This window comes from Xenopus laevis, chromosome 1L (genome assembly GCF_017654675.1).
Source record: "Xenopus laevis strain J_2021 chromosome 1L, Xenopus_laevis_v10.1, whole genome shotgun sequence".
NCBI classification, from domain to species: domain Eukaryota; kingdom Metazoa; phylum Chordata; class Amphibia; order Anura; family Pipidae; genus Xenopus; species Xenopus laevis.
Genome location: NC_054371.1, coordinates 156787017 through 156908773, shown reverse-complemented (window position 1 = coordinate 156908773; position 121757 = coordinate 156787017). Strand labels below are relative to the sequence as shown.

The window sequence follows — 121757 nt, the reverse complement described above, 5'->3', positions numbered from 1 at the left end:
GCTGACTTTGGCTAGTTTTGAGTATTTGACCTGGCAACCGTGATGCATTTACAGTCATGAACTACAATTCTCGGGGCACCCCCAGACAGAATATGATCTCACTGCTGCTTATCAGATAGTGTAGGAAATTGTACTGCACAAATATGTGAGGCGGCAGATTGGGGAGCCCTGATGAAATAAAACGTGTCTATCCTGCCTTACTATACTCTCACAAATCACAATTATGATATTATTGTAGCCTCGTCTATTTTCGTTCAACCAGTACCAGCGAAGGGGGTCCCCAAATACTCGCCCAACCCCGTTTGCAGCCCCCAAATTACAGCTGTCTCTGTTATCATGCGATTGTCCACGTCCTGTCCCACAGAGAGAGTTATATAACACGAGGATCCCTAAGTGGCAGGTGCATGCGCTGCCCGCTTTCCCTTATTATTCCCAATGAATGGACATCTCTCTCAGGCTGGCAGGAAGTAGCAGTGAAAGCCTCCCTGTTCTAGGTGCCCTCATCGTCCATCCCAAAGTCCCCATTAAGGCTGGCGGGAAAGGGGCTGTGCTGTGGGTGTATAGTCAGGCCGGAGCTGTAGGGTTCCCGTCACTCTACAGTGTGAGTCTTAGTGAGAGTGCAGCATCATCCCGGTCAGAAAGGGAAAGAGACAGCAGATGGCAGCTCGCTGGGGATTAGACAGTCTCATTAACCTTGTGTGGAGGGCGAGGCTCTGACTGTCTACTGACGTCTCTCCTCCCCCCCACTGGGCTTGTCTTGCCCTGCCCGGACTGCAGAGATCCGGAGAGAGACAGCACCAACAGGGAAAGAGACAGTCTGTGTGGCGAAAGGAGCCCTAACTTCTAAAGCGAGAGCGATAAGGAACTATCGGAGAGTAGAAGTAAATGTAAGAGGCGTCCCAAGCGGCCGAGCAGAGCTTACAGATGAGGATGGAGAGGAGGAGGGCCTCCTTGTGGGACGTGGGCGCCTTCCCCCTCCTCAGCTAGAGGTGCCTGGGACTTGGATAGAACATGTATAGTCCTTAGCAAAGAAGGAAAGTCTCAGCAAGACTGCTGTCCCCGGTAAGTGTCTCTCCATACATGTGACATGTTGATTTGAGCGGCCTGGCACTTGCCTTGCCTGACAGTCAGTGACCCATCTGCCTGCTCACCCCCTGTCAGCACCTGTCCATCATTCCCCCTGTCACCACCTTTCCATCTTCCCTGTGTGTATAGTGCCTGCTCTGACTCATGTACATTCCTTGACATACAGCTGCCTGCGACTGCCAACGTTTCACTCTCCTCTCATAGGGAGCCATGCTGTCCCACAGCCCTTCCCTTCTCTTGTAGGAGACACAAAATCATAGCCTTTTCCAGACAGGAGCCTGTGTCCAAATTGGCATGTTGTTCATGTGTGTTCTCTCTACACTGCTGGAAATGATACACCAGCCACTCCATGGGCACATTGTGTTAGTGTAACAAGAGGAAGCCTCTTTCCAGTGAGTAATAACCCAGTCATACCAAAGTGCAATTTAAGTAAGTGGTTGGCATTGCACACGTACACCTATTATACTGTACTGAATTGCATAGTGTATCATTTGATCTGTAATAAAATGTTTGCTTAAATGAATGTGCTCAATGATATGTGAATTGTAAACAACGGCATGCTACATATTACAGAAGAGCTTTAATCAATTGCTTATGCAGCTGTTTGGGTATGTAGGGACTTTTGTGACTAATGGCCAGTATTTACTATATTATGGTTTATTGTGAAACATAATTATATACATTATAATTACATATCAGATTAATAAAGCAGCATACAGCTTTGCCTGTGATTAATGTGCATTCCTGTACTTTATGGGAAGATTACCAAAAAAAAAAAAAAAAAAAAAGTCCAATGATTCACCTACATATTTACTTAGTCCATGCCTACTATTTTGACAACACCAATTCAAGGTGAATTCTAATGAATAAAAATCAGAAAGGAAATACTTTGCGGCTGCTGTCACACAGCTGTTGCTGCCAATGCAAAAGCAGCTCCACTGCAGCGGAGACGTGGGGAAGGTGAGCTAAAAATGGAGGGGGGCATTATGTAGCCAATAGCTGCAAATAGGGACTCTGTTTAGGAGAAACTCTTCTCTGGGGACTAAGGTCCTGAAACAGGGACTGATGGTAAACTTAAGTTATGGACAAAAATTTGCTAGAGAGGGGGCAAGTGCGGGAGATTCATTTGTAACCAGAAACCAGATTGCACCCCCTTTTCTCTTCTGCCGCAGTGAAATCAGTGACTCCAGAGCTAAAATGCTTTAACTACAGTGCCCCAAATAGTCCATCCGTGCCCTGAAAAGTACAGCATACTGTATATAGCTCACAGCATTCCAATAGTGCCTTTTTGCCACTGAAAGTAAATCAAATTTGCCCATATTTATACAGAGCTGTGGAGCAGCAATTTTGGGTATCTGGAGTTGGCTCCAAATAAGTTTAAATACAAGCATTGAAAACAATCAAACCAGATTTAAGAGCTTCTATGAAGGAGGATCTGGCAGAAACAATTCTGTTTCTACGAACAATGGTTTAGTTAATTTAGGATTGTATTTAACAGCCATTCTACAGCTATATGCCAAGTTCAATTAATGTAGAAGTCATTTTCGGTTTTCCAATATCTAGTTTGATTTTGGTTTAGAATTTCCAAAGGATTCGTTACCATAAATTGAGGAGTCGGAGTCGAAGGATTTATGTACCGACTCTACAGCCCTGTATTTATATTATAGTACATCAGTGTCCCGGTAGTCTATATTAGTTCTACCAGAAAGTATCTCATGGAGCCCAGTATAGAACCTTACAACAAATGTAATCACTTTTTGTGGTCCCTACTGCCCCAAAAAGTACATCAGAGGGCCAACAGTAGCATATCAGTTCAGCAGTAAATTATATAGGCTACTCTAGCATAGATATGCCTTTTGGGTATACCACTGTTTTTCACATGACCCTCATTGGCTCTGTTATGCCCTTAAAAGTATGTCACTTCTACCCCACAAGTTCATCAAACCGCACACACTCAACCCCCACTATATACTACTGTCTGTTACTGTGTTCAGTATCCATTCTATTGCTCCTATGGTCTGAACCACTGGGTAGCATACAGGTGGGCATACACACATAGCTTTTGTGCAAGCGCAATAATGGATCTGAGTCACTGAGAACATCCACTTAGCATTATTTCCGAGCTGTTATTAGTGTTGACCCTTGCTGGTGTGATCTGCTCCACCAAGACAATTCCCTACTTTGAGCAAAATTGCTGATGGAAAGTGCTGATGTGAGTCATGCCTATACTAGAAAAGAGTATTTCATCATAACACAGGATATCTGTGAGTCTAGCTACAAACATTCTTGTTCTCTATGTTCTTGAGACTGCTGATATGGTGGGCTATAGGGAACTCACATAGAAGGTATACTCATATAAATCATACAATGATTTAGGACTCAACAACTTCATACAGCTGCTAGGCATTATGTTAAACATTGTATAGACTCTGTCTGTTACATTAAGGTTTAGATCCATAGCATCACCCATACCGCCAGCAAGCCAGCTATAATATTCTATCTACCAGAGTCATATTATATATGTACAGGACACAAACTGCTGTTTGAACTTGTTTGCTTGATAATTCCCTTACTGCAAAACATTAACCAATTCAAACAGATCATCACTCAACAAACATACCCACCCTGTTCTGAGCCATTCCAGTGAATCCCTTACTAGAAAAGATTTACCATGATTCTGTATAGCAGTCATGTCAGACTTTTTTGGGGTCTGGCGTTTGTTCAGGGCCCCATATTTCATTAAAGGGGTTGTTCATCTTTGAGTTAACTTTTAAAAAGTATGGCGTAGAGAGTGATTTTTGAGACAGTTTGCAATTAGTTAAAAAAAAATTTAATTGTGGTTTTCGAGTTATTTAGCTTTTTATTCAGCAGCTCTCCAGTTTCAAATTACCCTAGTAACCATGCACTGATTTGAATAAGAGACTGGAATATGAGTAGGAGAGGGCCTGAATAGAAAGATGAGTAATAAAAAGTAGCAATAACAATACATTTGTAGACTTAAGGTACACGGGCAGATAAAGCTGCCAATATCGGTCATTTAGACCAATTTGGCAGCTTATCTGCGATGTCGCCAAACGAGCGGATCTTTGAGTCTACGACCAGCTTTACAGAGCATTTGTTTTTAGATGAGATCAGTGACCCCCCCATTTGAAACCTGGAAAGAGTCAGAAAAAGAAGGCAAATGATTTAAAAACTATAAATAATGAAAGGTTCCTTAGGATTGGTCCTTCTATAACATTAAAAGTTAATTTAAAGGTTAACCGCCCCTTTGGAGAGGTATTCCGAGAAATGCTTATTGAACAAGCCTCATAAGAAATAAGCAGAAATGTACCACAAAATATGACTTCATGTGCAGTTGACAGAAAAAGATGGGTTGCACTCCAAGGCTAAGTAAAATACATAAGTATAAATGAAGTGCAACTGATGTGGCCAAGTTAGCAGCTGAACCCACAGGGGTGATCTGGATCATTTTGCTGTCAGAGGCATCATTGTCAGGTTGCCCCTTCCAACCCACTCAAACAACCTTTCCTCGATGGTTATTGTGTCAACAGGGAAGTACAGGTGGTGATACATGACTTTGGAGAAGTTGCCAAAGGATCCGATCTCGTCCTGATAAACCCACCTGCCTGATTTTTGGCCAGATATCGGTCGGGGAAGCCCTACAGAGGGCCTCATACATTGGACAATAAGCTGCCGACTTTGACTGTCAGAAGTTTTTATTGGCCCATGCATGGCCACCTTTAGTTTGCTAGTGAGAACGCTAAGGTAAAGAATTCTGAGAATGCACAATGTAAACAGTGCTAAGGCAAAGTATGAACTATGGAAATATGTCTTTTTAAACATTCATATTTCCTCTTGCTATAAAGTATACCCTGTATTCAACATGAGTAAAATGGTCTAAATGTACTTTTTTGCCTATTGTTTTCATTTTGCAAAAAATCTGTTTCCAAACTTGGAGTAGAATGAATGTCCCTGTTTGCCCTGTTTAGCTTATGCTGATGAGCAGCTCAAGCTGTATTCATTGCACCTCCCGTAATATGGGGCAAATTCACTAAAGCGCGAAGTGGCTAGCGCAAATTCGCCAGCGTGATGTCATTTAGTTACTTCGCTGATTTACTAACTGCCGCTGATGTAAATTCGCTAGCGAAGTGGACCTACTCTAGCGCCAGTTTGCACCCTTACGCCAGGCGAAGTTGCACTATGGTGAAGGGACGTAACTACGCTAATTCAAACTCGCGCATTTTACTGACTGTTGCCTCTTGCGCCAGACTTGCCTTCGCCACCTCAGACCAGGTGAAGTGCAATAGAGTAGATAAGGCTTGCTTCAAAAAAAGTTGAATTTTTTTCTAAATCCCAAAAAACGCTGGCGTCTTTTTCGTTTTTTAAGGGTGATAGGCTGAAAAAGATCGTAAATTCTTTTGGGGGTACCCTCCTTCCCCCCTACATTTCCTAACATATGGCACCTAAACTATACAGTGGGCACATGTATAGGGCAAAATAACAACTCTATTTTATTTTATGAAGCTTTCCCAGGCTTGTGTAGTGTAATGTATTTGCTGCTACATATACGTCCATTGTACTTTAACTTGGCACCATATGCAAATTAGGCATCGCTAGCATAACTTTTCTGTGCTTGACGAATTAACTATTCTAGTGCAACTTCGCTACCTTTTGCCTCCCTGAGAGCAACTTCGGATTTTAGTGATTAGCGGCGCCCTGGCAAAGTGCGGCGAAGGCTGCGCTAGCGCAACTCCGCAGGTTAGTGAATTTGCTCCTAGTTGGGTAAAAACCATATCAGGGTTTTTAATAAACATGGTCCTCGAATACATTGTTCTGTACAGATCTCAGTGTTTACTGCTTGCTATAAATCAATTTATATAAACATTTGTGAAAACCAACGTTATACCACACAGTTCTCTCTTTAATCTACAGGTGCCATTCTTTCTGCCTCCTGATTTGCAGTAAGGTTTTTGTTGTTTATTCCAGCGGAAATGTAACAAACACATTTGTTCAGATGATAGAAGCCTATTACTGTGGATCTTGTTTGCTGTGCGTAGTTCATGCATAATGCAATGCTACCCAGATGACCTATTTTATGGCAGCCATTTTGACCTGACTGACTGTCAGAATCTGCTCCAGGCTGTGGGTACATTTCCCCAGCTTTGCCAATTTGGTGCAGCCTCTCTATGAATATTTCCAGTGTAATTATTGCCAAACAATGAATAAGGAATATATAATAAGAGTGTGTACATAACTATGCTCCATAATTTGTTTATTGAATTTATATACAGTGCAACTGTTGCTGCTGCATATTGAGGATGTCAAATACGAAGCCATCCAGCTGTTATGAACTACAAATCCCAGAATCTCATTACAGGCCCAAGCCAGCATGTAATTCTGAAAGCTTCTGTTGCAAAGAAAGCATACTAATCTATTTTGTTAGGATTTCCCCAGTTTTCTGGGAAATTGCTTTGCACAGACTGCTTTGTGCAGTATACTGCCAAGTTGAGCCATATCCTTAGCTCAGCTGTTTGCTGAGCATGCTCAGTGTAGCTCTGTGCGTCATGCAGTGATACCCTGCAATCTGCTCATATACTGTGCTTTTATAGCTCTGCTGTTGCTATATAATATGTATATAGTAGGCACACACTATTCTCAGCATTATGTGTTCTGAACAAATAGCTAAGGACAATGTGTTCTGCATATAATAAGTATTTATATTGTATAAAACATCAGGAATATGTCTTAGGACTGTACATGCAAGCATATGTGTGCAGAGATTAGCAAATCATATGCAAACTAGCAGCCATGATGGATATTTGCTTTTTATGTTTACATGATCAGCAGTTTACTATAGGAGTGCACAGTTTTTTTATGTGATACTGCAGGTATTCACAGATTCCATAGATATTCCTTGCTTTTTTAGCAAAATAGCTATGTTTTATTGGGATATTATAAAATAATGAACCCTGCCTACATATGTAGAAGTAGACTCTTTCATGCCTCCAGCACTTGAAAATCTCTGCAAAACCAAACATATTTCAACTGCTGGGTGATGGCACCAGTTTAAACTCGAGGGGTCGACTATTGCTCGATTCACTGCTGGAGGACTTCAGGCTATCTATTTATTGTATAGAATTATTTCTTTAAATGATATTATTTATTATCTATACCGTAATCTGCTGGCTGCTAAACAGTATTTTTGTATAAATATTGCTGAAATATACATAAACTTTTTTCTTGCTTACTTTGTAGATACTACTGGCAGGGAAGAGGAATGAATAAAGATGGCGGATCAAAGCCAAATTCAGTCATCTGCTTCCAAAAGTATCCGGCCTTTCCGCTCCAGCGAGGAATACCTGGAGGCCATGAAAGAGGATCTGACAGACTGGCTAAATATGTTGTATGACCTAGACATGGAGGCTGGCACATTTTTGGAATCACTTGAGGCAGGCTACATTCTGTGTCAGCATGCCAATAATCTCAACCATCTAGCAAGAGACTTCCGGCAGCAACATCCTGAAATTGCTTCTGGAATGAGGATGCCCCAAAAAGAGGTGATATTTCAGGTTAAGGGAGCAATGCCAGGCTCTTTTGTGGCAAGAGACAATGTATCTAACTTCATTGCTTGGTGCAGGCAGGAGCTTGGCATACCAGAGGTGCTCATGTTTGAAACAAATGACTTAGTACTTCGGAAGGGGGAAAAGAGCTTTGTTCTCTGCCTGCTGGAAGTGGCCCGCCGAGGGGTACGGCTGGGCATGCCTGCACCCACCCTTGTTCAGATGGAGGAGGAAATAGAGGAGGAGATTAGACGTGGAAAGATAGGCAATGAACAAGGACGTTACCCACCAACACCACTGGTTGCACGACCTGTTCGTACCCTATGTGACCTTAAAAACCTGGATGAATTGGTAAGGAAGCTGAAGCACACCAAGGTTTTGGTATTTTTTGGATTACAGTCCTTCATTGCAGCCCAACTTTTAGTCATGAGCCCCTCTATGGCAAGCAAGGATATCCAGTAGATGTATATAACTTTGCTTAATGTGTCATCTTATTGTTGTTTCTGCAGTATCCAGTACATTTACCCCAATCATATCCTAACTGACCTTTAGACTGGGCCCCCAAGGAAGCATCAGCCCAACAATTTGGAATAAACCCTGCAAGTGACCCACAAGATCACCAGGGGAGAGATGTCAGTGCCATTTCTGCATGCAATGTGTTAACTTTCCATCTTGTCACTTGATTTGGGTTATTATGACCTGTTCAACTGATCAAACAAACCTGTTATATTTGCTCAGCTTGTCAAAGTGGCTTAAGAAATCCCCAATTGTTTGTCTTGCTATGGCGCTTCTCTTATTGTGGGGGAATACTCTTAAGAAAAACGAATCCAACACAAACCAAACCCTAATTTTAGATTAAACCCTAAATATCTATTCTCAGGCAAGTGAAAAACTGTCAGTTGAGTCAGTAAATACTTAACAGAAGCTATGGAAAGTAAAACAAGAGCAAAATAATTACACATTCATCTCTGAATATATATGTTGGACAAATACAAGGGGGTCGTTTCAAACTAGTCGTAAAAGGATTGAGAAGGTTGCAGTTAGGAGTTTATGTATGTGTGTGTGTTCTAAACTGCTCTAACTCCCACTGTGTTATGTTAACATTAAACCCTCGGGGGTAATTTTTAAGAGAGTACAAGGTGAGACCAATGAAGCAAGAAAAGCAAAGGTAATGGTAACAAGCTTAACCAGCTTTTTCCAGTTTAGAGTAAGAGTAAACATCTCAAAGGGGCAAGGTGTTAATTTATTTCAGTGATAAAATAGCCTTACCCACACATGACATTAAAGGTGGCCATAGATGTTCAGGTTTTATTCTGTGTACAACAACGTTTGGATAGCGATCATTCCTTTCAATGCCCATTCAAATTTAAATTGTAGATTAAAGTAAATAAAATCAAACAATGTTCTGGCCATTAATTGACTGAGAGCAATCGTACTAAAATTATAGTAGAGACAGTTACCAGTATATCGTCAGATAGGCAATGCATGCAGAGATGTTATCGTTATCTGACAGAAATTTTCTAACCTGTCCGATCGACTACATGAATGATTGCCATGGTACGAAAAATGTTGGGACGATTATTCTGAGCCCACAGACGCCTGAAAATCATATGAAACTTCCTTTTATACAGCTATATCTACGTGTCTCTGGCCAGATTAAGGCACATAAATACTGTTAGCTTGGGGAAGCATCTCCCCCATGTTTAATTGGTACAGGAAACCGAAAGAAAACTCCTTTCCTTTGTATATGCTAACTTAGAAAACTGAAATTGCCTTTGTGTAACGTGGCTAGTTTAGTGGAGAGGCACTATAACATTATTCTTTTGGTGCATCTACCAGAGGGCACTCCCCAGTGTAGAGTCCTATCGTTCTTTCTGATTATAACTTGTTTTGTTATTTTAACTGGACCTTCAACCTAGTTTGCAACTTTTCTGATACTGGACTTTTAAACACGAAAGTACAAACCAGCTCCGCAACTGTGTGAATGTGAAAGTAAATGACTGAGAAAGTCCCTTTCATGTTGGAGACACTGGAAAACTTAGGGTGTTCCCCTTGTGATGGTGATAACACACTTGACAGAGACTGAAACTGTGACAAGGGTAAACATACCGTCTCATGAAACTGAGGTAGTCCTTTGTTTTTATGCAAGTTGGGTACAACTCATAACTCATACATATGCAAGTGCCATGAGCAAGATGCCTGGGCATTGATGCTATTCTCATGCTCACTTGCAGCCAACACGATTTATGCCAGCATGCTTTGATGCATTTCAGCTATTGTGCTTATAGACATTAGGATACCCTGAAATTATATAATTATAATTGTCTTCCCCTAGTGAATTGCCTCCAACACCGGCGATTTACATTCTAGATGGCGGGAAGGCAGGGGAAGCAGTTTGGGGACATTAGTCGCCCCGAAGAAGAGGAGATCTCCCCGAATAGCAGCGTGTGTCTCTGCCCTAAAGCAGCAGCAGTCAGAGCAAGTAAAATGAAGGGGTCCAGTATAGAAAGTAAAAATGGGATTTTATTTTTTTGCCTTTACATCCCCATGGAGGCCAGCCAAGAGATTTAGTGATGAGAGCTCTGAAACTATAAGAAGGTTTCTGTTATGGCCATGTTTTCACATTTGTATGTAACAGTGTCATGAGCAAAGTACAAAAAGTCTGAAGACCTTTGCTAGACCAAGGGAGCTTTTTTTTTTTACGGTGTGAGTGAAATTGACAGACTGAAGCATGTTCGTAAAGGAGAACTAAAGCTTTACAAAGAAATGGGATAAAAATGCTATAGATTATTATATGGGGTTCTGTATCAGCCTAAGGAAACCACAGCCTTTTAGCAAGAAAGATCTGTGCCTCTGCTGATGCCCCAGTAGCTCCCCATATTCTTTTGTGCTTTTTCACTGCACATGCTTTGTGCTGCTGTCACTTACTGAGCTTAGGGGCAGACTCAAATATACAGTACGCATAGAATATAAATGTTACAATATAATTATATAATTAATTCAGATTCTTATTACATGTTTGTTTAGTTCTCCTTTATCATTTTAAGTGGAAATGTGACATATAGAGGGGTTCTTATCATCTGAGTGTGATATAGACAGGAAGAAAGTTCATATTTTTGGGATAACAGAGAAAATCCAAGTTCAGACACTTGCAGGCATTTCTTTTGCAGCTGAAGCCTTTATTGCACAATTGCATTCTGAATCAATACTCACTCCTGACATAGGCCTAAAAACCATATGTAGGAGTTGTAATGCCTGGCAAAATTATTCCTAGTGACAGTTTATATGAGTTGGATCCAGTAGTGGATATTCCCTTAGTAAATGTGACATAGACATATAACACTGAACCTCAGTCCTCTTTGTGCCACTAAAATCTATTTCTTCTCCATACAGGTCCGTGAGATTTTGGGCTGTTGTCGATGTCCCTCTCAGTTTCCAATGGTCAAAGTGTCAGAAGGAAAATACCAAGTTGGAGACAGTAACACTCTCATATTTGTGCGAGTAAGAAGTTACTTCTTGTGGGATAACAGTATTGTAGTGTTACAGGAATGTTTCTAAAGCTGCCCATCTACCACTAGCAACTAAAAGTTATAGGCCACAATCGTGACCACTCCAATATGTTAAATTTATGAAGGGAAAACACTTTTGTTTAACAATGAATAAGTGCTATTTTTACAGATAATTATTTCACTCATTACTCTCAGACTGATGTTCCCCAGTGTTTTCCCAGTCACCAGCAGTCTTTATTTACTAATCAGTGTGCTTTGTTGTCTTCTTTCTGCTGCCAATGGTATTTGGTATGAATGATGCCTTTCACTGGACCAGTATAAAGCATCTTCTTCATCTAGTGCAGCCATTGTCATCCGAACTGAAAAACACACAGGGACACAACAAGTCTGGTTATGGCTAAAGATTTGTACAAACCAAATACAGATCAGCTCACTCATACACACTCACAGGATTCACAAAACAGACAGTGAATTGTTTTTGGGCAGGGCTGTTTATATACTTTTGTATGCAATATGAATGTTAATTTATTGTACAGTGACACCTCTTTCCCTTGCTGCTTTCTTTTGTATTTCTTTCACTACTTCAGAACAGATACGTAGTATCACTTTATCAGGAAAGCTACTATAATAACCTGGTTGTGTGCCCAGAATTTCCCACATTCTTTGCTTGGGACAATTTGAGACACTGTTGCACCTTATGTCATTGCCATAGTATTTAGCGAGTACAACAGGCTATAGGCACAAGGGTACATACTCAGTCTCACAGGCATTTACTGTAGTAAACTCATATACAAAAAAGTCTTTACCTACAACATAAATGCAGGTAAAGATAAATGTAGCCACAACATAAATGCAAACCATACAAAGGAGTTTGAGTACAATTATAGGAAGCAGCCTCCCCATAATTTAATAGTCCTACATTTTGCTTTGATTACATTTCTAGATTTTAGAACATTGTTGGTGCACTGCCATTCAGCCACAAGAGTATTAGTTAGGTTGTGCAAAGCTGGACATCAGAATCTCCAGTTGGGTTGAGATGAGGGCTCTGTGCAGGCCAATCAAATTCTTCCTATCCTGTCTCTCGACAAACCCATTCTGTATGGAACTCAATATATGACTGGGGGATTAATGTGCTGAAACAGGACAGAGAATTGCTAATAATGTAATAATGTCATTGTAAGTTGAACCTGTAAGGTTTGCTTTTAATGAGACATGGGGCATCTGCAAAACCCAGCCTTTTCATTCAGACTACCAGTGAAATGTCATTTATCACTCCAGAGGACCCATTTCTATTGTTCCAGAAACCAATGGCAGTGATCTTTATACCATAGCAGCTGGTTCTTGCCATTGCACATGATGATGTCAGGGTTGTTTGCATGTGATCATTCATATAAACCCCACGCTCCCCAAGAACAGTTCTTGTGCTTCTAGAAACAGCTTGGAACTCAGCAGAGAGTGTTCCAAATGCAGTGGCCAGATATTTTTAGCCGTATGGAGCAAGCAAAAAAAAAATGTATAAAAGTACAAGTTAAAAATCATGATTACACTGGCAGGAGCAGAGTAGTATGGGGGGACTTACCTGTGTTAGCCTGACCATGCGTGAGGAACTGCACCAGGCAGCCATGGAATTGTAGTGTATAACACAAGGCTGAAATTGCAAAGTTAAAGAGGAACTGAAAATTTTATATAAGCTTCCTCATATTTTCTAAATACAATCAATTAAAAATTCTGCATTGTTTCTGAAATAATCAAGTTTATATTCACTATTCCTCTCTTAGCATCAGTTTCTCTTCATTCTGTCTTCATGCAGCAGTTAGGCGTCAGATATTCATTGACAGTTAGATCCAATATATCTTAAAGGGGGGTTCCCTTTCGTAGCTGATGTATTAGAGCTCAGTCAAATAACTGATTCCAGTAAAACAAACTCTAACAAAATAACTGCCTTTTGCACAAATTCTGCATGTAGAGAGAGACAGGATTTCTGGTGATTTTAATAGAAAAAAAAGCAAAGGGATCATTAATTATACGTTTGCCTATTGTTTTTTTTCAATAGACAAATAGTAATGGAATATTAAAAATGATGGTGTAATGACCCTTTAAAGCTATCAGCTGACTTCTTTGTTTAGTGATGGAAGCTTTGGTGACTGAGATCGGTAATGTGATCAGATTAGTGTGCATTATTCATGAAATCCACTATCCATCTTACCTTTCACCATTAAATCCTAGAGCAGTGTGTGTGTGCGTCTATGGTTTCTCTAAGGTTATAAGAATTACACTGAAAAATAAATATGTGTTATTATATTAGACATATACTAAATATTATTTTGTAAAATATATATACTTTTTACTTTCCTTACCACCTTGCACTGTTAATCTTTCCCACTGTGGGCTATTCACAGTAAGAAACAATCCGTTACTGTGAAGCATCACCAGACTGTTGGTCAGCAGATTTTAGCCTTATGATCACACTCATTCAACTGGATCCTGATGATTACAATTTTCTACAGTTTCCCTTTTCAGAAATAGTATTATGTCTGCTCCATTTTTGGTCTTTTTTTGTAGCACTTGTATGGTGTCCTAGTACTTTAAGTCCTTATAGGTGTTGGTTGGCGCTTGTCTCCTCTAGGTGCTGCGCAGTCACGTGATGGTGCGAGTTGGAGGAGGTTGGGACACCCTTGAACATTATCTGGACAAGCACGACCCATGCAGATGTCAGTTAGTCTGTGAGTATTATTTGTGCATTGTGGCACACTCATGTTTTGCACTCATCTGAAGTGCAGTCATCAGGAGACCAGGCACTTCTAGGGCCCTGCAAATTAAAATGTAATACTATCATAAGGGGCCCAATATATAACACCTGTAGTAGACCCTAGAGGGTTTCTGATGCAAATCATGTGCATGAATAACCCATTAATATTCTGACTAGTTCATTATGTCAATATTTTTCAAAATGTATGGGTTGTACAGTCTGCCCTGTATATCTTTGCACCTCTTACCTTTGTATGTTTCCTCTTCTCAACAGCCCATCGTATGGGGGCACCCCGTACCTCTACCTTTTCTCCACAAAGAGGTTCTGGCTTTACCCCACCAAGAAGCTCAAGTCCATCTCAGGGTCGCAGGTCTGAGGGAGTTGCCAGAAGTCTTTTACAGCCAGACACTATGCCCGTGAAAGGAAACTCCTCCCGTTCCACCCCAGCACCCATAACCAATCCTCGAAACACCACACCAAGGGTCCCAGCCCCACAAAAAGAACGCTCAGGACTTCGAGGCATTAACTCGTTCAGGTGGGTGACCTATGTTGTCAGTCATACTCTTTGAAACCTCTCTGAAACCCTGTATTTCTCCAGTACTTGTCTAGCTGTTTTATTTTCTGTTGTTTTACTTTCATCCCTGGGTGCTAGTTGCTGTCTGAGTGTCTTATTTTTCACAACTTCGATCCTTTTCTCTCAGGCCTCCTCGCTCTCGCCGTTATTCTGGTGACAGTGACTCTTCTGCCTCCTCTGTTCAGAGTGCCCCCGCAGGCAGAAAAGCAGGTGAAGCCATGAGAACTGGACCCCGTGCCTCTGTAACTAGGAGCCAGTCTCAGGACAGAGGGCCACTGCTCAGACGAACACCAGCCTCCCAGCATCCCATTTCAGACCGTGGCAGATCCCAGGGCACATCTGCAGCTGCTGCTTCTGTCAGAAGAGCAAGAAGCCAAGGGCCGTCTAGTACCAAGAAGCCTGTCCTACTTATTACACGTGACAAAGATGGGCAGCACTCATGGTCAAGCCCTGCCACGTCAAAGCCTCCAAACCCTCGTACGAAGACAGAGCCCCGCAACTCTCAGCCATTTAAACAGATGTGGAACAAGCCTGAACCTTTAGACATACGCAAGGAACAACAGATTTTCAGGAACCTGGAGAAGGAATTTATGGAAAACTCACGGCTCCTGGAGACCACTGATCATTCTGGAGTAGCACAGGGATCTGGTTTGTTACCAAACTCCCCTTCTTGTGAGCCAGTAGCCATTGACTCTGCTTACTGCTCTTCCAGCTCTTCTTCCTCTTCACTGAACTTTTATATCACTGGAGGTAGGGAACAGGTGCCAGATGGACCCTCCGTAACACTTCCTACAGCATCCTGGAGGCGACTTCCAGCTCTTTCTAGCTCTTCTGATGATAGCTCCCCCCAAGTTCCTGATGATGTGGAAGAGACTGCTGAGAATGAAGAGCCATGTAGTGGCTCTGATCTTGGGGCAGAGGTTGAAGGAGTAACGCTAAGACAAAAAAAAACCTTAAAGCGCCCAGACAGGATACCATCAATCTACAAACTAAAGCTGCGCCCTAAAGTCCGGCCTCGGGCAGACAATCAGCCAGATAAGATACCCTCCCGCATTCCAACACCACTAAGTTATAGAACAGCTGAATCCTCGCCGAAATCTTCTCCTACACGGCGCCCTTGGAGAGTGATGCAAGCTGTCTTCTTCTCTGATCAGTCAGGAGGACAACGAGAACACACACTTGAGTGAGACACTGGCCGAGGATACTACAACACTATTGAATACAGTTCTTTCCATGGAGTCCTGCCATTAAGAATTTATTGGTTTATGGTGTTACAGGGAGTTTGCTCCTGATAACAAGCATGCTGCATTACGACAAGGGGTTTGATTGCACATAAAAATGCCCAGACATGGGGCTCAGGGTTTCTCAGCAACACCTGTATACACCCTGCAACATAACATGTTGGCTGTGGGCATGTAGAAATATTAAGGTATATTTTCAACTAGATCATTAATAGAGACTATTGATGTACACTTATACAATATTACTGCAAAAGTGGGGGAGCATGTGGAAGACAAATCATATGCTACTGAAATATACCATTCAGACATGTTCACTGTAATACTTAGTATTTTGAGGTAGGGAGCTATATTCTGTTTTCAAAAGACAAGAGAGTGGCACTTTAGGGTTAGCAACCCCAAGTTAAAGTATGAATTAATTACTTTATTGTTCCCTTTAGAGTAAGCTGCTTGTGTGCTAAGTGGATTTTAGTACCTGACAGTTAAAGAATTGACTTATATGTGATCCCTTAAGTGCCACAGAGACAGCGGCTTTTAGTTGGAATCTCATTGCACTATTGGAATTTAAGGTGGGCCCACTGCTTTTGTTCCACTCAGCTCCAGGTTTTGGGATCTCATAACTGGATCATTACAACAGCTGCATATTTGTCTTTAAGGGTGACTCTGTGCTTATGTAACGAGATTCTGAAATATTGCAGGGAAATCTAGGGGTCAGAACAGCCACACTTCTCACTTCATGGAGATATCAACACAAACTGGTAAGAAACAATGCTGTTAGTGAATGTACATTTATGGATCACCTGTACTACAAATGTTCTACCTGCTGCATAATGACAGATGTATCAGCAGTGGCTAACCTGGCTAAGTCTTCCAGTAGCAGATGGGTTGGAGGCTTTTGGGATTTGTAGTTTAGTAACAGCTAAATAATTCCACATTGCCTGTTACTACAGTAGGGTCACTACCCCTATTCTTTCCCACAGGCCTTGTTAGAAAAGTCTTTTAACTAACCTGATAAAAGCAGTTTGCAAAGGACACTTTACCACTTACTTGAGCGGTTTATCACCACTTAGTGCATTTCTTTCCCATTTATACTCAGGGTTTGCTTTTTTTCTATTAAGATAATGTGTGGGTATCCCTTACTGTATCAGGTATAGTTGCCACGTGTGCTGGATGAATGTTCAAGGTTTATGCTGTCTTTATTCTAATCCTCAAAAACGGCCCTGGGAGAGGTGAAAGTGTATTTTTGCTGTCTCTGGTTTTATAATTTATATTAATGTACAAAGTGTTCTCATTTCACTGCAAATTATTATGCAAAAGTAAGGTTCTAATCTTTGTGTTCAGAAACTGCTGAATATGGCTGCTTTCGTCAGCCACAGACACCAACTGGAGTAAAGGCACATTGATTAGGTAACTGCAGGATCGCCAGGCTCTTTTACCAGTGTAACCCGGCTGTTTTGGGAAACGTGGATTGGATTTTTGCTTACGGCTAGGGTAAAACTGTAAAAAAGGGATGTTTCTGTTTGTTTTAATATTGTGAGCTATTTTTATGGGTACAGAAATACAGAGAATAATGATACTGCTCTATGCTGGAAGGGGTGTACTTTATGTATATGTTTGTGCGTGTGTGTGAAGAGTGTTTTGCTTGTACTCGGGTAAATGGATTGCAGGATCCACCACAACAGCCATGGGCAGCCTGAGGCCTTCTACACATTGCAGAGCTACAACTCGTAGTAGCCTTAGCCTGTGCTTCAGCAACATCTGGAGGTTGCAAGGTTACCTAGGCCTGCACTGTAACATGAACACTATAGTGCAGCACCCTACTACCCAGTAGCATGAAGCAGAGTCACAATGTATTCTGAGTTCCAGTTTGGTTATGGAAGTGTCAGAGAAGCTATTTGTATTGGGGGGATATTAAAGACATTAAGAAAAACAATAGTGCTATCATTTTATTAACTGAAAAAAAAAGATTCATGTTAAATGTAAAGTGCAGGACTGATATTGATTGGTATACTGGGGTGGTTTCACATTATAGAAAGAGAGGTTGAATAAAGTTGTATATATGTCGGCAGCGCACACTACTATTTAGAATTATAGAAGCTTACAAAGCCATGTACGGCGGTGCGTAAGATAGATATAATTAGTTGCAACAACAAAAAGTTTTTAAAGATCTTATTTTCCGCACACTGTAGATTGCTTCATGTAATATATTAATCAAAATTAATAAATCCTCAGAGAACCCAAAAATTGTTGATTTGATTTTTTGAGGTTTTTTAATTCCAAGTACAAAAACAGTGAAAAATGCTATACAAATATCAATTTAATAAATACAATTAATTATACCACAATTCATGTATATATAGCACCATATATGGTTTGCACCATATTTTTAAAAGAATAATTTAACTGCTAATCTTTGATTATGCAGATAATGAGGCTTGGAGGAGACGTTTAAAAACGCATCATTTGGATCAGCATTCCTTGTTTGTCAAATTGACTTATGTCCATGGTATTAACCTGCTTAAGTAAAAGTCACAATGAAGCGCTTGTTAGAGGTTTTAAACATTGTATGCAGGACATATTCACTTCATTGCTGATAATAAGAAACAATGTAGCAGAGTGTGGAAATATATTCAAAACACTTGCAGCCGTAGATACGAAGAGCTGTGCCTTTTGAAATACTGCGCTGAAAATCCAGATAGATAAGTAGTATGTCCGGCTCACATAAATTTCAGGTAGTAAGTATAGGGTTGACTGTCAGTCGGCTACACGCCAAGCATACATTACCACCTTATCTGTGTAGTCTCTGTGGCGGTTACCTTACGTGCTCAAATGATGGCTTTTCTCTCCTCCACATGGCCATGTGGAGGAGAGAAACGCCATCATTTGAGCACATTTAACAATCTGGAAATCAGATATGTGGAACAAGGAGTGACTGGGATCTTTGGCTCTTCAGATCGGCTCTGGAAGTGCAAGCCAGGACAGCTCTGCGAGCAACGTAACCGCCACAGAGACTACACCGATAAGGTGGTAATGTATGCTTGGCGTGTAGCCGACTGACAGTCAACCCTATACTTACTACCTGAAATTTATGTGAGCCGGACATACTACTTATCTATCTGGATTTTCAGCGCAGTATTTCAAAAGGCACAGCTCTTCGTATCTACGGCTGCAAGTGTTTTGAATATATTTCCACACTCTGCTACATTGTTTCTTGTTATCAGCAACGAAGTGAATATGTCCTGCATACAATGTTTAAAACCTCTAACAAGCGCTTCATTGTGACTTTTACTTAAGCAGGTTAATACCATGGACATAAGTCAATTTGACAAACAAGGAATGCTGATCCAAATGATGCGTTTTTAAACGTCTCCTCCAAGCCTCATTATCTGCATAATCAAAGATTAGCAGTTAAATTATACTTTTAAAAATATGGTGCAAACCATATATGGTGCTATATATACATGAATTGTGGTATAATTAATTGTATTTATTAAATTGATATTTGTATAGCATTTTTCACTGTTTTTGTACTTGGAATTAAAAAACCTCAAAAAATCAAATCAACAATTCTCTGAGTTCTCTGAGGATTTATTAATTTTGATTAATATATTACATGAAGCAATCTACAGTGTGCGGAAAATAAGATCTTTAAAAACTTTTTGTTGTGGTTTCACATTATTTTATCATTGCACTCAATGGGGCAGATTCACTGAACTGGCGAACTGACGCCAGCGAATGCTTCGCCACACTTCACGCCACTTGAAAATTCATACCGCTACACGGTGAAAATTCATACCGCTACACTCATTCACTAAGATGCGTCCTGGGTACCGAATGCTGGCGATTTTTCACTAGCGTTGCTTCAGCAGTGTGAGCGTTTCCAAGCGAAATTACGCTAGCGATTGCTTCTGCCTAGCAAAACTTTGTTAGTCCTCTTACGCTTAGGTCAATTTGAATAGGACGGGTAAATTAAAGTCGTATGGACGTCTTTATTAGAGATGTTGGTGCAAATGCTTGAAGTGGCCACTATTTATTACAAATATCCAAGGAACCTGAATAAAGACAAAAAAGATCCTTTAATGTTACACATGAGCCCACCCTAAAACAAATGTTCCATGCCCCTCAAATGTCTGGGGAAAATGTTGACACAAAAAAGTTTAATAGTTAGGACTTTTGCAGGCAATCCCGCTTAAAAAAAAAGGACAAGTCGCCAGCGTTTTTTACAACTTTAATGCATTTCCGGCACACAGGATATGATGTCACTGACATAAGACTGAGGAAGATGTAGCTTCATTTTAGCAGTTTGCCAGGTCTGAGGTGGTGAAGTCAACTCTGGAGAAAGAGGTAACGTTCAGTAAAATTCGCACTTTACTGAATTTGAGTAACGAGCGAAAAGTCACCTGTCGATAGAGTGAGAACAAATGCTAGCGATGGTCCTGTTTGATAGTTGTAGCCCACACCTGTTAGTAAATTAGAAATGTCCCTGCGGATGGGATTTCTAGCGAAATGTCACTAGCGTTAGCCACTTCGCCCTTTAGTAAATCTGCCCCAATGTCGGTACATACAGTATCCGTGTTGTTAGATATTTTTATATACACCCGTATTAACTCACAGTGCAATAAACCATGCCAGCCAATTACAATATTTTGCTTTTGTTCATTTAACAGCATGAGGCACATAAAGCTAATTACTTATTGGTTGATGTGAATCACTGCACTGGGAGCAAAGCTGCACCACGTTAGCTAATGCAAATATTTTCGGGCTATGACACTATTATAAACTGCACCACATCCAAAACACATCAATAGGAAATTACTGTCACTGCCATGAATAGGCCCACAGGACACAAGTATCACTGATTCACTGACATTAACACTGCAGAGACCTCATGTTCTTTTTCTGAGACCCAAAATTTATAGTGAATAGGGTTTTATATATATTTATATACTTTATATTTAGGTATTTTTTATTCCTGCCTTGTTTACTGAACTTCCAATTTGTTTCCTAATTCTAATATGTTCCCTGAATCATTGTATACATATATATATATATATCATATATATGTGTATATATATATATATATATATATTCTAATTGAGGGATATTAGGGTTAGATGTTGTCATATTTTCAAGCCCAGCAAAGGGAAACAACAATAGGAAAATAAGGATGAAGCCTAAACGGAAAAATACTCACAGACAGCTCACATTTACACCCAAGGATATGTGACGTGTGACAGAACAGGAAGTTCTAGTCATTTCTACACAATATATTAATCTAATCTGCACTTTAGTAAATCGATGACTAACAAGTGTGTGACGATGGAATGTATGGGAGCAGGAAATACACACCTGCCTATGCCGGTGCTAAGTTTTCTTTATAAATAGCACAAAGGCAATGCTGCTGAGTAAAATTATAATTCACGTCCAAAAAGAAAGAAAATATAAGAAAGTGTACCTCCTTTTTGACATGAGTTCATTGAGATGGGCTTATGTAACAAAGGTGCATGTTAAATAACAAAAATAAATAGATATTTTTACTTGCACAGACATACCGAATTCCACAGAATTACAATAGAAACCACAATAGACTGCCTTTTTCCCTTGTCCGTGTTAAAGTGATCAATTCTGGGATTTGAAGTTTTCCAGAGAATCTGTGCACCGCTCATGATAAAGGTCATTTGTGAAGCTAAACAAAGAAATAGCACATTTGTAAATTTATACAGGTTCCTGTGCTGTGATTGGAGTGCAGAGACCTGTGGCTTCCTCCACGAACACAATGTACTGGTGAGGGGCAGGTGGGGGGTACTTAGGCATAAAAGTTAGGGAGCAGCAGGAGCTTGTAACGTGGCCCTATGGCAGGTTAAAAAGACAAGGGCTTGGCTGAGTCTCCTGCTGCTGCACCAGGCCCGGACTGGCAATCGGTGCGTTCTGGCAAATGCCAGAGGGGTTGCTGTAAGGTGTCATAGACAGTCACTATTTGGATGGGCTGTTTGGGCCGCTGTGTGGGCTGATTGGGCCTCTGTTTACCGGAAATGCCAGGGCCTATTTTGACTTTCAGTCCAGACCTGTGCTGCACTCTTCTTCAATCCAGTGCCAGGAACAGAGCACAGCTTCCCTCAGCTGTAAGTTGTTGTTAAGTGAGCACTAAGGGGCGCACTCTTGCACTTGTTCCTCTGGGTTGAGTAAATAACCCCTCATGTCTCCTCCGCTATACAGCAAGCAGAAATTGTTTTCATCCAGTTCAGCAAATGAGGTGTAGGGAGGCAGGCCATTGGTGAGGTGACTTCTTTAGGGAAGGGGTTAGTGGAGGCTGGATGGGGCAGATAGGAGGCATAGTCCCAACTTGCAGAGAGGAATAAGATGGAGGAGACCAGGTCTGGACTGGGATTCAAAATAGGCCCTGGCATTTCAGGTACACAAAGGCCCAAACAGCCTCCCAGCTGCCCAGTAAGTACTGACTGTCTATATCTTACAGCAGCCCTCTGGTATTTGCCAGAACCCATAGATTTTATGGAAAGCAGAGGTACATCAAGAGCCTGAATCAATTACTTAAACATGGAACAAGGTGAGGGGTGGTTGAGTGACTCTGGCAGCCTAAAGGGGTGGGGAAATGGTCCCTGAAAGTCAGAAGCAGAACATCAGGGTTTTCTCTCAGTCTAAGGAATTATTTTGGGCAGTTCAATGTTTTCCCATAAGCCCAACTGGATGAATGTCAATCTCTGTCTCGCGTGACAAGGATTCTGTATATTATTTACTGCAAAAAAAAAAAATGTATATAGTGAACCACCAAGAATAAGCTGTTGCATAGCTCCCAGCATCCTCAGCCACCACAGTTTGTGTGTAGCGGTTTTTCCAAGAGCCGGATCCCTGTCGTTTTCATATTTGGTATTTTCAGCTGACTGCCCTTTTGTGAGGAGATTGTTTAGGCAACCTATAAAAAAGAGAAAAACCACAGTACAGTGGCTTTGGATCACAAGCGATGCTGTGTTTATTTTTCAATGAAAATGCTTTGTGACATTTGTTTCTCTCAGCTCCAAGCCCTTCAGTACCACTGCATATACACTGCATTTATGTACCATTAACTGTTACACAGCCCAACTACCCTTCACACTAACACAAACCCCTTCAAATAATCCTCAGGTACTGAAATATTGATTTTTATTGAAAAATCACTATATTGTATACAGTATATGAAGAAGCTAGATTACTCTCCTGAGCAGATTCCACATTATAGGTTACAGGATGGAAGCCAAGATTCTCTGTTTGTTACAGAGCTGAAGTAGAATGATCTCATAACTGTTCTGCAGGAAATATAGATAAATATATATATAGATTGTTGGCATCACTATATAAGAACAAGATTTAAGTCAGCAGGGACATTTTATGAAGTAATAAGAGAAAGAGAAATGTAAGCAATACAGGCTCAGTGGGAACAATAGGTGGAGTGATTTAGGGGCAGGAGGGGGGAGTGAATAAGCAAACACAGAGCAGATGTTGGAAGTATGGAACATTAGAGAATAATATATATAATGCAATAGTATGGTTTAATACTGTGGGTTTAATACAGGGGCTTTAGGGAATTTGGGAATAGTTTTATGCAGTATTTCTAAGCATTATTATGGAGGCAACATAAAGAAACAGGAATATATAGAAAACACTATCCTTATAGATGGGATATATGACACAAACAAGAACTGTAAAAAAGAGTTATAGGAGGTGCACAGTCATATAACAGGAGGTATATATATATATATATATATATCATAATACATACAAATACACAGCACACAGAATCATCGTGTTGGCACAATAAACAGCTTGGTATACAAAGGTCTGGGTATTATATGGCAAACTGGCCCACTGGCTGATTGATATATTACATTATTTGCCCATCTACATGGATGCCAAATAGCACTGGTCTGTTTGTTTGGCTATTGGCCCAAATGTGTATATCTATACAGGTCTGGGTAAAGTTGTTGTACCGTGTTAGCCAGTCATAGGGCAAAAAAAATAACGAGAAGGTTATTTATTTATTTATTTGTTTGCCCTATACAGGTCTGCTCATACAGGCTGCTCTGCAAAACTCACCCTAACACCCTGACCGTAAAAGCCCAAACTGAGTTAAGCGGGCCATAATAAGCCGCCCACTCGGTCTGTCAGCAGCTTTTATCGGGCCGTGTATGGAGGCCTTTAGCACTAAATCAGCCAATCGATTTGATCAAATCTGTCCATGCATAGTCACTTTAGAAACCTGAATGGCATCTTGCTTGGTGGGTGGCTTTCCCTGCCGGGGGACACTCTTGTGTCATTACTGTGTATCCATTCAGTGTGTATATAGTGCTCACGCCTAATACTATATTGTATATGCTTTCCTACTTCAAGGGACATCATTCTTTCTTTGTCATTGATTATTTAATTCCATGCTGTTTTATTTATTTGTATACCATGTAACCCACCCCTAAGCTTATAAATATTTATATTTCTCAAGAGTTACTTCAGAGAAACAATTACACTTACTGCTTGTTTTGGAAACAATGACACCAGCCCTCTCAGTTTTCTCCATCAAACACATAGACTAACACTGAATTGTCTAAAGATTGTTCCTACCAGTGCTCTTGGGCTACTTAGAGCTTTAAGTGCCTGAAACAGTCCCATGTACCATTTACCATTACCCCTACAGACATCTAGATCAGGGGTGTCCAAACTGTGGCCCGAGGGCCACATGCGGCCCAGGATGCATATGAATGTGGCCCATCTTGAAACACTTGGTTCCCAAAGAATTAGTAGGAGGGGGGACTCCGCCCATTGCCCAGTTAGTAATAATAGTATAATAATACGTATATTTAATATCCAGGTGTCCCATATTCCAGTGTATAGCTCCATCTGGTTATCCAACTGGCATTGTAGTTCTTTTCTGTGTATTTCCTTTACTTTTACAAATTAAATTTGTTTGTGTATTTCATGTGTGGCCCCAGACAATTTTCCTTTTTGCAATGTGGCCCGGCGAGCCAAATGTTTGGACACCCCTGATCTAGATAAATGACATACAAAGCCTAGCTCCTTTTCAGACATGAAAAATACAACTTTTTCACTTTTAAATTTGTGTCTGTTTATATTGTTCAGATGTTAAAAGCCCTTGATGTGAAGTAAAAATGTATAGTATCCATTTAAATGTAACTGCATATTATTGATGGGAGGTTTTGATTTTGAGCAACTTAAAGTGACATAACCTACATCAAGGGGTAAATTAACTAACCTGCGAAAATTAGCCAGCGACGGCTTTGCACTCTACACTTCGCCAGGTGAAAATTCGCTCAGACAACGCTAATTTACTATAATGCAAAGTTGGTTCCAGGGTGCCGAACCTTGGGGAATTTTTGTTAGTGTTAACAAAGCGAACATGCGCTAGCTTTCAATTATGCCTAGTGCAATTTCATTAGAGGTCTTCGCTCAGGCTAATATACATTTAAAGTTGAACAAACGTATATGTTGCAGCAAATACATTACACATGTCCAGGGAACCTTAATAAATAAAATAAATAAATAAAATAGAGTTGTTATAATGCCCTACACATGGGCTGATGGGGCTGTTTGGGCCTCTTTGTTGGCTGATTGGGCCTCCGAGTACCTGAAATGCCAGGGCCTATTTTAATTCTCAGTCCCGACCTGTTTCTGAGCCCCACCTCATCTGTATGTAAAATAGATAGGATCATGGGAAGGAAGCTGTACATTCTTTGAAATATGTATTCTTTGTATCCCAGCATTTTATGTTTGCTGGGGTGCTTGTAACACTGCACAGAGCCGCTGTATGATTCCTCAAGTGCAGCAGCCATATCTTGCTCAGGAAATTGTATGTAATCTAACATCTGAGGCCTCATCTTTGCTTGCCTACCTTCCTGCTACCCCTTTGTTGCCCATTCATCAGCACATGTGTGTTAAGCAACACTCAGAGAAGCTGCTGGCAGCACAGGGAGGTTGGCAGTCAGATTTCTGAGAAATGGGCAGCTGGAACTCATCATCCACATCCTGTGCTTGGGGAATGAACCATTCTCAGCTGTGAAACTGGTAGTAGCTTCCCTTAATTGCCATTAGATATTCCTTTCACACACACACACATATATTGTAAAAAATATTTAAACAAAAAGAGTCCATAACACCAGTGGGGAGATAAATAATAATAATAATTATTATATTGACTTTATAGATGACTGGCTAATAACCAAAATAAGTCATTCTCCAGGATTTGGGGGATACATTGCATAAGGAACAGTATTAATCTTCTTTCTTTTCTTCTTTCTAGTAAGTGTCCTGTGGCATTAGAATGTAGGCATGTGTGGGTTATTGCTGTATTCTCTTACAGAAGTGCAATATTTTCTTGGAATTCTAAACAAATGCATTAAAGAGGATGTTATGGCGAGTGCCTTTTTCGCAACACTCACAAATCTTCTATATCCCCTCAGCTATTTTTGTAAAAGTCACAAACACCAAATACCTGAGTAAATCACAAATAGACTGCCAACAAAAAAGAAAACACACACAGTAAAATCACATTCTCATAGACATAAATAATGAAGAAAAGAACACAACTATAGAGTGCACCTCTACATGATTTGTATCCTTGGGTACTTGGGGGAGGCAGAGAGCTGTGTATATACCCTTGTAAGCCTGTGCTGCAGTCTGTATGTACAATACTCTGTTTATATAGGGGAAGTAACAAAGAATGTCTACTTGTCTAGAAGATGCGTGGTCTCCTGCTGCTGAATAAACTACCTTGGAAATGACATTGCTGCAGTGTGTTCTGTTCCTGAGAGTGTACGTGGAGAAGGCAGAGTGATGCAGTGCCCATATTATAAGTATTTTGTTGGCACTGAGAAGAAATAATGAACTATAAATAGGTTGGTGCAGCACATGAGACAGACTGGAGAGTGAGCCCTAATGTTTATAATTGTGAGAGAGGAGAAAGCCCTTCTGTGTGAGCTGATGTATGATCAGTGTGAATGTGGAGGACTTATTAATAGTGTTTGGCCTGCTCACATGATGCTGCACCGCTCCCTCTGAAGTGCCCCTTGGAGACAAATGCTGGGGCTGGTGCTTCTGCCTCTGGCTGTCACACTGATGAGAAGCTCCTTGAACAGAAGAAGAATGTGCCAGTTGCTTCGGGCAGAGCACTCCAGGTATCCACACTTCCAGCTCTTCTTCACCAGCACAGACAGTACCTGGCGTGGGGCAAAGCGATGCTTCTGCTGGTCTCTCTTATTGCCAACTACTACAATTAAGGGGCTTTTGCTTGTGCTGCAGAGATAATGAAGTGTCAGTTCTACAGTATTTTCCTGCTTTCATCATATAACATGCTGGTGCCTTCCCACCCTACCCCCCAACAGCACCCACCCTTGCCACATGACAAGCACCAGTGTATTGGACTGTCATTCACTCACTGAGCCGCTGCTTCTGATCATTTGTGCAAAGTACACAGAGGATGGAAACAGCAGCAACTGAAGAGAAGCTGTGGCTGGCAGACATGGTGCATCTGCAGGTGGAATTTTCAAAATATATAAGTATCAGTTGAGAACGGCAGGCCGACATACATGTACAGTTTCCTACAATTCTATCTATACATGTGTTATCACCTTAAAGGGGTGGTTCACATTTAGTATGTTATATAAGTATGGCTTATTCTAAGTAACTTTTTAGTTGGCTTTTTTTGATCGTTTTTGAATTATTTGCCGCCTTCTTCTTCTTCTGACTTTTTCCAGCTTTCCAGTGGGGTCACTGACCCCATCTAAAAACAAATGCTCATTAAGGCTACAATTTTTTTTGTTTTTGCTACTTTTTACTACTGGTCTTTCTATTCAGGCCCTCTCCTGTTCATATTCCAGTCTCGTATTCAAATCAATGAACGGGTGCTAGGGTAATTTGCACCCTAGCAACCAGATTGCTGGCATTGCAGCAGAGCTGCTAAATAAAAAGCTAAATAAAGCTAAACAAAACCACAAAACAATAAAAAATGAAAACCTATTGCAAATTGTCTCAGGATATCACTCTGACCAATCCCTTTAAACCTTCACATCCCCTGCCCATACACTCAGTAATGTCCTATCATTCTCAATCATTCAGTCATGCAGATCCCTGTTTGGTTTCAGTGACTTAGTTTATCATCATGCATCATACCACAGGGGAAGTTCTGGCTAGTAGCTACAGGTCATTAGCTCCTTGCATCTTGTCTTTCAAGAGTATGTTTTCCATTAAAAAAGAGTCCATTAAATTCCCAGAAAATAATGTGGCTGGAGCAATAGACAGTTTAGGGTTACAAAACTGACCTGTCCAGGATTTGTTGCCTCAGCACCTTCACATAATGGAAACTCTCAGGACTGCAGATGTCAAAAACCAAGATGAAGGCTCTGCTGTTCCTTAGGCCGCGGAATCGCGGATCCATCCACTCCTGGAAAAGGTACCCCGAAATAAAACTCTGTTTAACGGTATTTGTATTTATACTCTAAGCAAGTATCTGACCACCATTAAAAGGGGGGTGTACACCCAAAAACAGTTTTCGTAGCTTTCCAATATATATTTATATATAGATTCATTAAACTTTGTCATTGGTTTAAAAGTGAATATTTGCCACATTTGCTTAATCTTTTCCCTGTTTCTGACTCTTGAAACAATGTACAAAGAATTCAGTTCTCCGTTAAGTCTCTTATTCGGCTACATTGTTTCACAAACCAGAACCACGAGAGCAGAGTATGTAAACAGCCGGAGCAATGCAATTGCTTTCTGTAGCAATTCCACATAGAAATGACTTTTTGTAAAATTGAAAATAATGTAATGATTGTATATTGGAAAGCTGCTTACAATAAGGTTTTTAGTTATGATGTAAAAATTATTTCTGGGGTGGCGATCCCTCTTTAAAAGGGTTATAAACCCTAAATAATATGTTGCCTAATGAGAGATAATAGATTTCTATACATGTTTCCGGTATAACTGTCTTAGAATTATTTAGTGGTTTTAAATGGAGTATCTGTCTGTCCCTTGCTATTCTCTGCACTACTGTTTCTGACTATACAAACAATGTAGCAGAGGCCAAGTGATTCACAGGCCTGTGAAGAAGCATGCATGGCATTCTGGGTCTTTGCAGGAGGAGTGCTGATTCTGCCTCATTGTTTCAAGAGCCAGAAGCAGCAGTGCAGAAAGGGACAGACAGAACCAGATTTCAATAGCAATTCTATTTAAAACCACTGAAAATGTTTAATGAATTTATATTAGAATTACAGTTTCTATCATTTGGCAAACATTCATTTAAATAAAATACCTTTCTCTTCAGAGGCGGTTAAGGTAACCAGGCAAATGTTATATTACCCTGTGATGTTAAATGTTTCAGTGAAAACCGGTCCTACTGCATTGCTTGCCATTCACTGGGAGCCACGTGTACAAACATTTGCGATCTACTGAGCCAAGCAAATAAACAGCTGCTTAAAGATGTAACTGGGAGATTCCTTAGATATGAACTTTAGCATGACTGGCCTATTCTGATCTTGTGTTCTTTCTCGTTCGCTCTCTCTTGTATGCAGTTACCTGGATCCATGATGTGCAGTCATAAACAGGAGGTGCAGAAGCAACGTCCTTTGTGACCTTGAGTATGGCCTTTATATGATGGTCCTCATAGGAGGACTATAGTTATACAGGAGCAGTGACCAGCTCCATGTTGTAGCTCCCACCCTTCCCAGCTATAGTCAGGTGATCCCACTGGTGTCTAATAAAAGGGCAGCCAAGTTTGGGAGTTTTACTTTGAAAGCAGCTAGTAAATTGCAGGTAAAACTAAGTCCCTTTGTAAAATTTATAATGAAGCAATAGAATTCTTAATGAATCAAATGAAAATTGGGAGATATGGGATGACTTTGACGTAGGTGGCCAGCTTAAATATATTGCAATATATGGACAAACAATCCCTGTTTTGTTTAAAGGGTAAGGCATTTTTCAGTAGCAGTATGCACAAAATGTCTCTGTCTTAAATATATTGATAATGGGTTGAGTGCAGAGGACTCTTGGATTTGACTATATGTATTTTGTGGTCACAGCCTCATTGCACCCCCGCCTAATGGTTTTAAAAATTAGTGGTGAGCACAACTTTACCTTGTTCCTCATAGGAGGACACCTTACTTGGTTCCACTATTCCTGGTTCCCGAAATTTCAATATTTAGTACTATTCCATATTCCCAATAGGGCCCCCTTTGTGTATTCCCTCGGGAACCACAGATTAGATTGTAAGCTTTAGACACTCTGGGCTTTGAAATATATACCATGATGCATTACACTGCAGTAGCAGATGAGAAGCTAGCACTTTACTACAAAGCCAACTGGACCAAAGCAAACTGCTGTAGTTTAATGCACCTGGCGCTGAATCTCCCAGCCAATGTACTTAGTAAACAACAATCTTTGCACAGGGATTTCTATTCATGTATTGTCCAAAAAGGTTATAGACATATGAAAAAGGCTCAGCGTAAACGTAACTGAATAATAATAATTGAATGTAACAAGCCAGCTAAATGGCCAAAAACTAGGTATGTGCCGAATCCTCAAACCCTTTGTGAAAGATTCCCCCGCATATTGAACAGAATCCAAACCCTAATTAACATATGCAAATCAGTGGGGGGAGGGAAAAAGAGAGCTGCGCGCCCTAATAATCTTTTTACTTCCTAGTTTTGTGACAAAAAGTCACATGATTTCAATTATCGCAAAAATTATATTAAATTTCCATTTTTGCAATAGTTCCCCTTTAAGGATTCAGATTCAGTTCGCCAGGCACAAGGATTCGACTAAATCTGAATCCTGCTGGAAAGGGCTGAATACCAAACTAATCTTGGATTTGGTGCACCCCTAGTTAAAACTAAACAATAGTGCCCATTTTTCTGTGTCTTGCCAAGGACAAAATACCCTGGGTTTCCCCTCTACATGCTAAAGGGTGTTTCATATGATACCCACAAAAGAAACACATAACCCCAGCAACAAAATGATTCCCACTGAAATAATTTTCACAAAAACGTCCTATTTTTTGCACTTGACATCCAGTTGCTATTGGAACCTGCATCAATATTGGGGAAAATACTTATTACAGTTGCTATTAATGATGAGATTTCTTGTTAATGTTCTGCTACATTAAATCCCAGCTTATGCCAAATTTGATAAGTGGCCCCAAAACAGAGGAAGACAATGTCTGAAGCCAAGCTGTACGATGTACAATTAGATGTGGGCCAGAGATCTAGTGTCACTATTTACACATTTCTGTGGGTCTAGCAGTGAGCAGCTGTATAAAGCCCAATGTCTTACCTGCCCTGCTGTTCCTGGATACCTGTGCATGTGAGGCACATCCAGAATATGGAGTTCATACAGTCTCCCACTCAGGACCGTAGAGGCTTGGTGCAGTTCTCTGTGTTCTGTCGGGGTATATTCCTCCGGGAACTCCTGGGCCACAAAACGCTGAACAATGGAGGTCTTTCCAACTCCTGGTGCCCCCAGCACCGCCACCTGCACCGTTGACACCATGTCACCTCAGCTTATTAGTCATGTGATCATCAATGGTTCTGTCCACTCTAGGCAGGGTCAGGGGTCAGGGGGCAGGACCATTCTGGCTTCTCTACGTCCAACAATAAAACATGAACATAAGAATACTAGGAATGGAATATTGAAGGGGATGAAATACCTGGAAATGGAAAGGACTGGGAATAATATATGTTGATAATATAACGGCAGGGCCCACTAATATAACACCATGGCATGGTTGTGATGCGTGGGACTGTGAGTGACTAGATCACTAGAGATCATTTGCTCTCTCTCTGTAGGGCTGGGGGAGTGGATGGGGCATTTGCATCTTTGCACAACATGAGTGACAGCAATAAAGACACAGACCCAGTCCCTTTGTGAAGGTCACAGCATTGCAGGCTACAGAAGCAGAAAGTAGTTTAGAGAAAGTCGGGGCTCATTAGCAGCGGTCAGGGCCGCACTACACATGATACAATTGTTGTCAAAAGCCAATTATTTGCCCTGGAACAAGAGCGTCTGTGCCAGGGCGCAACTTAAAGTCACGTGACGGTGACAGAGTATAAATCAAGGAGCCCCCGTTCCATTTAGTAGTAAAGAATTCAGCTCCTTTCTTAGACACAAGGGACCCCCATTCCCCCGAGCGCACAGAGTCGCGGTACTTACCCCATGTGAGCGCTGGCAGGAAGCAGCCGCATATAGAGCGCCTTTAGCACCAAGGAGAGCGCCGCCAGCTGAGCCACAGCTCTGTCCCCTCCCCCTCACCACTGAGCCCAGCGCCATCCCAGCGCACATGCTGCGGAATACAAATCACTTACCGCCCGTCTCCTCCTTCTCAGTCTCAGGTCATTCCAATGACACACAAAAGGCTTTCAGGGTTGCGCCAGTGCTGCACATGATATTTACCTACAGATCTGCTCAGCCTTCTCCTTCATCTGCGCTCGGGCAAAACCATCCCTTGGGGGTGTATAATGTTAGTATAGAGCAGCTATAGGGGAGCAATAAGAGCTGAGGCTTACGCTCTACTATACATTGTCTATAGACACAACAACATCAGCTCAGCACTCAGTGCATTCAGCGTCTCCAACCGTGTCACTGACATCAATAACACAGCTCTCTCTTCCACTATACATCAATGACATATTTAATATACACAGTAAGAAAGCTTTTAGCACTCTCCTGCTCCCCCATATTTACTCTTCCTTCTCCTCTTCCTAACTATGCAATAACTATATAATGAATAGCAGGGCCGATGTTACAAATCACTGGGCCCCCTACAACTAATTTTTAGGGGGCCCCACTCACCCCACCCTCCAAGCCCACAGTTAAAAGACCACACAGACATCAGCGCTAAAAAAGGTAACCCCCCCCCCACACAAGTTATATAAAGCTATTGGGGACCAGGGCCCCGATAAGTTTAAAAAAAAAACATTGGACCCAAAGAATATTTTTTAAAAAAACATTGGGGCCAGGGCACCCCTTACTAATTAAACAAAATTTTGCGACCCAAAGAATATTTTTTAAAAAAACATTGGCGCCAGGGCCCCTCTTACAAGTTAAAAAAAATTGGGGCCCCAAAGAATATTTTTTAAAAAAACATTGGCACCAGGGCCCCTCTTACAAGTTAAAAAAAATTGGGGCCCCAAAGAATATTTTTTAAAAAAACATTGGCGCCAGGGCACCCCTTACTAATTAAACAAAAATTTGGGGCCCCAAAGAATATATTTTTTAAAAAACATTGGCACCAGGGCCCCCTTACAAGTTAAAAAAAATTGGGGCCCCAAAGAATATTTTTTAAAAAAAACATTGGCGCCAGGGCACCCCTTACTAATTAAACAAAGATTTGGGGCCCCAAAGAATATTTTTTAAAAAAACATTGGCACCAGGGCCCCCCTTACAAGTTAAAAAAAATTGGGGCCCCAAAGAATATTTTTTAAAAAAAACATTGGCGCCAGGGCACCCCTTACTAATTAAACAAAAATTTGGGACCCAAAGAATATTTTTTTAAAAAAACATTGACACCAGGGCCCCTGTTACAAGTTAAAAAAAATTGGGGCCCCAAAGAATATTTTTTAAAAAAACATTGGGGCCAGGGCACCCCTTACTAATTAAACAAAAATTTGGGGCCCCAAAGAATATTTTTTTAAAAAACATAGGCACCAGGAACCCCCTTACAAGTTAAAAAAAATTGGGGCCCCAAAGAATATTTTTTTAAAAAAACATTGGCACCAGGGCCCCTCTTACAAGTTAAAAAAAATTGGGGGAAAAATTGGGGGCCCAAAGAATATTTTTTTAAAAAACATTGGGGCCAGGGCACCCCTTACTAATTAAACAAAAATTTGGGGCCCCAAAGAATATTTTTTTAAAAAAACATTGGCACCAGGGCCCCTCTTACAAGTTAAAAAAAATTGGGGCCCCAAAGAATATTTTTTTAAAAACATTGGGGCCAGGGCACCCCTTACTAATTAAACAAAAATTTGGGGCCCCAAAGAATATTTTTTAAAAAAAACATTGGCACCAGGGCCCCTCTTACAAGTTAAAAAAAATTGGGGCCCCAAAGAATATTTTTTTAAAAACATTGGGGCCAGGGCACCCCTTACTAATTAAACAAAAATTTGGGGCCCCAAATAATATTTTTTAAAAAAAACATTGGCACCAGGGGCCTATCGAATATTGAAATAATACATTGGTGGCCAGGGGATTAAAAAAAATTAAAAAACACACATTGGTGTTCAGTAGAATTGAACTCGTAGCTTAAGGACTTCAACTTCGCCTCCTTTCGTGGCTTCGGGTCATTTCACCGCTTCGGGACCTCGGCTTTTCGGCACTTCCTCTGTTTGGGACAGTGGCATGGCTTCGGTGCTGTCAAGGGGGCCCAGCAGTGCTGAACTTCTCGAAAAAGCAGGACCCCTTTGACAGCGCCGAAGCCGTGCCGCCTCCCCCCTTCAGGCCCGGGCCCGGTACACTTGTACCCCCTGTGCCCCCCTGATGGCGGCCCTGCATACACGCAGCCCGGCAGCGCTGCATTTTTTTGAAGATCCGGGCCCCCCTTACGAGCGCCCGAGCCGTACGTCTTGCCTCTTCAGTGCCGAATGCGGAAGTGCCGAAAAGCCGAAGCCGATGCGACGAAAAGACCCGAAGTCACGAAAACAGCCGAAGCCGAAGTCCTGAAGCAGCGCAAAGACCCGAAGTCACGAAAACAGCCGAAGCCGAAGTCCTGAAGCGGTGAAAAGACCCGAAGTCACGAAAGGAGGCGAAGTTGAAGTACTGAAGCCATGAGTTCAATTCTACTGAACACCAGTTTGTGTTTTTTGTTTTTTTTAATCCCCTGGCCACCAATGTATTATTTTAATATTCTATAGGCCCCTGCCACCAATCTTTTTTTTAAAACTTTTGTTTTTGGGGCCCCAATTTTTTTTTTAACTCGTAAGGGGCCCCTTGCCACCATTGTTTTTTTTTGGGTTTTTTTTTTAAAAAAAAAATTAATTTTCTTTTTGGTGGCCCCAAATTTTTTTAACTTGTAAGGGGGCCCCTGCCACCAGTTTTTTTTTTTTTTCAAAAAAAAATTATTTTTTTTTAAAATTTTTTTTGGGGCCCCAATTTGTTTTTAACTTGTAAGGGGGCCCCTGCCACCATTTTTTTTTTTTCAAAAAAATTTTTTTTTCTCCAAATTTTTTTTTTGGGGCCCCAATTTGTTTTTAACTTATAAGGGGGCCCCTGCCGCCAATGTTTTTTTTTTTTTTCAAAAAAAAATTAATTTTTTTTCAAATTTTTTTTTGGGGCCCCAATTTGTTTTTAACTTATAAGGGGGCCCCTGCCGCCAATGTTTTTTTTTTTTTCAAAAAAAAATTAATTTTTTTTCAAATTTTTTTTTGGGGCCCCAATTTGTTTTTAACTTATAAGGGGGCCCCTGCCACCAATGTTTGTTTATTTTTTAGTTTTTTTTACATTTTTTTTTGTTGGGGCCCCAAGTTTTTTTTAACAGGGGGCCCCTGCCACCAATGTTTTTAAAAAAAAAATTTTAATTTTTTTTTTTTGGGGCCCCAATTTTTTTTATAAGGGGGCCCTGACCATCAATAGCTTTTTACAACTTGTGTGGGGGGGGGTTTACTTTTTTAGCGCTGATGTCTGTGTGGTCTTTTAACTGCGATGTGGGCGGGATATGGGGCGGAGCTTGGTCGTCAGTGTGGGCGGGGCCCAGGGGGCCCCAAAAATTTTGTTGTACGGGGCCCCGTGATTTCTAATGGCGGCCCTGCGTGTATGCGGTACGGCAATCCGACTGCCCGTATCGGATCCATTCTGATCCAATTGTTGGGCCCTAGGGCCCACGACTGGATCAACCCGATATCGGCCACTTCAATGTGGGCATATTGGGGAGTGATCTGCTCATTTGTCAATATGGCAGATCTCTACATCTATGGCCACCTTTAGTTCCCCAGCAAAGTTAATCAGCTGCTTTGGCTTACATTTTTATCAGCGGTCTGAGCCACCAGGACAAACACTAGAAAGGGACAGACAAACACTGCCTTCAACATATATTAATAACTTAAAAACCCATAGAAAATCTGCAAAGAATGTATATTGCAAAGTTGCTAAAGGAGCTGCTGCACACCAAATATTTTCCACTAAAAGCCGCCCCAGCCCTGCAAACCTTCATTAAACCGACCCTCTGACACTGCTAATGGATCTTCTCAGTTGTTTCAGTGATGCTGGGTGCAGAGCAATCCTTTCATAGGCTGAAGTCCTGTTTTCATTTGTAAATAGCCTATGGAAGGATCACTCTGCCCCGAGCCCAGCTTCACTGAAACTACAAAGAAGATCCATTAGCAGTGTCAGAGGGTCAGTTTAACGAAGATTTGCAGGGCTGGGGGCAGCTTTTAGTGGAAAATATTTGGCGTGCAGCACCTCCTTCATATGGACACGTTCTTATTATTTTTATAGGAACGTGTCAGTATCGCTTTAAGCAAAAAATTATTTTTAGGTAGACATTTCCTTTAAATGTTCACACCCAACAGGAGACAAATTACCCTGGAATGCTTTCCGACCGGCAATAAAGTAAATGGCCGGTGGGGAAAAAAAACGTGGTGCTTTGCTTTCCAAAGTTGCCTGAAGTTTCCTCGTAAAACCATACCTACACTAATGTTTGCTGATAGTTAGCAACAGGACTGTACTACAGAAGAAAATGGGGGCAGTGCTGTCCCCACATGCACTTGGCAGCAATCTCTGGGCTTCTTGTTAAAGCAGAATGTATTACAGTGGCCCAGTCACAGCCCTGATCTCATCCAACTATAAAGATGTCTCTACACAACATTAAATGATAGGGGTTAAATACTTATTCACATAGAGCAATTATATGGGGGGGGGGGGGGGGTGTGTGTGTGTGTGTGTGTGTGTGTGTGTGTGTGTGTGTGTGTGTGTGTGTGTGTGTGTGTGTGTGTGTGTGTGTGTGTGTGTGTGTGTGTGTGTGTTTTTCTCTGCATATCCATGTTACATTAAAAAGGGCACATTTTTACTATGAGAGCTTTGAAATGATATCACCGAATATGAACATGGTTGAAGTGGATTTAGTCTGTAACTAGGACTGTTAGAATATGCTCAGTGTTTAGATAAGGCTTTAAGATAGTTATGGTTATACTGGCTCGCTCTATTTATAGCTACATATTGATTTATGAATGAACAAATGTTTCTCTTTCTTATCTAAGGATTATTCATTTTTACAAACAACTTTTCCTTGTGCTATACATTACACTGAAGGAATGGGGGTTAAACAGGAGACATGGGGTCATTCTTTTTTTTCCCCTTGTATCTGACTTTGTACACTCTCCATGTCTGGGAGTCAAAATAGGCCCAAACAGCCCCCACATGCCCAATAAAAAGTGTCTATGGCATCTTACAGCGGCCCCTCTGGCATTGGCCACAACCCAAAGATTGGTAGTCCAGGCCTGATCACTATCATTTACTGTAGGCGGCAGATTTATTAAGGGGTTGAATTGACCAATTTATGGTCTAAACTTTCATATTCGACTAGTGAATTATCCAAACTCAAATTTGATTTTTATCGAACTGTGGCCTTTTAAGAATTTGACTATTCGCCACCTTAAAACCTGCCGAATTCATGTATAAGTCGTGGGAGAGGCCCAGTGACCAATTTGAAGATATTTGTAGCCTTTCTGACATTCAAGTTCATATCGGGTTTGGTTGAATTTGATTCAAGTTGGTAAAATTTTAGTGTTAGATATTCGTTTTGTTTTTTATATAAATACCTCCCCAGTTGAATTTAGAGTAAATTCGAATTTGATAGTTTTTAAAAAAACACACGAATTCGAAATGCGACCTTTGATAAATGTGAATCTAGGTGTAATTTTTTTTTGATATGTTGCAAGAAAAACTTGATAGCAAAGCAAAGGCGAGATATTTATTATCCTTTCTCTGGAAAAAATATACAGTTTATTACACAGGCTGATTTTTTTTATTTTTTTTGAAACTCTACATCGAGTCCTTAGCGAGTGCACAAAACCGGACTCCACAGAACCACCAAGTGCTGAACGTATAAAGACTTGCCCCCCCCCGCATGTATTGTTTCTGATGAACGAAATACATAACGTGCAAGGTTCCACTCCATATATTGCTTTTTAAAATAGCATACAACCAAGGACATTATTTTTAACTTTTCAAACACTACAAATGTAGTTAGACCGAAGCAAAGGAACAATAAGCAGCAGTTTGCTCTGAAACCAAACTAACACCCTTACATTGTTTCTGTATAGGCTCTTAGCTTCTACACTCCAAATTCCAACTTTCAGCTAGTCTACTGCTCTCTTTTCTTATATTAGACACATGAACTGAAAGCTCAGCGTACAACAGAGAGAAATAATACATTTACCCTGTAGGTTGATTCAGTAACAATGCACGTTTTCTTGGTATTGACTAGTGGGCAATTATAAACCCATCTGGGTCCCTCAGCAGACATTCTAATACACCTGGACTGTTAGAGACTCCTAAGGAAAATCAGTGGGTTAGAGAATAGGTTCTCATATCTGGAGAGAATGTTTTGCAATTATTCAGCCAGCAGTAGCATCTAGTGTATTAGATGGTGGGATGGGCAGTTGAATTGATCTGTGTTACTGACATAGAGGCAGACAGGCAACTGAATAGTACAGCTGGATGTCACCATTGAATTAGCAGCAGTCTATTAGTCTTTGTACGATCACCTGCCCGACCAACATCTAATTATACTCATGCACTGCCAGGGAGACTGAAGCTGATAACCACAGCTACCCGAGTTAACCCTACAAGTAAATATCTTCTCCTATTAACTCAGGCAACTGCAACTCAGTTAATTAATAAACGCAAGGGCTCCTTTACTGAACCAGGGGCAAGGTGCAATTTTTGTAAAAAACAAAAACAGATGCAAGTCATCATGTTTTTTGCACTTTGTGACCCATAGTGATCTAATACTTGCATCCACATGGTAAATACGCTCTCCAGTCTGCAAGAGGTTCTATACTGAGCCCCAGATCCATACAATTCTGATTATACTAGTGATGTGCGGGCTGACAAAAAGTCCATGAAGATCAGTGTCGGACTGGCCCACCAGAATACCTAGAAAAGTACCGGTGGGCCAAGGTGTCAGTGGGCCCTTATGCTGCTAGGCATTTGGCCTATTTCATGGCCATTCCCTATTTATTTGAGAACAAAGTGGCTAAATAGATGGAATATAAGATAATAGTATGTAAAGAAAATAGACTAGGAGAGGTTGAGTGAGGAGAGTAATAATAATAGTAGTACTAAGAGCAGGCCCCTGGTCTAAGATTAATTGGTGGGCCCCTAGTCAAATGTTTTTGGGTGGGCCCCTGGTGTCCCAGTCCGATACTGATGAAGATTGTGTGGAAATGGGCCTGAAGCTCCCTGACCCATGAGTAAACCCACAGGTTTCGATCCAGTCCGCACGTATCTCTAGATTATATCACAAGTCATGTTAATTCCTTCAATAGCAAAAGGTTCCCGTTTATTAATCATAATTTTTATTCCACAAAACATGCAAATGTAGTTACTTATATGTTTATATTAATTATGATCTGAAGAGTATAATTTCATTTACAAAAAATGTTTCTATTTCTTTATATCCATGTTGCTCAGCTTTCTATTTTGTATTAGAATGATTATCCAATGTCTATTAGCTATAATCATTTTCTGGATATTACACAGATGGCCGTCAGTCAGGGTCCATAACAATGCATTAGAGGGTCACATACAATACAAGGGCCTCTACATAAATACTCTATTTCCATCCAGGGTGACATGACGGTAGGGATAAACAGGGAGACGCCTTACGGCATTCTTTTAAAATGAACTTTCTCTGCCCTTTTGCCCTTCTTTTTCCTTCTCTAGAGATTTTCTTGCCTGTTCCACCTGCAGCCGTCTATTATAGATAATATGTGGCAAGATTGTGTAAAAGTCTTCAGAAAACGTTCATACAGAAATGAATGTATCATAACAAGCAGTGAATGGAATTAGCAGGCTCTGTCACTCACACATGGAGTGTGGCAATTGTCTCCATGCATAGATGCAGTTCAACACAGAAATGGTTTTGTTTTCACTATCAAAAGCAACAATAAACTCACACAGTTAAAAGTTTTTTTTTTATATACATACATTTTTATCCAAGGTACTCCAGTTTAAGTTAATAAGAAACAGTACAATCCATCTCTTAAAAGATATCAAACAAGCAGATAGCTCCACCAAACCTACTAAAAAAAAAAAAGAACAGGACATGTATCTTAATCCAATTTCTACCCATCCCAGAAAAATAAAGGCTTAAAATGTTGGGTAGGTGATGGTGCAAATAGCATAAAATCAACACTTCATGATTTGGTCCATGTTTAGTTTTTTGATTGAAAAGTAGGTTGGTTCTTTTCCCAGAGGTCCCCTCCTGGTACATTCAACCTCTGTGCAGAAAGAACTACATCCATCATCCAGATAGGATGGCAGACCGGGATCAGGATAATACTTAATTCTTCACAACAGTCTCGTAAGCTTGGAAGATGAACTGGGTTACTTCAGGCGCACAGCACTTTAGGGACAGCTATTTATAAATGCAAATGAGGTTAAGATGAAATATAAATCCATTCCAGAGATTAAATCAGTGCTTGTGAATTTATCATCACCATAGTGTTCCCTCACTATATATGTAACCCATTACTGCCATTACTTTTGTTTCCTGGTTACCTTCAACCATGCAGACTGTATCTCCCCCAGCAATTAATAAGCAGAGTTCACTAAACTATACATATAAAGGGAAGAAACCCCTTCAAATGAATCAGTCTTGGTTTAAAACGATCACTAAAATGTAAACTAGAAATGAAAAGACAGGTCATATCTTAGAACTCAGATTATTCATGTGATATGGAAGGCTAATAGCCTTTCTTTTGGTTGACTCCCCAGATTAAATCCATGTTTACAAATATGATGGAGGTGCTGGCACTCTGTACCAGCTAAAACAAAACAACCATACCATATCAAATGAATCTAGTGAGAATCTAACCATAACCACATTGGTTGTTACCATTGACCATAAACCTAACAGCACCCTTTGCTGCTGTCTCAGACACAAAAAAAAATTGACTACTTACTGTGCAGTTGGGGCTACCAGGTTGCATTCGCACTTCTGCTAAAACCCAGATGCCATTGGTGAGCTTCATTGATTGGTACAGCATATCTTGACCTTCCACCGTTCTTCGGGCCACAGTGAAGATATTGCTGGCTTGCAGCTTGTTGCTGACTGCATCTGAAATTTCAAAACAATTATTTAGGTTCAAAGAACATGAATACAGTAGTAAGCTGGCCATACACGGGCCAATAAAAGCTGCCGACAAACCAATTCTGCAGCTTATTGGGTTAATGTGTGGGGCCTTCTGACAGGCTTCCCTGATCGATATCTGGCCAAGAGTCTGGCAGATGTCGATCGGCATGGGTAAAAATCCTATTGGATTAAAGACGGCATCTGTTCATTGATGCTGTCCCATGATCTGACCAATTGTATAGCTTTAATTATGATCCGATCGTTGGGCAGTAGGGCCCGCAATCAGATCAGCCCGATATCGCCAACCTCAAGGTGGGGGTATCAGGGAGAGACCCGTTTGTTTGGTGACATGGCCAAACAAGTGGATCTCTCTTTACTCATTTAGGTATTATTCATATACTTTGTTTTTTTACGTATTTTTTGCTGTATTTTGCCTTAAATAAACTACTATTGCATTAATATAGCGCCAACAACAAAGGCAAAGAGCACATCTAAACTGCTCAGCCTACATTGTGATGTGAGTTGTAAATCCTGCAAGAGCGGCCACCATAGACATTGTACCTTACCTGAACTTGAGGGGCAGTCTCTTATTTGAAACTGTGCCTCATTCTCATTTGGTATATCCTTCCATGTGGCCAAAAACATCTGACGTTCTAGAAGAGAGATTACACAAGGGTACGGAATGATGAATAGGAAAATAATAGGTACATTCTGATTCTTGCACCACAAAACAAGTTTCTAAACACAAGTATGTCTGAGATCATTACTCAAACACCTGAACTGGCAAATGGGAACCATATAGGGGCACATTTATTAAGGCTAGAATATTTCAAGCTTTATTATACCCCGGAAATAGCTCAAATCCGAAAATACACCATCTAAAACCGTCAAGGTCATGTAGGAGTCAATGGAAGAGGTTCCTTGAACTATTTGAACATGTTAATGGCCTTCATGATGTTCGAGTATATATATATATATATATATATATATATATATATATATATATATATATATATATATATATATATATATATATATATATATATATATATATATATATATATATATATATATTTGAGGGTTTTTTCTGAAAACTCAAACAATTCGAGTTTTCAGCATTGTCCCTGAAAGTTGCCAGCCTTTCCCTAAGTACTACCGTACAGCTATTCCAAATCAGTCATTGTACAGAAAATCCACCACAGTCTATGTATGCATTAGAGACATGCACAGCACCTCAGTGATTAATAAACAACAGGCTCTTCCTTTGCTGCATTTGTTAATTAAAAAGGAAACAGTCTCCTGCATGTTTTTCAAATTCCCATTAAAAGAAGGCAATAAATGGTGCCATTATTATTGGAGAATGATGCTCCCACACTCACCCATCTTTCCATCTTCTACAAATAGTATGTGTAGAGGGAACAAGACACTGAAGTAAAATACATCTATATTGTTCTTCACAGCAACCTTCAGGGGAAAGAAAACAAAGAATGTCATGGCCAACTTCATCTTTCCTCCCCATACCAAGTGCCCTGGTAACATTATCTCAAATACTAATGCGAAGTAGAAACGTGACTTTATATATGATATTCTGTAATGTGAGTGGCAAGCTAGACATGCTTTCATGCTATATCTCTTATAAGGCTATAATGCTCAGTTTGTTAAATATTAGCTTAAATAAATGGCCAATTCTAAGCAACTTTTCAGTTGGTCTTCATTATTTTCTATAGTTTTGGAATGATTTGCCTTCTTCCAAAAAACAAATGCTCTGTAAGGCAACATATGTATTTTTATTGCTACTTTTTATTACTCATCTTTATATTCAAGTCCTCTCCAATTCATATTCCAATCTCTTATTCAAATCAATGCATGCTTGCTATGGTAATTTGGACCCTAGCAACCAGATTGCTAAAACTGTAAACTGGAGAGCTGCTGAATAATAAGCTAATTAACTCAAAAAAAACCACAAATAATAAAACAATCGTAAATGGTCTCAGAATATCATACATACTAAAAGTTAAAGGGACGGTTCACCTTCCAAAAACTTTTTTCAGTTCAGTTGTTTTCAGATCTTCATAAACAAAAACTTTTTCAATTAGTTTCTCTCTTTTGTTTTTTACCAGTTTCCCAAAATGTATGTTTAAATTTCATGTCTAGTGTTTCAGTCTGGCAGCTCAGTGATCCAGGAGCATTCTGAACTGTTACAATTTGCTACATTTAATTGATACATTTCTCAGCAGCATCTCTGGAGTATTCGCAACTATTGTATCAATTCTAACAGCTGTCTGTAATGAAACCCAGAGATTCTGCTTGGCAGGGACAAAGATAAGAAATGTATCAACTAAATGTATCAATTTAGAACAGTTAAAGAGTCGGGGTCCTCCCAGAGCTGCTTTAGAAAGTGAAAAATTAAGCTTTACACTTTAATATTAGAAAAATGGTCACAAATAGAAAAAAGTAATTGGAAAAAGTCTATTTCTTTATTTCTTTATTTTATATTGCCATAATCATAATTAGAACAAGATAAACATTTTACCTGAAGATTGTTAAGAGGTTCCATTTTCATGACAGAGCCAATTGTGTTTAGTGGAAGAGAGACTTCAGTAGACTGGTTTGGTGCTAAGGGAGTGAGAATTTGAAGAGGAGCAGCAGGTGCCAGCCCAAAACTGGAAGAAGGAGAGAAATGGAATGAAACCATAAAGCTTATTGCTTCAAGGTGGCTACTAAATGTCCATAAATGTCTCAATTTGTTACCTGTTGCGATTGAACTGAATAGCAAAGTCACTCATGACCTGGAGTGCTCGATTGGTAAACACCAGGTCCATAAACACTGCTCCAGATCTTCGAGCAAAGGTACCACTGATTTCCAGGCCTTTCCCTTTTATAGCATGCAACCATACCTTAAAGGAAATGTGTACAGAAGTCCAATCTCAATGTTATTGTGGCATATTATTGCATCTTTATTGCAGCAAATTACTTTTCCCTCCTCATTAACAAACAACAGAACAAGGCAATTGTAGGTAGTCCATTTTCTTTTATTCTTTTATATAGCAGCTTTATTACAGCAATATAACCATAGCTAGCAACCTCCCTTCTGGTTAAACAGCAGAACATGTTTGTTGCTACAAACTACTGTAACCCAGTAGTACCTACTTAGTAATTAAAACCAGCAGGTCTCGAGCTGAGACCCACCAGGGATGGCCCATATCTATATTACTATGTGCACTGTTACTAGAGCACTTCATTAGAACTATTTCCTGACATTACAGGCCTGCAAGTGGGAAACCCGAACTAGAAGATCTGTTTGTTTGTGGACAACACATTACAAGGATTAAGTTACCCCCCACCGAATTTTCAGTTGGACAGCCCTGCTCTAAGGGTAAATAGGTTGCAGTCAGGGGCGTAACTATAGAGGAAGCAGACCCTGCAGCTGCAGGGGGGCCCAGGAGGTATAGGGGCCCCACGAGGCCCTAATTCATATACAATTTCAATAAATATTGGTGAAACAAGTCAACCTCTAAACATTTTTGGGCATGAAAAATAATTTGCTGTGGGGCCCAGTAATATCTAGTTACGCCACTGGTTGCAGTAATAGAAAGGATTAGGGACTACCTGAATATAAGATTCTACGATGGAGAACTGGAATGGCACATGTATCCTTGCCCTCACAATCCTCAACTGCCAGCTAAGATAACACCCTAAGCCCCCTCTCTCTCACGGAATACTGGAACGCAATGACATCAGTTTTATTCTTACTTGTTTTTATCCTTAAATATGTTAAATTAAGGTGGTACCAACTGCTGACTGTTCAGCTTGTTATAAAATGTGAAAACTTATTAAAGAAACATATCAAAAAACTATTGTTGAATAGTTACAAATTAACTCAAGTGAGGTCTATTCATTGATAATATTAGGCTACATGGATTTAGGTGTCCACAAACACAACAATGTTAAATATAGCAACCAAAAAAGGGACTTTACCTCCACAATACATGCGGCCAAAAGATATAATAATAATATAGATAATCAAACATTAAAATAAATAAAAAGCAATTTGTATTCACCACCATGCCATATTAATCAAGCTAAAAAAATTTTAAAAACAAGCAGCGCTGCATGTGAGAAGAAGGATCCCCTTCATATAGATATTTAGCCCCCATTAACCAATTAAATAAATCAGGAAATTTGCATGCAAGGTAATTGTAATGAATGCTATTCCATTTGTGTGTGAAGAACCAATTGATGGATTCAATGGAATAGTGTGTGTAAAGTCACAGGTCTGATATCATATAAAAGATATAAAAGATCTGATGTTCAGAAAAATACATCCTTGATGGTCCTGTGAAGGATGGAATCCCAAAGTCAAAGCAATTAGTGTACACGATCCCCAAAGCAACATGATGGTCCAAGAAGTTTTCCAAGTGACTATTTAAGTATTTATTGCCTGTAGCCCAATGTTCGATATAAATGGAATAACTCCAATATTAGGGGTTAATGAGTGCTATTCGGCCCGGAGTTTATCTAACCATGAGGGAGAGCTTCATTGATCTACATTATACAAAGATTAGTAGATGATCCAGATGGCAGGAATTAGTGATACAGCAATCGCAAAAGGTACACTGCAGTCCGATCGTGTCAGGATTCCATCCTTCACAGGATTTATTTATCTGAACATAGGCTATTTATATGGTATCAGACGTGTGACTTTACACACACTATTCCATTGAATCCATCAATTGGTCCTTCACACACAAATGGAATAGCATTCATTTCAATTTCCTTGCATGCAAATTTTCCCACACCTGATTTATTTAATCGGTTAATGGGGCTAAATATCTATAGGAAGGGGATCCTTCTTCTCACATGCAACGCTGCTTGTTTTTAAATTGTGTTTAGCATGATTAATATGGCATGGCATAAAGCCATTGTTTTTATTAAAAATAGTGGAATAAGACTCACTGCTTTTGGAGCTACATACGGTCCAGTGACCACTCCTGTTCCACCACCCAGATCAAAGAGATCTCCCAGGCCACCCCCAAGAGATGGGCCAAGAGGATTGGAAGCCACTGGGGGAGCCATGAAACCTGTAGGAAGCTGTAGGACAAAGAGGAATCATGGGAAACATGGAAGTACGTGACAATGTGCATTATAACATGAGAAAGGCTTCCAGTTTTGTGCAAACTTAACACACACATTATTGTATGATAACACACAGAGTGTGACATTTACCAAATAGGAACCAAATAACAATTAGAAACTCACTTGAAAGACAGCAAAGGGAAGAAGGGAAATGTTTGATGATGATAGATGGAGAAAACAAAAAGAAAGAAGCAAATAATTTCCCAATTCAAAGTTTACAGACACCTTCCAACTTACCCCCAAACCAGCACTTGTGTCTCCTCCCAACTGCAAAAAACAAGAATAAAGAGCAATACATGAGAATCCAACAATGTAGTATCAGTTCTACATAAATAGCATAACTTGGGTGAGGGGTATAACAATTTGCCCTTACATCTATGTTCTTTGTGATATATATGGCAAGAAACAGGGAAGAAGACAACTGGGTAAATTAGGTCCTGACAGTATGTGGGATATATCTGTAGGCAAGTGAGGCCCCGAATTCATGATAGTTTTCTACGTGGCTGTTGCATACTGAGATGATTTAATTCTAATTTGTGTTTCCTACATGGAACTGGAATAATGTGTAGCAACATTTTTTTGCCGTATTTACATACCAAGCTATCTAGTCCTCCACCAAGCAAGTCCACACCTCCTAAGGGAACAGAACTTGTAGGAAGTGGAGGTCCAGTAATGGGTGAAACTAGATCCAAGTTTAGGAGATCCCCCAGAAGGTCTCCTTGTGATGGAATGATAGAGGGATGACTTTCTGTGGGAACACCTACAGGTGCTGCCTCTGGACTTTCTGCACTCTCGCTCCTGCAAAAAATAAACAAAAAAGGCATAGGTTTGAATATTATGCCCTATGTTTGACACTACAGGGACATAGGATGCATACAGAAAAGATAAAAAAACCCTGAGGTATCTTCAAGCATATACTCACGAGCCAGTGCGTGGTGGCAGTCTCTTAGGAACAACCCCTCTGCTTCCCTCCACAAAGGCATTAGGAGGCTTATGGTAGACAGAAGCCAATGTACCAATGTAACAGATAAGCTCATCTAGCAAAGTGGGCTCAATAAGGTCAGTCTCTTCAGAAATTAATGGCTTCTCTGCCAAGACAACTTCTTTAGCAGCAACTGGGTCAGTGGACAGCAGCCTCCAGTAGATGTAGCCACGATCCCGAAGATCTGGATTATCTGAATCCTAATGGACATGCAAAGAGTACATAACTTAAATGTGACCAGTCATGTGACCAAAATGCCAGGGACCCACCAGTAAACCTACTGCACTTCTCTGTTCACTCACTTTCCTTATTCTGTTAATAACTTATTACATACATCATCTATCTTCCCTCTATTTCTTCTCTTTATAAGGGCAGCCCTTACGGGAGACATGCTGCTGTGATTTTTAATGGATATTTTATAAATTGTGAACATTTTAACTTTGAATTTTGGCTTCTGCGGTGCTCTGTTTTTTTTTGCACAAGCTCTGACATTGATTACCTTGTGTATTAAAGCCATGAGCACTTGTTCTCATGCTTGCATTTTTCTCTCCACTGCAGCTATAACACTAGCTAAATAGCAGCAATATGAATTAATAGCCCTCAAACTGACACCCATAGACTGCAACATATTGGACCATAGCTTATCTTGCTAACAAAAGATTTCTCCTCTCCATAGTAACCTTTATACACAAGGGAGAACGAAGATATTTATTTTTAAAAATGCATATTACAATTTCTATTCAGAGCGTAGTCACTATTATCAAATTCCATTGATGCTATTTTCAGCAGAATTTCACTTTGATAAATAAATATCCAGAATGCCTTGGACCTGGGGGTTTCTGGATAATGGATCTTTCCATAATTTCGGATCTTCATATCTTAAGTGTACTAGAAAATCATGTAAACATTATATAAACCCAATAAGCTGGTTTTGCTTTCAATAAGGATTATTTATCTATGAGCTGGGATCAAGTACAAGGTACTGTTTTATTATTATTATTATTATTATTATTATTATTAGAGAAAAAGGAAATCATTTTTACACATTTGGATTATTTGGATAATTTAAGCATATTCGGAGTGCTCTGGATAACGGGTTTCCGGACGGATCAAATACCTGTACAGACATATTTACATGACTGTTTCTTATATTCTACTACATCCTGACAGTTTTTTCAGCAAATACAGCTAGCACTCAACGTGTTCCTTTAAGCCAATAATGCCAATAGCCCACCACTTTATTTCAATAGATAAGGTTACATTTTTATGTAATTATTTTACAATGCTCTCAGTTTCTTTCAGCAATTAAAATCTGGTTCCTTGACAGTTTTTTTCAGTAAATATGTCTAGCATCTCTTTAGTTTATTACAGTAAATATGGCTAAAAGTCAGCGACTTTCAGGACTAGCATAATGCTTTTCTTTCAGTTAATGCAGCAAGCATCCTAATGGATTCTTGCAGTAAATAAAATTAGCTTCCAGTCAGTCTACATATCATATCATAGCATGTCTATTTTCAAAAATAAGGCGAGCATCCTTCGTCAGTTTCTGAGAAAGCCAGTACTCAACAGTCACTAATAAATAACTTTTATAAAGATAAAGCTACTGAGTTAAGAGCAAGGAAATGTGCTCCAACTGCCATTCAGCAGACTCATACACACCTGTGTTGCTAAGCTCAAAACTTGTTGCACGAGTTCCTGGGTCTCAGTTGGTTTCTTCAAGAAAAGCTTCACAATAGCTGTAAGAAGTTGTAACTGGACCTATCAAAATAAAATAAATAGCTTACTTGCAGGATCCAGCTTGGATATTTACTGTATATTCATGGTTGACAAACTGTGGGGCTGTCCCCAACGTGTTCCACAGCATTGACTGGCGTGCCCAATCTGAAGTTTGGCTTGTGTGAGAATCAGGTCTCCTGCTTTCACACAGAAGCTATGGTTAAAGGTTAATTATATGAGGTTTGGGCTAAACATTCATTTCTTGTCCTAGTCATTTCTATGAATTGCGGCTGATTACATATCTGTAGTCTTATTATGACACAAGGAAACGCTCAGAAAATGTAGGTCCTCAAAAAGAGGCTTAAAGGGGAACGATCACAAAAATGAAAATGTAATATAAGCTTCATCATGCTCAAATAAGAAAGTTTGAAAATATAATAAATTAAAAATGATGTGCCGTTTCTGAAATAATCAAGTTTATCTGCACTATCCCTCTCTGTCAGCATCTGTTTGTTTTCATCCTAACTTCATGCAGGAGTTGAGTGTCAGATATTCATTGACCGATCCAATGTATCTTATAGGGGGCTCCCTTTCCTAGCAGATGTATTTGAACTAACTCCAGCACAAACAAAACATAAAATAACTTACTTAGGCACAAACCCTGCATGTAGATTTCTGGTGATTTTAAAAAAGCGAGCTCTAACACATCTTCTAGGTAAAATGAACCCCCCTCCCAAAGGCTGTTTTAGACTTAACTGCCTTTTAAAATCCAGACTCCCAATTCCTGCATGTAGACAGAATGAAGAAAAACAGATGCTGAGAGGAGAGTAACTTGATTATTTCAGAAATGGGTCACAATTTTTAACTGATTTTATTTAGAAAACTTCCTATTTTAGTATGACGAAGCTTATGTAACATTTAAATGTTTGCGATAGTTCCCCTTTAATATGAAAAAGTCTGAAAATCAATGCTGTGTATTTAATATAGCATACCAATTCTAAAGATTTATGGTGGATTAGTGAAGTATTAACAGTTTCCTCAGGTCAGCAAACTGATGTCTAGCTGACACAATCTTTCATAAGGAACCTGAACTAGACAGCATTCTTTGTAAACAACTGCAAAAGCAGCACTTGGATATGTGTTTATCTAGAGTCAGACAGTGCCCTAGCTAATTTAACTATGATAAAGCAATACCTACAAGTATAAAATATAAATGTAAACTCTTAATCTAGTCTATCAATATGAGCTGCAAACTTGTGTCTTACCTGAGTGCTCTCATCATGGAATCCTTCTAGGAAGCTCTCTAGTAGCTCATCTGCATTGTCTATGCGCTCTGCATATTCCCCCACAATCCAGATCATAGCAGCACGAGCCTCTGGCTCATCCAAAGAGTCCAGATTCTCACATAAAGTTGATATGACACTTTCATACCTTAACAATAAGAAAAAAAGCATTCGGTATAATTGTCAAGAAAAACATTACTATTACAGACCTTAAAGGTCTATGCTTTGCAAGATGCAGTCAGAATAAAAGAAACTGCGGCACTGCATTCACTGATTAGTAAATGCTTAAGAACACTTACTTGTTTGGGTACTTCCTGAAAATGTCCTTTATCACCACAATGGCTTCTTGAACTACATAATTGACTTTGGTCTGGATGAGATCAAGCAAGGTGCTAACACAGCGCTCTGCAGATTGCTGTAAGAAATGTCAATTTTTATTCTAATTTCAGCTCATCGTTTAAAGTGATTCTTGGTTAAAACAGTTTATTAAAATATAGTATTTTACCTCCACCTTGATGGCACAACGTCCAATTGCTCTTACAGCTTTGCGGACAAAGTCCACATCCACTTCTGTGGCATATTCCTTCAGCTCAGCAAGAACCTAAGGAAAGAGAGTTAAATAAATAGTTTGAGAGAGTACATAGAAGAAAAATATAAATAAAGTTTAAAACGTACAAAAAGGGAGACATTTGTAGTTTCAAATGTGTGTGCGCATTATTTTTTAAGAAAAGGAACAAAATGACATAGCAATTATATTGCACTTTATTTTACTCCAAATGTCCTTGATGAATGTCAAATATTAAAGAAAAAAAATGAACAAGTTTAAAAATAGAATAAGTAGTGATGGCAAAGCCGGATATAAAAAAGGCAGCAAATGGAAGATTAAACAAACCTAGTCTAGACAGAATATATTTTAATTTAAAGTCAGTGGGCCACAAAATACTGATCAGCAAAAAATAAAGATACTTCAATGAGGCTCACCCATAAACAGACACGTGTCCTGACAGGAATAAAGTAAAGTACACACAATCACACACTGGTAAAGAACACTACAAGGAATACAAAGAGATGCTAGAGACGGAAAAGAATAGGGTTTTCCATCAAAGCTTTCATTTGTCGCACATAAGATGAATAGGAACAATGGCTTATTATATTTTAGGGCTTCATTCATCATCCAGTGAGAGGTTTTAGACAGGTTGATGAATAACTGAAAAATATCTTTATACCACAAGAGAAAAATATGGAGATCTAAAGAAGAGGCACTATCAACAAAGATTTTGAAGAGCATTGCGGAGAGCTTGCATAACAAGTAATGCAGTCATTAGTACTAGCTAACTAACTATTTGTTTATAGCACTTTGTAAAAAAACAAAGTGCATTTAAATACAGATAAGTACATGTGGTACAAAAAGGATGGGATACTATATTAGAGCAAACAAATACATAAACATACATTTTTTAAACATACATTTCATTTTCTACTCTAAACTAGGTTGTATGATTATGGGGCAGATTTACAAAGCTCGAGTGAAGGATTCGAATTAAAAAAACTTCGAATTTCGAAGTGTTTTTTTGGCTACTTCGACCATCGACTACGAATCGAACGATTCGAACTAAAAATCGTTCCACTATTCGACCATTCGATAATCGAAGTACTGTCTCTTTAAGAAAAACTTCGACCCCCTAGTTCGGCAGCTAAAAGCTACCGAACTCAATGTTAGCCTATGGGGAAGGTCCCCATAGGCTTGCCTGTGTTTTTTTGATCGAAGGATATTCTTCGATCGTTGGATTAAAATCCTTCGAATCGTTCGATTCGAAGGATTTAATCGTTCGATTCGAAGGATTTAATCGTTCGATCGAACGAATAATCCTTCGATCGTACGATTAGCGCTAAATCGTTCGACTTCGATATTCGAAGTCGAACGATTTTAGTTCCTAGTCGAATATCGAGGGTTAATTAACCCTCGATATTCGACCCTTAGTAAATCTGCCCCTAAGTGTTATAAGACTTTATTAAGGATTTAGTGTTGCGAACACAAACCCTGAGCATAAAACACCTACTGCGATCACTTGTTCCTAATGTCTGTTCATATGTCCTTGTTTTACATGAGGTTCAATAGAATTAGCTGTGCATTTACAAGGGCACCTTATAGGTGTGCTCCAACTAGCTCCAGTTCCCTTCCACAGTCCCTTACTTTCATAAACCTTCTCCCACTGGTAAAAGTATTCAGTAGACATGTGAAAATTGGTGTTGCTGAAAGGAGCTGGCTGTAGATCAGGGGCCCCCAAACTTTTTTTTACCCGTGAGCCACATTTAAATGTAAAAAGAGTTGGGGAGCAACACAAGCATGAAAAAAAATCCCTGGTGATGACAAATAAGGCTGTGATTGGCTATTTAGTAGACCCAATGTGGACTGGCAGGCTCCAGGAGACCCTGTTTGGCAGTACACCTGGTTTTTATACAACCAAAACTTGCCTCCAAGACAAGAATTCAAAAATAAGCACTTGCTTTAAGGTTACCGGGAGCAAAATCCAAGGGCTTGGTAAGCAACATGTTGCTCACGCAACACTGGTTGGGGATCACAGCTCTAGATAAAGAGAACCAGGATCACTCAGAGGTAACATTGGTCCCTTGTAGAAGGCAAATTAAACTTGAAACTGGAAATGCCATTGGCATCCAATGAATAGCATTCACGGACCCTTTTCCTAAAACAAAACGCTTTATATCTTCCATAGTTTGTATCATGTTGCATACCTGAAGGACATAAACTGCATAGTATTACAGAGCACACCAGTTTAAAAAGCTTTGGGTTTGGATTTATTACATACCAGCAGTAACTTGACTCCCATTCACTTCTTCGGTTACTGTTTTACTATGCATTTTCCAAGCTACCGATACTGAATTATTCAGGTATTTGCTTTTATCGGTTATAGTCATGTAGAAGTTATACAAGTGTAAACCACTTGCATGGCTGTGTTGCAGAGCCAGGCCAAGTAACTCTGGCACCCAAGGCAAGGGTGGTCATTTGTGCACTTCCATAGTACTAACACACCATTACATGCTGTCTGGCAGACTTCGAGGCAGACACAGACCAATTTATTATGGGAAGGGACAGGAAAGAATTAGCTGTTATCAATTCATTGGATTTGGACAATGAAACTACACTCTATAAAAAACATTTCTGCAACCGTGCTTTCCAACCTTTCCCAAAATAACTGCCCCCTAGGAAGTTGTCCCTGCTGATACCCCTAGCTACCACTCTACTGTGTAGGTACCAATTCATATGAATTCAGCAAAAAATGTGTGTGTGCATAAAGTTAACTTCCCATTTTAATAAGCAAATCAAATTTCACTCATACGATATTAACAAAGAATGACGGTGATCCAAAGGCAATAATGTGGTTACATGCTCACGCAAATGTTTATTGTATAAACTGACCTGTGCAATGTTTGCTGGTGATGCCAGTCGAATCATAATGTCCAATTTTTCTAATTTCACATATATTGGGTCATTGTATTTTACAAAGAAAACTTTCATTTCATGTTTAAGGATCTCTGCTCTATTGAGGAAAAAAAAATGTATAAATATTTAGCAGATAAAGATGCACCAGGGAACTGATATGAAGTGCAATGTTCCTGACAGGAATTATGCACCTAATTTTATTGGGGTGCTAAAAGGGCTTACCGTTTCTGGACAATTAAGTTGATGTTACGCAATGCCACATACTGCAGCTCAGGTTCTGCAGAAAGTAGAGTTACCAGGGGTGGAGCCAGCTTCTTTAGAAGTGTACCATAATAGTCTAAGTCTTTTGACAGTAGTTCCATGAACTTCATCAGGACTTTCACTGCAGAAAGAACCACAGCTGCGTTTGCATGGGAGAGTCGTGGAGTAACACGTTCACATACACTGTAAAGAGAAGAGTTGGAAGTAGTGTCAATACAACTCCAGTAGTTTCCTGCATAAAACAATCGCATCCCAGCATCGAGGAATTAGGGCATTGGGGCACGAACCACATCATCTTGTTCCCCAAAGTGGTTTTTAAACCTGCCTGATTCAATATCTGCCCAATTTTTGTCCAGCTTAAAAGCACCGCATATTCCATCAGCACCAATATTGCTACAATGTTTATATAATTTGGTAATTGGTCACAAAACCAAGACCACTGGCATTTTTAAAAACTTTCAATAGTAGGTACTCATTAAGCACTTAATAAAAAAAGATACAAAGTTTTCTGCGTGCTCCAAAATTCAAGCACATAGGTGACAATCTTTGTGCATATGCAAAGGCACAGTTATGAGGAAACAAGGTTGGCCTGTCCCGGTTTTGGCACATGAATTATGGCCATCACCTAAACTCAAACTAAAAAGGAGATGCATAGCCCTAGGTATAGGATTACCTAGACAATGTGCTGTCCAAGGACATTGAAATAACGTGAGAATCAGTTGAGATCTAGTTCAGTTCTATTCAACTATATGGTCCATATGCTAAATGTGGTCAGGCCAGTTTTACAGAAAAAGCCCTCTACTGATATTATATGGCATTAATGACACTAAGGGGCACATTTACTATTGGTCGAATATCGAGTGTTAATTAACCCTCGATATTCGAACCTCGAAGTAAAATCCTTTGACTTCGAATATCGTAGTCGAAGGATTTACCGCATTTCGTTTAATTGAAGGAAAAATCGCTCGAAACTATTTGAAGGATTTTAATCCATTGATCAAACGATTTTCCTTCGATCAAAAAAAGCAAGGAAAGCTTATGGGGACCTTCCCCATAGGCTAACATTGGTGCTCAGTAGGTTTTAGGTGGCGAAGTAGGTAGTCTAAGGTTTTTTTAAAGAGACAGTACTTCGACTATCGAATGGTCGAATGGTCGAATAGTCGAACGATTTTTAGTTCAAATCGTTCGATTCGAAGGTCGAAGTAGCCAATTCGATGGTCGAAGTAGCCAAAAAAAAACTTCAAAAATTCAAAGTATTTTTCATTCTAATCCTTCACTCGAGTTTAGTAAATGTGCCCCTAACTGTCAGTGTATTCCATTGCTGAAGCTCAGGCAATCTACGGCACAGCACATGGTTGCTTTATTACAGTTTCTGTTACAAATAGCTTTGCCACATTTAGCATTATATTTGTAAAAATGAATAAACATTTGTGAACTTAAATTTAGCCTATTTCCATATCTTATAGCCATGTTTTCTTCGGACTCACCTCTGTGCTTCACGGTCATCTTTTGGGATATAGTTTGCCAGACAGTCCAGGATGAATATTTGACCCCATTCTGTGCACTCATTTAGGGCAGTCAGAAGCTTGTTTATAGACTGTGGGTTTAGGTCTAGCAGATTGCTGTTTGGATGGGATTCTGCTATCTCAGACAAAGCTGCCACGGCATTAGCCACAACCTGAATAGCAAAAGTCAAAATTAATCATTATAAAAATAAAAATTGTGGATAATGCTAAAAAGATATGAGACAGCATTGCATTGGGGAGGTCGCAAAGAGCATTACTTAAAACCCTACATAGCCACTGACACCCAGATTACAAATTATGCGCCAGGCATCTTAAACCTAAGTGAAAATCCCTTCTCACATCTCGATAAACACATGTAAACTTTTTATAGCTGCTTGCTTTCAGGTGCCTAATTGAACTCATTCTAAAGTGTGAGTGCATAACTTGCACTAAGAAAAGTGTAATGCTATGTCTGTGAAGGAACTTTACAGATGTTATCAGGGTTAGCTACACAGAGCAGTTTGCTGGCTTGTTCTAGTAAGAAGGAAGCTGTGGATGTGGTCTCACCATGGGGTTTGAGTCAGATATTAAATCCTTTAAGGTGTCAAGGAATCCCTGGTCTTCCACTAGCTGAGCGTTGATGTCATGTAGTTTTGCCACACACACAGCAGCAGTCTTGCGTACATATGGATCCTCATCTTTCAGGCACTTGCGAAGTGGCTCACACAGGTACTCTGTGATCTTGTCCACACGAATACAGCCCATAGTTCGCACTGCCAGGGCACGGATAAGAGGATTTGGATCTTCACAGTCCTGAGTAGAAAAAAATATTCAGTGCTCATAATTCTGCAGTCATGAGAAAAACATGCTAGATGCAAAAAGTAGCGTATTCAAAAGGCACAATAATGTATATGAAATCATAAGGGGAAATTGATATTTGTCTTATTGTGTTATTTATTTTAGGAATGTAAAATTAGTTTGTTTTTAATATTTCTGTATAATTTTCTTGTATAATTATGTAGTCATTTATTATATGTCTTTTTGGTGGTTTAAAGGGGACCTGCCACCCAAAGGAACAATTCCAAATTATTTTCTATCATGTTAGTTGAGTAAAATAAACTTTACTTAAACTATATTTATTATTTTAATTAATTAATTAATTAAGTGTTCTTCACTCTTGGAATTACACTATCACACCAAGCAGGCAGCAGCCATTTCATGGACACTGTTATTAAGATAAATTGTCTTATCACCCCAAAATCACATAAGGTTCCCCACCAGAATGGGGAACCTAATGCCCATACGCATTGTCCTACATAATTATAGGGCCTGGGGAGAGAAGGGGCAATGTAAGAAGTGCAGTGACGTGTAGGAAGTTCTGAATGGAAAGTGAAAGTAATTGACTGCACCACTTCTTTGCCTCAGGCATAGAGGCCGGGCAGATGATATTTCATTGACAGCTCATATATTTAAACACCTTTATAATAGGTATGGATGTTTTAATGAAAAATATTATTTGTGTTTCATGTTTAATTTGCAAAGGACTTTCATTGTGCAGCTTTATATGTGTAAGTGACAGGTCCACTTTAATCTGGTGTTGGTTAATTTCCCAAACACACAAATCCCAATGTGGACAGTACTATTTTGGCTCAAAATGCAAAGTCTCGTGTTTCTGCAATCTGCATAGTCTATTTGCACAGGAGTTGACACAAGGCTTCCAGATGTGAGCAGATTTGGCTAGCGGTTGGAGGCTGACTGTGAGGGAATTATGTGATGTGTAAAGGCAACCGTCAAGAACAAATAAACTTTAACTGGTGACTAGCAAACAAAATAAATAGATAAGAATCAAAAAATTGCAGATTTACTAAATATATATATATATATATATATATATATACACACACAAAGAAGCACTGAATTAATCATATTTTACTGTATTGATGCGTCAACAAATGAATTGTGACTGAGTAGCATTTAAAAGTAGGCTTGCTGTGAAGCTACACATACAACATGAGATAACATGTGACTGGTGCTTTGATATTGAATGGGAAATTTTAAAAATTGTAAAAATGTCTGCAACAGCTTGCAATGTGCATGCAACTCAATAGTGATGAATATGGATGAGCATGAGTTTCCATCTAATTTGGGAAGTATGAAATTCTGCAAAGTCATCTATCTCATACAGTTGTTGTATTTTAATTTGTCTGACATGTTGGACCAACAATCAAGGGGCCACAAGCTAGAATGATCTATCTAGAGTTTATATTATATAAATGTATCTAATTACTAAAAGGAATAACCTCCTGAATATCCTCAAGCATGTAGTTAAATAATTAAAAGGGTTGTTCACCTTTAAATTAACTTCTATTATGCTGTAGAGTGACATTCTGAGACAATTTGCAATTGGATTTCATTTTTTGGGGTTTTTGGGTTATGTAGCTTTTTATTCAGCTGCTCTCCAGTTTGCAATTTCAGCAATGTGGATCCAAATTACCTTAGCAACCATGCACTGATATGAATATGAGACTGGAATATGAAGAGGAGGGGGACTGAATAGAAAACATGAGCAATAAAGAGTAGCAATAACAATACATTTGTATCCTTACAAAGCATTTTCTTTTAGATGGGGTCAGTTACCCTCATTTGAAAGATAGAAGAGTCATAAGAAGAAGGAAAATAATTCAAAAACTATAAAAATGAAGGCCAATTGTAAAGTTGCTTAGAACTGACCATTCTATAACATACTAAAAATTAAGTGAACCACCCCTTTAGGCTCACTTTTTTAAAAACAAGTCTGCATCTCCTAATGTATTGCAGTAACAAATATTCCTCCAGCCTCTGGTTCTTTACACAGTATACCTTCCTCTGCTGCCACAACACCTCTCTTTTCACATTATTTTCACATTATTTTTCCACACATCTGTTGCCCTTCTTTTCCTGTTTTTTTTGCCTTTCCTCTCAATCTGTTTAGCAAAAAAAAAAGCAGTAGCCCCTTTAAACAATGGGGTTTTGCTGTTTGAATGTAAGAAAGATGGAGCTTCTGACTCATTCTGCAGTACAGCAGCAGCAGCTCTCTAGCAATAAATGTTACATCACCTTTTAAACAGTGCCTTCCCTCTTAATAACTCGTGCATGGCAAAGTATATTTGTCTTCCTGACTCACTCTGCAAAAGAGCACAGTGGACCAGGAGGGGATGTGTATTCAAATATGATCGAGACTGCAGCACAGCAATATGAGCTTCTCAGTAAATGCTGTTATAACCTCTGCCCTTCTGAAGGAAATACGTCACTGTCATCTTTCTGTATGTTAATATCAGTTGATGTGATAGCAACATAAGCTTACTAGTTGGTTCTAACTGCCCTGTTCAATAGAGGCTTTCATAGTTTTTGAGTAAACATGAAGTGCATATATGCCAGCACTGAAGTATTCTGAGGGAAGCAACAGCAGCAGTTTATTATGGGAACTGGTGTTTTAAATAGCAGAATGCAAACATGCTGCAGAACTTTGCGTGGGATTCACTATGGTCAAATACTGTATACTTAACTAACTCATCTGAATACAGAAATTAATGCAAACCCTAATTTGAGCATCCAAATTTCAAGGGATAGTCATGGGAAAACATGTTTTTTTTTTTCAAAATGCACCAGTTTATATTGCTACTCCAGCAGACTTCTGCACTGAAATCCGTTTTTTCAAAAGAGCAGATTTTTTTTAGTTTCAATTTTGAAATCTGAGATGGGGCTAGACATATTGCCAGTTTCCCAGGTGCCCCAGCCATGTGACTTGTGCTCTCATAAACTTCAGTCACTCTTTACTGCTGCACTGCACCCCCCCCCCAGCAGCCCATCAGCAGAACAATGGGAAGGTAACCAGATAACAGTTTCCTGACACAAGATAACAGTTCCCTGGTAGCTATAACAACACCACTCAATAGTAAAAATTCATGTCCAACTGCGACTCCTTCAGTTACATTGAGTAGGAGAAATAATAGCCTTTCAGAAAGCAGTTGCATAGCTCAGCACTGGCTCTTTCTGAAAGCACATGAGCAGGTAAAATTACCTGAGATGGCTGCCTACATACCAATATTACAACTAAAAAAATACACTTGCTGGTTCAGGAATGAATTTTTATATGGTAGAGTGAATTGTTTGCAGTGTATACAGTGTAATTTAGAAATGACACCATAAAAATCATGACAGAATCCCTTGAAGCAAAATTAAAACACTACTGGGCAATGAGAAAGATTTTGGGTCTGAAAAAGCCCCAAAACCAGCATAAAAATACAGACTGGGTACTATAGAAATAAACTTATTAGAAAAATGTAGTAGAAAAAGAACAGTAGAAATAGTTATCTTTATGTTATGCTTACTCCTGAGAGCTCAGCTTTTAGTTCTTTTAGAGTTTTTTTTAGGGAGGATTGCCTATGCAGTCCTAGATATATAGATAGATATTACAGAATGATGGCTTAATTGCTTATTTTAAAGATCTTCATAACCTTTTTATAAGTTAATGGGGACCTTGGCCAAGTGTCAGTGTGAAGCTTACACTCGTAATATTAACAGATAAAAAGAATTGTAGCTACTTACCAGTGCAACAAAGTGTGAAAAAGGTCTGAAAATATATAGTTCATATGTACTCATCTACTTGTTTGTATCGAAATCATGAATTGGGTACCATGTTAAAATATATAAAAATACATTATATTTAACCTGTTTAGCACCATATTTGGAACAGATAAACTTAGATCTTATGTAACATTCTCCATTCGCCACTAACCTTAACAAATGTGTTCACAGCCATGATGGCCATGTCTGGCTGACTCTTGGCATAGTTCATCAGATAAAGGTATACCAACTTCTTCAGCTCCAGGTTATCTGTCTGCATACAGTTCACCACGTCTGGGAACAGGGCACTGCCATTAAAAAAAAAACTCAGATTCAGAGATATACTCACACAAAAAGCAACATGAACAAACACATTCAGGCAAGCTGCAATAAGAAGCACCTTAACTGAAGATTTAGAAAAACAGTGCCGAAAAAGAGTGCCTACATTACATGTAACAGTGTGCAACCAGCAGAATTACATTATACAATCAAAGCTAAGAAAAAACACATCCTTATCGTACAAAGATGGCCAGGACCATGCAGGAGCTTAAATAAAAAATATTTTAAAAAATCTGGGAGCTAAGGCCCTCCAGTTGTATTTTATATACCGCTCCCAACACTCTTTAGCTGACCTTAAAATATTGGGAATTGCTGTTCAACAAAAGATAAAGGTCCTGGGTGAATTATCCCTTTGGTTACTATGAAATCCATGAGTCATACTGATTTTTTATTAGGACATTCAAGTAGGCTACAGTTAATCCACTATATGACCTACAACAAATCCAGCCCTGGGCATGCACTGCTGGGTGCCCCCACAGAGGCAACATATAATGTAGCAGCTTCAGCAAGCATTCTATACATCATCCATACAAGTAAAAATGGGAATAACAGAACAGAAACATTAGTGAAAATGTACAACCACCAGCAAACACACCTGACATCTTTCCCTACTGTCATGGAGGCTATAACTTTCTTAACAGCTTCTTTCTTCTTTTCTTTTTTGTCACTGTTCAGTTCTGCTTTTAGCTCAAAGATCTCACCTGCAGGGAAAGATATAAGTTAAACATAACACCAGATTTGATTCTCTAGTAAACCAACAGCCCCTTTGCAAACCCCTCTTACCTTTCTTAGTGGTGGTAAAGTATTTAGAGTCTGACATGTTTCCCCAAAGCTTCTCCTCTTTGCTGTAAAGAGAAGAGAAAGTCAAAGAAAGGAGAGGGAATCTTCAGTGAAGTCAGCTGATGTTTCATGGAGGAAACACACTGTGCCCCCACCTCCTTCCAACAGGAAAGAAAACAGTGCAAAGGGTCAGGAAGGAAACTGGAGCAAGGTCAGTTATGAAGAACAGATCCCGTTATTGTGAATTAATTAATTTGTCAACATTGCTGAAGGTAGAGTGGTGGGGGTAAAACACAAGGTCCTCTCTTTAAATGTACTTTCCCTAAATCGAGCAACAAGGTATAGATAAGTAGCAGAGTAGAGTAGAGAAAATTCTGTTTCTGTATACTGATGTGCATAAGACTGGGAGCTGTATTATCACTTGCCTCCACACGGTAATATGAACTGTTATTGATAAAACAGTATCTTAACCACAAAATAGTTCCTCTCAGATAAGTCATGCAGTATGAATACTTCAAATTATTAATGCACAACATGATGACAGGGATGGTTGTGTGCAAAAAAATAAGCTATACCTCCTTCATTTTCTTTCATTTAATTATCTTACCATAAAGACTGATAAAACATATATATACACGAACTAGTCCAGTCTGGTGCACTCAAAAAATTATAAGGATTTGCCTGGGTGCTGGTCACAAACCAGTATACACCATGCACAAAAATATCGCACTCACAGGACTTTCTCAAAACGATGTATTTAACGTTTCGCCCCCCCATGAAGACGGCTCAATTCTGGGGCTGAAACGTTGAATAAATCTTTTTGAGGTTTTGAGAAAGTCTGCGAGTGCCAATAATCATGGTAAATCAAGCAAAGATGTTTTATTCAAACAATGGAATCACCTTTTGTTTCTTGCTGTGCATGAATACATGAATAAATTTGAAGCTGGCAGGAGTGGGTGCACCATGTATCCAACAGGTGCAATAGGAGATTTAGCAAGTGCAGCACAATTGGGATAAAAATGTAATGCTTTGTACAGTATTGTATTTTGTTTAGAACAGAGCAAGTCATTGCGTTACATCCGGTCTTAGCGCAAATGGCTGCAGTTGTGGGTGCTTCCGCAGCATAGCAACAGATCAGCACTGGAGGCCGTAGCATTATATAAATACAAATAACACTTGTCACACACCTGACTTCTGACTGACATTATATCAACTGAATTACAGCAAACAAAAATGTACAGCAGAGAGGCGAAGGGCAAAGGCACACTAGGAGATTAGTTGCCCATGCTGCTCCTCTCCTGCAAATGGTTTCCCACAGGCAATAAAGAAAATTGCCTGTGGGAAAACAAATGCTGCACTTCATTTCCTCGAGAGGCAACTTTAGGCGAATTCGGAAAAATTAGGCTCCATGTATATTTTTCCACAGGCAATTTACATTATTGCCTGTGGGAATGTATTTGCAAGAGATCATTTAAGTTACATAGCTTTTGGTACATTCTGGAACTTGTCTCCAGATTCATCCAGAAATATAAATTAGTTTAGTAAGTTTCTTGCCAGTTGAATTCATCTGTCTGAGGCCGGTGGACGAGCTCGTTGTTTCTTGTGAAGGAGTAGGGGGGAGAAACAATTTAGGACTGGTGTATTTGTAATGTATGTTTGTAACGCTGCTTAGAAAAAAACTGCATGTCAGGGATCCACAGATGAGGGAGGGATGGGTCTACTGTGACACCTATTTTGGAAGCAATAGAAGACTCCTGCAAAACGAGGATTACCCCTGTGTTTAAAGGAACAGTAACACTAAAAAAAATTGTATCAAAAAATCCATTTCCCCCCCACTAATAATAGGTCTACCTTGCATGAAGTTTATTAAAATCAATGCTTTATTAAAAAAATACTGTTTGAAAACACTACTTCCTGTGTACGGCGATAGGATGACTCACGACAGCGTAAAGGCGGATTTTGTGTGAAGTGGCAGGCGCACCGCACAACCTGCAGAGCCACTGTTTCCGACACTTCAACATCCTCAGCTGCCCAACATACATGCTGGAGCAAAGTCGCTCGGTTTTGGCAGAAGTCGGGTTAGGGGGAAGATGCAGAGCTGCAGAGTGAGTCGACCTATCGCTGTTTTGCAGTACACAGGAAGTAGTGTTTTCAAACAGTATTTTTTTTTAACAAAGCATTGATTTTAATAAACTTTATGCAGGGTAGACCTATTTTGGAAGACCAGATATAGAGTGATGCAGTTGACGGTAACATTAAATGGAGGGATAGAGATAGGACAAGGTTTAGGAGGGAATATACACAATTCGGTCTTGGACATTAATTTTGTGCTGGTGAGCTGCCTTGCACAATGTAAGTGAAGAAGGATCTGTGTGTCATAAGCATATAGGTGCTAGGAGAAGCCTAAGGATGCATTGTGGTCACTAAGAGAGGGAATAGAAAGCAGAGGCGCACATGCTGTTTTTCTGATAGAGCCCACAATGCATACCTCTCAACATTTTGAAAATAGAAAGAGGGACAAAAAGATTTGCTGCACCCATTTTTGTGGCCACACCCACCAATTACCATGTCCGTTTTACAAAATTTGGCAGGTTATGAAAGTTTGAACATATTTCAGTGTTTTTATGTTATTAAAGTTTTGCTAATGAAGGTGACTTGCCCTTTAAACTGTGAGTCTAAGTTCTCCCAAGAGACCTGCTTAACTTAACTTGTTACAAAAGTATGTAATATAGTAAGTATCTAAATAGTAACTTTGCATCTTTTTCTGGCTGTTCAATGCAGGCGATGAAAAAGAAAGTCAGGACATTTCAATAACAAACCTGGGACTGCGGGTTGAGCTGTCAAAAACGGGACAGTTGGGAAGTATTCACAATGGTCATTGACGAGTATGGCATCCGCCTGTAACTGTGCACATGGATCTTCCAGCCTTCAATGTTTTTTTTTAGCAAAAATTCCCCCATTGACAGGTTAATGCCATTCATGCTACTGCATACACATAGTTTGTCAGTGGACCATTTTGGCCTTTTATCCACTGGCAAAGAAAATACTTTGACATTAGATTAAGACTGATCCCTTGGGACACACGGACAGCAAGATCAACAGGTGAAAATAACCTGTTAGAAACTGTTACATCAAAGGTGCTCATAGACAGATAAAGAAAGAACCAGGATAATCAGAACCACCATCCTAGTTAAAGTACTTTCAGCAGAGCCTTCCAGCATAGTATGGCATCTGAGGTAATCTTACAGGTTAAGTTAATTGTAACCGGTCATAAAACAACAGTATTGTTTTGTAAACTCAATAAGTTTACCACTAGGCTTAGAACAGTGAATGACAATATACTGTACAGTGCTGCATGTTCAAGTAGTGCAGTATAAATATAACATAAATGATAATGCATAAAAAAAGCAATGAGAGGACAAAACAAAAAAGCTGTTGATAGCGAAAAATGAGAACTGTATTCGTCACAACATTGAAGCAAGGGTGGTGGTAGTAAAAGTTTAGTAACAACAGGATTTTGGGGGGTGGAAACTTGCAAAACCAGAAATGTGAAACTCAGTGGGGGTATAAAAAAAAAGGCATTGCAGAACTAACATGATTATAAATAATTAAACATACTGTTCTCTGTGGGTGATTTAGGGCATTATTGCTATCAGGAAGAAAAATAATGATTCTATTACTTTTTTGAGCTTTGTGGGAAAGAATATTATGTATATACTTGCTGTTGGAGAATATTTGTCACAGATAAACAAAATCAGATCATCAAGATAGATGTCTGAGATAATGGAATACAATTTTGCCTAATGGAAATGCAACTAAGCAACTTTTAAATATGCATTAAACTGCACAATAGTTTTACAGTTGTTTGTACAGGTTACACACACAATGCATCAGCTGCTATGCTTGCACTGCTGGTTCTGGCTACTAAAACAGCAGACCTGTAAAGAAGCAGAAGGGCGTTGGGAGACTTGGCCGGAGCAGAGATGACTTCTGCTACACTGTTTCTACAGTCAGAACCAGCAGCACATGAATACTGCTTTAAGTTGTAGTTACGTTTTCTTTATATAGGCAAAAACATTTTTTTTGGGCATTTGGCTCTTTTACAGTTCGCAAATGTCATTAGTAGGGGCAATGTGGCAAAAGAACAGGGAACATACCAGACACGTCCCAATGAGGGCTAATGCCTCTAATGAAACTCCTGCCAGCAGGTACAAGCCAGGCTCACGGTAATTACCCAGAAAAGTTATGGCTTCAACAACATACAGGAAACATGGAACAGGTGGCACCGCAATGGCTGTATGGAATTAACCCGTAAACAGCGAGAGGGGGAAGGGTTAATTATTGGTTGCCAGTTCACTTGCGAAAACTCCCCGGCTCGTCCCAAGCTCACCCCCACCTTCTCACCTCAGCCGCGGAATTAGTGGCACGTCCGAGACTCAGCTGATGATTTGGAACAGCTTAGGTTCCCCTTCCTTGCAATTCACCGCAAAAATGGCTGTCACCTGCGACAGGAAGTGACAGCACCAAGGCGGAACTTCCGTTTTTCGCTAGTGTAGTTGTCACGGAAACCGGCTGTACAGATTTGTCGACTGTTCTGGTGAACAGAGACAACACTCCGTTTTGGTAAAGTTTTGGGAGCAGAGCGGGTAGGGAAAACACTACAGAAAAAAAGTATTGCTTTGTTCCCTAACTGTCGTGCTCTCCTAACACAGAAGCATTCCATCCAATCGCATCTCTACCCTACAGACGGCTACGTACTGCGTCGCAGCGCTTACGTACTGGTAGTGGTGATGTCATAGTCTTGCGACGCTTGTCGACCGGCAGGAGTCGAGGAACTTACTTGAATAGCGATCCGAAACTGTAAGTTGTTTTATGAAATTGGGACTGCCCCGTGATATGCTCGAGTATTGGGTGTTCTAGCGCTGACCAGCATGTTATTGATTAATGAAGATTAGCGTGGGGCCGCAAAGCTGCTGGTGGTGTAAGCAAGACTAGGAACATGTTTTGGGCCTCTGTGTTTATTCAATTAGGACACAAGGTTTTTAATTCACCCATGGCCATACCCACAGCCATCACTGCTTAATTGGCCTCCACGAGGAAACCACACTGTCCAAATACACACTATGGGGTCTATTTATCATACTGTGTAAAAAGTGGAGCCAGACATTGCTGGTGATGTTGCTCATATCAACCAATCAGATCTTTTGTTTTATAATTTGTGAAATCGAATTGCTGATTGGTTGCTCTGGGCAAAATCACCTTAATGCTTCACTTAACTTTTTACACAGCATGATAAATAGACCCCCCTAAGTGATCAACTCTTAAGGCCGCCATTCACGGGCCAAAATCCCAAATCTCGATCGGGCTGGTTAAAAAATCCCAGTGTATCGGGGGTGCACCTGTGCGTCTATGCGGTCCCGTGATCTGACCATCTGTATCGGATCCATACTGATCAAATCGTTGGGCCCTAGGGTCCACGATTGGATCAGCCCGATATCGCTCACTTCAATGTGGACATATCGGGGAGAGATCCGCTCGTTTGGCGGTCTACGTCTATGGCCACTTTTAGAAACAACTGGATTTCAGCTATTTTGAAGTCTTGCATATGCTTCATAAAGTCTGACTCTATTGTGTGGAGTATATAATACACAGATGAGGATGAATTACAACATTACATTGTTATACCTGTATTTTAAAATACTTTTGTTGCTCACTGAAACTGTATTCTCATCCAAATGATTTTTAGTAATAATAAAAACTGGCCAACTATGTCAATGTTTTTCTTCAGTTAAATAAGTTAACTAAGACTTACTGTACACTGTAATGTTTGAGATAGAGATATATATATATATATATATATATATATATATATATATATATATATATATATATAGTATATACAGTATAAGTTGGCACATTTTATCTTCAAATACACCATCCACTAATTTTGTATAATGTTCCTAGTTTTGCCAAAAGCCAAGGACATTGCAGACAAACAGATACAAGGGTCCTGCTGGATAGACTTCTTTAACATTTAAGCTTTGCTTAAAAAAATCATCGGTGACTTGAAAGATGATATAACCATTCATTCAATATACTGCTTTTTACTATTTTTTGGATTCTGTGAAGGTGAAACACATGCTTGTGTCTTATAGTATACGCCAAACCATATAGAAATGGCTTCAGATTCTTTAAAGAAAAGAAAACCCAAAGTGAATCGAAATGAGGATGTAAAGAGAGGTCGCCACGAAGACCAGGTAACCGACTGTGTGTTTAATACATTGTCTTTTTTGCAGCCTACTAGAGAGATATATATGTATTTTAATTATGCTGAATTACATTAGTCTGATGTTTAGTTTTTTTTTACTGCTCTATGATATGGCAGGAGGGTCGATATTACAGTGAAGAGGCTGAAGTAGATGTACGAGATCCAAAAGAAGACTATCAGCTGTACAAAGATACTTGTCTTGATTTGCAGAGATTGATGTCTGAAATTCAAGAATTAAAGAGTAAAGGAAGCCGAGACAGTGTGAGTGTTACAAATATACTGATTTATGAGTATTAAAGAGGCATTTTTTCTCAATACAGGAAAACAGCAGCTCCCTATCTTATGCTGCCAGCTTTAGCCACTTCAAAGTATTTGATATTTGCACTGATTCAAGTATATTTTAATTTGTATTGTTAATAAATCTATTCTGCTGATTCCATTAGTATCTCTAAAATGCAATCCACTAGATGTTGTAACTTCTTTGCTTGATACTAATTAAATACAGGGGCTTGAACCCACTGGCAGACACATCCTCGTGCCAGTGGTTCTCCTTTAGATTTCCATCAGCTAAATGGGCCCCATGGCACCCCTAGGTGATTCCGTCTTTTAGTCTGATTAGAGCCCGGTTAGGGCTAGAGGCTGTTTTATTACAGCAACCAATTTTCCAAAGAAAGTTTCTGACATTTTCATGCATAGCTTTCAAATAGTGAAGATTCAAACTGGGAGCTTCAGTACCCAGGGTTTTAACATGGCGTATTTGTCAATGGTGTGTTGTATAATTTAATTTGTGCTGCAACATGTGATGATAGCTTTACCAGGAAAAATTGGGGGCCACACCCTCATCAGGCTATAATAGTTTAAATGATACTAATCTATGTCTTAGCAGTGGGACACAGAGCATTATACATTTTATTAGTCACATGATATACTTAAAGTGGGCTCTTTCATCCTCAGGCTTTGGAGATTGAAGAAAAAAAGGTCCAAAGTTGTGTGCACTTCATGACTCTGAAGAAACTCAATCGATTGGCCCACATTCGACTTAAGAAAGCTCGAGACCAAACTCATGAGGTAAAAGTCAATCCCTAGCCTTTTGTTATTTATACTGTATTAGTAACAATATAGAAGTTACCTTCTTGTAAATGTTTTATAAATTGAAGGGACTTCGGTTATTCTGTATAGAGACAGATTGGCATTTTTTTTTTTTTTGTGGAATATAACATTCTGCCCCTTATAGACAACTTTAGATAACACTAATAGGCTGTATTGTATCTAATAAGCAATATTGCTGGGAAATTTCTATTTGTTGCCCAAAAATAAGTGAAGTGGAGCTCCATCACTGCGGCTCTTCCATCATTAGGGCTGTCAGCCTGAACAAACAGAATGTTCACTTTTTTTGTTCTCCTCTCATTGTTTCTCCTGTAGGCTAAGCAGAAGGTGGATGCATATCATTTGCAGCTGCAAAACTTGCTATATGAAGTCATGCATCTACAGAAAGAGATCACAAAATGTCTGGAGTTCAAGTAAGTATTGTATTTGTGCAGCTAATTTTTCCTCTCCTTAAGTTGATTTAACATTTTTGGAGTGGCAGTTACTAAAATATTGAGTTCTTTTCCCTAAAATAAGTCTTGGACTGGTGGTGTTATGTATTGTCATGTTTCTAAGTATTGTGATTGGTTTATCCTTCCCGAGACAGATCTTCTTAACACTGATCATGTATGGTACTGTTGTATTTAGTTTTGTATATAATAAAGAAATTGCATGTTATTGATGCATGTTGGCAAACCTCCAGAAGCCTTCCTTGCCTAATGTCTGCAAGTACTTGTGCCTGCATGTTTTTGCCTTTTTCTTTATCTTTACAGATCAAAGCATGAAGAGATTGAGCTAGTGAGTGTGGAGGAATTTTACAGTAAAGCACCTGTTGCCATAAGTAAACCAGAAATTACTTCCACTGATCCCCACCAGCAAACCTTGTCACGTCTAGACTGGGAGCTGGAACAGAGGAAAAGGTGATGTCCTATTCAATGGAACGTATTAATTTACTTTTGGATTGTTTAATTCAGTGATTTTTTTTTTTACTCATTATTTCATTACTTTGATGTTATAATAATGACTCGGTAATAAAAAGATACAAATAATTTAGCAGAATAGAGCTGACCACAGAAGTTAGCAAACCTGGGCACTGGTATATATACAATTTTTATCATTAAAAGAGATAGCTGCAGATGTTTAACAATACTCTCTAGTCAAAATAGAATGTTTCCAGTAAAGTCTTTTTTTTTTTTTTTTTTTTTTTTTTTTGCTTAGGCTTGCAGAGAAGTACAAGGAGTGTCTGGCCAGCAAGGAGAAGATACTTAAGGAGATCGAAATTAAAAAGGAATATCTTAACAGTTTGCAGCCCCAACTTAACAGCATTATGCAGGTAATAGATTGGGTAGAATGTTAGGAGACCTAACTTGTGGTATATATATTTTCTCCTAAAAGCTGAACAGTGGTATTGGAGCCTACCAGGAAGTTACTCAGGCCAGGAAACAGTATTTAACTCTTCACCCAAGCAGATTCCAATTTCAGCACAGGGAGCCCAACCACAGTTACTGACCTTTTCAGTAACTTGGAGGCTTTGAAACTTTTCTTTTTTTTTTCTTTTTTTTTGGAGAAGCCGTTATCATGATCTTCTATTGAAGTAACAGCTCTTAACTGGTTTGTTCTAACTTTAACATGGATATCTGATATATCCTCTTTCATTTGTTGAGTCTAGCATCTATAATATATCTATATATATATATTCCTCTAATTTAATTCCTTTCTCTCAGGCTTCACTGCCGGTTCAAGAATATTTATCCATGCCATTTGACTGCATGCATAAACAGTATGAGACTGCACGCCACCTTCCAGCACCACTGTATGTGTTATTTGTCCAGGCTAGCGCCTACAGCCAAGCTTGTGGTAAGTATGCATAGGATTTAAAGTGAATGACACTTGAAAAGGAATATAATGTTATCTTTTATGCAGCCCAGGTAACTAAAAGATTTTGAGATGTCAGAATCATTGTAGGTGCATCTGGTGCATGACATTAATTTCTTTGTGTGGGTGTTGGATTGACGCTGCATTAGTATATATTTATATACAGACATATCCGATTTACTGAATGATCATATGTGATGATTGCCAAAAATGGAGTTAAGCCTTGTAAATTTCAGAAACCGCAATGTACTCTATTTGTATCAATGCAATAGGGATTCCAGATCCTACTCGCATTTGATCCCAGTTGCTGTCAGTTATGTCTAATTGGTATAAAATAGCATCCTCAAGTTGTCATCTTGTTTGTAGTGCGTTACAATTCAGGTAACCCAAGTTAGTTTCTTTATATCTCTACTATATATAATTGGCTAATTCGCTATGGCTCATGGCAGAAAATCAATGCTTTTTGTCTTGTATTTTGAGATCTATTTGTATCTATGGCTCATTAAACATGCCTGTTCTACTGATAATTAAATAAGCTATCTTTCCTCTCTGCTGTTATCAGTGCCATACTGGCGTTAAGTTGGAAATTCGTTCACAGCTGGGGACCCCAGTAATTTAAATCTTACTCTGTCATTAGCCAGTGGTTTATTTAGAAAACTTTATGCTAGCTTTGGGAAGGTGCCTAAAGCATTGCTGAGATGCAGAGCAGTCCAGATGAGTTGTGGTGAAAGGTATTGCGTAATAGGGATGCACTGAATGTCTGCCTTTTTGACTGTATTTAAATTTGGGCAGATTCTAGAACCTGACCAAAACAAATCGGAACATGTCATACAAGTAACTTGATCACTGGACAACTAAAGGTGGCAATTATTGTTCCTATGCAGTGACTTTAAAGAATAAGTAAACATTTAAAATTACTGTGAATGTAAAACTGATGAGAGTGTTATTCTAAGCACTTTTGCAATGTACATTCATTATTTATTTTTTTAATTCCAAGATATTAAAGGATTAAATACGACTAGCATTATTTTCCTCAGTAGAAGCATTTGTATGGAAGGTAGATCTGATAAATTGGACTGTGTCTTAATTTGGGACATGAATATACCTCTATGTCAGCTAGTTAAAACTAATGTTAAGTAGTTTAATTTTGTTCTAAAATAGTCATGTTAGCCCATGTAACTAACATTTCCTGAATTATGCTTGTGTGGTTAATGGGGAGAAAAGATTTGTTCTTTAAACATGTACAGATGAGTGGCGCACTTGCACATACACATCAATTCTGTATATAATATGTCCTTATTCAGTCATGTAGTACAGTACAGAATCTATTACTTCTACCATAAATAACATGAATAATTCCAGTGGCTGCCACACCATTATATGGGGTACTTTAACCATACAGAGTAGTAAATTTGAAATTAAACGCACTCCTACCATATAGATAGATAGATAATAATTGTCAGTCATCTTTTCCATTCCAGTTATGTAGGACAGTAACTTTCAGTCTATAACACTCCGCTATATAGAGCAGCAATCCACAATCTGTGACTTTTCTCCCTTGTTGAATGTCAATTCTTAGTTTTTTTTGTATGTGACTGTCGCCTGTTATCTTTTCTCCTGTAAACCTCCCTATTATCTGCCTTTCATTCTACCCCCTTCCTTGTGCTCTCTATATATCTCTACCCTTATTCATTTCCTGCTCTCTCCCATGTTTGTTTTGTTCCTTCCATGTTAGCCCACATGAAGAGTTACGCCCAGCCCTATAGGCAGGGTGAGTATATCTCTTCTGTTCACCTCCCTTTCATCTTCAGGGTTTATTCAGTACTGGTTTTTCACTCCTCTGCAATGACCCTTTTTAGCAAATAATCATAATACTGTATGAATGCATGTGATTTGATTTGTGGTGTGGAGTCTGGCACTGCTGCTCCTTGTGTAAAGCTGGCCATAGATGCAAAGATCCGATCGTTTGAATTCTCGAACGATCGAACTTCCCCCTTTCCCGACCTACCACTAACCATTCAGATCAAATAAAGTAGTAAAAGAACAGATCAGCCAATGTTCTGCCCCTGACAGCAATCATACGAAAGTTATGTAAAACTAATGACAGTCTCCCATTGAAAATCGTACGATCGGCAATACATGCAGAGAAATGATCGGCAGCCGACAAATCTTTTAACCTGTCCAATCGACCAAACGATCAATCTCGTCGGTACTCTCCACACACGGCCCAAAAATCATACGAATCCTCAATTCGTACGATCGGATCTTTGCTACTATGGCCAGCTTAAAGGGCATGTAAAGGCAAAAAAATAAAATACCATTTTTACTTTCTTCAATAAAAAAGAAACCTATCTCCATTATTCTTTAATTAAAAAATGTATACCGTTTTCATAAGAAACCTGACTGTATGCAGTGAAATTCTCCCTTCATTTACTGCTGTGGATAGGAATTGTCAGACGGTCCCTAACTGCTCTGCAGGGAAACAATCATACTTATGAACAGCAGGGGGAGCCCCCGCCTTACTTCCCAGCCGTGCAGAACTCAAGCAGCTTTGTTAGTAGAGCAGTCAGCAACTGTGTAGTGATTTGTATTGGAATTTATTTTGGCTTTACATCCCCTTCACTGTTTTCAACTCCAGCTGCAGGGACAAAGATCATTGAGTCAGATTTAAACAGATAAACTGGGATTCTATTTGGAGGATTATTTTGCTGCAGCCACTGGTTCTGCAGAGTTGGAGAAAGTTTGTATTAAACAATACAAAAACTAAAATCCACATTAAATTACATGACAACTCAGGACCCAGTGCAGTCTGTATATTCTGATTATTAATCAGTCTTGCTGTATGGGCTTCTGGCAGATATTATTTGACTTGTGCTGTTTTGATAATTTATGACGATCCCTAAGCAGCCCAGACCACACTGAGCATGTGCACAGTCTTGGTCTTGCAAAGATGTTTAACAAAGTTACAAGATAGTGACCCCCTGTGGCCAACTTTGAAAGCATAAATCATTTGTTTGATTAGGCGTGTGGTGTAGTGAGTTCATGTTTATGTTTAGTATACAAAATACAGCATTTCTAGCCTTATTCAATTTTAGACTTTAGTTCCCCTTTAAGACATATCAGCATTCTTGTAGGTGCTGAACTATGGCTGCACTGTCTATGTGCCAACTGACAATTCCTTGTGCTGCAGTATGACTAGCTCATCTTCTATTCTACTTTCAGGCTCCTCAGATCATTAACTGTGGTGCTTTGGGCAATAATGCATGTAATCAGTGACATTCTTATACGGCAGTTGAGGGCTTTATTTTCTTGATCTGTGTATGTAAAGATCTAAAACATTTTAGTAAAACCTAGATTGCCTTGCATAGGTATATGGGGTTTTGTTTTTGAATTGTGATAAATATACATTCATGTTTGCATAGGTATAAAGGGACATATATACACCTATAACATGAACAAAATAAAACTTATAATTAAAATAGATTTTGCCTATTTTAAGTTAATTTGGTAGCTTTTTCTATTATAAATCCATAACAGTATTTTGCTTTCACTTTTGCTCTGTTCTTAAAAGCCGATTTAGTTCAGAGACAATGAGCGCTGTTTAAACAACAATCTCCTTTCACCCATTTTATCAATTATTTTGACGGATAAGTGGAAGTTTACTCTGCAGTAGGTTTATCACATTGGGAATTGAATGATCCATCTCACAAGAACCAGGAAGCTAGAAACATGAAGTAGCTTTAGTTTTTCTGTTTGTTCAGTTAAAGAAATAACAAAAACCTTGAATTTTCTTGAGTAAAAAAATAACCATAAATATGTATTTAACACCAGACATATTTATGGTTTCATGTTGAAGAAGGGGGTTATACGGCCCCTGCAGTCTTATACCCTGGCCTTTTGTGGAATGGGGTGGGGTTAGATTGCTGGTTCTCTACAAATCCAGGCCTGCCAAGCCAGATTTATTAATCTGTTAATAAAATGCACAAATGAGGCAATCTGATAAAGGGTTTAAAGGGGAAGGAAACCTAGTTGGCGCAAAAACCCTCCCCCCCCCTCCCGTGTGTTGCCCACCCTCCCTCCTCCCCCCTGGCCTACCTGTCTGATCTTCTTCCTGCTTTGAACGGCGTTTTCGCGCATGCGCAGTAGGAGCATTTCGCCGGTACAGATCTACTGCGCATGCGCCAGAAGTCACGATGTACTTTTGGCGCATGCGCAGTAGATCGTACCGGCGAAATGCTCTTACTGCGCATGCGCCGTTCAAAGCAGGAAGAAGATCGCGCGGAAGAAGATGTCGTCTGTGAACTCCCTGGACTGGACCTGCGCAGAAGGGTAAGTAACAAGTTAGGGGCATTTGCCCAGCGGGACGGGTAGGCCAGGGGGGAGGAGGGAGGGTGGGCAACACACGGGAGGGGGGGAGGGTTTTTGCGCCAACTGGGTTTCCTTCCCCTTTAAAGTTTGCCTGTGTCTAGTAACCCATGGCAACCATTGCAATATGTTTGTTTTCAAACAGATAAGCAGTTAATGCTACCTGCTGACAGATTGCTATGGTTTACTGGCAATGTAGCAATATTCCATTACCTCAATAGTTTACTAGGTATAGTAGCCTTTAGCTACCAATATAATGTTTGTATTTAATCAAATGCTACCTGCTAATTGTTTTCTACAGGTCACTAGATCTGGAGCAAGCTTGGCACCTTTTAGTACATAACTGCGTTATTCTTTAATATGTAAATGAACAACTTCTTTTTGTTTTCTTTTACAGACCGGAAGCTTGTGGTAACCATTGAAGGGAATGTAGAAGAGGCAAGAGCTTTGTTTAAACCACCAGAAGACTCTCAAGGTGAGGATATTATTTTAAACTGTTTGCACAACTGCATTATTGCCAGTTGTATTCTGAGAAAACAAATTTATCTCTACAAAAAGAAAGTGTGAGTTTTTGGTGAGATGCTGTTCCCATCATGAACCACAAAATAAAGCTCTGCTTTAAAAAAAAAAAAAAGTATTTTTTTGATAAAAGAAAAATAAGGATGTTTGACTAAATATACGCTACATTTCCAAAAGTATATTGGGTCTGAAATTTGAAAGTTAAACCATGCCAATTGGTAACACCGGTGATGTGCAATATTCAGCAGCAAACATTGGCTTGTGAATTAGTCAGGAAAAGAAGTTTGTCACGTTTGGCCTACTAGACCTGCTTCTGTTAGCTTTAAGTGAAGTAATTATTAAATAGAAACAATTGTCTTAAGCTCATTGGCCATTCAAGCTCAATTGGATGCTAAAGTGTGTAGCGTGCTAACATTATATCTCTTCATATGGAACACTCCATGTCTTCATTATCTATCTGACAAGAACCAAACATGGAGAAACGTCAGGCACAAGAAATAGCCAAAAACCATAGATTTTTCATGATTAAATCCCTACTTTAAAGTCACTAAACAAAACAAATCTTGGTTGATAGCACTGCCAAGAATCTCCTTGGGTCACTTAACATTATTAAAATGAGGAATGTTAAATAAATGAATGTTAATTGTAAGTAGAACATCCACATTGAGTTCATGTTGGGTACTTCTGCTCTGTTCTACCAGATGATGAGAGCGATTCTGATGCCGAAGAGGAGCAGACAACGGTAAGAAAAAGCATAATAGAGAATACATAACACAGTATAGAAAGTTGCTAATATAGCAAACCTTTTCTAATTTTACAACTGTTCTTTGTTCTAAATTGTCAACCCTTTTGATATAAGTTGTTCTTTATTGAAGCTCTGTATTTAGTGATGTAAACATATGATTTCATATAGGAACCCAAATAAAAGTGCTTGTGCCATTTTTGAGAGAATGACATTTTACTACCGGTATTTGAATATGCATTTACTATAAATGGCCAGAATAAATTGTAACTTCTGAAAAAAGTACACTTTTTTTTCTTTAAATTAACTCTTAACACACAAACCTTATTAATGTTATTATATTTTTATTTTTGTTCTTATTTTGAAATTTTCCTCTATGCATTCCTGGTTTAAAATGTATACATGAAACGTGTAGCTCCCTGTGTTTGGGTATGTCCAGTATTGCACATATCGCCCAATATGTTATGGAAGCTCAGTGATCCCTTTGCAACACCCACATTTCTCTTTCACCATCTTGGAGGGCACTAGAACCATGTGATCACAGGAACTATTGGGTATCTCTTCCACCTATAAGTAGGATACGGTACAGGACCTGTTATCCAGAATGCTCGGGCCCTGGGGCTTTCCGGATAATGGATCTTTCTGTAATTTGGATCTTCATTTAAGTCTACTAGAAAATCATGTAAACATTAAATAAACCCAATAGGCTGGTTTTGCCTCCAGTAATGATTAATTATATCTTAGTTGGGATCAAGTACAAGCTACTGTTTTATTATTACAGAGAAAAAGGAAATCATTTTTAAAAATTTGTATTATTTGGATAAAATGGAGCCTATGGGAGATGGTCTTTCTGTAATTCGGAGCTTTCTGGATAACGGGTTTCTGGATAATGGATCCAATATCTGTACTATAAAAAAATCTTTGCCTCCTTCTCTTACCACTATACCCTGTCTACTCAAAGTAGATAGTGTTGTAGGTGGAAAAGCCTGTTCTCTTTCTCTTAATTGCATGAGTATCCAAAGACAATATTGCAAAAATTATTGCACTTGTATATTTTTATATTTTATAAAAAAAAAAGTGCTTACAAGCTGTCAGGAGAATCCGCAAGGAAACTATGTAACTAAAGTTGGTTGAACTTGCCTCGGAATGCGTTTTTTCCTATAGGCAGATTGTTTTTAGATTTATTTAGAAGGAATTTTATTGAGTGAGAGACAATCTCAAAACGTACTGACTTCTTTTATGCCAAACCTTGTTCAAGTACTTTTCATACAAGGTTGGACATTTAGATTTGTAAGTACATTATAACCGTTGAAATAATATACATTGGGTTTTTTTTTTTAATTTTAGAAGCGACGGCGGCCAACACTTGGAGTTCAGTTGGATGATAAAAGGAAGGAGATGCTTAAAAGGCATCCCCTGTGTGTGACCATCACATTGAAGTGCAAAGGTAAGCAGTAGTTAATTATTTTAAAAAAAACAAAACAAAACTGTATGTAGTGCATGAGCAGTGATTTCAGTTACAAACTCTCAATTCATCTTTACAGAAGGAAGCACTCTAACCCTGACTTTCTACTTTCTCATGAACCTCAATATCCTGACTGTGAAAGTTAAAATTCTGCCAGCTTTTGAGCTCTCTACTGCCATCTCTGCTGGGTAAGAAACACACAGTAGTACAGAAAGTCCACCAACATAAGTACAATTAGAGACAAGGATGGGGTTTGAGAGAGGAAGCCTCTGCATCATAACTAAAAACTTGGTCAGAAAATAATCTGTGAAAATATTACCTCTATCCTTCAGAGAGGTAGGAACTTCACAACTTGCCACTTTTTTAGAACTTGCCACTTTTCTAGACACCTGACAAAAGGGCACCCCCCCCATTAGCCTTTCTTTTGAATAAATTCTAATCTACCATTCAAACTTTGAAACAATGAGCAACCAACAGTGACCAAGAATTTTCATATAAACATAATCGATGTGAGCAGCCCAAAACCTCTTTTTACCTCTTTTCAAGGGACCTGTTGAATCCAGATTTGATGCTGAGTTGTTTATACCAAGGTGATGATGGAAAGACTACACCAAATCCAGCAAACCAATATCAGTTTGATAAAATCGGGTATGTTCTGCTTTACTTAATGTCATAAGGTAAAGTGAAAATTGAACAACAATCTTTTCTAGGCTTTGAAGTGAGAATATGGAGGGGGTTCAGCTACTTTCTATATTAACTCTTGGAACAAAACTGAAGAATTACTTTATAGACTCTTCCACCCTTTGTACCTAATTATACAAATAAAAACAGCAGTGCTCTGGTGTTATTTTTCTATTTTTGTTGTTTGTAAGAGCAATCTCTTATAACACTGGTGGCTGCATTTTTAAACCAAATGTGGGATTATGCTTTATATCTTCAGATATATCTTATTTCACTGATTGAAAGAATCCTATTACTTATGTAAGCCATTTCCCTGCCTAAATAGACATGGTGTAATGAAACTCCTTCCTTATATATACCAATGGAACTTTAAAAATCGTGAATTCAGTTTCCAAAAATCAGAATTAGGTTTCCAGAATTAACACCCATACCATACCTTTTTCCATTATGAAGTGATGGATTCTGGGACTTGAAGACCCTTTGCTTTCTATAGTGGGTGCTGTTGGAAAGCAGATGGCTTGATCTTCCAGAATCCATCACTTCGCAATCAAACAAGGTAAAAGTGAGGTCACATGACATGGTGATCCTAAGTGGGGTGAGGAAATGGTCCTTTTGAGCAGAGGCAGACCATCATGGTTTCCTTTCAATCTGTGGAATCAGGTGTGTGCGGGGAAAGAAATGTATGCATCCTTTATTTTAATATATGGCAACTGTAAGAGCTCATATGAAAAGGGGATATATTTTCCCTTTAACTTCCCTGGTTACCAGCCTCATTCCAGTCTTATACATGAACCCAAAACTTGATGGTGCTATGATGAATTGTACAGTCTTCTTTTTTCCAAGATAAACTGCAAGTAATATTTCTAATAGGTAATACATTGAAGTTGTGTGTCATAAAAGTGGAATAATTTATTCATATTTTGTTTGCAGAATCTTGTCCCTCAGTGATTATATATCAGAACTGGGACATCCCTATATATGGGTGCAAGCAATGGGAGGACTTCATTTTCCAACGGACCAACCACAGGTAACCACAGGCAGCTGTTTATAGCAGTGTCGATAAAAGGCTTACATGGATTAAATATATCATATACATATATAAATGGCTGCACACACACCTCCATTAAAGAGATTTTATGTAGCCAGCTCATTTCTGGTGGTGCGTGAGATTAAAGCTTAAGTATTTTAAATTGGAAAAAAATATTTTAAAAGTCGCACTCTGGATTTGAAATCCCATAGCATTAAATTTTATTAGTTACTGAAAATTACCAACCTTAGAAAAATGAATGAATACCCAAAATGAATCAAAGAAAAACCAAACAAAATATACATAAATTAATTCATATATAAATTAATTCATCTTAATCAAATTTCAATAATTAATTATTCTACAAATTGTCCATGAAAATTGATTGTCCATAAAATTGATTAATCATGATGTTAATATGCTGTTAAAAATTCCTGAGGGGGAAGAAGGGAATTGAATCATTTTGGCAGCCATATAAACTCTTTGTTATCAGTTTGTATCAGTAGTTAATCTTTACTTTTATAACCGGAGTATTGTTACAGTCTTTCAATTTGAAACCGATGATAGAGCTGTATTACATTTGCACGGAACTTTTCGAAACAGTGTCTCGTCATTACTGTGGCTACTGATAAGCAATGCGCTTAAGTTTTTGAAGACGCGTGTTAATGCCTATAAGTGAGCGTGTATTATCGGGCGTTCGTATTAAGCTCCATAAGTATAGGCAGATGCGGTAACAGTTGTAAGTGAAGATATATGCTACATCAATACAGACATAGAGGCATACTTTTACTGCACTGCTTTCCGGAACGATTATGCTTATGGTATCCATTCTATTTTAAATATACGGCATCTTTGCTTCATATCCTCATTCTAAAAGTTAACTCAAAGGTGAACAACAACCTTTAATTGTCTAAAGTTATGCTTTAGTGCAGTTGTCCCCAACCGGTTGATTACCAACCCCTTGGATGTTGCTTTCAGTGTCCTCAAAGCAGGTGCTTATTTTTCAATAATTTGCTTGAATGCAAGTTTGGGTTGCATACAACTAGGTTTATGGCTAAAGAAAGCTGACAATCCACATAGGGTAGCTGAAAAACCAATCATATCAGCACCCCAGGGAACATTTTCATGCTTGTGTTGCTCCCCAATTCTTTTTACATTTAAATTAAATGTTGCTCACAGGTAAAAAAGGTTGGGGACCCCTGCTTTAGTGTGTCTAAGTACACATGGTTTTTTTAACTATTCCTTCTCTCTGACACCATTGTTTACTTCCATGCCCTTTTCTCCACAGCCTGCAGTTGTAGCAGACAATGCTCTCAGTGCTAATCACATGGAGAAGACTATTAAGTTGCTGAGGACCAGATTGCTCTCACGTTTATCTTTGCACCGGCAGTTTGCCTCCTTAGGTAAATTATATATTTTTTAAATCTTTTGGAGGCCTAAAAGCTCAGATTCTGTTTCTTCCACGTACTAGAGTTGGGATGTGCATTTTGCACAAAAACATTATAGAAAAATTACACTGATGTCCATTCGTGAATGAAACTTCCCCAGAACTTAGTTCTACCCCAGCTGCTGCATTGGTGAGCATGTAACATACAGGAGTACCCGTATAGGTATTAACTGGCAAGACCAACAAGGCGGGGTCATCCTAAGTATCCTAAGTGTATACTGAAAGTGAATGAGTGGCATTGCAAGAGGTTTCCATTGTATACAACTGTTGAATGATTGGATGTGCAAGTGACATTGTAGTGGTTTTTATAATAGTTTGCACAGCAGGGGGCTACTGGCAATAGATCCTAATAGCAGCCTTTGTTTGGTATTTCAGAACATGGTAGTATCCCTGTATCTTTGGAGTGCCAATCTTTTTTTCCAGCCAAGGTTATATCTCGACTGACAAAGTGGAATGTCATCACCTACGAGGATTATCTAGTGAGTTAAATATTTTTACTTTATAAAGACTTGTTTCTTAAAGGAACAGTAACAACAAAAAATGAAAGTGTTTTAAAGTAATGAAAATATAATGTACTGTTGCCCTGCGTTGGTAAAACTGACGTGTTTGCTTCAGAATCACTACTATAGTTCATATAAACAAGCTACTGTGTAGCAATGGTGGATATTGAAAAAAAGGCTATATGGCACAGGTTAAATAGTGGATAACAGATAACACCATTATGTTCTACAGAGCTTATCTGGTATCTGCTGTGTAACCTGAACCTTTTCTGCTTTGAATGGCTGCCCCCATTGCTACACAGCAGCTTATTTATATAAACAATAGTAGTGTAGTAGTGCAGGACAACACTGCATTATATTTTTTATTACTTAAAACACTTATTTTTTTATGTTACTGTTCCTTTAAGCAGATGCCATTTTGTGGCTTTGCATTGAGTTCCCTCCCTGCTTTACTGTGAAAAAGAAATCAAGAATAACAACACTGTACAGAGTTAAGCATTGGTCGATATCTGGGGGTGGAGGGTCTGTGCTTTGCAATAACTACTTCAAGTATAGAAGAAAATTCAAATGTTGGAAAATCATTTTTGATATTATTTGAATTAGTCTTGTGTTCTGAAATTCTGAACTTTATTGTGTATGAAGCAAATCAATTTGAATTACAAATAAATAGTATTTTTACCGGGATTTTCTGCTGCAGGCACTGCCGTATACAAAGGATGTTATAGAGTGTGGATTAGCAAAGGAAACGGACCAGTATTTTAATCTGCTCATTGAACGAGGAACAGGTATGATGGGGCTGATCAGCATTTGAAGGATGCCTTAGGCTAAATTTCTGTAATTTGATTTAAGTTGTAGCATTTCATTGAAGGGCATGTAAAGGCAAAAAAATAAAATCCCATTTTTACTTTCTTTAATGAAAATGAAATCTATCTCCAATATACTTTAATTAAAAAATGTGTACTGTTTTTATAAGTAACCTGACTGTATGCAGTGAAATTCTCCCTTCATTTACTGCTGTGGATAGGAATTGTCAGATGGTCCCCAATTGCTGGGCAGGGAAACAATCATACTTATGAACAGCAGGGGGAGCCCCCGCCTTACTTCCCAGCCATGCAGGACTCAAGCAGCTTTGTTTGACGATCCCTAAGCAGCCCAGACCACACTGAGCATGTGCATAGTCTTAGTCTTGCAAAGATGTTTATCAAAGTTACAAGATGGTGACCCCCTGTGGCCAACTTTGAAAGCATAAATTAGTTGCAGTAAGTTCATGTTTATATTTAGGTTACAAAATACAGCATTTCTAGCCTTATTCTATTTTAGACTTTACATGCCCTTTAAATGAACACACCTCTCACTATCATTTACTTTTTTGTTTTCTGTTTGTTGCATGCTGTAAGGAGGATGCAGACAGAGCAGCTCTGTAACATTCAGTTGTGAAAACTAAGTGATGCTCCGTTAAAGGGATCCCTGTGCTATAGTTACATTGAACCATGGATCAATAAGCAGAGGTTTTTTAAGACACACAGTACAGTGGCAATGGTGGAAAAACCTGGGATCCCTCATAGAACAACATTCTTGTCGCTCCCCTATAGAAAAATTGATTAATATTGTGGCATAGATTACCCCCATAGACTTCTGGTGGACTGAACTGTATTTAGTTGCACTTGTTTAACGTACAGTACATTAGAGACATTGTCCTGTTAAGACTAATGAATGTGGATATTATACAATTTAATGCAATTTAATACTGAGAATGTGGCCTTTTTTCCCTTTCTGAGGCTCTACTGCCACCATTTTCTTTTATATAACACTTGTCTTATTTGCTTCTTATTTTTTTTTTAGCTAAACTTAACGGAGTAGTGGTTCTGAACCCTGGTTATTGTGCTGTACCGCCAGTGTTCAGCCTTTGCCTTAACTGGAAAGGGGAACGTTTGTCCAGCAATGACGACAATATCAGGGTAAGGAATCCCTTTTTTATTTTATTTATTTTTTTATAAATATGCTTATATCAATGCACATGTGCAAGTTTTCAACCCTATCAGTGTTTGTATGCTAACATCAGGAATACTGATATAACTTTATATTCATGGAGTAGCTTATAGGCTGAGATCCTCCCCAGTTGGGCCTCAATGTGCTTTAGAGTCCTGTCCGTGAGCTTCAACCTGTAGTTAAAAACATTTGAAATCATTTCAATCTTCATGTATTCAATTAAGTAACTATTTGGAGATGTAAGGATGCGGGAAAGGGCAGGGGAAGATCACTGACAAAAATATAAACAAAGGTACACAGTCATAGGTTCTGCTCCAATACAGTTGGCACTTTGTAAGTATAAACAAGTAACATAGGGAAACAAAATGGACATTCGAAATCGGTGCACAGCTCAATCACAGCAAACTGTTGGAGATTCACTGGGGAATAATGTAGTTACATCATTTGGTTACCATATTTAGTAATATTTAGTTTTTTGTATTGAAAAACCATGAACGAGAAAAGGCCAAAGATAAACCAGCTGTTTTTGCACAGTTCATGGTCACCCTAAAGAATTTGTACTTCTCTTTGACAACAGGTTATGGAGAGTGAAGTCAATGTCTACTACAAGGAACTGTGTGGCCCTCCTCCAGGATTCCAGCTGCTGACAAACCAGATTCAGAGGCTCTGCATGCTGTTAGATGTCTACCTAGAAACTGAGCGCCACGACAACAGTGTGGAAGGGCCTCATGAGTTTCCTCCAGAAAAGATCTGTCTGCGCCTACTCAGGTAAGGCATGCCCCTCTATATACATCCTTTATTTGATTATTTGTTCAAAGGATTTTAGATACATGTCAAGGTTGTTTTGTTATGGTTATTCTTCCTTGTTGTTTTCATCTGTTACGCCCTTTTTATTCAATTTTAGATCAGTATGCAGTTTTATTGATGCATTTGATTTTACTTGGCAACGTTTCTGTCTACTTTGCTTGTCTTACACGTTTATTTATTCCCTGTCCTTCCTTCTGCCTAGGGGGCCAAGCCGTACTAAGCCATTCAAGTATAATTACCCTCAAGGATTTTTCAGTCACCGTTGAGATTCTAAATGTTTGAAAATTTTCCCTGCCACTTGGATTGATGTCCTGTTATTACTAGGAATGCATCTATTCCACTATTTTATTTGGCCTGAATCCCAAATCCATTGTGACAGATTCTGGTGAATACCGAAACAAATCCGAACCCTAATTTGTGTTTAATGTAAATTAGGGCTAAAAGAGAACCATGTGTGCGGCATGCAGTTAAGAAATTTGCATTTTGATGAAAAATTGTGTGATTTTTTTCGGATTAGATTCGGCCGAATCTGAATCCTGCTGAAAAATCTTGGCCGAATCACAAACCGAATCCTGGATTCGGTGCATTCCTAGTTATTACCGATCTTTGTTGTCACTGAATAAAATTGTTTTCCCAAGAATAATTTGTTTTCTTTATAATTATTGAGCCAATGTGATTGGTTGTGTGAATGTAACTGTACAACATGAGAGTACTTGAAAAAAGGTAGAATCAATGTGCTGGTGCCTAAAAACATGCACAAGATCATGTGATTTTATTATTCTTAAGTTTCCATACTGTGGGACCATATGGGAAGGGGGTGGTCTTAAAAGAGAACTTCAGAAGAACCAATTAATAGGCTGGAAATGCTACACATTTTGTTTTAGATGTATTTACTGGCCCAAGGTGACCACATCCCTCTAGCAGGGAAGTTCTGAAACCTCTGCAACATGGAGAGGGAAATTGGAATGTAGAATGGTAGGAAGTAGTAGAAAGTACTGTATAACACAAAATCTAGTTTGTTTATCCAACCAGTGACAGGATTTTTTTTTTCAGGTGATGCTGCAGAAAATAAATTAATTTATTCTCTTAAGAGCTGTGCGAACCCCATTCCCCTCAACCCAGAAAAGTATAACAATTTTATACTAACTTCAAACCATGTTGGAGTTAGTCAACAATCTAAAACCTAGTCAGAATCATACATATTTAGGAAGAGTTTGAAGACATTCTATACGGTTTTGGAAGTATGTCTAGAGCCACAAATGATAAGGCATCTTAAAGGAGTTGTTAAGTATAAAAATAAAAAGTGGTTAAATAGGCTGTGCAAAATAAAAAATGTTTAATATAGTTAGGCAAAAATGTAATGTATAAAGCCTGGAGTGACTGCATGTCTAACATAATAGCCAGAACAACTCCTTTCAGCTCTCTTGGTTTCCACTGATTGGTTACAGGCAGAAACCAATCAGTGACTTAAGGGGGGGGGAGCACATGGGTCATAACTGTTGCTTTTGAATCTGAGCTGAATGCTGAGGATTAATTGCAAATTCACTGAACGCTATGTCCCATATGTCCCCCCCTTAGGGTGTTGTAAAGTGGGAAGTTCTGTTCTGTTAGACATCTGTTCACTCCAGCCTTCATACATTACTGTAAAGACTCACCCTGGTGGGTAAGTGGGGACGCCCTCAGCCCTAGTCCTCTCCCTTCACCGATGCTGGTTCCTATGCCGCGCGGCATGCTTTTTTGGTTTTACGAGAGCATCATGACGGAAAGCGCAAAGTTTGAATATTTAAAGGGGCCTCGGGCCAAAACTCATTGCCCATTTAGGTCTATTTTTATAGTTCCTTATCTTCTGGTTTTTGATCACAAGGGCACAAAGGCAGTTCAGGGAGATTAGTCACCCTCAGTAGAAGAGATTTGTCGCTGGCCGATTAATATCCCTGTCTGCCACCACCCTAAAGAGCTAAGGAGTTTTGTTGATGCTTCAGGCATAGAGGTGGGGCACTAAATAACTTTCACTTTCAATTCTGTACTTCCTAGATGTCACTGCCCCCTTTTAATTTTTCCTGCATCCATAGCCAGTGCATCAGATTCCCTAGTACAAACATTTTGGGAAGCTTTCCTTAATAAAAGTGTTCACTAAACAGCTGCTGTCTGCTTGCTGTGATTGTGAATTTCAAGACTTAAGGAAACAAGATTTTAATAAGCTATATAGTGTAAGTAACGTTTATTTTAATTGACAAAGACAATGGAAAATAATTTGGAATTATTTCTTATGGTGACAGGTCCCCTTTAAGTCAACAGATGACTTTAAAATTAAAGCAGCTGAATCATTAACTGGCAATGTATTATTTATCCAAATGAACCAGTACTGCATCTAGGAGGAGAATTAGTACCCAGTTATATGAAAGAAATTAGAAGGTTTCTGCCATTCCGCATAAGTGAAATCTGAGACTTTCTGAAGCAGAAGGAAGGAAGAGCGCAATTAGTTTTAGCTGTTTCTGAGTCGCTATCAAACAAGTTTCACTTCAAAGGGAGAAGAAACAACTCCAGACGAATATGATGTCTACAGAACGCATTTTAGGACTTCCTCCGGCGTAATACCTGTCCTTCATGTGATGTCCTACGGCTTTGGAATGCCGCATCCAGTGCTTTTATCGTCACTCATCCTCCAAATCTGCAGTCATACCTCCGTCCTCTACCCTCACTTCTCAACTGTCAGCCATACGAACTCCCCCCTTAGTCCTCCGCCTTCTGCCCTCATCCCTCCGCTCTCAGTCCTCCACCCTCTTCCCTCCCTGCTCAGCCCTCTACCCTCAGCACTCAGCCTTCCGCTTTACCTCTTCACCCCTCTGCACTTTGCCAGTATTATTATAAAGATGTTTTAAACACATTTCCACTTTCTCGGACTGAAAGCTTAGAGAGAAGTCTGACAGATGAGTTCTGAGGGGGGAGGGCAAAGTGTGGAGGAATGAACAGGTAAAGCGGAAGGCTGAGGAAAGAGGGTAGAGGGCTGAGCAGGGAGGGCGGAAGATGGAGGGCGGAGTTCGTATGGCTGACGGCTGAGAAGGGAGGGTAGAGAACGGAGATATGACTGCAGATTTGGAGTGACAGTAAAAGCACGATGCGGCATTCCTAAGCCATAAGACCGCATGGAGGACAGGAATTTTCCGGAGGATGTCCTAAAATGCGTCTCCAGATTCATTCTCTTCCTTATTGATAAAATACTTGACAATCTTGTGAAGGAATTTTATAAGCAGAGACCCAAAATGGGAAAACTTCTGAAGCATATTGACCTGCCACCATTAAAGATCAAATTGCTCTCTGGAAATTATGTGCAGACAGCATCTCAGTGTTTGCCTCAGTCATCCAACATGCAGTAAATATAGTGGGCTCCTATAAATGACATTACCATGGTCTTTACCCCTCGATGCAGAGCTCACGGGTGCCATCTTCAACGCTTTTGGAAGTCTTCAGTAAGAAAGCAACGTAACGGCGCTTGCGCAGTTGTAGCAATTTTCCTGTCCTGAGCAGCTGCACGCAGCTTTTACAGGAAACCTCCTCTTAGGTCTGGAACTGGATCAAATCATCTAAAAAGGCCTTGGTGGGCAAATCATTATTCCTGCCCCAAGATCGCAGGTAGAGGAAAATGTTTCAGAAAAACACTAGAACTAGCTTTCAAGGAAGCCAAACAGTAGAAGCCAGGCATAGCTTTTTCCAGGCAATGGGAACAGAGGGATTAGTTCTTTCAAGCCACATGAAGCATGAAGGTCTGGGAGCCTCCACTGTCTTTTGTGGGAGGAAGACTTTTTTTTTTCTTTCAGATCAGTGTGGGCTCGGGAGATCAAGGACAACTGGGTTCTGGACATCATAGCAAGATTATACTATCTGGACCTGTCACAAGACCCCACAGATGCTTTTACTACATCAGACAAGCCAAGATCCACAGAAGGAATGAAATCCTCTGTAATAACCAACTATTCAGAAAGTCTCTTACTTAGACGATATACTCATCAAAGCCCGTCCAAAACTTTTCTAATTGAACACGGGAAAGTAGTATCAGCATACCTGCAGGAGCTCGGGTGGCTCATCAACTGGGAAAAAAAAACACCCTTTCCAAACTCAGCACCTGGAATTTTTAGGGGTATTGATCAATACTGGTACTTTCAACCTCAGCCTGCCAGCTCGCAAGATAACAAACATCAACAAGTCCTAGGCAAAATGGGGGCCGCAGTAGATTGCGTCAAATGGAGGAGGATCCACTCCAGACCTCTCCAGTTTAAATTCTTCTTCCAGTGGGACCACAACCATCCAGTTCAGATAATACAGATTTCAAAAGGGACAGTCTCATCCCTAATGTGGTGACTTCAAATAAAATATCTCACAAACCCTGTCTGTCTACACCCCAGGTCTACACCACAGACACAAGTGGACAAGTTTGGGGAACTTGACTGGTTGCCATATGAAGCGAACATATTACTCCAACTGGAGAAAATTAAAAGCAATTCAGTTCAGTTTACTGAAGTTCCAACATCAGATCAACACCACGGCAGTCAGATACTTGAACAAACTGGGGTGGATGAAATCAGAAAGTCTATTGCATCTGACCACACTTCTTTTCAGTTGGGCAGAGATCCACCTCACAGACCTCAAGGAGGACCATATACCAGGGACATTGGCAGTGGGCATAGCTTTCCACCCGTTAGGGGAGACTCCAGAAGTTCAAAGATGGCAGACAGGTGACGGAAGTAAGTTTTTATTTGGTAATTCCTGTCCATCCACCTAGCAGGGGGGAATTAATCCATGGTTTGACCATTGCCATGTTCCAGTCTAGGAAAAGAAAATCTTGGTAAGTGTGACATGATTTTCTTGTGTAATGTCGGCATGAAGTTGTCAGAAAACAGGTACAGGTATGGCATCTATAATCCTGAATGCTCCGGGACCTGGAGTATTTCAGATATTTTCAGAATTTGAATCACCATACCTTAAGTCTGCTAAAAACCATTTAAATGTTAAATGAGCCCAATAAGTTTTGCCTTTTGCACCAAAATGCACCCTTATTGTCTTTCAGGCTGGCCCACTTCATATAATGCTTTACACCCTCCGGCAACCCTTTAGTGGTATAGTCATTGCAATTTTAATATTAAATATTATGGGGGGTAATGTAATAAAAATTAACGTTTGAACCAGGTCTAGTATCTTATAGAAACCAGATGCTTAGTTTCAATATAGGAATTAATACCACTACCTGCTGATTGGGATACTGGTACAGACTTTGCAACCTTTATCATAAAACCCACGTGTCTCACTATTGGTGTAACAGGCAGCTGTAGTGGTGGCATCAATGGGCGGGATGGTGCTGTTTAGAGGCTTGCATGTTACGTCAGGGGCAGGGCTATGATGCAGCGGCCAGTGACTGGTTGTCATTCAGCACAGAGTTCTGTTAAAACTGGAGAGGTGGCAACCCTATATTTACTGTACATCTTGCAGGGAACACCAGTGTGCCCAGCTTTAGCACAAATCTCGAAATAATTCCAGGGTTCCCTTAGCAGGTTGCTTCATTAGCTGTAACTGATAAGCAGCAAGTGAATTGGATGTTAATACTACTATTTACACTTTTGTGCTGTAAGTGATCTCTTTCAGACGAAAAAAAGGTGTTCTACAACTTGCACCTGATTTGCCTAAATAGATGCTTATGTGCATCCATATTGGTGTATTGCATGCAAGCTGAAGAGGATGCAACTTCTCATACTATAGTGATTTTAACCATTGAAAATGGACTAGATTTATTAAGCAGTTATAATAGTCCATATTAACTGTTCAGCTTCAGTGTCCTTGCAAATGTTCAAAATCAAAAAGATAAGGATGAACACTTAAAACTGCATTATTGTAGAACACCAGGAAAGTTGCAAGTGTGTATACTTTCTACCTTATTTTTTGGATTTCCTGCATATGAAGCCTATGTCTTTCTGAGGGACTGCACTGACCAGAAACAAATGTGCAACATTTTCAACAAAGCATGAGTGTATTATATTATATTCCTTCTTTGCAAATGTTGCACAGGCTGGGGGTTAGCTTTGACCCATTGTACTACTGTAATATAATTGTACATATATAAACAGGAAATCCAATGTAAAAAGTGCAGAATTCAAAATTAATGAATGACACACAGGTGTTGATAATTATTTTATTACTATATGTATTATTGCACGGCTTTATAAGCAGGGTATAAAGGACTGGAACAGTGCATGAATAACTCCTTCTGTAACTAGTGATACACAGCCATCACAACAGGAGTTTCGACTTGCAGTTAAATGCATCAGTCTTGGATTATTTCTATCTGCTGTGTACATCTGTCCATTGTTTTAGGGTAAGGGCACAGCCGGCGATTCAGGGAAATTTAGTCGCCTGGCGACTAATTGCCTCGTCTTTGCGGTGATTAATCTCCCCGAACGCCTTCCCTCTGTCTTGCGACAGCTATAATGAAAAGTCACCTGCGGCATGGCACACGCGGCGCTTCATATTCCGAAGTCGTCCGGAGTTGCCTCACGAGAAAACCGTGCGACTTTGGATTACGAAGTGCCGCATCTGCCATGCCGTAGGCGACTTTTCATCAAAGCCGGCGCAAGACAGAGGAACGGCGTTCGGGGAGATTAGTCACCGCAAAGATGAGGTGATTAGTCACCAGGAAACTAAATCTCCCTGAATCGCCAGTTGTGCCCTTACCCTTATGGCTATTCGGATATTCCTGTATCTCTTCCCTGAATCTGTTTCACTACATTCACTTATCTAGTGGCTGCCGCAGGGACTTGCAAAAAACTACAAAGCAGTGAGTTAATGCCCCTGGCAGACAACAGAATGATGTGCTAAGAATATGCTAAAAAGGCATCTACTGCTGGAAGAAATCTGTCTTCCCCTGAAACACTTTGGATTAAACATATTGAAAAATCATAATGAGATCCTATGCTCTGTTACTGCACATATCCGGGATCCCCTAAAGGCAATATCATTTTCAGGCTGTGAGCTTTTTACTTGTCTAATTGTGTCTAACATAACAATGCCAACCGATGCAAGCTGGAGTTAACATGGTTAAACCTTTCTTGGTATAACTTAACCAGTTACAGTGCTGTTTGCCAACCCAATACTTGGGACACCTCAACCTACTCTCTTGAACTAACTCAGTTATGGGGGGGGGGGGTGAATCAGCATAATGTGGTTTATAACATGTTTTTAAAAAGAACCTGCATTGTCAGGTCCTTTCTTGCTGGCTCCAGAAATTCTTATCAATTGTAGTGCATGTAAAGTGCGAAAAATAGAGGCAATTTTGGGTGTGAAACATACTAACCTAATAATGTGCACATAACTTCTTCCCTGATTTGCATGTCCTCCTTTAATGGTGCAATCCCTTCTCCTCCACTTCTTTTCCTATTATTCTAATTCAACATTTTTCTATACTTTCCTAAACGTCTATTTCCATTTAAATCTGTTTACCACTCTTTTGATCCGTGGTTTATTGATCAGTATTTTACTTGCTCCAGATATACAGTATTTCCCTTTTTATTGTCACATATACATATTTCATATACCGTACTGATCAAATTGTTTAACCTCTTAACATTCTTTGCAAACTGTCCCTATATCATATGTGTACTCAAATGTCTTATTTGCACAAAAGGAGAAAGCAATGCAATATCATTCATATAATCTCTCCTTTTTAAATTATTCCCTCTTAGTGTTCACATGATAACACAGACGTGTTGAGGTTTCTTAAGGATAGGGTTGAACCACTGCACCAGAGAAATTGAGAAAGAGTGAAGGCTGCTCCTGATCACTCTAGTAAGCAGTTAACTTAATGTCCAAACTGAACTGCGGCATAGTTGGGTCCACCATTTCAAATCAAAGTCTCTGAGGTTGACAGATCCAGAGTAAGACCCTGTGGCCTCTGTTGGCCTGATTGGTGGTTAGCACCCTCAGCTTGCATTGCGTTTTAAAAATTGGTTTACTTCTCACTTTTTGCTCCCTGAGTGGATTCACTTTCCAGCTGATCTGTACCAGAGGATTTTTCTATTTTCTCAGTCTTTGATTTTGTGTTTCCGCCAACAGGATCCTTTTCTGTGATCTTTGGACTATCTTCTTTTGATTTTTCTTCTTTGGAGGGTTGCTTTTCTATTTTTGTTACTTCTGTATTAGTCTTGGTGGGCTCTTTTTCTGCTTTCTTGAGTGGTACATTGTCTTTAGATGGCTCCTTCTTTTCCTCAATTTTTTTTGGTGACTTTTCTGCCTTGGAAGGTATTTTTTCTTCATCGTTTGCTAGTGTGCTTTCCTCTACCTTGGCTGACTTCTTTACATCATCCTTAGTTGGCTTCCCATCCAGTTTAGGCTGCTTCTCAGGCTCCTTACTTGGTGTTTTCACCTCTACTTTGGGTGATTTCTCTTCCTTCTTGGCTGGTTCTTTGTCTTTTACTTGCTCCTTGTTTTCTGACTTTGGAGGTTCTATCTTTTCTTCTTGCTTAGAAGGTTCTTCCTTTTTAGTAGACTTGTCCTTTACCTCTTTATTTGCTGACTCTGCTGCTTTTTTTGTGTCATCTTCTTTCTTAGTTGGTTCTTTTTTCTCTTCCTTCTTAGGAGTCTCTACTTTCTCATCTATTTTAGAAGGCTCTTGTTTCTTTGCAGGCTCTGGCTTGTCTTCTTTTTTTGCAGATTCCTTGGTTTCTTTCTTGGGGGTTTCCTTATCTTCTTTTTGGGCTGGTTCTCCTTTTTCCTTCTTGTCAACTGCAACCTCCTTTTTTGAAACCTCTTTATTTTCTTCAATAAGTGGTTGTTGTTTTTCTTCCTTCTTTATAGTTTCCTTTTTTTCTACCTTCTCTGGTGGGTTCTGTTCCTCTTCAGTTGGGGATACTTTTGTTTCCTCTTTTTTTGGAGACTCCTCTTTCTTGGCTGCTTCCTGCTTATCTTCTTTTTTGATAAGCTCATCTTTCTTACTTGCTTTCTCTTCTTTTTTGGCTGTCCCCTTCTCCTCTTGTTTAGAAATCTTGTCTTTTTTGGATATTTCTTTTTCATCTTTCTTAGCCGACTCCTCTTTTTTAGGAACATCTTCTTTCTTGGATGACTCTTTTTTGGTTGGTTCTGGTTTTTCTTCTTTCTTGGCAGGCCCCTTCTGCTCTTTCTCCTTTGGTTCTACTTTTTCTTCTTTCTTGACTGGCTCGGGCTTTTCTTCAGTCTTGGCTTCTTCCTTCTTTTCATCTTTTCTGGCAGGCTCTTTTTTTGATGCTTCATCTTTTTCTTCTTTCTTCGCTGGTTTTGGCTTTTCCTCGACTTTTGGTTCTCCCTTTTCCCCTTTCTTGGCTGGCTCTGGCTTTTCTTCAGTCTTGGTTTGCTCCATCTTTTCTTCTTTTTTTGCAGCTTCCTTATCCTCTTTCTTTATTGTATCTACTTTTTCTTCTTTCTTGGCAGGGTCCTTCTGCTCCTTTCTTATTGGTTCTCCCTTTTCCTCTTTTTTTGCTGGCTCTGGCTTCTCATCTGCTTTGGTTTTCTCCTTTATGTCTTCGTTTTTGGCAGCCTCCTTTTTCTCTTCCTTTTTTGGTTCTCCTTTTTCCTCTTTCTTGGCAGGGTCCTTCTGCTCCTTTCTTATTGGTTCTCCCTTTTCCTCTTTTTTTGCTGGCTCAGGCTTCTCATCTGCTTTGGTTTGCTTCTTTTTGTCTTCTTTTTTGGCAGCTTCCTTCTTCTCTTCCTTTTTTGGTTCTCCTTTTTCCTCTTTCTGGGCAGGTTCTGGCTTTTGTTCAATGCTTGTTTGTTCATTTTTCTTGGAAGGCTCCTTCTCCTCTTTCTTTGTTGGTTCCCCTTTATCCTCTTTCTTCATTGCCTCTTTGTCTTCTGTCTTTGCCTTTTCGCCCTTCCCTTCCGTACCAGCCCTTTCTTCTTTTTTTGCTGGTTCTACCTTGTCCTCTTTCTTAACTGGTTTCTCTTTTGGTTCCACCTCTTTTATCTTTAGTTCAGGTCCTTTATCTATCACCTTAATGGGTTTATTTTCTTCTTTTTTATCCAAGTCTTTATCCTTTGGTTCCTCAGCCTCTTTTACCTCTTCCTCTTCAATCTCAGCAGAATCCTCCTCCTGCTTGTCTTTAGTCTCCTCTTCTTCCTCCACTGCATCATGCTCACCCTCCTGTTCCTCTTCTCTATCTTTTTCCTGTTCTTCTTCCTTACTTTCTGTTTCCTCTTGTTCTTCAGAAGGTGTTTTCTCTTTTTCCTCTTCCTGTTCTTCTTCAGGAGTGCCAACTACTTCATCTTCTTCAGTCACTTCCTCAGTTACATGGGTTTCTTCTGTTTGCTTTTCTACAATAACTGTTTCTTTATCTGATTTTTCCACAATTTTAATCTTTTTCTCTTTTTTTACTTTGATGTGTTTTGGAGTACTTGGCCCACGAGGAATCCTTTGGTCAAATGAAAAAGGATCAAATCCAGAACCAAGTCGACATTCTTCACCTTCTAATAGTTTTCTAAAGTAAAACAAAAGTAGTGGAAATATAAGTCAAGTCACATATACTTTATATAAAGTGATCTTACAATTTACCTCCAACATTTACTGAAATGTTTTTTGAATTGTCCTACAATTTAAGATAAGATAAGATTTATTTGTCAATACAGACCATATAAACAGTTATACAGCATATCGAAATTACGTTTCACTCAGCCCCCCCCCCACTTGGTGCATTCAAAAGAGCATTTAAGGATATATGTTAGGTAAGGTGACAGGTGCAGGGAACAGTTAGTTTTTAAATATTATCATGTTAAGGGCTCTGATTGCTTGTGGGAAGAAGCTCCTGCAGTGTCTAGTAGTTTAAGTTTGAATGCTGCGGAACCTTCTTCCAGATGGTAAGAGAGAGAACAGAGAATGAGATGGATGGGATATGTCTTTTGCTAAGATATTTGCTCGCTGTACGAGGTGTTTCCGGTAGAGTTGGGAGATGGATGGGAGAGGTTCTCCTATGATCCTTTCTGCAGTTTTCACAATTCGCCGCAGAGACTTTTGTTCTGCAACAGTGCAGTTTCCAAACCATAGCGTGCCTCAATAGAATGTTGTGAGAATCAGTGGGGGAAGACTGGCTTTCTTTAGCTTCCGTAGAAAGTGGAGGCGTTGTTGAGCTTTCTTTGTGATAGAGTTTGTATTAAGGGTCCAGGAGAGGTCATCTGCCATATGTACTCCTAACTTCACACTGTTGACCATCTTAACTGGGGAGCCATCGATGAACAGTGGTAGGTGAGCAGCAGCGTTCTTTCTAAAGTCAACAACCATTTCTTTAGTCTTTTCGACATTTAGAGTCAGGTTGTTGTTCTGGCACCAGTCTGCCAAATATCTGACTTCTTCTCTGTATGCAGACTCATCATTTTTCCTAATAAGGCCTACTACTGTTGTATCATCTGCAATGATGATGTGATTTGCACTGTACTGGGCAGTGCAATCATGTGTCAGCAGGGTAAATAGAAGAGGGCTAAGCACACATCCTTGTGGCGAGCCTATGCTCAGTTTTAGAACCCCAGAGGTGTGATCCCCTATTGAGACGTATTGGGGTCTTTCAGTCAGAAAGTCTAGGATACAGTTACAGAGGGGGGGTGTTAATGCCTAGAAGTTTCAGCTTCTTTACCAGTTGCTGCAGTATAACAGTGTTGAATGCTGAGCTGAAATCGATAAATAACATTCTGACATATGTGTCTTTTTTCGTCAAGGTGAGAGAGGGTGAGATGAAGGGCAGTTGAATTTGCATCATCTGTGGAGCGATTTGGGCGGTAGGCAAACTGCAGCGGGTCTAGGTTCTGTGGGATTTTTGTTTTCATATTTTTAAGTACAAGCTTCTCAAAGCACTTTGAGATGATATGCGTGAGTGCTATAGGCCGATAGTCGTTGAGACAAGACACAGTAGACTTTTTTGGCACAGGGATGATTTTGGTGTTTTTTAGGTATGCAGGAACAACAGCTGAGCTCAGGGATGAATTGAAAATATCAGCACATTCCCCAAGATTTCTGATCTTCACTAGGTTGCGAAGCTTGTTGGAAAACCAGGGTTTGTGATTTGCCCGGATTGTGACATTTTTGGAGACAGCAACATCATCAATGCATTTCCTGATGTAGAGAGTCACTGAGTCCGCATACTCGTCCAACTCTGTTTCATGTTCATAGGTAGCGGCATCTCTGAACATTTTCCAGTCTGTGCATTCAAAACAATCTTGTAGAGCAAATCTTGTGGCCAAGTTTTCACTACTCTTGAGATTGGTCTGGATTGTTTATGAATGGGTCTGTACGTTGGAGTAAGAAGTATGGAAATATGGTCTGATTTTCCTAAATGGGGGAGTGGATTAGCCTTGTATGCTTGGTGGACATTTGTGTATACTTGGTCCAATATGGCATCTCCTCTTGTATCAAAGTTAATGTTTTGATGAAATCTGGGTAGAATAGATTACTAAACCAGATTCTGTGCCATGCTTTTTTTCTGAGACATTCTATATCATGGGATAAAGGGTGGGGCAGGGGCGATCCGCCAATGAGGCGAGCTGAGGCGCTCGCCTCAGGCGGCATCGCCAGCTAGGTTTCCAGGGGCAGCAAAAACCCGCTCCTGGTGCCTTTAAGAGTCGAATTTCCGGTTTTTGAACCGGAAATTCGGCTTTACTAGGGCGAGAGAGCGCAATTGCGCTCTCCGCACTAGCGTTGCTGCCTCCCCCCCGGAAATCGAATCGGGCTGGGGTGGCGGCATTACTGGAGCCGCCTCAGGCGGCAATGCATACAGAAACGGCGCTGGGGTGGGGATATATGCTGACTAACAGTAATACCTTCCACCCTCTATAACCAAGTCAAAAATTAATAACTTATGTTGCACATCTATAGAATGTATAGGAGTAGGTAATAAAGAATAAATGGGTAATGTATTTAATATTCTCTGCAATTTACTAAAGGTTCCTCTGTATATGGATATTAAATTACTCGAAATCGAAAATTTTTAATTGCTAAACCTTAATGTTTGGAGCATAATTTGGAGCTGGTGGCACCATTCTCTGGCTGTTTTTGGAAAAGAGTGCAACTGGTTACTCTGATTTTGGAAAAGCGCTACAATATAATATGTTGTAGAATAAAAAGAAGCATATACTGTATATTTTTACCTGATTTTATTTATTTTACTTTATCTTTTTAGGGCATTTTGTCATCTCTGTATAATCTGGACATTTTACATTTTTGTTGTAATTGAAGAAAAACACATTTTTGGAAAGGATGCAAATCTGCTACGTTGTATATTAAATTAATCCAGGCCACTTAATTACTTTACATGCAGTGCTATGTACAATTTGGAATATATATGAAAACTTTGTTATAAACTATAACGTAAACGACTTTGTTGTTGAGAGCTCAATTGCAAACTTATACCTTACCTGTAGGCAGCTATTTCAATGTCAAGGGCCATTTTGACATTAAGAAGATCTTGATATTCTCTGATCTGAGCAGCCATTTCCCATTTTGTGGTCCTTAGCTCATTGTCCACGTGCTGCAGGGTATCCTAGGGAGGCAAGGAAGGGGTATTGCATTATAATACAATATTGCTTAGGGGCAGGGTTACAACCTTTACCAGCCTTCCTATATATTTATCTTTTTTCCTTATTAATAACATTGGGATCAACCATCATATTTACCGGCCAGGCTTGTAAAATACCGGCCAGATGGCAACCCTACTTAGGGGTAGAAAAGCAGCTTGCAATTTTAAAACTCGTGATGGAACCACAGGCCAGTGAATCCATTAGTGCACTAGTCAACATCAACATCCTAAATCAGGCAGTATGCTAATATGTTACTAATCCAGTATAATAGGAGTACAATCTTATCAATGCTAAGCAGTGTTTCTTAGCTATTAATCTTTTTCTCTCAGAAGATCCAACAGTTCCAGCTTGCCTCCATCCCGCGGTGCACACGTGTGCTGAAGCTGGCCGAAGGATCAGGAAATGAACAGGCAGACAGGGGATAAGGGCCTGGAGTAGAGGTAGGCAAAGAGAAGAAGTACATACCTAGCACCTCTACCACCACCATTGCACCCTAAGTATGTGCCTCTTCAGGCTGTGGGATCCAAATTAGGTCAATGAAATGACTTTATGACCCAAATAAATAATTTAGAAACAGCCATACACATTATTATAATTAGAATAGGAGTATTACAAGGGACCATGGGGACCCGCTAAACAACCCATTTTAGGTCCAGACTCCTAGATTAAGAATCCCTACATTAAAGTGTCAATCACAGTCCTAAATCAGAATGTTGGTTTTATAAAAGCATCAAGCATATTTGAAGTGCACTGCAGAAGTTGTACCACAAGAAGTTTTACAAAGTTATGTGAATCTTTTTGTTTTACGTTTTTAGAATATTATTGCTTTCTTTTTAGTATAGTTAGTGGAACAGCTTTGCTGGAAAAAAGGAAGAATAAAAACTGGGTGACATCTGATGTTCATCAGGGTACAACATCTTAGTCATAGCGCATGTCTGCAGAAAGAATCAAACTAGTGATAACATTGTATGTATTGTAAAATAATTAAGACCAATTTCTTAATCCTGTCATCAGAAAACATGTTTTTTTCAATACACATCAGTTAATAGTGCTACTCCAGCAGAACTCTGCACTGAAATCCATTTCTCAAAAGAGCAAACAGATTTTTTTTATATTCAATTTTGAAATCTGACATGGGGCTAGACATTTTGTCAATTTCCCAGCTGCCCCCAGTCATGTGACTTGTGCCTGCACTTTAGGAGAGAAATGCTTTCTGGCAGGCTGCTGTTTTTCCTTCTCAATGTAATTGAATGTGTCTCAGTGAGACATGGGTTTTTACTATTGAGTGTTGTTCTTAGATCTACCAGGCAGCTGTTATCTTGTGTAAAGCTGGCCATAGTTGCAAAGATCTGATCGTACGAATGGAGGATTCGTACGATTTTTGAACCGTGTGTGGAGAGTCCCAACATTTTTCGTCCGGCGGAGATCGGTCGTTTGGTGGGGGTTGTTCACCTTTAAATAAACTTTAAGTATGATGTAAGAGAGATATGCTAAAACAATTTGCAATTGGTTTTTATTTGCAGATTTTTAGTTATTTAGCTCTTTATTCAGTGGCTCTCCAGTTTTCAATTTAAGCAATCTGGTTGCTAGGGTCCGCGTTACCCGAGAAACCATGCATTGATTTTTAATAAGAGACTGGAATATGTATAGGAGAGGCCATTGACCCCCATTTGAAAGCTAGAAAGGGTCTGAAAAAGAAAGCAAATAATTTAAAAACTATAAAAAAAGAAAAAATGGAGAGCAGTTCAAAAGTTGCAATGAATGAGCCATTCTATAACATACTAAAAGTTAACGGAAAGGTTAACCACCCCTTTAAAGGAATTCTGTCACGAGGAAAACATTTTTTTTTTTTACAAAATACATTAGTTAATAGTGGTGATTCAGCAGAATTCTAAATTGAAAAGGGCAAACATTTTTCATATTGAAGTCTGAAGTGGGGCTAGACATGTTCTTAGTTTCCTAGCTGCCCCCAGTCATGTGACTTGTGCTCTGATAAACTTCAGTCTCTCTTTACAGCTGCATTGCAAATTGGAGTGATATCACCCCCCCCCCCCAGCAGAACAATGGGCATGTAACAATATTACAGCTCCCTGACACCTACATTGCTAAAAAGGCTCCCAACCCCCACTTAATGGTAGATATGAGAATAACACTCAATAGTAATAGTCCAACTTCTAGTTACATTGAGTATGATAAACAATAGCTTATCTGAAGTGCTAGCTCTTTCTGAAAGAACAGGATCAGGCAAAATGACCTGAGATGGCTGCCTACACACTATGGGGCAGATTTATCAAGGGTCGAATAGTAAATTCAAATTTTTGAGTTTGTAAATTCACGCATTTAAATTGTAATAAACTCAAATGTGAGATTTATTACACCTTGATAATGGAAACAGTCCGTACAGACTGGTCTGAGTAATAAAACACGCATTACATATTCAACTGACATACTTTACCACTAACAAAAAGTAATATTGGGGTTTTGCAGATTCCTGTAGTTTTTCCAAGTTTTTGCCTTTTATAAAAACTCCAACTTCATTGGCAATATTTAATCCTACTTTACTGCAACTTCTCATGTTTTATTTTCTCACATAGACGTATTTACACAAGTGTAAAGTGGACAAATCAGCTGTGCGAAAAATTCCATTCATTAAAAGTACTTGTGTCAACATGCTCTCCTTGCCCTTCTGTATATCTGTATAGCACCGCTGCCTGCCTTCTGCTCTGAATTTCACACAGTTATGCTTATTGACACAAGAACACCCTGGAGCTACCATCAGCTGCATTTGTGTCAGGTGCCTCTCCCCTGGTGGCCACAATGAGGCTTGAATGATGGAAACACTATTGCTTTGTGGGTAAAAAAAATGGTGACTCAAAATTGAGCTTAGCTCACTCCACTTGCAGCTGTAAATGATCTCTATTATGTTTTTTAGTGTTGTTTTCATTATGTTGCCATATTGACCTTGAGAATAAAAGTTTATCTTTTAGCTTCACTGTTGTATTGGCATATCTGGAATCCATTTTGGTCATTTAACTCACTGCATTCAAATGTGTACTAATATTACTAAAATGGCCATCTAATAGCAGTTTGTCTTGCGTATGGAGAAAAGATAAAACAAACAACTTAACAAAGATGACATATTATCTATGCTGCACTGAGGGATGGGCTGTATAATGTACCTGGTAGGATGCCATTTCAGCTTGATGGCGATCTTCCATGTCCAAGCATTGTCTTTCCAGCGATTGCTGAGAACTCTTCAAAACTTCCAACTGGGTGATCTGGCTCTGCAACTGGTGGCGATAATTGGTAATCTCATCACTGGCTGAACGTATGGCCTGGGTATTCACTTGGGAGGCCTCGTTCAATTTGTTCAGCTGCACTGTAATGTGAGGGTGGAAATTCAACAGGTCATGAAGATAAACAGCCACCAGGTACATATGTTTACTGAATAAATGCAGCAAAAATCTTCTATAGGTAAATTATTTTATATACATCAAGTTAACTTTTATTATGTTATAGAATGGCCAATTCTAAGCAACTTTTATATTGGTCTTCATTATTTTTTTTTTTTATATATTTCTTTAATTAATTGCCTTCTGACTCTCTCCAGTTTTCAAATGGGGGTCACTGACCCAATTTAAACAACAAATGCTCTGAAAGGCTACAAATATATTGTTACTACTACTTTTTATTACTCATCTTTCTATTCAGACCCTCTCCAATTCATATTCCAGTCTCTCATTTAAATCAATGCATAGTTGCTATGATTTTATGGCTGAAATTGCAAACTGGAGAGTTGCTGAATAAAAAGCAATATAACTCAATAACCACAAATATTGAAAAATGAAAACCAATTGCAAATTATCTCAGAATATCACTCTCTACATCAGTGGTCCCCAACCAGTAGCTCATGAGCAACATGTTGCTCTCCAACCCCTTGTATGTTGCTCCCAGTGTCCTCAAAGCAGGTGCTTATTTTTGAATTCCAGGTTTGGAGGCAAGTTTTGGTTGTATAAAAACCAGGTGCACTGTCAAACAAAGCCTCAATGTAGGTTGACAATCTACATAAGGGCTACTAAATGGCCAATCACAGCACCTATTTGGCATCCCAAGAACATTTTTCATGCTAATGTTGCTCCCCACCACCTTTTACTTCTGAATGTTGCTCACGGGTTCAAAAGGTTGGGGGTCCCTGCTCTACATCATACTTCAAGTTAATTTAAAGGTGAACAACCCCTTTAAGTCTGAAAGGCCAATTTATTTATTAAAAAAGGTTAGTTTTGCTAATAAACGGATTATGGGACACGGATTATATATAAAATAAAATTGCCATTTTGCAATATAAAAAAAGATGCCCACATCACTCCTGAAGGCTTATGAAATAAGAACAATGGGCAGGATGAACACTTAATTCTCCATAGCGAATTACAGGTAATGATTTAAGGATAATTTACAGAGCTCTAAGACCATTTTTCCTGTGCAGGAAGTCCTGTAATTACAGGAACCTGTACCCATGCTCACCGCTGAGAGTTATTTACTAAATGGAATAAATGGTATAAATGAAATGGCATGCATGTGTATGAATTTCTCCAACAGTGATATCACTGTCATTATGCTGCTTCAACTATGTGGATGGAACAAGGAACCCAGTGAAAACCATAAATGAAAGTTACATTGTACATGTAAAGGCAGATGGGTGAAATGCTGTGTACCAAAGCAATAGCAGTGGCTAATGTTTATGCCGGGTAAAGGCAGTGTCTGAGGCAGTAGAATGAATAAGTTTGGATGGAGCTGAATAATAGCAACATAGATATAAAATATCTGCAGTCAGTGTGATTTAGTAGTAATTGTATAAGGAGGAGAACAAATAGTTCTGCAGCAAACGAGTAGAGATAAATCATTTAGTGGGAGTAGCAGTACTGCAGTAAAGAACAGAGAAATGATTCTATAGCTACACAAGGGGCAGCATGGAAATAGCAAAGTGAGCAAATGTGTCAGACAGGCTGATATAACAGGTCACTGGGTGGGCCAGAATAAACCGTTAAGCTGTACTCTGTTAAATGGGCTTCATAATATTTTGAATAGAACCTGATCATCCAACTTCAATTGCATTTAAACTAATTAATATAAATGCCTCCCTATGGCAAATTGCTATTCCACAAATGCTGTATATGTAATTACTAATGGCTCAGGGCAACAAGCCAGATTAACAGGCCGGCTCCAAGTGCTGCAGTGCAGGACGCAAGTGTAACAGGAGGAAGCTTGCTGGGATATTAAAAATGCTGCATTGCAGAAATAAGTTGCATAGTGTTCTATATTGGGACTGGCCTACAGGGAATTTTGCTATAAATCATCCTTCATATGCCAAACCAGCAGGGCCATTTTTCTTCTTTTTTTTTCTACTATTTTTTTTTTTATATAACAGGTATATGTTGACTGCTTTATTGGTATGTAATACTGTATATATATTTTATTGGTACTCTATTATAGCAAGGGATGGGATAGACAAGGGATCATAGACATTGTGTACCATTATCTTATGTATACCTACAAACTAAGATACCTGCTTACTTATATGCAGTTATTGCTACAAATGAAACCAGACTGGTATATGGTATATTTGCTGTGATGTTTCAAAGGCATCAATAATAAGAAAGTATTATGCTGCTGAAAAAGTAGTAGGCAATAGATTTACAGTTGCGGAGGTAACATCAGTTAAAGAAAAGGAAATTCAGTGTACCTATGCCAATTAAAGCCTGTAAATGGCAAACTAGACAGGCTTACTGAATATAATCTATTATCAAAATCGATGTTAAATGGTCTAGACATTTAGCAGCAGAAATATGCAGTGAGAGGGTGTGACTGAACAAAAAAAGCAATAACCATCCTGTTCACTCCTACAACCGCTCTTCTGACTTTTAGCTTGTAAACTTTTACAGACTGACCATCACTATTAAATGGTAGGATTTTTGTAAATGATTGTCCAAAAATTCTTTGTAATACTGCTCCCCCGAGTGTTATGAGAAAATCCCAAAAAATATATAAAGTATAGAGTCAGCACTAAAATGTGCTAACTATTAAATGGTACCTGGTCTTCCCCACTTGTTTTATGTCCATGTGCAGGTTGAAAATATACTTTTAACTAGTCAGTGTAAAAAAAGTTATTAGTCAATTAAAGTACATGAAATACACAATAACAAACAACATTTAGTAAAGCCTTATCTCTTTCTGCTGAGTCTCTTTGAAAACAGAACCATAGAATCTAATGCAGTGTCATGAAGGTACCTTTACTTCTGTAAATTCTATCTATCTATCTATCTATCTATCTATCTATCAATCTATAAAACAATCTATCAATCTATCTATCTATCTGTCTATCATTTAAAATAATGCACCTCCAAGTATAAGAATGTGAGATGTTGCCAAGGATTTCCATGACCATATTGGTAGTACTTTTTAAAAGTGACTTTAGATAGCCTCATATTTTCTAACTGATAACATTGTAAGTATGTATTTTACAAATTACACATTTGATTTATATTATTAATGTGATATATATGTATATGAGAGCTGCAGGACTTCTGTATGTGTCCTGCTTACTAATTCAGCTGCATGAGGAAGGGTGGAGGGAGGGAGAGGGCAGACGCAGCTCCCAATAGAATTAAATCGTGACTCAGGGATTTCAGACTGCAAACACTTAACTGCTTCCTGACCAGGATATAAAATGGAAGCAAACAGAACACAGGTAACAAGCTGCAAGAAAAGGATGCTAAAATGTTTAACCGTTTAAATGGTCAAAATCTGACAGGAAGCCACTAAATGGAATGTCTGATATGTGTAATACTAAAATGGCATTTAATTCTAAACATATACACTGTATATCAGATATTAGTTCCCCACAAGGGTTGCCTTTTCTTTCTCCCTAGAAGAAAGAAATCCCATAAATCTCTTCCAATTGTTTGGATGTAGCATAACTAAATCTTTTTCAGGAGAAATGTTGCATAACAGATTGTTTAAAAATTGCAGCAGGAGTAAACTGCTAAAACTGCAGAAATTGCAGTACTTAAGCCACGTTTTGAGATGCAGATAAGTAACAGCTGGAGAGGCACAAATGTACCACTGTGGCATCATTTTGAAAGCTAATATCCATTTTTTTTTTTTTACATCCCAATTTTACAAGCCAGTAGAGTTCAGCATGCTGCATCTGGACAGCATATAATACCTTGCAGTTGCAGAAGTGACTAAGAACCCAAAGTTATAGCAGTAATCACTCACAAAGAGATAATTTGTATACTTTTATCGACCCCATCACTACTTTTGGATGCAACTTATTCAACTCACCTTGAAACCAGCCTTGTGTTTGCAAGTTGTCTTTACCGATATGACCTTCGAGCTGAGCCCTTATCTCCTTTAGGGCTGATGCCAGCTCCAAGCTGGGCACTTCTCCCATTTGTTGTGTTGTTACCTGACTTCCTTGTATCTGCCTTAGCATCTCCCCCACATCATCTTGGTGGCACTTGCACAGATGGGCTGCCTCATCTTCCAGAGCTTGCACCTTTCTGCCCAGCTGCTCTCTCTCCAGGCTACACTCCTGCATGAACTGCCTCAGTGCCCTCTCAGCAGCCAGAGCCTCTTCCTTCAGCCTTTCCTCTTCTTGGGTTTTCATACTCAGCAACTCAATGTCTTCATTCAGTCTGTCTCTTTCAAGATGTTCCTGTCCATTTTCAGAGTTAATTGTCAGGAGCTGGTTGCGCATATCTTGAATCTCCCTCTCGTATAGCTGTCCGATGGCAGATATACCAGCCTGCTGCTTCCGCAAAGCTGTTGCCTCTTGCTGCAAACTACTGTTTTGCTCTTCCAGTCTCCGCACCTTTTCTATGTATCCAGCAAATCTCTCATTCAGTCCATGCAAGGCCTCCTTTTCATCTCTGGGTCCATTGGAGGGTTCATGGCTCTCACGGTAAGATGGTGCACTACGTCGGCTCCGAGAGTGGGACTGAAAGCTGCTGCTACCACTGTGGGTTTGAGAGATAGAACTGGAGTGGAGGTAGTGGTCCCCGGGGGGCCTGCGGTATGTGACAGGGCCCATAGACCGTTCCAGGCTGTAACTGAGCATGGTATAGTTTAGGATGCAGAGAGCTAGAGACAAGGAGAAAGTAAGAGAAGAGATAACAGGCAGAGGCTGTCAGAGATATGCAATGATTTAAGTTCTTTTAGGAAGAGATGCAGGGATGCAGAATAAGGAAATGAGAAAGGAGTATGAGCAAATGTGCAAGAGTGTTTAAAAAGAGAGAGGAGAAGGGATGTGGGGAGATGTCTGGAGCAGGTTAGATGCACCTAGTGAGTGAGATGCAGGGCACTGCGGCAGATAGAGGACACAGCACCAGTATTTATACTGCAGCAAACTTCTCAACTCAGCAAAGCAAAGACACCACCCCTGCATCACACTCATCATCTTACACGCTGACTCTCGGTGAGCACAGCATTATGCATTCACACAGGAGCAGAATATTATACCTCTATGCAGCACCTTGATTCCTTGCACATAGTGGCACAAAGCTGTGTTGTATCATACACAGACTTACATTTCCATATACATCATATCCACATTGCATTCAAATAATTAGGTATTGTTTTACAGAAACGTGTACAGTATATGCAGCAATCCATTATTAACTTCAGCTGGTAAGTATAGGCAACTGGCCTATTGATAGTTAATCTTAGCAACTCTTCTAAATGCCAACAGCATTGAGATGTATTAACCTGCACAGTGCCAGAGTCAGCTTTTATTTACAATTCCCATTTCTATGAGAACAATGCACTTTTCACCTTTGAACTCACTATACATTCAAAACTGCAGCTTTACACCACATTGATCCCACTTCATCTGTGACTCCCATTATTAATGAGAAGTATTTCCTTTTTTTTTTTTTTTTGCATCCTTGGCTATTTGAATGAATTTTGGAACCCTACTGTTTATTTTAGCTTTATTTCATCACATTGGGCTTGTCAGGATGAAAGCATGGTTCTAGAAATCAAGAATAAAAAGATGACCTCTATCTGTACTTAGTGCTGTATCTGCTACAGTTATGATAGTATAACACAATTACATGTCATAAGACACCCATGTCTAAGGGAACACAATGCACCACATTTGCCACTTGTCATCTTCCCTTGCCTTGTATTGTTACAGCGCATTGTGCCACTGTCAGACCCAGCTATGGCCATGTAGGGACAGAAATGTAGGGAAGAATCACAGTGTCAGACTGGGACACCAGAGGCCCACCATAAAACCTTAGACCAGGGGCCCACTCTAAGTACTAATATTCTTTATCTCCTCAATCAACCTCTATTTTGCTAGTTTGTTTTCTTTACATACTATAATCTATTATTACATCTATTTAGCCTCTTTGTTCTCATAGAATAGGGAAAGGCCATGAAATAGGCCAAAAGTTTAGCAGCATGAGGGCCCACTGACACCTTGGCCAACCTGGAGTTTTCCTGCTATACCGATGGGCCAGTCCAACACTGAAGAATCATTTTTGTGCAGTTGGTAAGAGTTGAGGTACTACATAATTATTTGTTACTTTTACATGGTAAAATCCCTTATAAGGAGTGCCTTTAAGAAGCATTGTTATTGATTGTAAAGTGGGAAATGGTCAACTGGAAGTACATTGTAGTATATATTATATTAAATTTAAAGCCCTGAAATCTAAAAGAAATTTACAAGAGAATTACAACAGGAATCCAAGACAAGGCTCCTTGTTCAACATTTCATTCTGCAAGCCAAGATCTCTTTCAAGAATATTGCCTATTCTACATATTTAAATTGATCCTGTCATTGGAAAACATGTTTTTTTCAAAACGCATCAGTTAATAGTGCTACTTCAGCAGAATTCTGCACTGAAATCCATTTCTCAAAAGAGCAAACAGATTTTTTTATATTCAGTTTTTAAATCTGACTTGGGGCTAGACATTTTGTCAATTTCCCAGCTGCCCCTGGTCATGTGACTTGTGCCTGCACTTTAGGAGAATAGGTTTGTTTAGTCAGCACTCACCCACTTATTAGCCTCTTTATGATTCTGGCGGTGCACGTGTCCAGTGGCCCACTGTCCAACCGACTTCACCAAGTATTCCAATATATGACACAGATCCAATCAGGATAATAATCTAAAAAGCCTTTATTTGCACATGGCTTAAAGATCTTTAAGCCATGTGCAAATAAAGGCTTTTTAGATTATTATCCTGATTGGAGCTGTGTCATATATTGGTGCACTTTAGGAGAGAAATGCTTTCTGGCAGGCTGCTGTTTTTCCTTCTCAATGTAACTGAATGTGTCTCAGTGGGACAGGGGTTTTTACTATTGAGTGTTGTTCTTAGATCAACCAGGCAGCTGTTATCTTGTGTTAGGGAGCTGTTATCTGGTTACCTTCCCATTGTTCTTTTGTTTGGCTGCTGGGGGGGAAAAGGGAGGGGTAATATCACTCCAACTTGCAGTACAGCAGTAAAGAGTGATTGAAGTTTATCAGAGCACAAGTCACATGACTTGGGACAGCTGGGAAATTGACAATATGTCTAGCCCCATGTCAGATTTCAAAATTGAATATAAAAAAATCTGTTTTCTCTTTTGAGAAATGGATTTCAGTGCAGAATTCTGCTGGAGCAGCACTATTAACTAATTCATTTTGGAAAAAAAAAATTTCCCATGACAGTATCCCTTTAAATATAAATGGTGACAAAGCTGTTGCCATAGCAACCTGTCATGGTACCTCAAAGTGAAAACCATAATACCAAAAATAAATCCAATAATCAAATTCAGCTAGAAATGGACTGACAGTAATGGAATGAAGATGATAATTAAAGATCAAAACAGCAACATACACCATATTTATTATTCATTAAAAGTTGCTGCTCAGGTCTTGGCAATCCTTACTGCCACAGTGGGGCTTGCCAGAATACAGAAAAAGTAGCCAGCCTCAGTCCATCTGGAAATCACCCTGAGCTAATTTAAAATTCTTACCTATTTAGAGTTGCAAACTTTGACTAATGGAAGATTAATAGGAATATCAGTGTTGAAACACATTTTTGAGTCAAGGCTTGATAACCCCAACAATAACAAGGTAAAGCTCCAACATATTCTGCATTACTTTACAAAAAATTCAAAAATATGACTGATACCCGACAAAAGAGGCAAAGATAGCCCTGCTCGAAATCTAAAGCCTACATGTTTTCCATTGGTGGAAATTAAGATGAAAACCAGAGACATATGTAGACAAATAGCATATATAGAGAAAAGGAAGCCCAGTCTGCAAGGACAAATCATTTTTAAAAATCTGAAACAATGGAATTCACAGTTATTGCTACTAAACGTGTCAAATAATTAATTGTGAAGAAGTTTCCACCAGTCTCCAAAAGAGAATAAATCAGTTATATCTGTAGGCAAACCGTTAGGTTTCAGCTAAATCGTGTCATGCTGAGAAATGCTCTAGATTGCAGTTTGTTTTCAAGCCATGTGATCATATTATATGAAGCTAGAAGTCTCTCAGGATGACTCCTGGCATGTGTTACTTGCAAGCAGAATACCAACAGAGAAGGCAGCATCTATATCTGGAGTGCCCATACTTTACTAATGCGAGGTCTACTTGTAGTCATGATTTCCCATTATGATCTATGTTAAAGCTTTGTTAGCATTCTGCTCCATGGAAAATATTACTTAAATATTGATTTATACCTTTGATTCATGAATATTTAACAAATTATTTCTTATGTAACCTTAGCATAATAAATATCTGAATGAAAAGAATGAAATATGAGGGTGATTTAGACAAGCTGTTTGTAGACAATGTCTTGAGATCTACTGATCACCAGCTAATGGTCTACTGGTAGATCCCGATCTACCTTTTGAGCACCCCTGATCTATATGGTACTCATATCAATAACCTACTCATCATGTTAAACAAGTTCTTCAGAGGATTTAAGAAAACAGCAGATGTATTCTTGTATTGTAACTACAGATCTGCATTGTTAAAAGCCTTGTACACTGAATAGAGTATCATCTTGAAAAGTTCTAAGCAGATATAAGGTGTTTTAGAGTTGAACTTTAGGGCAAGGGCACACTAGGCATATTGACCCATTTATCTCAACCTGCATTTCATGTTTAGTGGCACTAACAGGCAGCTACATGGAGCATGCAACTAATGTGCATTAACTAACTAAGTGGATCCACTCCCTTCTGCATCTCCCTGTAGCTGTACTGAAAATCACAGCTTCTACCTTCTTCTAGTTACATGAAGCAGAGCGGAAGTGGTGATCAAACCAAAATCGTGAAAACAGGCATTTTTGGGCTGATCTCCGCATCAAATCCATGTAGCCATAAGCAGGCGGAAGCTGTGATTGTAAGTTGCAGGTACAGGGAGATGCAGAAGGGAATGAATCCACCACTTCTCTCAGCCTGCAGAACAAAACAAAGGCTGAGTGCAGCAGAGACAATGCTTTGTGTGCCCAGGGCCTTAAGATCTTCAAAATACTTAACCTTGATGGACTATAATAATATAATTGGTCTGCAAACAATGGCAGTCTGGAGCTAATGCTATTATAATTATATTATTATTATTACTAGAATGAAGTGAATGACCTTGATTTCATGCTACCATGCTGTTGTTTTTTATATCGTATATATTGTCCTCATTGTACAATATGTATTATGTGGCTAAAAATGCCATATCTTATTTACTGAACTTATTGCACCAGCCTAAAGTTTCAGCTTCTCAATAGCTGCAGTGATCCAGGACTTCAACCTTGTCACAGAGGGTCACCATCTTGGAAAATGTCTGCGACAGTCACATGCTCAGTGGGCTCTGAGCAGCTGTTGAGAAGCAAAGCTTAGGGGTCGTCGCAAATAAACCAGCAGAAAATGAGGTTTGTCTGTAATATAAGCTGATGCTACAGGGCTGATTATTAAATTCTCATGCTAGTTGCACTGGTTTCTGTGCTGCCATGTAGTAATTATCTGTATTAATTACTAATCAGTTTTATATTGTGACATTTCTATTCTATGTGTACTGTATATTGTGAGTGGGTCCCTAAGCTCAGTAAGTGACTGCAGCACAAAGCATGTGCATTGACAGGGCCGGATTTACATATCAGGCACCCCTAGGCCCTCTGACGTTCGCCGCCCCCCGTCCCCTCCCTTTTATTCACTGAAATTTCCATTATCTGGACTGAAACAATGGGGATTGGCGCACAGGAAATTTAAAAAACTATTTTATCTTGTTCTAATACAGTGTTTCTGAACCAATGTGGGTGTGGTTGGCCAACATGCCGCCCCTAAAATCCTGACGCCCTAGGCCTGGGCCTTGGTGGCCTTTCCACAAATCCAGGCCTGTGCATTGAATCAGCAGAAAAGAAGATCGGGAGCTACTGGGGCATCTTTGCAGACACAGAGCTTTACTGCTAAAGGGCTGTGCTTGCCTTGGGCTCATACAGAAGCACAAAACATAATGTACGACATTTCTAGCTAATTCTTTAGTTAAGCTTCAGTTCTCCTTTAAACGCTGTTTATCTGGCAATAGGTAAAAAGAACTGGAATGTTCTGAAAGCTTAGGGGCAGATTTATATAAATGTGAGTTTAGAGCTTAATAAATAAAACTCAAAGGTTTTATATTTATTCCTATGGGATTTTTAGAACCGTATTTATCAATGAGTGAAAGTTAGACGGTTCTAAAAATCCCATAAGAATGAATAGAATGTGGGCAAGTTTTAATTTATTAAGCTCTAAACTCACATTTTGATCTGCCTCTTGGTGTGATTATCATTGTAGTTAGCTAATAAAGGTAACATCTTCATGCCACATCTGTTAGATCTCATTTCAAAATTGATAGTTTGTAACTGTTAGAACATGCCTCCCTGGACTCCTTTTTAATTTTTTGACATTACTGGAACTAGTGATGTGCGGGTCGGGTTTTTCCCAACCTGCACCCGACCCTAACCCGCCCTCCTGCAGCCTGCACCCGCCCACATCCAACTTCCGGGTTTCTTTTATAGACCCACGGGACCCAGCCCCGATGATGTCACAAAAGGGGGCGGCTATAAAGCCAGAAGCCGGCCACAACTGAAAAAATGGCAAACTAGGACTACACTTAATAAGCCAGACATCCATAATGTGTCTTAGCATGTGTCCAGAGAAGATTTGGAGTTTTAAAGGCCTGTACACCCAGAAGGCTCAATATCAGTTTATTTGCGGCTTCCCACACCTTCCATAGTCAAAACATTAACAAAAATGTAACATTGTAACACCAGCCACCATCTATGCAGCATGCAGAGAGTTTTTTACCATATACAAGCAGAGTTTTCTTACACCAACAAAATGTGTAACTCTACTTGGCTTCACAACTGGGAACATATTTATGTAGCCGTTTCCCTGACTATGGGTCAGATGGAGAAGGGCAGCACAGTGACTCAGTGGTTAAGCCCTGCTGCCTTGAAGCACTGGGATCCTAAGTTTGGTTCTAGCCAAGGAGTCTGTATGAATTTACTCCAAAAAATATGAGCAGGTTATTGGCTCCTAATGAAATAACAGTAGTGTGTATAAATTTAGTTGATGCCTTAGACTGCGAGAACCACTAGGGGAAGGGACTGACGATTATTCTCTGCAAAGTGCTGCATAGCATGCCTTCTTTATCAAAATTGAATACACCTCAGTATGTAGAGTAAACAGCAAGATAGATCAGGTATCCGACATTCCTCTCAATTGGACAACAGATATAATTATTGGTTGGTGTGAATCAGGACATGCCTTGGCCTAAATTGTCATAGTTATTCGAATTTAAATTGTTGGGAGGTATGTAAACTCACACACATATTTAAAGGACTAATTTCATCTTTTATCCTCAATGTTTTTGGTCTTGTGCAAATATTAAAAGCTGAGTGTGTACTGCATATTCGCCTCTAGTATGCACAGTTCTGCAGACAAAACTTCTACAGGGTATAATGGCCCTTGAAGAACAACATGAACCATGCAGGATTTTGTTAATCTTCCATAAAACATATAGAATTCCTGTTTTCAATGGATAAAGTTGATTAAATTTTTAGGCAATCCCAAGTGACATACTTTCTCTTCAAAAAAATGCATTGTCCCAGGGTGAACTGTGACCACTGCACTGCCATACTGTTCAGTTGCCCCAGGAACCCCCTGCACTGCCCTGGGAGAGCACATGTGCAGTACATAATTATTTGCTAATCTCTGTACTGCTCATGCACCTAGCGTCTATAGGCACATGGCAATTAAAAGTTGAACACATTCAGCACTTTCCATGAGATCTAAATTTAACCACATTATCCTATGCTGGTAAATCTTATTTGCTACTAAAGCACCGTGATTTGCTAACACTTTCTGTTATTCCAAACTCATTAGTGGTGGCCTGCAGAAACATCTCATTAGTAACTCTACCAAGAAGTGGTCTCTAAAGAATCTTTTTAATAAATATGCTCGATAAAGGACCACAGAGCATATCATTAATAATACTGTTGAGCAGTGGTGCACAAAATATGTAACCTGTAAAGCCTGTAAGGAATTGAATTAGTAGCTTTGCTTAGTATTGGTCTAGAGATGAGTAACTCTGGAGCTTGTTATCTCCACTGCAATTTATTATAATGCTCTCTCAGTGGAGATGCACAGCATATAAGTGATGTCCTACTGCTGTAAGGATCCCATATTAACTTTGGGCATTTGAAAAGGGATTCTTATGAAACACTGCTGGTATAGTATAACCAGAAAGTATGCATTTTTCATAAGGTGTCCCTTTAAAATGGCCAAAAATAATAATTAATTAATAATTCAATGATGTATTCAATAATAAATCATTGGCAGAACTACTCTTTGTATGTCTGACATTTGTTTGCAGAGAAATCCATCATAAGGCATTTGTCATCAGTTAAAAGACTGTATTATCTTTGCATTCTTTTTATATGTTTCTGGTATGGAAAGGGTAAAGAGCCTATTCACTGTGATCTTGTACCCCATCTTCATCACTTTCCCCACACAACACATGCACACATTAATTCCCAAGGTGCTCTGATGCATATAGTACCTCCTCCCCTCATTCTGCAGCTGTCCAATTCTCCCTGCATCATCACTGCAGCATTTTGATCACATCCGCACCCCTCCCTGCACCCAGCCCTCCTGTCCTAGGCAACATGTGCCACCTTTATCTATGTGCACCATCTTTCCTCCAATGCTAATTCTCAAGGAGAAATAATTCCGCCAAATCACAATGCAAGCACTGTAAATGCACCAGTTTATTAATAAAGTGCTCACATTTTTTTACTTTATGAATAACAATCAGTTTTTAATAAACATGACTCTTTTTGGTTGCTAAAGGAGTTTTGTTTTTTTCCACTGCTTATGAAATGCTTGCCTTTCAGCTAGCTATATAATAATTATAATTTGATCCTTTATAAAAATGAATCTAATATTTGTTGATTCCTTTCTTGTTCGGAGCATATAAAGACATGATATTCAGCTGTAAATCACTGTTTATTATACTTTATTTTTAAAAGGATAAAGTACTCTCTAAAACAATGTCAGTTGTAGTGACCCTGAAGAAGAAGGATACCTATTTGTTAGGAAGTGGTTCTGTTTGAAGAATGAGATCAGTTGACTTCTGTTACTGACACATGCAAGTCATCAATTAAATTAACCACTGTGCTGCTTAATTATGTACCCTGATGATTTAGTCAGAATTTCTACTTTCATTCACACTGCTCTGCTTTGGTGCTGACTGGAGAAACTGTTAAGTGCATTTCTAGTGACCTGGGACCCAACATGTTCTGCCTTCTGTTCTATTTCTGGCCATACTAAAAGCAGCTGACAATATAAACCAATTTATCTGGTGCCTCGCTGTAGACATCATTTTAATTTCAATCAATAAAAAAAGAATTATATGCAGTATTTATAAAGGTGTGTATTTTCTTTATTGCCTGATTGCCACCCTTTAGAACATTAACCTGTCCTCAACCACACAAATTATTGCAGGGGTCAAATGGTTCTATGCAAAACCCATAGATTGAACTATAGAACAATTGAATGAAAAACTCTCATGTTGCCGTCACCGTGCAGCAAATAATATTGATTTTATTGTGAGTAAGGCTGGGCATAGATCTGCAACTGTTTTTAGGTTCTTATACAATTCATGAACCAAATCATTCAAATTAGGTCCATATTGATTTCATAATGTCCCATGACTTGTTCCATGGACGTATTTAGTGTTGGTACAACAAATAAAGGCATTTTCAAATCATAGGCTATTACTAGAAGTCTGTTTACTTGGATCAGCGTTTCATCTTGGCCCAAAATTTGCAGATGTACATCCACAATACCATATCTGCTGGACCTAATTTCTGGAGTAATTTCTGTAATTCCCCTGTTTTGTTCTTTTATGAATTGAATCATGGGAGATAAATTGTATCACAATTTGTTATGATTAGAGTGCAAATCAAAGTTGACAAGTTTTTTCCCCAGGCCAGTGCTCCTTTTAGGAAAAACTGCACCAGCTCAAGGAAAAAGTTCTCTTAATTCTCGTACATGAAATACAAATAATTTATGAAGAAGGTGTCTTAAAACCATAATTTTTTATTACTTCTGACATTTGAGATTTCTGATGCATACTCAAATCTATTTTTAGAACAGCCATATCAAAGCTTGACACACAGTATGAGTGAAAATGTAGGACTGAGGAACAAATAAAACATCCACTGCAGAAAAACATAGAGGTAGCCTTCTAGATTAAAATCAGATTAATGGAAATCTCCTACAAGAAATAAATAGTATGTATGATAGAATGTATGTTTGCATTGATTGTAATGTAATTTGGCAGCATACATAATTCATGAATTCTATACTATGTATATTAGATCAATACAGGTCCCAGAGTGTCAGGAGTGATACATTTTAATGGCTCAACATTTAAGTGAAGCAAAACATTCTGCTGCATAAGCTTTCCAAGCCACTATGTTTTTCTTCATGTTGTAATGTAATGTAATGAAAATACTGAAAGACACATCAGGAAAATTTATTATAAGCTTTATCATAGTGAAATAAGAAACTTTCTAAATACAATCAACAAAATATTCTGCATAGTTTCTCTTCATTCTGTCTTTATGCAGCAGTTGGGTGTCAGATGAATGATCCAATATATCTTATAGAGGAGCTTCCTTCCTAGCAGATGTATTAGAGCTCACTCAAATAACTGATTCCAGTATACACAAAATATAACAAAATAACTGCCTTTTGCACAAATCCTGCATGTAGAGAGACAGGATTTCTTGTGATTTAAATAGAGTGAGCTCTAATACATCTTCTAGGCAAAAAGGAGCTCCCCTATAAGAGATATTGGATCTAACTGTCAATGAATATCTGACACTCAACTCCTGCATGAAGAGAGAATGAAGAGAAACAGATGCTGAGAGAGGGATAGTGAAGATAAACTTGGTTATTTAAGAAATGCTACAGCATTTTTAATAGATGATATTTAGAAAACTTCTTATTTCATTATGCTGAAGCTTATATTAAATTTTCATTTTCAAGATAGTTCCCCTTTAAAGGGGTGGTTCACCTTTACGTTAACTTTTTGTATGTTAAAGAGTAGGCAATTCTAAGAAACGTTTCAACTGGCCTTCATTATTTTCTGTTTTAGTTCTTCTTCCAGCTTTTAAATCTAAAAAACAAATGCTCTGTAAGGATACTTTCTGTTACTCTTCTTTCTATTCAGGCCTATTCATATTCCAGTGTCTTGTTCAAATCAATGCATAGTTGCTATGGTATTTTGGACTCTAGCAACCATATTGCTGAAAATGCAAACTGGAGAGATGCTGAATCAAAAGCTAAATACCAGTAACTAAAAAAAACACAAATAAAAATGCAAATTCACTCAGAATATCACTCTCTACACTCTCTCTTTTTATGCCAATGTTGTAACATTATTTTTACCAACTAGGCTGCTAAAATACTGGCCAAGGGGCAACCTTACCTTTAGAAAGATGCATGGGGCAAAAAAAGACTGAGACAACAGAGCCCAAAGCAATCAAAGTGTCAATACAAACATAAATTTGTGAATATGCAAGGCAGAAGCACAGACACATAAGCAAACACAATGATGTGGATGAAACATCACCTGGAATGGAGGATGAAGAGTATAAATGAAACACTATAACCATAACAAACAAGGGAAAGTTGTGCTCACCACTAATTTTTAAAACCATTAGGTGGGGGTGCAATGAGGCTGTGACCACAAAATACATATAGACACATACAAGAGTCCTCAACCCATTATCAATATATTTAAGACAGAGACATTTTGTGCAGTATGCTTTCAAGAAGAAAATATCAAACAAGATAAGTATCAAACCCCAGGTCCTGAGCATTTTGCATAACATTTCCCATACCTGTTCTGGTTAATAGGTCCCAAGCATTCTGGATAACAGGTCCCATACCCGTACTGGTTAACAGGTCCCATACCTGTACTGGATAACAGGTCCCATACCTGTACATCATTTGGATCTTAATAACTACTAGAAAACCATGTAAACATTAAATAACCCCAGTAGGCTGTTATTGCTTCCAATAAGGATTAATTATATCTTAGTTTGGATCAAGTACAAGGTACTGTTTTATTATTACAGAGAAAAGGGAATCCATTAAAAAATATCTGGATTATTTGTATAAAATGGAGTCTATGGGAAACGGCCTTTCCGTAATTCGAATCTTTCTAGAGAATGGGTTTCCGGATAACTGATCCCATAACTGTACCATAATTATAGTAACTTACAATTCAATGGAGCATGTACATCTTACTATTATCTGTAACTTGATATTATATCTGCAGATGCCCCCCCCCAAATGCAATTTGAAAACTCAGGAATACCCAGGTATAACCCAAAAGACCACGCCTAAACCTACACAAACTAGAGACTGCGTTACTGTACAACACCAGGCATAAGTAGCAAATACATTCTGTTTCACTGTACGGGGATGTCTTTGCTTCATTCATATTAAAGCATAAGCTTATGGGAACATCAGACATTTCTACCGCAGTTTTCATGGGGTTGTGCAACAGCAAATTATAGTCACTTTAAATCAGGATGTACAGGTATGGGATCCGTTATCCAGAAACCCATTATCCAGAAAGCTATGAATTACAGAAAGGCCGTCTCCCACAGACTCCATTTTATCCAAATCACCCAAAAACTATTTCCTTTTTCTCTGTAATAATAAAACAGTACAGGTATGGGATCCATTATCCGGAAACCCATTATCCAGAAAGCTCCGAATAACATCGAGGCCATCTACCATAGACTCCATTTTATCCAAATAATCCACATTTTAAAAAGGGAGTTCCTTTTTTTTCTGTAATTATAAAACAGTAGCTTGTACTAAGATACAATTAATCCTTATTGGAAGCAAAGCCAGTCTATTGAGTTTATTTAATGTTTACATGATTTTCTTCTAGACCTGTCCTAAGGTATGTAGATCCAAATTAAGAAAAGATCCGTTATCTGGAAAACCTTTAGCACAAAGCAGCACTCAGGTGCGGGATTTGTGGTGGTCTCTCAGGCATGAAACTGGCCCATAAAACATGTATTATTGCCTAAATCTATAAGCTGGTCACAATAATGTGCTTTAAGGGGCAGATTTATCAAGGGTCGAATTTCGATGTGTAAAATACTTCGAAATTCGACCATCGAATTGAAATACTTCCAATATTGAAGTCAAAGTATTTTTCACCGAATTTGGCCATCAAACGATCGAAGTAAAATCGTTCGATCGTACGATTAAATCATTTGAATCAAACGATTCGAACAATTTCAGCGATCCATCTAAGGATTTTACTTCGACCTCTAAAAATGTTGTAGAAGGTCCCCATAGGCTAACATAGCACTTCGCAGGTTTAATTTGGCGAAGTATTGAAGTCAAACTTTTTTTAAAGAGACAGTACTTTGATTATCGAATGGTCGAATTTTACTTCAAAACAAAGTTGAAGTAAATTCGAAGTCATAGTATCCTATTCGATGGAAGTATCCAAAAAATTACTTCGAATTTTGAATTTTTTTACTTCGAAAATTCCCTTGAATTCACTTCGACCCTTGATAAATCTGCCCCTATTAGTTTTTTATATGACCCATGTAGGATAAGTCGAGCTGCAGGGTGCTGTCCTGGTTAGAAAAAGCACTCAGCAGTGATTATGAAATGAATAAAGGGGGAATAAAATATAATATAAAATATGTGGAGAAGAGCACATTTCATTTCATTTGGGGGCTTATTGAAAAAATAAGTGTTAGCAAATAGATCCGCTACACAAGCCAAGGGCAACAGCACATACATAACAATGGCAAGTGCAGATTGGTCACTAAGAGGTTAAATAAATTTTAAAAAAAGATTATGATTGCCACTCAGATTAACCCTTCCCCAATCAACACTTACGGAACTACAACTCTAAACTGAAGAGGGTTGCAGCAAGGCTGACAGGCCCCAACTTTGAGTCTCTGCAGAGCATGAGGACAGCAACAACAGAATAAGAGGTTGCCAGATCAATTACAAACAGGCCTTACTAGCACCCAGTATGCCCTGCTGTGGTTATAAACAGTGCACAGAATTGATCTGGCAGCCCTTTTCTGTTCCCAGCATTTAAAGGTGTTGTTCACCTTTAAATTAATTCTTAGTATGACAAAGAGAGATATTCTGAGACAATTTGCATTTGGTTTTCATTTTTTATGATTTATGGGTTTTTTTTAAGTTATTTTGATTTTTCAATTTTGATTGAAAAAAAAAGAGGCAAATAACTAAAAACTATGTAAAAGAATAAATGAAAGCCAAATGAAAAGTTGCTTAAAATTAGCCATTCTATGATATACTAAAAGCTAATTTAAAGGTGAACCACCACTTGGAAGACACCACTGTGCAGAAGTTGCTTGCTCCTTACAGATGATCATGTGAGGTTTGTCAATACAATATGACAGCCAGGGCCTGGCATCAGTCAGTCTCATGACAGGGGGCAGATCTAGGGATTTGTCCCATTCCCCTACGGACCTATTTCTTTCCCATGAGCCCCTACATGTTACCTAGCACGGCCTCCCTCTATAATGAAGGGCTAATGAATCGTACTCCGGTAACACCCGGGGCTCATGGTTACCAGTAAAGGGACCTATGGGGAGGCTGGTGGTGGCTACTAGAGAGTGAGGGCCCTGTGTGAGGGTGGGTGAGTGGCGAGGCCACAAAGGCCTGGGCCTAGGGCAGCAGAATATTAGGGGCGGCATGGCGCCCAGCTGTTTACCGGGGAGTACAGCTCCCCAGTGCTCGCATGTGCGCTCGTACCGGAGGGGGGTATGTGGGCACTAGGACTGCATGGCCAGGCACCAGGACCGCTTGCCCACTAAATCCAGTGCTAGGGAACCCCTGGGCCCTGTGCTGTTGTCTGGCTACGGTCCTGGCCAACTTCAACAAGTCCACGGGCACCACAGCCCCTGGGCAACACTTCTCCAGTATCTCCTGGAAGCCCTGCACCCCAATGATGCTGCTGGGTGGAACGGGGCTGAGGTGGTGGAGAGAAGCACTGAGACAACTTGGGGGGGCCAAGAGGAAACCACTTCTCAAAGTGTCCCGGGCTGTCAGATGTAGATAATGTATGGAAGAGGCCAGGTCCTGCTATGGACTCGGGGATCCTTCCTCACAGTAGTCTTACAGTGGGTGAGGGTCCCTGCGCATCATAGGCCACCATCTTAATCGCCTTCTTCTTCCGTAGAGGCTAGTTCCTATCCTCGGAAAAGGACCTGACGTCACGGTCATGTGATCCTACAATGTGACCGCTCCACTGCTGATTACCTATTAGTGGGCAGCAAATTCAAACATGGGAAAGTGGTAATGGGTAATGTATCATTGTACGTCTGAATTTATGTAGGGTGAGGGGGATCACTGTGCCTCTGAATTTCTGTATGGTGAGGGGGATCACTGTGTCTCTGAATTTCTGTGGGGTGAGGGGTGGGATCACTGTGCCTATGAATTTCTGTGGGGTGAAGGGGGAGTCTCTGTGCTTCTAAATTTCTGTGGGGTGAGGGGGGATCACTGTGCCTATGAATTTCTGTGCATTGTGGGTGTTCAGTAACCAAACCTCAGCAGAATAACTGCGCAAAGCAAAATTTTACCACTTTGACACCTTTCGGCACTTGACACACGCTTTGGCAGGAAGGTTTTACAAGCCGCAGTGATCTCTTCCACATAGGACCTCTTGCCCACCCTACATTGGGGACAGCTTTGGTATTCCCCACTGTTTCCTGTGTCACTGAAACAGACAATGGAGAAAAGGAGGACTCACTGTTAAATCTCTTTCTCTTCAGTCGCTTGGGAGGACACAGGACTTCCCTCCCTGGTTGGAGGCCCACGGTTTTCATTAGACATGGTTTGGCATTAGCCAACAGGTTTGTTCATTAATTTTTACTTGTGTGACGTTTTTCGACTTTCTTTGGTACAAACTGATTAGGGCTCCACCCACTGCAGGGGTATAGCCAGTGGAGGGGGAGCTACTTATTCTTTTGGTTGTGTCCTGCCTCCTAGTGATAGGAGCTGTACCCCACTGTTTTCTGTGTCCCCCAAGCGACTGAAGAAAAAGAGATTTAATGGCGAGTCCACAAAATCTCCTTATTTGGTATTTGCGCGCTCAGGAGACACAGAACTTTACAAATCTGCTGTGTTCTCATACATAAAAAAAATTATGTTTCTGAAATATGTGATTGTACTATGTGAAACATGATTTTTCATTTTATTAGACACTTAGAAGCCTATATCATTTTACAGAAGTGGAATTAAACCAAAATTCTAGCATATTTTGAAAGCTCAGTTTGTCCTGAAAAAAACCCAATGTATTGTTTCCCTGGGTAAACTAAAAGACCCCCACAGGAAAGGCCCTTAAAATGAAAGAGTACAAATTATCTAAAAACTGCTTGGCAGTAGATGTTTGCTTTTAGGACAAATCGGCTGGCAGTGTTAAAAACTACAAGTCTGTTGGGACAAAAAGAATATAAACACTATAATAAATGTTATAAAACTGCAATCCAGAAGGCAAAGAAAGGAAATGAAGAGAGCATTGTGGCTGAGGCTATGACTAGCCCCAAAAAGTTTTTTAAGTATATTAATAGTAAAAAGATGCAGGTTATTTGAAGGCTTATTAAGGGATCATGTTCAAAATGTCCTAGTGAATGGCATTATTAGCAGCAATCAGCATGGCTTTATGAAGGAAAGGTCATGTAA

At 39.3% G+C, this 121757-nt stretch overlaps 5 protein-coding genes across 14 annotated transcripts; 2 read left to right on the top strand and 3 right to left on the bottom strand.

The window, feature by feature from the left end:
* The first annotated feature begins 400 nt into the window (after positions 1–400).
* On the top strand, positions 401–17298 carry gas2l1.L (growth arrest specific 2 like 1 L homeolog). Of its 2 annotated transcripts, XM_018260562.2 has the most exons (7): positions 401–1062; positions 4638–4851; positions 7342–7997; positions 11040–11147; positions 13782–13878; positions 14178–14439; positions 14606–17298. In XM_018260562.2, the coding sequence occupies exons 3-7, from the start codon at positions 7374–7376 to the stop codon at positions 15663–15665; spliced, it is 2151 nt and encodes a 716-aa protein (XP_018116051.1). In that variant the 5' UTR covers positions 401–1062; positions 4638–4851; positions 7342–7373; the 3' UTR covers positions 15666–17298. The 2 variants fall into 2 exon arrangements, with proteins under 2 accessions (XP_018116051.1, XP_018116041.1); XM_018260552.2 differs by lacking the exon at positions 4638–4851 and having other exon boundaries at positions 402–1062.
* Positions 17299–25878: 8580 nt separating this feature from the next.
* Positions 25879–32340, bottom strand: rasl10a.L (RAS like family 10 member A L homeolog). 4 transcript variants are annotated; one of them, XM_041565815.1, is made up of 4 exons: positions 32154–32340; positions 31038–31344; positions 28034–28155; positions 25879–27008 (listed from the first exon to the last, which is right to left on the bottom strand). In XM_041565815.1, exons 2-4 carry the CDS (start codon positions 31251–31253, stop codon positions 26747–26749), a joined length of 600 nt encoding a protein of 199 aa, XP_041421749.1. In that variant the 5' UTR covers positions 31254–31344; positions 32154–32340; the 3' UTR covers positions 25879–26746. The 4 variants fall into 4 exon arrangements, with proteins under 4 accessions (XP_041421749.1, XP_041421753.1, XP_018116028.1 ...); XM_041565819.1 differs by having other exon boundaries at positions 32066–32154; XM_018260539.2 differs by lacking the exon at positions 32154–32340 and adding an exon at positions 31914–32008.
* A 7535-nt stretch (positions 32341–39875) lies between these two features.
* Positions 39876–65663, bottom strand: ap1b1.L (adaptor related protein complex 1 subunit beta 1 L homeolog). Of its 4 annotated transcripts, none has more exons than XM_018260510.2 (22): positions 65524–65663; positions 61123–61184; positions 60935–61040; positions 60173–60308; positions 55963–56208; positions 55378–55568; positions 53852–54073; positions 53606–53726; positions 50672–50767; positions 50466–50581; positions 50149–50314; positions 48827–48925; positions 47108–47367; positions 46782–46983; positions 46423–46452; positions 46006–46140; positions 43801–43946; positions 43583–43712; positions 42429–42513; positions 41616–41702; positions 40880–41034; positions 39876–40332 (listed from the first exon to the last, which is right to left on the bottom strand). In XM_018260510.2, exons 2-22 carry the CDS (start codon positions 61157–61159, stop codon positions 40258–40260), a joined length of 2841 nt encoding a protein of 946 aa, XP_018115999.1. In that variant the 5' UTR covers positions 61160–61184; positions 65524–65663; the 3' UTR covers positions 39876–40257. The 4 variants fall into 4 exon arrangements, with proteins under 4 accessions (XP_018115999.1, XP_041421731.1, XP_018116007.1 ...); XM_041565797.1 differs by having other exon boundaries at positions 61123–61277; positions 65524–65662; XM_018260518.2 differs by lacking the exon at positions 65524–65663 and adding an exon at positions 65277–65490.
* A 176-nt stretch (positions 65664–65839) lies between these two features.
* On the top strand, positions 65840–84530 carry thoc5.L (THO complex 5 L homeolog). Of its 3 annotated transcripts, none has more exons than XM_018246043.2 (21): positions 65840–65979; positions 67275–67376; positions 67505–67648; positions 68342–68455; positions 68810–68907; positions 69247–69393; positions 69692–69806; positions 70198–70330; positions 72084–72119; positions 75111–75188; positions 75934–75974; positions 77322–77421; positions 77519–77627; positions 77986–78087; positions 79051–79147; positions 80436–80550; positions 80970–81073; positions 81792–81879; positions 82937–83052; positions 83661–83851; positions 84093–84530. In XM_018246043.2, exons 2-21 carry the CDS (start codon positions 67296–67298, stop codon positions 84154–84156), a joined length of 2073 nt encoding a protein of 690 aa, XP_018101532.1. In that variant the 5' UTR covers positions 65840–65979; positions 67275–67295; the 3' UTR covers positions 84157–84530.
* Positions 84531–91055: 6525 nt separating this feature from the next.
* nefh.L (neurofilament heavy chain L homeolog) lies at positions 91056–105710 on the bottom strand. The gene is made up of 4 exons (XM_018260499.2): positions 104804–105710; positions 100642–100841; positions 97301–97425; positions 91056–94380 (listed from the first exon to the last, which is right to left on the bottom strand). The coding sequence occupies exons 1-4, from the start codon at positions 105576–105578 to the stop codon at positions 91884–91886; spliced, it is 3597 nt and encodes a 1198-aa protein (XP_018115988.1). The 5' UTR covers positions 105579–105710; the 3' UTR covers positions 91056–91883.
* Positions 105711–121757: the final 16047 nt, after the last annotated feature.

Coding starts and splice junctions, on each gene's coding strand:
- gas2l1.L (XM_018260562.2), top strand. CDS start 7,374: ATGGCGGATCAAAGCCAAATTCAGTCATCTGCTTCCAAAAGTATCCGG. Junction 13,879..14,177: donor ATGCAGATGTCAGTTAGTCT/GTGAGTATTATT, acceptor TCTTCTCAACAG/CCCATCGTATGGGGGCACCC. Junction 14,440..14,605: donor CGAGGCATTAACTCGTTCAG/GTGGGTGACCTA, acceptor CTTTTCTCTCAG/GCCTCCTCGCTCTCGCCGTT.
- nefh.L (XM_018260499.2), bottom strand. CDS start 105,578: ATGCTCAGTTACAGCCTGGAACGGTCTATGGGCCCTGTCACATACCGC. Junction 97,426..100,641: donor CTGAAATGGCATCCTACCAG/GTACATTATACA, acceptor TTGCCTCCCTAG/GATACCCTGCAGCACGTGGA. Junction 94,381..97,300: donor ATTGAAATAGCTGCCTACAG/GTAAGGTATAAG, acceptor GTTTTACTTTAG/AAAACTATTAGAAGGTGAAG.
- ap1b1.L (XM_018260510.2), bottom strand. CDS start 61,159: ATGTCAGACTCTAAATACTTTACCACCACTAAGAAAG. Junction 56,209..60,172: donor CTGTGAACACATTTGTTAAG/GTTAGTGGCGAA, acceptor TTTTCTACTCAG/GACTGTGAAGATCCAAATCC. Junction 40,333..40,879: donor CTGGTAGCCCCAACTGCACA/GTAAGTAGTCAA, acceptor ATTTATAAATAG/CTGTCCCTAAAGTGCTGTGC.
- thoc5.L (XM_018246043.2), top strand. CDS start 67,296: ATGGCTTCAGATTCTTTAAAGAAAAGAAAACCCAAAGTGAATCGAAAT. Junction 77,422..77,518: donor CATCACATTGAAGTGCAAAG/GTAAGCAGTAGT, acceptor TCATCTTTACAG/AAGGAAGCACTCTAACCCTG. Junction 80,551..80,969: donor CCGGCAGTTTGCCTCCTTAG/GTAAATTATATA, acceptor TTGGTATTTCAG/AACATGGTAGTATCCCTGTA.
- rasl10a.L (XM_041565815.1), bottom strand. CDS start 31,253: ATGGTGTCAACGGTGCAGGTGGCGGTGCTGGGGGCACCAGGAGTTGGA. Junction 28,156..31,037: donor ATCCAGGAACAGCAGGGCAG/GTAAGACATTGG, acceptor TACCTTTTCCAG/GAGTGGATGGATCCGCGATT. Junction 27,009..28,033: donor AGGCAACAAATCCTGGACAG/GTCAGTTTTGTA, acceptor TTATCTCTGCAG/CACAAGCAAAAGCCCCTTAA.